Genomic DNA, 144,179 nt, shown 5'->3' on the forward strand with positions numbered 1-144,179 from the left:
AGGACAAGAGAGATGGTAGTTTGAATCCTAGGTGAGGGAAGATGCAATGGACTGTTTTCATTGTGAAAAGACTTGGGCCCATATTTATACTTTTTGACGCAAAACTGCGCTAACGCAGTTTAGCGTCAAAAAATGTAGCGCCGTCTAACGCCATTCCGAAGCGCCATGCGGGCGCCGTATTTATGGAATGGCGTTAGCCGGCGCAAGCAGACCGGCGCTGCCTGGTGTGCGTGGAAAAAAACCACGTAGACCAGGCAGCGCCGGCGTAGGGGGAAAATGGCGCTAGGGCATCTTAAAATGGCGCAAGTCGGGTTGACGCTAAAAAATCGTCTTAACCCGATTTGCGCCATTTTTTCGACGCCCAGACGCCATTTAAATGACTCCTGTCTTAGTAAAGACAGGAGTCATGCCCCCTTGCCCAATGGCCATGCCCAGGGGACTTATGTCCCCTGGGCATGGTCATTGGGCATAGTGGCATGTAGGGGGGCACAAATAAGGCCCCCCTATGCCACCCAAAAAAAATTGAAAAATATAAAAAATTATACTTACGTGAACTTACCTGAATGTCCCTGGGGTGGGTCCCTCCATCCTTGGGTGTCCTCCTGGGGTGGGCAGGGGTGGCAGGGGGGGTCCCTGGGGGCAGGGGAGGGCACCTGTGGGCTCATTTTGAGCCCACAGGCCCCTTAACGCCTACCCTGACCCAGGCGTTAAAAAGTGGCGCAAATGCGGGGTTTTTTGACCCGCCACCTCCCGGGCGTGGTTTTTGCCCGGGAGTATAAATACGACGCATTTGCGTCACCGTCATTTTTTTAGACGGGAACGCCTTCCTTGCATCTCATTAACGCAAGGAAGGCGTTCACGCAAAAAAATGACGCTCTTTGCCCATACTTTGGCGCTAGACGCGTCTAACGCCAAAGTATAAATATGGCGTTAGTTTTGCGCCGAATTTGCGTCGAAAAAAACGACGCTAATTCGGCGCAAACGGAGTATAAATACGGGCCTTGATTTGGCCACCTTATCACTTGGTGATTCATTGACATTTTGGTAACAATCGAAAGTCCAAGGTTTTTTACCTCCTTAGGTTAAGTGACACAGGTTGAAAACTGTGGAAATATTAAATCATCTTGTTCCATCAGTGGTAAAAGCTACCTTTTTCTTTCTGTTCATGCTGGCTAATTAGGAAACTCTTGCATGAAGAGAGTAGCAATTCAAATGAATTAAAAAATATAGTTGTACTATAAAAAGAACAAAGGTGATAAGGTTAGAGATTAGGTAAGACTATTGAAGCCATGCTATGAGGTAAAAGGTGTTGAAGTGTGATGAGCTTTTAAAGTTGTTCCAGTTAATAAACGTAGCACTATCAGAAAAGACTGTAAGTTAGTATAGTCATCAAATCTAGATAGAAAGGTAGAAACATGCAGCAGCAGCCCATCTGGATGGGCTGAAGGGCTACACCCTCTTCCCTTTTCCTGACCTGAAGAGTATCAGTCAGGCTGAACAATAGTCAGCCTGACAGATAGAATTTCTGGTTCATGTAAAGCAGTCAAGCGTTGGACATGTGCTAAATATGCAGACTCCAGGCTGAATTTTCTGAACTTTGCTGGGCTGGAGAACTCACAGCCATGTGGGCGTAGCCTCTTCAGCTTAGCAGAGGAGCCTCAAGGCTCTCAACCTCATGACAAGAGGGAATGCCACCGATTGCTTCAGCCCTGTGTACTTCAGTTTTAAGACTTGAAGCGCAATCCTATTGACCCCATCCCACTCTGTGATGAGTTGGGACTGCTGCATTCCCTCATTGGCTAATCTTAGGCCACCTAGTGAGGGAAGGCAGCAGTCCCAACCCTCCTGGGTCCTTGTCGGAGCTGCTGAGGTACGTTTTTTTTTTAATGTTTGGTTCATGCGTGCATGGATGAATGTGTGTGTATTTGTTGGTGAGTGTTGTGAATGGGTGGGTGAGTGCATGTGTGAATGAAAGGGTATGAGTGAGGCATATGTGTGCATGTGTAACCTACACCATCCCGCCCCCCTCCCTCTTAAAATTACCGGGCACCACTGGAAACATGGAAATCTAATTTGGCAAATGATTACTAGAACAGGGGCAGATTTCTTTATGATCCAGACTGGATATTTCCTTGGAAAAACTACTGCCAGGTAACATGCACCATACCAGCCTTTCGGCAGTGAAATAAACACCTGGTATGGTGGAATCTTGTCCATTCAGCAAAAATGTCCAAACACTCTTAAACAAAAACATATCTACATTCACTAGTAACTACAAAAAGTGTGTAAGTCATTGATCTAGGTCTCCATACACCTAAATTCCCTACATAGTGCCAGTCTAAGTCCAGTGTTGCCTTCTTTTCTCAATTTTGTAAAACTATTCCCTTTTCTGTTTTAGATTTCATAACCTTCTTCTGTATTCAATAGACTGAAAAACGTATTCTCTACTAATGCAGGTCAAATCGTGCTTGTGGGCATAAACTGTTCCAAATGTCAATGTAGTCTCAAAGAAACCTCCGACCGTATCAATGTTTTCCATCTTTGCAATGTTACTCTAATGTTTCATGATGGGGACAATTGAAAACACTAGATCATAATTTGAAGAGAAATATTGATAATACTCCTATTGACATAACAGTGTTAACAGACTACAGGAATTTCTGTAGGTTAGGGGAAACTAAGATATGTGATTCCTTAATTTACTGATGAAGGCAACTATGTGCACACATAGCAATTTCTAGCTTGCATTGTGTCCACCTACTCATAAAGGAGCCTACAATACACATTTGCTGACATATCACCTCTAGAATCATCAGTGTGCAAATATTTCTCATCTTTACACAGAGGATCCTGATTTGCAATGGAATTTTCTAAATTCGGGCACTTGTGGATGTAACTTTCTCTAAATCATTTGCTATGGGCAAAAGCTCAAGCCAATGAGCATTAATATAATCATGATTACTGTCACTACTACCTAACCTATGCACATGTATTTGCATTTATTCCCTCTATTACAATTCAACTCCATGAGTTCTCTACTCTCAGACCAAAACCCAGAATTCTAAAAATCAAAAACAAAAATCTTATATCAAAAATGCAAAGCGGCTTCCATCTATCCTTTTTATTTGTAAGCAAAGCAATAATCAAAACGATTCTCTTTAAAATTGAAAATTATTTGTAAATTTCCTCTATCTTCAAGAAAATTCATCAAGAGTTTTCTCCACTTGCAAATGTTCAGAAGGCTTCTACTAAAAGTCCAAATGTCTCTAATAAAGGCACAGCTCGTAATCACTAATAATCACTTTCAAATATAAAGTCTTTGTTCATCAAGCAGCAATGAGATTTCAAAGTTCAGCTTCACCACAATTTCAAACTCAAGAATGTTGAACTGGATTCAAGTTGTTAAACAAGAAGGTTACAAATTCCTTCTCCCAGTCATTGGCTGCAAAATATGTCCATTCTGGTGCTGAGTATCTAGGAATTGGTACTCTCTTTCTCTTTGATCTTCTGTTTAACTAACCCTCAGCATCACTGTCACTCTGACTCCTCGGTGTCCTCAGCAATAGTCGGAGACACTTGTACAGCTGAAACTGAGTGCTTTTTAGGCCAATTTTCTTTTGGTACAGCTCATTTATCTAACACAACTGTTCCTTCATCAGCATCCTAGCTAGCACGAGTCAACTGATTCTGTCTCAACAGTCACTGTTGTTGACTCGCTCAGAAACCCATCAGACCGAGGCTGCCTTGTAGCAGACACTTGTCCAGTCTCAACAGCTTGGTTAACCTGATCCCTCTCACTCACTGTAACTGACCCTTCTGGAGCAGGTGCTGTATCATCAAGGGGACCTGGACCTTTGCAAGTGTGGCTCATATGCACCCAGTTCGGAAGACCAGCACACTTCACAGCTGTAGTGGTTACTAAAACCACCTGTTGAAGACATTTCCAATGTGGTTTCAAGCACATTTTCCTCATCTGCTTCTTGATCATGACCCAGTCACCTGGACATAGGTCATGGCAAAGCTCCTGCTGTGGCTGTTCAGTAGCCTCTCCAACCTGAATAGACAAAGAATGAACCAAATCAGCCAGTTCTCTGCAATGATCCAGCACCAGGTCTTTGGTAATGTTCAGAAGCGCATTTGCAGGCACTGATGGCAATCTCATGCCCCCGTGATAATCTCATGAGGGGACAACCTAGTGCACTGTTGGATGTACTACGTATACTCATCAAAATAAGAGGCAATGCGTCTGGCCATTTGAATATGGTGGATGCACATACTTTTGCCAGTCTGGACTTCAGGGTTCCATTAATCTGTTCCTCTCATCCTGAAGCCTCAGGTCTGTAGCTGCAATGCAGTCTTTGCTCAACTTGAAATGTCACGCCCAACAATTTAAAGATCTCACTGTTGAAATGAGTTCCTTGATCTGACTCTAGAGAAGTCGGAAAACTGAAACGCAGTATCAACTCTCTAAGTAACAGTATTGTTACTGTTTCTTGTCGGGTAAGCTTCAACCCAGTGTGAAAAGATGCAAACAGTGACTAAGATGTATTTCAGTCCATTGCACACAGGTAGTTCTATAAAATCAAGCTGCATTCTGTTGAACAGTCCTCCTGATCTACCTATATGACTCACTGTAACAACTGTGCGTTTCCCTACATTAATCTGTTGGCATGCAACACATCTGTGGCATACAGCTTCTGCAATCATTCTGAATTTGGAGTTAACCCATGTCTGTCTGAACATTCTGATCATTGCATCCCTGCCCATATGTGCTTGTGCATTATAATATCTATCCATAGGGGACAGCAAGTTACTTGGCAACACTGCTGTTCCATCACTTGAAACCCAAACATCATCCTCATTTCTTTTGACACATCCTGCTCTGACCAAACTCTGCTGTTCTTCCTCTATCACTTCTTCCTTCAATCTCTTAACTTCTTCCAAAGTATCAAGAGCAGTTAAGAGGAAGCCTTGACTTGTCTTATCACTTGTCTCATTGCTCCATTTCCCATTAATGGAGGAGCAACTAAGGGTGCAATATCTTGCCACTTCATCAATGTATGTATTGCCTAAGGTTGCATAACCAGTAGACTTTCCATGTGTTTCACACTTCACAAAAGCAATTTTTGCAGGCAACTGTAATGTATTCAACAAATTGTAAATATTATCACTGTTATGAATAGGGGATCCAGAGAAGGTCATGAATCCTCTCTGGGACCACAGCTGTCTGAAATCATAAACAACACCAAACCCATACTGACGATCAGTGAAGATGATCACTTTCAGCTGCTCAGAAACACAGCAGGCTCCGATAAGAGCGACTAATTCAGAAAAGATTCATAGAAACCTGAGACAATGCAAAATGCTTAACCAGCTCTCAGGGTACCATCTTTATCTCTTAAACAGGAGCCATCAACAAACATGACATAAGCATTTTCATCTAAGGGGACATCTTGAAGGTCATGCTCAACCTCATTGTTGCGGTCATCAACATTTTCAACAGGATTCAGCAACAACCTGGCAGGATTCAGAACTGTACAACGTTTCAGATTAACAATTGATGAGAAAAGTATAACTTGCTTGTAGTTGGTCAAACGTGCACTTGTTAAGTATTGGGTCTTTGTACGGGTTAACAAAATTTCCGCTGAGTGGGGAATGAAAATGCTCAAGGGATGACCCATAACAATGTCGTAGACTATTCTATGCTGACGCTTGGGACAGCGACGGCCATTAAACAACCAGGCATCGCCTAAGCCACAAGAGCAAGAGTTGCAGAAAAATAAGCCACAGGCTTGTTCTCATTTCCATGCAGCTGTGCCTAAACTGAGAGAGCACATCCATCCCTCTCACAGCAAATCAAAGAAAAACACATGTTGTAATCAGGCATTTCCAGATCGGGAGCTCAGCTGAGGCTTCCCTGAGTTCTGTGGAGGGATACATGCAGTTGTCATCCAATGGTACTGGATGAGACACATCCTTGCGTGTCAGCCTCTGTAAAGGCTTGGCCAAAAGAGAAAAGTTTGGAATCCACTGGCGACAGTAGCCAACCACTCCCAGAAACATTCAAATTTCTTCCTGTGTGACAGAGGGATTAATTTGCATGATTGCTGAAATACTCTCTTGTGACATCTTCTACACCTTTCCCAATGTGGCAACCTAAATATAAGACTTCTTTCTTGCAATGCCATAATTTTGTTGGGGAATCTTTAAGTCAATTTTCTTTTAAATGATTCAAGAGAGCTATTGCATCTGTCCTGCATGCTTCACGGGTGTTTGATGCAACAAGGAGGTCATCAATGCATTCGACTAAGACTGAGTAATAGGGAATTTTAAGGGACTCCACGGATGGTGATTCCATATACCCTTGAGGATTCTGGCACCAAGCCAAAACACAAATGTCAAGTTTGAACACAAAGAGGAATTGGCTTTCCTCATGCAGGTGTATGTAGAAGAAAGCATGGCAAAGATCAGTTACAGTAAAACATTCAGCTTCACAGCAAATTTAGAACAAAATCACTTTTCTCAGGTCTCAAACTATGCGATACTTTCCATTGGATTTCCACAATCCTATAATGGGAGAGTTAACTGGGCTCCCGAAAATCTCTTACAAGATACCTTGTCAATTAAACTATTAATTGGGACACATTTCAGCAATTGTCTCAGGTGTCATAATATATAAAATACGGGGGTATATTTGGATATAATGCATTTGGTTTCACTGTTAGTTGAATAGGCTCAACTTTAGTAAATCCTATGCCTTTTCCTTAAAAAATCCCAGACCTCAGGTATCACTGTGTCTCTTAGATCTTTGGGCAAATCATTACATATCAGCATTGATCACAATATGACACTCAGGTACTGCTTCATAATTTTACAGGGCACATCGTTTTCATTTGTGTGAATTTCAATTCCACGGGGTGTGCAGCTAACAGAACAGTTTAGCTTACACAATAGGTTGCGCCAAGTAAAAATAAATGACTTGAATCGCACACCACAAATTGATGCTCATCTTCAAATGAACCTATTTTCACAGCAACAGGTTCAGTTACAGGCTTACAGGGTTGGTTTACTGTTGATTTGTGACTCAGTGAACTTGAATTATTTTTCCTCAAAGGGGCAAGTTTGGCACTTCTGCTGTTCTGACAGTGGAACGTGTAGCTCGAGTGTCAACCAAAAATGACACATTTTGTCCCATAATGTTGGCATTTACATATGGACCACATTGATCTACTTCTAAGGATGCAGCTAACATGCAATCCTCATCATCTGAGCTGTCTGCTTAAAGAATGTCTGAAAGTTCTTCATTACTCAAGTCCATCAGGAGAAGCTGTGATTCTATCTAACTCATATTTTCCTTTGCAATCTGGTTCAGATTCTGTTAGGAAAGAAACATTTGCTGATGAGCAATCAGGCATGTGGTACCTGCATCTGCTGTCCAGAGAACACATTCACATTTTGTACTTGGGATCTTTAACCTCTCTGGATTTGACCTTGATTACTGACTCGTGCTTGAGGAACTCCATATTTTGCACTTGGTTGATCACATTATTAAATGGACACTCCGTTGCCAGTGACTCATATTTCCCTAAGCAAGACGTGGATTAGTTCTCTTCAAAGCCTGAACATCAACAACACCTCCACTCAGATCTACATGAACAACATGTCCTCTACCTCTGGGCTGAACAACATTTGTCACTTGCTGTGGCAGACCTTGCATTCCACCAGTGTTCACCATCATCTGCGGGCTCTGACTAACTTTCTGTGCAGCCTTCAATTGCATCACCATTACCTTTTCTTTTAATTTTTTCTGCTTCAAATTCAATGTCGCTGCTTAATTTTGCATACCACAGGATCTCATCAATCGTCTTGTTCTGCCAACAAATCAGCAGCCTCTGAATCATGTCATTAATGTCTGGCTTCAATCCTTGTACAAACCTGAACACAAAATTACCCATATCTTCTGATTCTATTGGTTCTGTACCACTATGCTGTTTGAAAGCATGCAGCAGTATATTGTGATATGTATGAATCAACTACTTTGACTCCTGAGCTGTCCTGTCAATTTTCTGTCAATAAATATCTTTCGGGGACATCTTTTTCAAAAACTCAATTACCTTCTAATATTTTTTCAGCATGTCTTCAGATGGTGCACCCATAACTGGATCTCTTTTAGGTCACAATCAGGCTAATCAAAACTCACTTTGTATTCATTCCACAAATCAGTTGGAACAATGTGTTCAAATCCTCTCACAAGCATTTTAAAAGTTTCACTAATCTCTCTATCTGCTTGCACCACTCCACTGGTTTCTCTCTCAATCTCAAGTAGTCATTTGTGAGTGACAAGATATCAATCCTACTACAGGGTACATGAACATAATTGCCACCTGGCAGTTCTCTCATGGGCATCATTTTTACATTATCTTCAGCTTGATTTGCTTGCTGTTTGGCTTTGCTTTCTTCTGATCTCACTTCTTTGCCCATCTGCCTTCCTGCTTATCTATAGCTCCCTATTTCTGAATGTGTGTAATCAGTTATTTAGTATGGTTTTAATTCCTGGAGTCAACTTTGTCTTTTGTGCTAAATTCTAATCTGTATCTTCACTTTAGGTGTTTTGATTTCTCTAAATCCACATCATATTTCCATGCTACTTCTACTAATCTCCCATAAGCATGTCCTGCACATGTACAATGTATTTATAACCGAGCCATAGTTTGTCTTCTATATAAGTTTCCAATTAGGCTGTGTCTGATATGCCTAAAATCCTTTCATTCAACTCTCATGTTAATCTGGACACATTCCCTGATCTATCTCTCTCTGGGTTTTCTTCCGTTCTCGTATTGAAATTCGTTACACCTGTTGCACCTTGAGGATTCAAATTAGTTAACTAATCTGTTAGCTGTTTTGCAGTAAAACCTTTTAAAATGATAAGATTTTTCTGTGGTATTTCTGCTCTTGACTGTCCCATATTCTGCTGACTCAGGGCATTAAAGTGTGACATTCTTTCTGTCAAGTTGAAAGGTACTCGTCCTTGCGGAGTGCTGCAATGTGCATTTGGAATCTAATTAGGTCTGGGGATGAAATGAGGGGCTCCCTGTGCATCTTGAGTAAATCCTGTCTGACTTGTCATTAGATTTGGATCTACAATTTGTCTAGTGGTTAGCGTTCAGATAAGAAAAGTGGGCCTCACCATTTCTGAATTATAAGAGTATACTGATTGCTGCCTGGCAATTGGTGATATTCCACCTGAAGTAGCTGGTGTATCGGGTACTGTCGGAACATTTATTGAGTAGGAATTACTTCCAGTCAAACTGTTAATACATCTGGACTCATACGTTATGATTTGTCTGGTTCTGAGGAATTGTCACTCCCACACTCTGTCCTGTTATAGGACAGTACTCAGAGTTTGTCCTGTTTAACTTGGGTAACATTTGGTGTTGGCTGAACTGGACTAAACATTGGCACAGGTAGATTTGGGATACAATTTTGCACAGGCAGAGTCACACGGGTTCACTGCACAGTCTGAATCACATTCGAATTTGGCACAACCTGGTTCACAACTGGACTTAGTCTGGGCTGTGCAAGCACCCTTGGGTCAGAGAAATCACACTTCACCGGGTGCGACTGAACAGATGCTCTCAAGCAATCAAACTGTATAGCCCCTCACATGTGTTAACCATCTTACCCTGCACCCAACCATCCAGTTCCTTGAAAAAGGACCCCACACCATCCCCCATCTGGTAAGACAATTTCTGATTGCCCTTCAAAATCAGCCGAGCCTTCTCTGGGGTGAACCCTAACGAGGGCTTCCACCGAGGGGGTACACCTCTCCCTGTCACTTCATTCTAGAGCCAGTAGAGTGTCCCTCCCACCACCAGGAATATGACTCCCCGTGCCAGTTCCCCAGTGCATCTCGGAGCCCCTGTGTACCTCTGGAGCTCCCTCATATGCCTGAGCCCACTGGTGTATGTTACCCACTTCCTTAGAATCCAAGTATCTGGGTATGTAGAACTTTTCTTCAGTACTAGGCATGGTATTTTCACTGCCACAATTTGAGCTGAACTCAGCCCTCCGACTTTCAAGTCCAGCTCCTTCAGACTGAGCTTCTGAGCTAAAAGAACTTTCTCCTCCTCAAGGGCCAGCCTCATTTCCTTCAAAACTTTTTCTCTCTCCTGCTTCAACCTGAGCTTTACCAGCTCCAACTTGAGCTTTCTGTCTCTCCACCTATTCTCCAACTCCTCTGGAGACTGACCTGGAGAGGAAGCACTGCTGTCATTTCTGGAGGGAGTTCTTCTACCATGCAGGCTGGCCACTTGCCCCACGGACAATGCTAGTTCCTCCAGCCATCCTAGGTCCAGACTTTGTTTCCCCCTCCTCCAGAACATCATTCCCATCCTCGTTTGATCACCAGACTTCCTTTCTGCCAACCAGGCCCTCAGTACCATTTGCAGCTCATCCTTCCTAGTGAGGCCTTTAAAAGGACATTTAAACATACTGCAGAACTTTGAGACCTGAGGCACCATATAGGTTTCCAACCTCTCCTGCTCAAACACCAAATCTGAAGCCACTACTGGTGTCTCACCAGACTGAGACATGATTGTGGCCAAACTCAAGAGTTGCAAAAAAGAGAACAAGTCAAACCAGTATGTTGGGGTATAATCGAAGTAATGTACACCAATTAATGTATGTAGAGTACAAATTCTAGTCCTATCATTACCACTGATCACCAATGTTAGAAATGGGGTCTTTACTTAGCAGATGGTTTGCACCCTGTCCAAGTAGAGACCATACTCTAGTCAGGGTAAGGGAGTCACACAGCTAAGATAACCCCATATCACACCCTTTGTAGCTTGACACAAGCAGTCTGGCTTATCTTAGAGGCATTTTGTAAAGTATTTATACCCACACACACACACACACACAGTAACAGAGTGAAAACACTACAAAAGGACTTCAACCCATTTTAGAGAAATAGCCAATATTTATCTGAGTAAAACAAGACCACAAGTCAAGATAGCTTTTTAAAACTTTTAAGCAAGTCTTAATCAATAGGAATCAATGGATGTATCTCTTTAGTACAAAGTTGTTGGGATGTATCAAAAACAAAGACGATGCAGGCCACAGGGGAGGTGAGGCACCAGTAAAGCAAATTTCTGGTGCAGGGGAATTGATGCATTGATTATTTCCTCACAGGAAAGGCGATGCATCAATTTCTGGACATGCAGCACTGGTTCCTTACTGTGGTGCAGGGTTGATGACAAATTGATGCCCTGGGGCAACGCATGCAAAATCTAGATGCACTGTGATGATGGAACTGTGGTGAAACAGGTGCTTTGTTGATTCTGCAGGTGCTGAGTTGATTTTTCAGCCACGAGACAGGCCCTGCATTAATTCTTGTGGGGAGGTGTGTTGATGCTTGGAGTTTCTCCTTCAGATCATTACCTTGCAATTCCAAGGGCCCAGGGACTAGAGTTGGCACCAGTCAGGACTCTCAGCAGAAGAGTCGAGGCACAGGCAGATGAATCCTTTGATGCTCCTGAGGCTTCTCAACAAGAGGCAAACTCAACCCAAGCACTTGGAGAATCTTTAGAAGCGGGATGTAGAAAGTCAAGTCCATTCCTTTCACTCCCAGGACAGAACAGCAAGCAGCAGGCCGGCACAACAAAGCAACAGACAGAGTGGCAGGCCCTTGTACAGCATCTAGCTCTTCTGCCTGGCAGAATTTCCTCAGTCCAGAAGGATTGTAACTCTGTGGTGTCAGAGGTCCAGTACTTAGGTGAACATCAAAGAGAAGTCTTCAAGGTCCACAAGACCCTGTCTTTCCCTGCCCCGGCCCCAGACACACAACAGGGGGTTGGAGACTGCTTTGTCTAAGGGCAGGCACAGTCCTATTCAGGTGCAACTGTCACCTCCTCCTATCACTCTAGCTCCGGGTGAAACACATCACTTGACCCAACACCCAGAGTGACTCCAATTGCCTGCTGATTGGTCTCCTGTTTTCTGAAGTCTCAGGTACATAAAAGACTTCCAAACTTGGTGATGGGCCATCAGGATATGCAGGGTACACCTTAGTCCCCTTTATGTGATTGTCTAGAGTGAATTCACAAACGGCCCAACTGTCACCCTGATCCAGATGTGTATTCCACAGACAGCCAGAGGAACAGAATGGTTAAGCAAGAAACTGCCCACTTTCTAGAAGTGGCATTTTCAAACCTACAATTCAAAAGACAACATCGGCAACAGATGTATTTTTAAATTGTGAGTTCAGAGACCCCAAACTCCCTATTGCTCCCTATGAAAAATTACACTTAAAGGATGTTTCAAGGTAATCCCTATGTTACTCAATGAATGGAGAGATAGGCCTTGCAATAGTGAATACTGAATTCTGCAGAATTTTACTGTCAGGACATATAAAACACACCAGTGCATATCCTGCCTTTCAAATACACTGCACCCTGCCCATGGGGCTGCATTGGGCCTATTTTAGGGGTGACTTACATGTAATAAAAGGGAAGGTTTGGGATTGTCAAGTTAATGCGCTTTCCAGGTCGGCATAGCAATTTAAAACGGCCTGAGATGTTTGTAGGGCTACACATGTGGGTGGCACAACCAGTGCTGCAAGCAAACTAGTAGCATTTGATTTACAGGCCCTGGGCACACCTGGTGCACTATACTAGGGACTTACTAGTAAATCAAATATGCCATTTGCGGATAAACTATTTACCAATGTATCTTAGACAGAGACCGTATGCACTTTAGCATTGGCTAGCAGTGATAAAATGTCCAGAGTCCAATAACCAACCAAAACAGGTCAGAAGAAATAGGATGAAAAAGGCAAAACGCTTTGGGATAACCCTGCAAAAAGGGCCAGACCAACACTCTCCAAGGGGCTCAGCATTCAGAGTTCTTCATCAGCAAAGGTTCTAGTCAAAGGGCATCTGGAAATCTGCCTAAAGTCCAACTGGTCAAAGACATGTTAAAGTTCATAAAGCAATCTGGTTTGCTCTGAGACAGTCCACATTATGTTGCAGGGGCATCATCCATTAGCAATCGATCACACAACTCCAGGTTGATACATCGGGACATATTCATGGACATCTCATCCATGCATGTAGAGCCACAAAGGAATGGAACAATTGTATATTTTACCAGGTTCAGGCTGTTCCACATTCAAAGACAGTGTATCACTTCTCTTTATGTCTAAAGCAATAGGGGTCTCTGTTACCAAAGCTAGTCTTAACATGGGAACGAAGTCTGAAAGAAAGCTCATGTTATGAAAATGAATCAGCACTTCCTGCACATTGACGAAATACAAAACTATCAGGCCTGACGTTGCGAATGCAAAAGAATTATAGCAATACACTTAATTAATATGTTATAATAAACACATTTTTAATATGCAAACGTATGAATTCAACATTAATAATGATTAATTAATATACCTGTTATATTCACTTTTAAATAAAGACTTAGGGGGTCATTCCGACCCCGGCGGGCGGCGGGCGCCGCCCGCCGGGCAGAAACCTCCAAAAGACCGCACCGCCGTCAAATGACCGCGGGGGTCATCACAACTTTCCAGCTGGGCCGGCGGGTGATCTTCAAAAGATCGCCCGCCGGCCCAGCGGGAAAGCCCCTGCAAAGAGGAAGCCGGCTCGGAATGGAGCCGGAGGATTTGCAGGGGTGCGACGGGTGCAGTGGCAATCATTGTGGGGCCCTGTTAGGGGGCCCATGCACTGCCCATGCCAGTGGCATGGGCAGTGCAGGGTCCCCCAGGGGCCTACGAGACCCGTTCCCGCCAGCCTGGTACTGGCGATGAAAACCGCCAGAAACAGGCTGGCGGGAAGGGGGTCGGAATCCCCATGGCGGCGCTGCTTGAGATTCCCTGGGCCAGGGGTAAACCGGCGGGAACCCGCCGGTTGCCCTTTTCTGACCGCGGCTTTACCGCCGCGGTCAGAATTGCCCATGAAGCACCGCCAGCCTGTTGGCGGTGCTTCCGCGGCCCTCTGCCCTGGCGGTTTCAAACCGCCAGGGTCAGAATGAGGGCCTTAATATTTTTCAATCAGTATAACACAGAACAGAATTTCTGTATTTTCACACACATTTAAATCATTAATCATTAGAAATCCAATATTGTTTCAATACATTCTGTTAGTCTAAGGTCTAAATTATAATATAATGTCAATTACATCTTTCAAACGTTTGATTTATAAGTGATACCACCAAGGTTTCTAACACTAGTTTAAACAAATGCACAATTAAACTGATGTCCCAGGGCATCTTTCTACAAACTATTAATACTTTGATTAACATAATGCATAGATTGTCATGTATTGATGACTTCTGTGACATGAAGGACAGCACTAAATTATAAACTACATCAATAAGAACCACACTTAGGTGACCCTGTGACATCACAAATCCTCTTTGACACTAAAGTGACACTATAACCCCTAATTGGGTTTATCACAGCCTAGGCCACTACTGGTATATGCCAGGTTTTATTTGGCACATAGAGTACAGTGATAGATGGCTGACTGGCTATCACTCCACGGTGCTGTCATCTAAAGTACATTGGTAGATTACTGTCACTCTAGACAGTGATTCAATATATAGTAAGTCAAATTGACAGGTAAGGAATGATTAAAGAAATCTGCTAGACACTCCTAGCTGCCTTATGAGTTTATAATAATCAATCACTGCAGGCCCTGAATATCAATATACTATGACCAATTTTCACATCTTATACTGTGACAAAGGTCATCCGGGCAGATATCTAGCCATCCTTCCCACCCACATTTAGCTGCTCAGTACCATAAATGTGTATATTGCTGCATTTCTGGAAGCTGGGAGTGCTGTTAGACCTCTCAGCTTTAGGGTGGTCTTCCTCCATAATTTTTGTCTGCTTGCCTCCAATTTTACTGATTTTTTTTGTTGCACCTAGGACTCTGTACACTTTATCACTGCTAAACTGTGCTAAAGTGTTAGTGCTCACTCCCCAAAACATGGTTTTGCTTGATATATACCAAAGTGACATATTCAATTTACTTATATTTCCTTAGTTAAGTGCACTGCGTGTGTCCTGGGCTTGTAATTTAAATGGTACTAGTGGGCCTGCAGCACTGATTTTGCCATCCACTTAAGTAGCCCCCTAAACATGTCCAAGCCTGCCATTGCAGCTAGAAGGCAGTGCCACACTGCCATGTCGAATTGGCATTCAAAACTCCTTTTATTACATTTAAGTCACCCCTTGCGTAGGCTGTAAGTAGCGCATAGGGCACTGTGGTGTGTATCTAAAAGGTAGGACATGTACGTACAAGATTTACATGTCTTGTTAGTGAAAAACTCCCAAATTCATTTTTCACTACTGTGAGGCCTAACTCTCTCATAGGATAACATTGGGTATTCTTTATTGCGTATATTAAGCTGAAATTCCTGAATGAGAGGAGGCAGATCTGTTATGTTTAGCATCTAAGGAAGTGTAATGATAAATAATTTTTAACAGTAGAGTTGGAATTATTGTTACAATTTCAAAAAAATACACTTTTAGAAAGTTGGCATTTTCCTGCTCTTAGCCATGTTTGTCTGTAGCCTGTCTCTGATGACTTGTCTGGGGTGGGTGACAGCCAGGCTTTGTGTATTCCCTCCAGACAACCACACACAATGGAAGCTTAATTGTGACTTGATGTCCCTGATGGGTCATGAGGGCATGATGGGAAGGTGGAGCTGGACACAGCCTCACACTTACACCTGAATAGGATGTGTTCTGTCCCGAAACAAAGGGCTTAATTCCCCCGCCCCATAGTGAGTCTGGAACCAGGGAAGGTAGGCAGGACTCTGTGCACTGCAAAGACTCATTTGAATTCTCCTTCACTTCAAAGGGACCACTGGGTATAATTCCTGGACTTCAGGCCCAACCACAACAGTACACATGTGGACCTGTGGATTCTATGCCACAATCAAGGACAGCTGTGTTACTGAAGGACTACCAATTAGCTGGACTGCTGCTGTAGAGGAACTGCTTTCTTGCTGTGCTGACTTGCTGCCTCCTGCCCTCCTTGCTTGGGTGAGAAGGACTGGACACACATCACTTGCAGGGAATACCCAGAGTGACTCGAATTGCCTACTAACTCATCACCTGTTTTCTGAAGTCTCAGGTACATAATAGACTTCCAACTCATCTGCTCTTGCACCTGGAATCTGCAGTTGTGAGTCTGCCCTGCTACATTTTGCCCATCCAGTCGTGGAGACTGGGAAATTGGCTTAAAGTGCATTGCCAGCAGAATTCATGCATCACCAAGACTGCAGAGCCCAGAATCAGCATACTACCATTAACGCTTAGTCCAGAACAAGGGCATCACCTCCACTGCGGTTGCATCGCCTGTGTTGTAAGGATCAACAGTGGAACATCACTTGTACTGTGTGCACCTTGGTCAATGATTTGCTATGGTTGCATGGCTTGCACCCACGCATTGCCCTAGCTGTGTGGACCACTGACGTTGCAGCACCTCCTCTGCACCCCACACCTAGTCTTAGACAAAAGCTCAACCCAGGTATTTTTCAGTGGCCAAGTCCAAGACCTGTAACTGGCCTCACTCTATCATGGTTGGCTTGAACATTTGACTTTGCCCTATTCTAGTATGATCAGATATACCCAGTTGGCGCTTTTTGCTTCTAAGCACTGTTTTTCACTTTATTCTTTAAAAATTCATAACCCAAGTTCTACTTATTGTATTTTTGTTGTTTTTGGTCTTGTTTTATTTATTAAATTAAGCTCTATTTGTATCTTATTAGGTGGTGTTTTCACTGTTTATTACTGTTTAAAGTGTTTCACAAATACCTTACACATTGCCTCTTAAGTGTAAGCCTGAATGCTCTGGACCAAGCTAACAGGGGTTGAGCACAGGTTAATTTAGAGTGTATTTGTAACTTAATCTGACTAGTATTGTAGTTCAGATTTGCAAAGGGTGCATATCTCTGACAATCAGAAACCCCATATCTAACAAGTGTGGTAACCGGCATTGAGTAATGTGAATGTAAAGAATAGCATAAAGCGTCCTACAGAGCTGATGATAGCTACCAGAGTACTGCTAACCATGAACTCACTGTTTGTCCCTCAATTTCCTCTTCCATCTCACTGCAAATTGCTGCATCCCATATCATGGTGGTCATCCTGCATAACATGGAAACACTTACCACATAAAACAAAGACAACACTGTTCGAACACACACCCTACATGAGGTAGCATGCCATACGTATGGGCAAGTACTTCAGGACCTCACACAGGGGTTGTACGCACTACATAAAAGTAATTTTTATGTATTCTTTCTCTATTTTATATGCTTGATAGCACATGCAATCTTCACAAGCCTCCTTCTACAATAAAGTCCCTCACATGATGAAGGATGTGCACCCCTGCTAGGAGGTGCACCAACGAGAATGATGTATGGCTCTCTAATGCAGATTATTTCGTGTCATAAGCAAACGTAGATCATGCAAATGTGCCATGCCATAGACCGGTCTTATGGATTGAGGTCTTCTTGAACTGGGAGCGTGACCTAAAGAGATACCCTCTTAGTGGTAAAAGGCTACTACATTTATCGCATTTAAGCAACTCAAGCATGGTGGGGGAAATATAAAGTCTAGTGATCAGTAGGAGTGAACATGTCCTTTTACTTTTGTCACTTCAGTGAGTCCTACAGACTCATTCATTTAGAGTTCCATTGCTGTGTACTTAACCCACTGTTGGCATACATCAATTAGGTGTGTAGTACTTTAAACTGTATGTATGGAATCCATTTGCTCTGAGAATATGTGCCTTTGAATGGTACAATACAGAGATAATGCAGTACTGTTCAGTTTGTGTATATTTCAGAATGCGCTACTGTGGAGTGAGTGTATAGTATATGAATGTGCTGGGTATATATGTGTCTGTGAATGATACAGTACATGAAAGGTGTAGTGCTGTACAGTGACAGTGCTTGCTTATATGCTGTATGCATGTGCTGGGAGTATATTTGCCTGTGAAGGATACAATACATGGTTTGGGTTACATTTTGGGAAAGCCAGGGCTTAATGGAAAAACTAGAGGAGAGGAGGGAGAGGGATCCCCCCCAGACAGATTTGTATATTGCTGCATTTCTGTAAGCTGGGAGGAACACACCGAAGAAAGAGAGAACAAGGCTCTCCAGTATGAACATTGGGTTGTTGGCTGAGGATGGTTGGCAAAATAACCTCCTTCCCAAGCCTTAAACTCCCTTTTTATTTCATATAAGTCAACCCTAAAGAAGGCCTCACAATAGTTGAAAGCAAATTTATGAGTTTTTTAATTACAATGCAGCTTGTCCTCTGGGCTGTTTAGAGCCTACCTTATTCCCTGTAATTAAAAGAGACTTTAAGGCTTGACAAGGGGTTGATTTTGCCAAACCGAAAACACAGTTTAAAACTGCCAACAGGCTGCATGGCAGACATGAGACAGATTTTAAGGGGCTACTTAAGTGGGTGGTGCATTTAGTGCTGCATGTCTCCTAGTAGCATTGAATGTAGCAACTCTGGGTATATAGTATGCCACTTTACTAGGGAATTATAAGTACATTAAGTATGCCAATCGTATGTCAGATAAGTTTACAATGTTTTAGGTAGTGAGTAAAAGTACTAAAATCCTAAGACAAACAAACAAAATGTAAAAAATAAGACAGTGAAGGCAAAATGTTTGGGGGAAGACCACCCTAAGGCTAACAGGTCTAACATCCCCTCCCCAAAAGTGGGAATAGCCTCCTGGGAGTTCTCATCACTAAGTGAAACAATTATGGTCTCAGCTTCTTCAGTGCCCAGACCATAACTAAAGATTCTCTCCACTCTACCTCTGTTTCTTGGAAAGTAACCTCCTCCTGATGAAGGCTACAGATTGGTCTAGGTCCTCCTCATTTAACTGCAATTACACAACCTCTATGCCATGCTCTGAGGCAGCATGTTACACAATTAATTCCTGGGGAAATTCACAGCCCTATTCAGGGGACTTCAGTACAGGGGATGCACACATGGCCTGTTTGATGGTGTCTAAGGCTTTCTGATAGACCTCTGCCCAGAGCTACTTCTTGGGCTGCTTCTTGGAAGTCAGCTTAGTTAAAGGGGCAACAATGGTGCCATAGCCCTTAACAAACCTTCTGTAATATCCAATGAGGTACAGGAAGGCCAGCAGGTTTGTTTGGGTTTTGTGGGGCTTCCAGACCAGGATAGTCTCTATTTTGGTAGGAGGGTCTGCACCTTAGCCCAACCTACAAGGTGTCCCAAGTTCACCACAGAATCCTCCCCTGTCCGGCACTTGCTGGCCTTGATAGTCAGGCCCGTTTCAGAGCCTGAACCACTTCCTAGAAGTAAGACAGGCGGTCCTCCCAGATGCTACTGTAGACAGCCATATCATACATGTAAGCAGCACTGAAGACTTCCTTCCCAGCTAGAACTTGGTTGATCACCATGTGGATGGTGGCAGGGGCATGCCTGAGTCTAAAGGGCATCAACCTAAACTGGAACCGACCTTCTGGAGTAGAGAATGCCAACCTTTCTTTTGCCCTTTTTGTTAAGGTAATCCGTCAGTATCCTGAAGTGAGGTCAAAAGTGCTCAGGAACTTGGCAGCCCCCAATATGTCTATGAGCTCATCTTCACGGGACGGGATGTGCATCAGTCTTGGTGACTGAGTTGATTCCCCTGTAGGCCACATAGAACCTGAGTTCTGGGCGATGCCCAGTGGTGCAGGTTTGGGGACAAGCAGCACTGGGCTGAACCAGGGGCTACTGGCGGTCTCAATCACTCCCAACTCCAGTATTTTGGAGGCTTCCTCCTAGATGCTGGCAATCTTTTTATCAGAAGTCTGTATAGTTTGTTTTTGACATGCAGACCCTCACTAGTATCTATATCATGGGTACACAGGTAGGTAAGCCCAAGAGGGAGGAAGAAGAGGAAGGGTCTGCAGTTCTGGGGTCAGTGTAGGATAGAGGTTGACAACTTTCACTGACACATCTATCTCCTTGGAGGATGTGAGGTCGTGGACAGGCTCACTCTCCTCCTTAACTCCGTCACCTGCCACAAGGAGGACAGTGACTGCAGACCTCCCAAAATGGGGTTTCAGGTTATTTATGTGTAGTACCCTGGCAGAGTTCCTGAGTCTTGAGGTACATAGAGTAGGTGGCTGCCCCTTCCTCTCTTTCACCTCATGGTCCATGTTCAATGACCTTGAAGAACCCTGGGCTCTACTGGCTCTATCACCCACACTTTCTCACCAGTTGGAAACTCTACTAGAGTGGCCCTCTGGTCATACCACAGTTTTATGAAGTCCTGACTGGCATTATAGTTCTCAGAAGCCATTTCCTAGAATGTTTGTATTTGGTTCCTGAAGGCCAGCATGTAACTAACCACATCCTGTCAGGAGCTCTTGGAAGCTTGCTCTCACCCTTCCTTAACCAGATGGAGATGTCACCTAACAGGGTAATCATAGAGGAACTCAATTGGGCTAAGCCCAACTCCCTTTTGTGGTAACTCTCTACAGGCAAAGAGAAAGCATGGTAAGAGGACGTCCCTCTTCTGCCTCATTGGTTTTATGCAGGTCCATAATCATGTCTTTCAGGGTCTTGTTGAACCTTCCAACAAGTCTTTTGGTATGAGGATGGTAGTTAGCAGGGACCTTGTAGGTTACAGCACATTCTTCCCATATGGTCTTCATGTAGACTGACATGAAGTTGGTGCACCTGTCACACACACTCCCTTGCACAAACCTGCATAAGAGAAAATCCCTTTCCGATAGTTAGACACTGTAGGTGTAGTCACAGTCCTTAAGGGTAATGGCATAGTCCACCAAAACTAGGAAAGACCTGTTGCCCAGAGCAGTTTTGAGGTCTAAGGGTGGACATGTCCTACAGAATGTTCTGAGCATTTCTTCATCCTGGGCCAGAAAAAGTGTGAGCAAGCTTTGCAAAGATATTGTCCTGTCCTGTGGTGCCCTGACAGGGGTTTCGCATGAGCCAGGCCCTGTAGCACTGGGAGAACACCAACATATGTTGTCCCAACGATACGTACCGTAGGCTAACTATATAGAGGGCCATTTTTCTAATAAATGAAGTGATCTCCAGAGGTCTCACCAGCTAACTGGGCTTCTGCTTGCTGTCTCATACTCTCTTGGGTTAGGGACTCCTTCTATGCAAAACATATTCCTGGGGGGCAATGCTCAACTTGTAATCCAGCAAGCTCAGGTAGTCCTCCCAGGGAGGCAACATCCTCTCCATATGTTCTAGGGCAGACCACTCTGGCACCTCTTCCACCTGTACTGTGGCAGTTTCTTGGATTGTTTTTCTACACAGATTCCCTTTCTTGGCAGCTGCATTGACCATTCTTATGGACTCTAGGTTTCATTGACTTCCCTCCTGGGCAGCCAGGGACCACATGATCATGCAGACCCACCCCAAAAGTTTCAGGTGTGACCTGAGCTCCGCTTCCTTCCAGATAGTGTGCTCCAGGTCATTTCTCATAGCTGCTGCTACTGCAACCTGATCGAATATATTGGGTATTACCTACTCTGAGGACACCAAGAAGACACTTTACCATGGACAAGCTGGTTGCTGTGTCCCTCATAGTCTCCACCCTCTTCCCATTGAGGGTGACCCACTGCATATAATTTGAGGTATTGGATGACATGTGGGCTTTGGGCACTATCTCTCTGTCTCCCAGGGACACTAGGGTAACCTCAACTGACCCCTTCCATACTAATAGGGGCACTCTAATCCCCAGGTACTACACTGGCCAACCTGGGGTACACCTACCAATGAGGGGCTGTGCCCTCTTAGGGCACTTGGATTCTCCCTTTGTGTGTCCAAACTGGTAAGACTCATTGCACTTAGGGAAACACTTTCCAGAGTTCCTGTCTATACCAGTTTGTCTTGTGATAAGAAAGGGACTGGGTCCCTCTTCCCTGTGAACTATTTTGAGGACCTTGAGAGAAATTCTTATTTTTATCCCCCCTCTTTCTTCTGGTGGTAGCCCTAGCCACACATTTGTGAATTCCCTCCCTGATGCCTTGTTTAACACGCTAGTACTGACCCAAAAGTCTGCCTCCTTAGCAAGCATCCTGGAATCAGTGAGCGGACTATCCACTAGGTGCTGGCACAGCTGTATAAAAATAGTAAATGAGCATAGTCTCAAAATTGGATTTTACAGCCCAATATAGCCCAATATAGCACTAATGATGTTGGGGATGTGTCCCATTGCATAGAAATCAGCCTTCACTGTGGCAAAATCCTCCACCTGGGGGAATACGATGTAGCTGTGCATGTGTTTCATCAGGGCAGACAACACTGGTCAGCACGTTTGAGAACATAGGCTATGACATCCCTGATCCCATGGCCACTGTCGCTTGGAAGGAACCAGTTGCCTAGAAATGGAGCACTGACAGGACCTGCACTAGAGGGGGATACCTGTGGGGTGGTAGATAGCTAAAATCAGGTCTGGCTTCAATTAGGCACACAGCTCTTGGATTGTGGCCCTATGAAGTCTGCAGGTTAGGATAATGTGCCTGTCCTCCATTGTCGCCAGGTCCACCAGGGGTATGTACACTGGGGTATGTCTCCATCTCCTATTCATCCTCAGCGGTTGAAATCTAGGGTGAAAAACGGTGAGCAGATGGTCATATTCAAATATATACTCAGATTAATAGGCTTTTTTTTTTTTTACAGAAACAGTATGTGAACGTGTAGGTCCGTTGATGTGCCTCTGTCTGCTGTGACGCAGTTAGGTGCAATGGCCTGTGCCTCCCGGAAATGGTGGCTGCCTGACCTGTGAGGAGGAACAAGTGGAAATGAGGTAATTCCGCTGGCGTTGTGCGCCCTTGCGAGAGGCGGTCGACAACCGCCGTGCAACACCACATTGGTTATCATTGGGTCCTATGGGTTCCAGGAGCTAATGGTGATGTACGCCAGCGGTGACGGTACGCACCGCTGCGGATGTGACCGCCATTTTATATCTGTTCACTCACTTGCTACCTGACCTTCATCAGGAGAGGACCTACACTGCAAGTGCTGCTGTGACCTGTGTCTGGAAGCGACCATGGCTCGAGTGTCTGGTGAAAGGGCCCCTGCCTTCACTTTGGAGGAGTTGGAAAAACTGGTGGATGGGGTCCTACCACAGTACCGTTTACTTAATGGTCCTCCAGACCAACAGGTGAGTACACTGTGAGCACGATGCATGGGGCATGAATATATGGAGTGCTGTGTGTGGAAGCCTCATGTGGGGGGGGCTGAGGGATCCTGGGCAGAGTGGTGCATGTATGGTGGTCAATGTATGTGCATAGGGGATGGGAGGGATATTTGGGCCATGAGTATAAAAGTCTGGATGGTATGAATAATACCTTTTCTTCTGTATCTTTTTCTGCGCCCATCAGAAAAAGGGTATTTGGCATGCCATCGCCAGGGAGGTGCGGACCCTGGTGGTCTTTGACAGGCAGAGCACCCACTGCCGCAAACAGTGGGAGGAACTGCGCCGCTAGGCAAGGAAGACGACGGAGGCCCAGCTGGGGCTGAACTTCCAACGAGGAAGGGGTGTCTGTCATATCCTGACCCCCCTGATGTTCCACATCCTGGCAGTTGCCTATCTGGAGTTGGATGGGCGCTTGAAGGCATCAGAGCAGCCACAAGGGAGTGAGTACAGATTCAGAATCATGACTTTGCATGCGTTAAGGTGTTATCTGTGTGGGGGATGTGGGCTGTGGGTGCCCTTGGGCCAGGGTGAACATGGCTGGGTAGGTTCCATGATGGGCAAGCTCAGATGTACTCCAACCCCAATTATGTTAGTGGGCATCTACTACTGGGTAGGGTCCTGAGGGTTTCATGTGTGCAGCTAATGGCGTTAGGCATTGTACCCCATGGCCTGGTGACTAGCATTGTAACTGGTAGTGCATGGCCCAGAGCATAGGACTGTTCCCTGTGAATTGTGTATGCCAAAGGTAGTGTTGTTGCTGGCATTGACCAAGTGTATCCTCTGTCTCTCCCCCCCCTTTTTGATTTGTCACCCTGTCATTGTGTGCTTCAGCATCATCTGGCGGAGGAGCAGAGGCACCGGCAACGGAGGGAGCTGTATCCCACATGGACCTGGAGGCCGAATCCACCGACGGTGAGGGCACTACTGGGAGGGAGTGCAAAGGGAGCACCACAACGGAGACAGGAGACAGGAGGGGACAGTACCGACAGTGGCTACTCCTCCGATAAAAGCTCCTTGGTGGTGGCGGACAGCTCAGTGTCCACCCCAACTATAGGTACAGCCGCCACCCCCGTACCAGCACCGCCCTCCCAGCAGCCCCTCAGCGTGTTTCTCGTGCCCGCTCACCCAGGAGGGTGGGCATCTCCTTCGCCCCAGGCACCTCAGGCCCTGCCCCAATCAGCCTTGCTGCCCTCAGTGAGGAGGCTATTGACCTCCTGAGATCCATCTCTGTTGGCAAGTCAACCTTACTGAATGCCATTCAGGTTCTAGCAGGGCATTTGCAACAAACAAATGCATGCCTAGAGGGCATTCACTGTGGCTTGGCGGACCAACAGAGAGCATTCCAGGCTCTGGCCAACTCACTGATGGCAGCAATTGTCCCTGTCTCCAGCCTCCCCCCTGCAACTTCCTCTACCCAGTGCCAATCCCCTCAACCCCAGCCAATCCCAAGCACACCTTCAGACCTGCATGCACCCAAATCAACACACAGAAGTGGCTCAGGCAAACACAAGCACCACACTTCATCCCACAGGCACTCACACAAGCACCATCCAGATGTAGACACACCAACATCCACTGCCTCCACTTTGTCCCCATCCTCCTCCTCGTCCACCTCCCTCCCAGAAGTGTCTCCACTCACACCTCCATGCACTACATCCTCATCCACTACCTCCATCACCAGCACACCGATCACAACACGACCCTCACTGGCAGTTACCACCCCTACATCCATGCATACATCCCCTGTGTCCTCACCCAGTGTGTCTGTGACCCCTCCTCCCAAAGTACACAAACGCAAGCACTCAGACACCCAACAGCCATCCACCTCACAACATCATCCAGCCCATGCACCTGCACCCAAACACAGCAGACCGACACCTCCTACAACCACTCCCTTGTCCTCCACTCCGAAACCTTCACCCTCTTCCCACCCTAGTGTCCCTAATAAGCTTTTCCTCACCACCCTTGACCTATTCCCTGCCCCTCCTCCCTGTCCTTCACTCTGGAACAAGGTGCCAGAACCCAGCCCAGCACCTCAGCCACCTAGTCCACGGCCACTGTAGTTTCTGCAGTTACTGCAGGTGTGAGAGGCTCCAAGGAGGCACCTATCAGCACAGCCAGTGTGCCTGCACCACCTGCCAAGGGCAAGAAGGGGCCGCCACCTAGCAAGGGCAAGAAGGGGACACCAGCCAGCAAGGGGAAGGAGGCACCACCAGCCAGCAAGGGGAAGGAGGCACCACCAGCCAGCAAGGGCAGGAAGGGAACACCAGCTGGCAGAAGCAAGGAGGCACCACCATCTGCCAAGGGCAGGAAGGGGGCAAACAACACCAGCCATGGCACTTCAGCTGTCCGAAGCTGCGGGGAAGGGCTGGGGCCTCCCCCCACCACTGACAGCACCTGCACCGCGGTGAGCACTCCCACCTGCACCACCACCAGCACCGCCACCAGCACCACTGGCAGCAGCCCCAGTGGGCAGCCGTTCAAGGCTGCAGGGGAAGGGCTGGAGACTCCTCCACCACTGACAACACTGCCACCAGCACCGCGGCCAGCACCACCACCTGCACCGCCACCATCACCACCACCTGCACTGCCACCAGCACCACTGGCAGCAGCCCCAGTGGGCAGCCGTCCGAGGCTGCAGAGGAACGGCTGGAGCCTCCCTCCGCGACTGACAACACCGCCACCTGCACCGCAACTGCCATCCACTGAACAGCCGTCACCGCCGGCGAGCAGTGTGTAGTCGTGACTACTTAGGCTGCAGTGCGTCCTGGCCCCTGCATCATCTGTAGGTGTGACACCCAGGTGAGAGATTGTGACCTTGCACCATCCCGGATGAAGCACACTGGGCACAAAGCCCCCTCCAGAACTAGTGGAAGAAGGCATCCACTCATCCACTCACCCCCTCCTTGGCAGGATGAAGCACACTGGGCACAAAGCCCCCTCCAGTACCAGTGGAAAAAGGCATCCACTTGAGAGACTGTGGCTTTGCACTCCCCAGGACCAGGCAGTGGGCAATCCACCCACTGGAGAGACTGTGGCTTTGCACTCCCCAGGACCAGGCAGTGGGTAAACCACCCACTAGAGAGACTGGGCTTTGCACTCCCCAGGACCAAGCAGTGGGCAAACCACCCACTAGAGAGATTGTCGCTTTGCATTCCCCAGGACCAGGTAGTTGGCATGTAGACCCCTCCAGGAGCAGTGGCAATGTACCATCTTCTGGCTGAGGTGCCCCCCATTCTCCACCCCCCTGAGGTGCCTGTGTGTTTTCGACCTGATGCCCCTGCAGTGTTCTCTCCATATTGAGGCAGGAGTCAAGTGTGACTTTGGCCTATGTGTTATGGCCGCGTGGGCCACGGACATTTTAGAATGGGCATTGTCCCTCCATTTGTATATATTGTAAATACTGTTTATTGCTTTAAGGATGTATTTATCTAAAATTGTGCTATTACACTAAATGTAATCAATTCCTTTTGTCCTTGTGTTATTCCTGAGGGTTACAGGGTGTATATGTAATGTTGTTGCATCTGTTTGTGTGTATGGTTTTGGGGGTGGGGGTGTTGCGTGTTGCGTGTGTGTGTCACTTTCTTTTTCCTCCCCCCTCCCTTGTGTGCTAGGTGTGGTACTCACGTGGTCGTCTTCGCCCCCGTTCGTGTTCCTGGTGTATGAGGAGGTAGGCCAGCACTGGAAAAATGTGCAGCTCGGGCTCCATGGCGTTGTGGTTCTTCCTTGAGTGTCGAGAGGTGAGTTGTTTCCCTTCTGTGTACTGTTTCCACCGTGCTTTTGATGGCATTGGTACTACCCCAGAAAAGGTGGCGGATTGGCCTCTCATAATAGAGTGGGCAGTACATTGTCTTTCGCCTGGCTGTTGGCCGTTACCGCTGTGGGGCTTGATGCTACCGCCATGGCGGTCGTAGTGTTAAAGTGGCTGTCTGTGTTTGTGGTTTCCGCACTGGTCATAATTCCATTTTTTTTACCGCCTGCCTGTTGGCGGTATTACTGCCGCTTTATCACCGACCGCCAGGGTTGTGATGAGGCCCTATATAAGCTTTAACTCAATTACCTCATTTGACAGTGCAAAGACATCTTAGAGTACCTGAAACACTGCTGGATAACAGATCTTGGATAAGGTATCTGCTTTTTCTCTGTTTTATTTAGTATTGCCTGCTATACCTTCTGTGTTACAACTGGACAAGATCAGTCTTACTTCAGACCTTACATCTTAAGCCTGGGGAAAAACCGAAGGAAAGTAATTTTGAAACTAAGAAGGTCACCAAACCAACTAGAGACAATTCAACAGCACCAGATGTCCATCTGCTCTTAGAAGGAGCTGGGGATGCTCAACATGATGTGAAAACAAACTTGTTGGTGGTGAAGACTAGTCTCAAGACCTCAGGCACTAAAATAGATACTTTTGCCAGATGTTTGGACTCACTGAAAGAAACTGGATAAATAAAACACGGGGTTGGATCTGTAATGTTGTGTTATGTTATTCTCTCTATTTGTAAAGCACACCAGAGTTTTTTTTTCTGAAAATCAGATGATCTGATGCCAGAGTAACGGATTCTGGCAGTCCATTTAATTTCTTGGCTACGTCAAAATCGAAGGTAATCCTGCCCAAACATTTCATCGTGTATCTCATTTGATCTTGTGAGTAGCGTAAGTAGATATGATTAAAAGATCACTGAATCACGCAAGGTACTTTGAACACAATTCTTTCCATCATCGTTAGCCAGTGTAGCTTGTCCAAAAGGGGAGTAATATGGGTCTGTTTCTAGGCTCCAAAAAGGATGCATGCTACCAAATTCTGTATTAACTAAAGTCTGGAAATCAGATGTTTTTGGGAAAGCCTAGCAGTATGGCTTTACAATAATCTAGCTGTAATAAAACTTACATTGAAGGGGTAAAAGGGAAACATATTTCTTAGTCTCTTTAATAAAGGAAAGCAAGTTCGCATCACATATCACTGCGTGGGTTGAAATTCAAAGAAGTGTTGAGGCTTACCCCTACGCTTTTGCATTGGAACCTAGTTCCGGAAAAATCCCATAGTTGTCAGAACAACCTATTGGGAGACCAGGATTTGGATTTCCTATGCAAGATGAGAATCTCAGTTTTATCAGTCTTTAAATTTAAAGCATTATTAACTATCCACTCTTGGGTCATCCAGACAGATAATTATTCATGTATGTCATGAAAGAGACGGTAAATGTTCATATAAGGCTTGAAAGTGGGGTCATGTAGATATTAAAAAGGGTGAGACTAAGGAACTGTAGGTATAGGGCAGAGCCATTCATATTTGCCTGGGGGATGGGTCTAGTGCCTTCAATGAGCCAATGGCTCGGGGAAAAACTGAAATATGTTATGAAAACAAATAACAACTATCTTGAGTTGTGGTGTAGGTGCAGCAATATTAGAATTCTTGGCCTCCCAGAGTCTACCAACACTAGTAAAGTTGAGTTATTCATGGAGCACTTACTTGTTGAAATTTTTTGCTAATCTCACTTCTCTGAAATCTATACAATCGTGTGTCCACATTGATCCCTGGTAACCAGACCCCCTCCAGGGGCCACCCCTCAGTCAGTAATGGCACACTGTCTATATTTTTAGGGATGGTGATAATGCCCTGCAATTATTCAGAGAGAGAAGCAAGTTGAAATTTTAAAGCAAATTTCTGTCTGTGTTTCCAGAATTTGCTGCAGCAGTGCAGGAAGCAAGGGAGGAATTTATGAGTGTAAACCAATACTTAAAATATTCAATACTGCAAACTGCCAAGTTCAAATTCCACCACAAGGGAAAAGTTCATTAAGACTCTGTTTGGTAAGAGGGGGACTAAATGGCCCTACCCCTCTTTAGCCTCAGACTCAAAAATGCATGTAGAACAAGACAGTTCAAATAATTGTGAAAAATGCTATATAGGCTGCTTTTCATAAGAGTTATTTTGTTGAACCTTATGGTAGAGCTATATGGTAAGACACACGCTGTTTGTCCATCTTGTTATACTCCAGACTCTAATGCTGTTAGAAGTCAGACCTATTAGAAATGTGATGCCCTATTTAACACACCTGGGCTCTAAGCACAGACAAATGGCATGTGTAATTGAAATACAGTTTATTATGAGCACATAATCTTCTGTGGTTTGTAGGCATCACACTACACTCTTAGGGGGTCATTCCGACCCTGGCGGTCCATGACCGCCAGGGCCGGGGACCGAGGAAGCACCGCAAACAGACTGGTGGTGCTTCCTGGGCCATTCTGACCGCGGCGGTAAAGCCGCGGTCAGAAAAGGGGAACCGGCGGTTTCCCGCCAGTTTACCCCTGGCCCAGGGAATCCGACCATTGCGGCGCTGCTTGCAGGGCCGCCATGGGGATTCCGACCCCCTTCCCGCCATCCTGTTCCTGGCGGTTTTTACAGCCAGGAACAGGATGGCGGGAACGGGTGTCGTGGGGCCCCTGGGGGCCCCTGCACTGCCCATGCCACTGGCATGGGCAGTCAGGGGCCCCCTGACAGGGCCCCATAATGATTTTCAGTGTCTGCTTTGCAGACACTGAAAATCGCGACGGGTGCCACTGCACCCGTCGCACCCCTGCAACTCAGCCGGCTTCATTCGGAGCCGGCTTCCTCGTTGCAGGGTCTTTCCACTGGGCCGGCGGGCGGCCTTTTGGCGGTCGCCCGCCGGCCCAGCGGGAAAGCCAGAATGGCCGCCGCGGTCTTTTGACTGCGGTGCGGTCATTCGGCGGTGACCGCCTTAGTGTTTGCCACCTGAGATGCACAGTTTTATTCTTTGTCAACGCCATCTCATCCTACTGCTTCAACACCCTCCGCGTGCTCCGAAAGATCTACAAATGGATTCCCACCAAAACCAGAAGAATAGTCACTCAAGCTCTCGTAAGCAAACTGGACTATGGGAATGCCCTCAACATTTCATGATAGGTACCCCTTCATTTGCTGTTTATTTAGGATCTAGAGTCAAAAGCACTCTACATTTCTTTAGATCACCCTAGAACAATGCATAAGATGCCTGAGCACTACACACATTTTAAATTGAAATCCAGAGGGGATTTTGGCATTAGTCATTACAGAAAATCCCAATTGCTCCTATGATGCCTTGTTCTGCATCACAACAATATGGTCTACTTGCACAAACCCACCATTACCTGAAAGTGAACCTAGAATTTGGGTGCATGTAGATATTTCATGTGCCTCAATGAGAGGGAGAACTATCCTGATAAAGAAGTCAGTACATTTAAATCAGAATATATATGCTGTTTGGACAAGATGGCCTATGCTTTTTTTACAGGTGTGTTAAATTGCCCTGAGTGCCTAACTACGTAGTTATTCAGTATCCTGTTTTCTATTTGGTCCCAAGGGATCACTAATCTAAGCATGTGTACAGGCCTCGACTTGTCCTGCCTGTGTGAGAATTCAGACCTATCTTTGAAGCAAGCATGGCCTCATTGGCCTCATTTCTGGTAGTGAACTAGTGTTTGTGTCCTGGGTGTAGCACACAAAAAGATAGTGACAGCATACCAGATGGGAAGCCAAGTTTTAGAGGACATCAATACAGTGACCTGACTTTTTACTTGTCACTGGGGATTGAAGTATTCATTTCCACCTGTGTAAAGTTTCACTATTATGTGTAGGCTTATAACCTTGCGCTAGCATCCTGTTAATATCAAGTGTGTGCATGTAATATGTGCAATGCCTTAACCAACAAACTAAAACTGGAACCCAACATCCTTACCTTCATGAAGAAACACATGAATTATCTATTCAAAATCCATTTCTCTTCCAACACTTAACAGAACTATTCACTTTCCTAACTCCCCCCTTCTCTCATTAGAGGGATAATCCTCCGCTTAAATGTCCATCTCATGGATTGTATTCACCCCCTTCCCATATTCCCCCTTGACCTCCTGTTTATGTTTATTGTATCAATGTAATCATATGTTACTTGCCCTTCTAATATGTTCTACAAATAAGTAAATGTTATTACATTGTAAAGCAGTTTAATACCACTTGCTGAAGAAGCGCTATAGAAAAACACAGTAAATAAATAAATATGTGGTGACAAGTTATGTTTATCAAAATGCCTAACTAAAGGAACCCCCACTGATCTATTTTGGATGGCCTTGCATATCACAAGATGGAGGGTGAAGATTTTACTCCCAGGCGGGGGGGTGTATTGATGTTATTCTTTGGATGGAGGGAGAAAACTCAGACATTGAAGTGAGGAGGATAGAGACAGGGCTACCTTTATTAATTCCATGAGGACTTTAGCAAGGATCTGCTGAATAGTCTTTATGAGCACTGCCATTTGATGGGCAGTACAGATGAGGGGTGGGACTTGAAGTTTCTAGGTGAGTTCTTCTCTTTTGTCTGCTCCTGATTACACCTTCAGTTGGGATGATGACAGCCAGGTGAAGAAACCTTACACCTCCTTGTGCCTCTGTCGTGGGTGCTTCAGGTTAGATACAGTCCATTGATACCTCTTGGGTGAACCATCAATCTAAAACTGGTTCTACGGTTTCACACAGTAGATTCACATCCCCTGCTTAGACTTTGGAGCAAATTTACTAATAGTTCACACAAAGAATCAGAGTGAAACAAGTTGCTGCTCTGCATTGCATGGACGGGAAAGAGCTGATAGCACCTAATTTACCAAGAAATACCACTGTTTAGCTCCCTCTATGCACTGGCACACCTTTTCCTGTTTAGCACTAGCGCAAGCACCCACGGTGAAAAGGTGCTTGTTTTTAGGGATATCTTCCTGCATGAAACCAACCCTTAGAGGCACACATGGAACAACGAGGAAAGCCAATATTTCTCCTCATTACACATTTCCGCACACATCCAGGTTTACAAGTGTTTGCAAATCTGGGTCTGCATCAAAATACATGGATGGACGTACAGGAACATCCATGCTCCACCCATGTAACCCCCACCCAATGCAAGGTAACACAGGACAGTGCTATAAGATGCATTATGCTACTTTGTATTTACTAAACCATGCACAACCACAGAAATCAGCTTTGCCCGGCTAAGTAAATGCCAAAATGGATTTTGCGTTGTGGCTTTGCCACAAAAGTGATGCAACACTGATGCAAAATCATACTAAATCTGGGAATTGCGTATAAAAATGGTGCACCCCACTTTTTTCAAGGTTTCAAGTCCTTTATGATCAGAGTACTCGAAGGACTTCAGGAACAATGATGTGCCCATCCGTGTGATTGCCCTAGGTCTAACTACCTATCTAGGGCTGCACCTGCGTGATTGCTGGAGGCACAGACCAAGACTGCAAAATGAATAATTGCCATAGGCCCAAATAAGGCATAGAACTGTAGGACATTATTTTGCTAGATAACATATGTAAATATTTTAGGCGCCCTGTGAAAAACATCCACTATCAAACTAATGGATTAGATACCAGTTGTACCCATTGTTATTCTCGTCAATAATAAGTATCTACTGCCTGTGATATATAGACAGATAATTATTTTGAAGTCGAAGGGTGGCTTACTTGAGGCTGGGTTTAAAAAGTAAATTGTGAATTTCAAAATGATGACACACTTAACATGGAACAAATACCTTTGTTCTCATTGGAATTCCCCAAACAAATCAAGCATCAGTCCTTATCAATAGTCATTTTAATTGGCACACTGTCATTTTTTCCATTATCAGTGTGTGTTGTTTCTACAATGTCCAATCTCTACAATCCTCTCAATTTCTACAATCCTTCCTGTTGTAGTACTCTCAAATATTTACTGCAAAAACTGCTCTCCAACGTAGGCACAGATTTAATAAGAAATTGCCCCTTAAAGTACTATGAAATTCCACCATTCACAAAATATTTTCCTATAGCAACTGTGAAATTTACTTTATTATAATTAAGTATCCACCATATTCCAAGTCAAAAATTGTATTAAAAATCATTACATTGACTAGAAGCTCAGTGTAAATTGTACTGAAATTACAAGTTTATTTCCATCCCAGACAATGTGAAATTGCTTCACACCCATCCCAGTATCATATGTGAACAATTTGCAAGCCATAGAACCATCAAATTTCCTCCAAAGGACTGTGATATCAAAAGAATTGTCCATCAACCCTGAGGCCACAGATGCTGGCAACAAAGACCTGGGGACTCAGTTGCACATGCCGTGAGTGCAGTAGGCCCATGATGGGCTGAAGCCAGGAGGAGTAGGAGAACACACAGACTAGGGACCCTTTGATGTATGGTGCTACCATGAGGAGGCTCTATATTTGTAAGCCAGGCAACCAGGGGTGAGCCATGATGCCTCTCCCAACCTCAGCCAGCTTGTTCCCACAGAGACGGAGTCCTTCGTGCAAACTGTTAGGTTTTTTCAGTGTTGTACGGTGGCTGACCTCCCTTATGGAAGATTGTGTGGGCTGAGCCATGGAAATACCTTAGGCCGCGGAGGACACTTTGAGAGCTGCAAAATATATGGTGCAAGCTGGGTACTGGAAGTCATTAACACTGTCTCTCTCCCCCTTGAGTTTTGGTGAGCCTGCGGGGCCTGAGGCAAATAGAGGACACTGGGGTTGCCCCATTATGCCCCCCCCCCCAGGAAGTAGTCCACACATGGTGGCCTTCTGGCTTACCTTGATAGACATCAGCCACGGCCTGTGACACCTGAGGCCCCTGAGACTCTCCACTATCACGATCTTCTAGAGAGCCTCCATTCTTTTATTCTGAGCTCCGGGATGAACTCCAACAAGGCGTCAATAAATGGATAGCAGGCTTACACTCCAACTTGGGAACAAAGAAAGCAGAGTGGAGATCTGATGTTGACCCAGTGTGTCAGAAGATTATGGAAGTGAAGAGCCAGCTGGATGGCATGGAGGTGGGCCTGTCATGGCGGGGTGTGCCGCAATGGGGGAGCAAACTAAAGCGCCTATTGATAAATTAGAAGACCTTGCCCAACTCACTTCTTAGTGGTGCTGAGCAGAGTTTTCACCAATCACAAAGAAACTCTGAGAGGGTGGCATTTGGTACAGATGGACATACCCCTATAGTTTCACCTCTTGAAATTAGGGACATTTGTTATACCATCTCAGAGGTTACAAGCCACATGGCCACTGGGTCTCTGTGGGAGGACTGGGTTCAGGGAGGATTCTTGGAGCTGAAGCCACACAGGGACAGCCAGCAACTATTGTGGTGCTGTTGGACTGTGTCATCTGTTAGTCCCACCCTTGCCTGAGGTGTCCCCTTGAGTCCGAGGCCTCAGAAGTGGGTTCTACAGCTGATTTCTGAAAAAACTGATGCATCGTCACCAGTGCGCCAGTTGGAACTGACGCATCACTCTTGGACACTGACACAGAGGCTATTTCAACTGCATGCACCCACTCACTACAATGCCGACGCAGAGGCTGTTTGATGACTGTGAGTCCACAGCCTGTATGGCTCCATGACAATGCATGGCATTCATCTCAACAGAGTTTGATGATGATGCAGGGCCTGATTGTGAGGCTCAATGATGAGGCTTCGACCCAACTATGCGGATCAGAACCAATGCATCGCCTTCACATTTGCCCCTCAGTGTCGATGCTTGCTCCATCCAAGGAATTTTCTCAGCAGACCCTGTGTGGTTTCTGTAGCTGGCCTACCCTTTATCACAGTTGGCCTGTACTTTGGATTTTCACCAGTCCCTCATGACCTGAAGTAACCTTTTGATAGCTAGTGGTTTCTAAGCACTATTTTGAGTTTAATCTTTAAAAACTGATATCATGACTTCTAATGATCGGATTTGTGCTACTTTGGTCTTGTTTCACTCAGATAAGTATTCCCTATTTTGCTAGGCCTGTGTAGAGTCTTTTTGTGGTGTTTCCATTGTGCTAATGTGTGTGTGTGTGTGTGTGTGTGTTGCACAAATACCTTACATATTGTCTATAAAGTTAAGCCTGACTGCTTTGTGCCAATCTCCCAGAGGGTGAGCACAGGTTACTTTAGGGTGTGTATTTGACTTACTCTGACTATAATTGTGGTCCCTACTTGAACAGGGTACATACCTCTGCCAACTAGAGACCCAGGGCCTCATTTACAATAATCTGACGCATCGGCCTGATTTGTCACATTTCTTATGCTGCTCTACAATCCCCTAATGATGCCATGGATGTGCTGTATTTACAATACAGATCTCCATGGTGCATGTTTTCACGTAGACGCATCTGTTGGTGCTAAACGTGTGAATTGCTGGACTAGCATAAAAAAATGACACTACTCCAGCAATGCGAGGAGGCCTCTATGCAGAAAATCCCTGCATCAATATTAAGCATGCTCCGAGCAGGTGGTAAAAGTCTGGCGCAGTGAAGTAGCAGAATGACACAATGAAATGTGAATTTCACTGTGTCAGTTCTGCATGGGTTTCCCGTGTGATTGCATATCCTGCATAAATGATACCTGGGGCAGGTATAATGTGACGCAGGGCTTCACAAACTGATGCTTGGGCCCAATGCGTCAGTCTGTAAATCTGGAGCAGTTTAAAGCACTGATAGCACCAATGCTGAGTAAAAAAAAATATGCAACTGTGGCGCATAGGCCTTGTAAAAGAGGCCCCCAATTTCTCACATGGGGACACCCTTCTTCTGGATAGGGTGCAATTCTCCAGGCTTATTGAACTGCAGAGAAACACACTGAGGAGTTCAACAAGCTATTGGAACCTTAAAACTTAATACACCTCTGGTCACAGATGGGTTCATTGCCCAGTTTCGTAGAATGTATACTTCTAAAGTTTGCCCAAAAACTGTCCATCCTCTTTAACCACTGTACTGGTGCAGGTTCTGTCAGTCGTACTAAGTGGGAGACGATTTTCACAGTTTTTCCTAATGCCAATAAGGATACAATGCTCTGTACGCCATGCCACCCAATTGCTCTCTTAAGTATTGATGCAAAGCTTTTTTCAAAAATCCTGGCCATTCACCACAATGAAGTGCTTCTGTCTCCTGTGCTCCCTGACGAGAGCGAACTTCCTCATGAAGATACCAGCAATCTTCCTATCCTTGGAAATGGAGAAGGTCTTTGACAGGGTTGACTGGGGTTTTCTGAACTTCTTACGCTTCAGAGGATAGTCCTGGAACCCGAAATTTTATAAATACGTTTCTCCAATTATGTAATCTTACCGCTAGAGTCACCCTAAATGGCTGTATCTTGACACTCATTTCCTTTTTTGGGGGGGACTAGGCATGGATGCCCCCTGTCACTGCTCTCTTTTACCCTCATCATAAAACACGTGACCAGTCTGATCCAGCAGTCTGAAGCTATGATAGGGATTGTCTTTGGATACAGGAATTTAAAATCTCATACGCTGATTACATTCTTCTCACGTTGAGCTCTCCAAGTACCTCACTAACAGAGTTCATAGCTATCCTCAAGGACCTCAAGCTGGTCTCAGGCTATAAAAGAAGCTATGAGAAATCAGTGATACTATATCTGACATTCTGAGCTGGGGAGGCGGCTGGTTTGACTTCCATATTCGCATTCTCATAGGCTAAGAATTCCTCTAGGTGCCTGGGAGTTAGACTTCTGAGGACCGGTGGGGAACTCTTTCAATCTAACTATGCCCAGCTGGTAGCAGCTATCACTAAGGGCTTGAATTTCTGGGGTAATCTGATGCTTTCCTGGCTAGGCAGGTTTAACACAATAAAAATGGACATACTCCCATGCCTTCTTTACCTGTTTCATGTGCTCAGGCTATAGTTGGGCTCTATTTACTTGAAAAAAATTAAATGGAGACTTATGTCTTTTATTTGGAGGGCACACACTCCTAGCATTTCTCAGAAATTACTGATTCTATCAAGAGGGTTGGGGTCTGGCAGTTCCCAGTTCTCTCCTATTTTGCAATGGCTCAACTGTGGGTGGTAGTAGAGTAGTCAATGATGGTTTCCAAGAAAAACTGGTGGTAGATGCACCATGAAATAGTTAGAGAAGCTTTATGGGACTTGGTGTGAGTAGACAAAATTTACAGACCCCCCCCCCAACACGTACATTAGCACCCCAGTGTCCACCACTCTGAAGGCGTGGAATCAATAGATAACATTGGGGGGTTTGGTGTCATATCTGTCCCCCTACATCTCTATCCATTAAAACATGGCCTTCACCCCTTCTTGGGACAAACAGTTTTTCTTAACTGGAGGGAGACTGGTTTGCGACCTCTGGTATGTATGATAACGCTACCTTCAAAGCATTCTTGCAATGTAAGACATTGTTTGACCTTCCAGAGTCTGAATGGCCTTACAATGCTTAGATCTGGCATTTGATAACACATCTTTTGATCTGGCCCAGGGCTACCAGACCTAAGACCTCATAAAATACCCTGTTTACTAAACTGCTAGGAGTCAACGGCACTGGGAGTACCCATGTAGGGACATAGGGGGTTATTACAACTTTGGAGGAGGTGTTAATCCGTCCCAAATGTGACGGATATACCACCAGCCGTATTATGAGTTCCATAGGATATAATGGACTCGTAATACGGCTGGTGGTATTTCCGTCACTTTACTGTCACTTTTGGGACAGATTAACACCTCCTCCAAAGTTGTAATAACCCCCATAAACTCTTCTATCTCAAATCTGTGACAGGAAATAAACTGCAAAGTATGGCATGTTTGACATTGCAACCCACACAGGTTAGATCATAGGTATAAAAAGGCCTCTTCCAGCACTGCAGCACACTGGGCGGGTCGTTGCATATTTGGTGAGACTGACTGGTAATCCAGTCCAGTGTCTCAAGGCCTTCCTCCAGAAGATATCAGGGTGTCTTGGGGCTACTCAATTTGCTTATCACCAGAGGTGATGCTTCAGGGTCTCACACCCACTCACTTATTGACATCACAGACTATCGTCCTTTTGTGCTTTGGAACATTTGATTAACAATGTGAATGGCACTAATTTACTATATGAAACTAAATGGAAACGTTTGTATGTCAAACTGAGTGGTGGTCCTCCTATCTCAGTTCTTCCTTCACCCTTGAGAAATTTGGGATGCTTTAATGAATTTTTTTGGATAAACCACTTGTACTTCCCTTTATGTCTTGTTTTATGATGTGCTCTAAATCACATATAATAACTCCCTTTTTGTTCTCATGGTATGTTGCCATTGGTGGACACATGGGGTGGTTATTTTCCTCTCTATAGTTGAGGTTGGCAGGAAAAGGGTGGGAGGGACAAACGATAACAGAGATCAGGTTTACTTTGGGTCTGACAATGCCTTGTAATTGTTAGATAGTGTGACCGCTGTAACTACTACTTTTGTGATACCTGTGCTGGATTGAGGTTCTTATGACTGGCAAATGTCTAACAAATGTTCTTCATGTGCAAGTCTAATTAAAAGATATTTACAAAAAAGTGGCAATTAAGTCACATATTACATTGTGACATAATACCTATATCTGTGATGGACAGCTGGTCTTGTTTGGATCTTGTAGTGCAGAACCTTGCTGACAACAAGGCACACACATTGGCAGCACCTGGCTGTAGATGGTCAAGCAAGTAAGTTCACAAAGCAGTGACAAAATCATTGACTAGAAACATTATGTGATGGAATATCAGACATACATACAGGCTGAATACTCTCTTAGCAAGGTTGATATGAACTGATGATACCAGTGTCACTATCTTACAAAGGAATACCTTGGATGCCGAAGCCTCCAAGCAACAACCAGAACTCTTGCCAAACCAACACAATCACTATCAGAGCCACTCCCCGATCTCATGCAGTCACAGGGTCTTCACAGAGGCTAAGCAACTGTAACCTCCACCTAACAAGGCTCTACACAGCTTGTTACAGTGCAGGTTGGGATGGGTGCAAGGGATGGGTTGGGGTTGAGGGGTCTGGGACTGGGAAGTGGTAGTTGGAAGGGGGACGGTAGGAACAGGGACACTGACTGCCATCAGAGAGGAGGCCAGATCCTGAAACGATCTCTGTTGGGCCGCCAACCCACCATGGATGCCCTCCAGGTAGGCATTGCATTGCGGCATCTGGAATGCCAGCCCATGGATGGCATTCACTATGGTTGACTGCCCTACAGAGATGGATCTCAGGAGGTCAATAGCATCCTCACTGAGGGCAGCAGGGCTCACTGGGGCAGGGCCTGAGGTGCCTGGGGTGAAGAAGATGCCCACCCACCTGGGTGAGTGAGGCCGGCCAAATTGGTGGGGGACTCCTGGGAGGGTGGTGCTGGTACGGGGTTGGCAGCGGTACCTGTAGCTGGGGTGGTTCCAGAGGTGTCTGCCACCACCAGGGAGCTTCCAGCTCAGGAGGAATTAGAGTCAGTGTTGTCACATTCTGCGTCTGCCACAGTGCTCCCCCGCCCTCCATCCCACTGGTCCCCTTGACATCAGTGGATTCTGCCTCCTGGGTCTCGAGGAATGCAGCTCCCTCATTTGCCAGTGCCCCTGCTCTTCCACCAGATGATGCTAATGCACACGTGTCAGAATGACAGAAGCAAATAGGGGGGAGAAAGGGAGCACTGGGTCAATTACAGCACTAACACCGCAGATAGCATACACATTACCATCAGACACAGGGATCAAGATTGAGCACTATGCACCGCACTGGCAGTCCATTAGCTAGGTACCACAGCAAGGTGAGAGCCAACCACCAGAATCTGCACCCCTCCTGGGACCTACTAAGCCTTGTCTGACATGGAATGCCACCTAGCTAGTTAACAAGATTTTGCCATACGCCCATTTACCCTGAGCTGGACCACGCAGCAATGTCTGAGCTGGGATGAAGGGGCACCCAGTAACTGAAACCCACCAACAGGATCCCATGCTAGGCAACAAAGATGGTTGTTACACACACTGTACTCACCCCCTTGTGGCTGCTGTGCTGCCCTCATGCGCTCACCCAGCTCTCGGTAGGCCACCACCAGTATGTGGGCCATCAGGGGGGTCAGGCTCCGCCGGGCACCCCACCCTCGTTGGGAGGCCATCCCCAGCTGGGCCTCTGCGGTCTTCTGGGCCCAGCATCTCAGGTCATCCTACCTTTTCCTGCAGTGGGTGCTCCTCCTGCTATAGACCCCCAGGGTCTGCACGTCCTTGGCGATGGCACACCACAGTCCCTTCTTCTGAAGGGCACTGACCTAAACAGGGAGTACAGACAGGAGGACATCGTTAACCATACAATCCAGCCTGTCACACATATGGCCCACAAATACCATTTCACCTCAATTGACACACGCATCACCCGGAGCACTGCATGTACACTACCACCAGCGATACCCCATCCAAATGACACACTGCCAGTACACACACATCTCCATGCAACCTTGTTGCATGCATCGTCCCCATGGTGTACTCACCTGTTGGTCTTGAGGCCCATACAGCTTTTCATACAGAGGTCAGACCCCATCCTCCAGGCGCTCTAACTCCTCTGAGGTGAAGGCAGGGGCCCTTTCCCCTGTCACACAGGCCATGGTATGTTCCAGACTCAGGTCACAGCAGCACACGCAGTGCAGGTGTTAGCCTGTGAAAAGTCAGGAATAAAGTGACGTTATAGACAGAAAATGGCGGTCACATCTGCGGCGGTATACACCGTCACTGCCACTGGTGATCCTCATTGGACACTGTACTCCATAGAGCTCCATGTAAGCCAATGAGAAATAGCACTGTGGTGAAATACCTCCTCCCGCCATGACACCTAATGCTGGTGTAGTTACATTATTTCCACCTGTCTCTACATGCAGGACAGGCGGTCACCATTTTACGGTGGTGGTCAACATTCTGTAATTAGAAACTGTGTTATTGCTGTCAATTGTACATACATTGCTATTTACATTGTCCAATTACAATCATGTTCCTTTACATTGAGGTAGTGGTTCCATTATTCAATTTGTCACTCCCTTCTCACTCTAGTGTCCCTTAGATACCTACCACTGCGGAGGAATAGGAGGAGGAGGCAAGACCCCGTGTACAGACCCCTTGGGGACTTGGCTACACTGGAGGGCAGGCACATAATACTCACCTATGGACTAGATAGGGCCACAATCACAGAGCTGTGTACTCAATTGGAGCCTGATCTGATATCAGCTATCCATCATCCCACTGGGATCCCCCCCTCTCATGCAAGTTTTATCTGTGCTACATTTCCTGGCAAATGGCTCTTTCCAAGTGACAGTGGACTTGGCAGCAGGAATGTCACAGCCCATGTTCTCAATAGTGCTGACAAGGGTTTTGTCTGCCTTTCTCAAACACATGTGCAGCTACATCGCTTTTCCACAAGTGGAAGATTTGGCCACTGTGAAGGCTGGATTCTATGCAATGGGACATATTCCAAATATTATTGGGGCCATGACCGAACACATATTGCCTATTGCGTTTGTACCCCCCGGCACAATGAACAGGTGTACAGAAATCAGAAGAGTTTCCACTCACTCAATGTGCAAATGGTGTGCCTGGCTGACCAGTACATCTCCCACATCACTGCCAGGTATCCTGGGTCGGTGCATGATGCCTTCATTTTGAGGAATAGCAGCATCCCAAATGTAATGGCACAACTACAGAGGCACAGGGTGTGGCTAATAGGTGAGTCCCCACCCAATGCATGTCACTGTATGCCTTCAGAAGTCATCCCCATACCATTGTGCACGGCTAATGTTGTACCTCAATTGTTGCAGGTGACTCTGGCTACCCAAACCTGTTGTGGCTCTTGACCCCTGTGAGGAATGTCAGGACAGGGGCTGAGAATAAGTATAATGATGCTCATGGGCAAACCAGGAGGATAATTAAGTGAACCTTCGGCCTCCTGAAGGCCAGGTTCAGAAGCCTCCATCTGACAAGTGGATCCCTGTGCTACTCCTGAGAAGGTTTGCCAGATAGTTGTTGTATGCTGCATGTTGCACAGCCTGGCCATCAGACAACATGTGCCCTATCTGCAGAAGGAGGAGGGTGAAAATGCTCCTGTGGCAGCAGTGGAACCTCAGGACAGTGAGAATGAGGAGGCAGAGGATGAGGATGTGGACAACAGGACATCAGTCATACGACAGTACGTCCAATGACACACAGGTAAGACAGTGAAACTGACCATTCCTTTGATTATTTATCTTTTCAGTGTGGCTGTAGCATGATGGCAGTCATTTCCTTTGCATCTCAACTGACTGTCACCTATGCCTTCTCATTTTGCAGATGTTGGTGTTATTACAACTGTGTACTGATGTGATGACTACAGACAGCTACAGACCAATATTTGTATGCAATCACAAAGTTCAGGACAATTGCACAAGATGGATTTGTTTATAATATTGCACATTTTTGTCACATAAATCACTATCACTCAAGTTGTGTTCAAGGGTGTTTATTGTAGTGAAATATATATAAGGCATGGTGCACTGGAATAGGGTGATGGTAGAGGAAAGTCCAGTGTAGTGGTCCAGTCTATTTGTAGCACAGGTCCAGTGTCCAAGGCGCCATAGGAGGGGGAGCAATTGCAGTTCAAAGGACAAAGTGACAGAGTTGACCATAAGGGGTACATTCAGGAGGGTCTCATTTCCTGGTGGTGGTCTTGGTCTTGGCAAGTGTCTCTGACATCAGTCTGGATCGCAGGGAACTTTTGCGGAGTGGTTCACTTTATGCACGGGGAGGGGTGCTGGTGATCTGTGAGTCCTGTGATAGGGCCTCCTGTCTATAAGGTGCAGTAGATGTGGAGGGATGTTCAGTTGACTGGTTAGTGGAAGGGGCCCGCTGGAGTGCTGTGTAGTCCCTCATGATGTTGGCCATATCAGCCCGCACCCCTGCAATGGAGACCATGGTGGTGTTGAGGGCTGGCAAGTCTTTCCTGATCTTCTGATGGTGTACCTCCTGCAGCCACTGGTTATCCTGCATGATGTTTGAAATCTGACCCATCTTGTCCTGGGATTTTTGGTAAGCCCCCTGGACATTGGTGAGTGCCTCCTGGACAGTCAGTTCCCTGGGCCTGCCCTCCCCTGGCACACAGCTGTCCTCCGACTATCCTTGGCCCCCTGTCCTCTGCCTGTGTCCCCTGAATGGTGTGCCCACTTACCCCGACCTCAGGACCCTGATTGTCTTGACTGTGAGGTGTGGACTGGGGTCCCTGTGCAGGTGGGCACACTGCTGATTGACATGTCCTGGGAAGAGAGGTCTGTGGACGCTGGGTGGCCTCTGTGGTATTGCATATTGAGGGGGGAGGCACTGTGGTGGACTGGGTGTGGATTGGCGTATCCGACTGACCAGTGGTCCCTGATGGGCCAGGAAGTTCATCCAGATCCAGTAGTCCAGAGTTACCTTCATTGCTGGGGGCATCTTCTGTTGGGGGACTGGGTAGCCGTGGCACCTCTTCACCGCTGAGATTGGCTGGTGTACCTGTGGGGATGTAAGTGGTGTATTATGCTACATGTCTATGACATTTTCTACACCCCCAGCTTCCCCTATATCGTTGCTGTTGCCCTGACACCTTTGTTTTTGTATGGTGATCTATTGTGGGATTGTTAGTTCTCCATGGTGTGCATGCATTGGTGGTGGGTGTACATGCAGGGCTGGGAGGGATGTACATGCAGTGGGTATAGCATGCAGGGCTTGGCATTGAGGTTAGTCAATTGTGGTGGTGCACTGTGTGGGATCGAGTGGAGTGATGGGTGTCAGGGTGAGGGGTGGTGGTGGCATGCAGGTATGTGGGGGGGATAGGTAGTAAATGTTGACTCACTAGTGTCCAGTCCTCCGGCAACTCCAGTGAGTCCCTCAGGATGCAGTAATGCCAAGACTTGCTCTTCCCATGCTGTCAGCTGTGGGGGAGGAGGTGGGGGTCCACCGCCAGTTCTCTCGATGGCGAGCTGGTGCCTAACTGCCATAGAACGTGCCTTCCCCCATAGGTCGTTCCACCTCTTCCTGATGTCGTCCCTTGATCTTCAATGCTGTCCCATGGCATTCACCTTGTCCACAATTCTCACCCATAGCTCCATCTTCCTGGCAATGGAGATCTGCTGTACCTGTGTTCCTAACAGCTGTAGTTCTACCCTGACTATTTCCTCCACCATGACCCGCAACACATCATCAGTGAAATGGGGGTGCCTTTGTGGGGACATGGGTGTTGTGTGGTGTGTGTTGGTGTTGTGCAGTGGGTGTTGTATAATGTGGTGGGGTGTGCGGTGTATGACGAATGGATGGGTGTTATTGGTGGTTGTAGTTGTTGCTGTGATTTGCATGGCTGTCTCTTGGCTATGTTTTGTGTTTGAAAAGGTTTGTGGATAATGTGGATGAGTGTTTTATAGTTCTGTGGGTGGGTTGGTGTGGTGTGTGTCTCAGTGTCACGTGTGTGATTTTAGTTTTAGCCAATGTTGTGTTGTTTTGTATTTAGGTGACCATTCTGACCGCGCAGTGTGTACTGCCAATGGTTTCTCGCCATTGAAGGTCCGCCGTGGTGATTCGTGGGTCATTATGTGGTGAGTTTTGTTTTGTTGGAATAACGGTATGAGTGTTTGTACCGACAGTTTACCACTCACCTTTTGTCTGGCAGATATGTGGTTGTGGCAGTATTCTGTTGGTTTAGTGTGTGTGTGTCATAATAAAATGGCAAATGGTTGTTCGCCTCCCCGACGGTATGTTGGTGGCCATCACCACAGTGGTAAGCGGGATTTACCACCAATGTCATATTGAGGGCCAGAATCTTGAAGTTTAACCACCATGAACTGTAAAGATCAAATCTACAGTCAATTGTACCCCTTTGACTTGTCTTGAGAGCCAATAGTTTTGTTTTGTTGTGTCTTGCTATAAGCCTAAGTAAACACTTCCATAAAGACTTAATTAACTGAGTCAGACCAAATTTACTTTTCCCTCTTCCTGAACAGACTGTGCAAAGGTTGCACAATGAATGCATACTCTTGCGCAAAGTGTGAAGGATACCCTTTAAGGACCAGGGAGGAGCGAAGGGTATCCTTGTCTCTGCCTGCATCTGCATCCTGAATGTCCCAGATTAAAGAAAATGCTGGACTTGTGGCTTTGGGACTGATGGTATCACCCAAATAGTTAATCGCCTGGGCCAAGAAATGGAACATCACAGCACAGGGCAATACCATATTCTTTTAAAATGGTCAGAACCTTTTTGAACATCAAATTATGGTCCTTGAATTTGTTGGCAAAGATTAGGACACATTCCTGGAAAGCCTGGAAACACACGATGTTCAATTGAATATTGGTCACAGAGGACAGGTCAAATGACAACCCACAATATTTGTATGCTCCAAAAGGTGTTATAATTGTGGTCCATTCCTGAGATTCTGCATCTAGCGGAGACTGATAATATGCAGATCTACGGTCAAATAGTGTGAGCAATTTTGCCTGTCCAACGTTGACAATTAGTTCATATACTTTAGATAAAGTGTGTCAGTCCATCAGTTTATTCCTTTTGAGTGTGTGATGATGTTCACATGAATGGATTCCCTCTAATGTTCAATGGAACAGGCGTGACTTTTTGAACAACTGGTAAAGCATTTTTCTTTATAATAATATTGTGAAAACACTTGCAGATAATGCCAGTTTTCTCATAAAAGTTAAGCAAAAGTTAAGCAATCATAACAGGTGGATTGGCAACCCAACGTGACCCCACACCAAGGACTTTTAACTTTGGTCATGGAACGATTGAATACATCCAAGGTGAGCACCATTTTAGAAAGATTTATAGCTCAATCTTCCCGACTCATTGTGACAGGTGGCCTTTACTCTTGAAAACATTGTGAAAGAGGCCCACTTTTTTGCACTTGTCACAGTGTTTCCCTTGTGCATGGCAGTTTGGGTTGTTACTCAAATTACTCTTGGATCAGCCCTCGAAACATGTAAAGTTGTTTTTGTGTTATTCATTTTTGTAAGCCCTATCTTTAACAGCAACTGCATCAACAGTGTCAACATCATTATTGGCATTATTCATATGTAGAACAGTTTGAAAAGTTGTGTTCCTGGGACAGAAGCCAACTAGAGACAGTGGCACATTCAATGCCCTTTGCAATATCGATGACCTCTGACAAGGATGGGTCCCTGCAGGTTAGAAGTCTTCCTGAAACTTTCTAGAAAAGCAGTGGTAGACAAATTGGTCAATGTTAAATGATGATCCAAACTTGCATGTAGAACTAAGAGTCTAAGGGCCAAAACTATTTGCTGATTTCATCTGGGCTTTACTCCCTCCTGAAGAATTTGAAGAGTTCTAAACATATGCTAGGATCCTCAACAAATTTGTTTCTAGGCCTGGCAACATCCTCAGCATTCTGATCCCAGTCACCAGACTGACCAGGCTAAAATCTACTGGCCCTCTTGACCAAGATGACTGAAAAACAATACTACCTTGCATTTTGTTTTTAAAATCCTCAGCATCTAAGGAAACAAAATCATTTTCTAAAATGCACATACAAGATTTTAATTTTATTAGAGGTTTGCTTGGGTGTTGCAGAAATGTTGTAATTTGAAATAATTGAGTAACTTCCAAGATAAAATGCACCAAATAACCAATATATTAGTACAATATCTTTGAGCTGCACTAAGCTGGGGATGCAGAAATGAAGCCCGGTGACCTAAAGTAATGCAACGAAGTTCCTCCATGATAGTGCAAAATCCCTCTGATTACCTTTGCATGGTCTTTTGAGGGGTGTGAGTCAAATTGTACAACCAAACCAAAATGGTATCCAAACACTGAAAACATCGTGCAACTCATTTAAACAATTCCACAGTTTCTTCACATAAGGTGGTAAAGTGGTAAACTCAATCCAAGATGTCACACCGCTGGTGCATCACAAGTTCCGTGACATCATATGCTCATGCATGTTGCTAACTGAGGGTTTCCCTAATTTGCCTTCACATTAATGACAATTTAGGAAAGGACAAGCGAGAAGACAGTAATGACTTCTGAGGTAATATGCCGCCTGTCAGACATGGTGAGACTTCAGTGCTGCAGCACAGATGGGAAGGGACGCAGGAAACGGGAAAACCAAATCACAGCAGGAGGCTGAAGGCTGAAGAAAATTGTCAGTGGGCTCCGAAGACGCAGGTCGCCAAGCGTGAAAAAAGATGCTCAATCATCCGGAAAAGAAAGAGGGTACTTCCAAAGGCTTACCTAGCAATGGTGCAGTGGCACCAGATCCCAAAGCCCTAAAGTGACCATTGATACCTACTGATTACTATATTGTACTACCCAAAAGTCTGATAACGCGTCCCTTTATGATATTTTATTACAAATCAGGACTCGTTTTAGGCCAATGAATCTTTTGATCCAGTTGAGAGACACCTTAGGACGAAATAGCTAATCAGTATGTCAATCAATACGTCAATAATGTCATCAACATTTATCACAACAATACCTTATACTTTAGTCAATGTCATTAATCAAATCAAGATGCTACTATGACCTTTCAGCCATGAATAACCACACCGATTTAGTAGAATTTTATGAGTTGTATTCCCTATTGCTTACAAATCTAATAGCAGGTGTGTCAATCTCAAAACCAAGAAACACAATAGCATAGTCACAATATGGCAACTTTGATAAGATTTCATTAAAGCGAGAATCACAAACATCAGAACATAACACGGCGTGAACATAGATCAATTTAGCAGAGTGTCAATAATGCGTCAATTCAACAAAGCATAGTCTCGCGCGTTTGTCTATTTGCATCAGTTTTGGTGAACACCTGTCCTAACCTCTGATTAGCATTCGCATGTTGGGCTCCATGAAAAACAATTTAGAACACTAATTTGGAAAACATCTAGTTAAGGTCTCTGTCAAAAGTAAGCAATTGGTACCTAGAAAGGAAAAGCAAACAGAAAAATGACAATTGCATTGTCATAATTACCCTCCAAAGTTTAGGTCAGCGCACAGGTTCAGTCTTCGTCTTCAGGACATCAGTCAATTCGCCATCAGTCAGAACTCAGCTCCAGGGCAAAAAGGGACACTTCCCTCATAAGGAGGTAAAGTGTAAAATTGGACAAGTCTAAGGGAAAGGATGGTTTTAAGTAAACATCAAGTCAGAAGAGTGACAACGTTTCTGGATAAAATCAATAGCATTCCCTAACCCACCTAAATGACTCCCCGTGACATGGGTTTTCATCCCTTTTCCATTGTACATTCCCCCAAAATTCTATTGGTCACATGTTATATCCCACTATCTTTAACCTATCAGAAAATACATTAGGTAACCTAATTCTTCACCCCATGTTATTTTACAAGTCTTTGATTGGTCTCCATAATTGACATCTTCAGAGGTGGCACATCCGGTATGATTTCATCTTTCTGTAATTCTTTGCACATCTTTTGGTCAGCAGTTCCATTGTCTTCACCGGTTTGAATGACCTTGTACAGTACATTAATCTACACTGTTTCAGTTTGTTTTTAACATTTATTCCACCAGCAAGGAAAAGTATGCATGAGAACGGATCTAACATGGTTACATTCGTCTTCTAATTTGAAGGAAAAGAACGTGCAGGGTTGTGTCCTTTTATGAGTCAGCACACTGCAAAACAGAAAATACATTTAATATGAGAGCCAAGCAGCTAAGCTTCGGCTCATGCTAACTTAAGGCCTATGGGGATTTCAGCACAGATTCAATAACGCAGTCATTAGTACAAACTTATTTAAACACAATATAAACATTTGAGTCATCATTATTAGTCTACGTATACATTGGCAGCCACTCCCCGTGGTCACATTTCAAGTGCACATTTTAAAGAAAATTATTATTGTAGTTTCTGTGCAGCATTATCACGCATTAATTCATAAACATTTCATGTTAGTATATATTATATAAGCCACGCTCTCTCAGTCCCTCCTCTGATGACGTCCGTCATCACACAAACCTTTGCCTTTGAACTTTCACTTTAATTTTTCACTTTACGCACAATGCGCATTTCAACATCTTGGGGGTCATTACAACCCTGGCGGACGGTGTTAAAGGTGTGTTAATACCGCAAACAGGCCGGCAGACAAAAAAAGGGAATTATGACCATGGCGGAAACTGCCAACAAAGACAGCCACTTTAACACTCTGCCCGCCACGGCGGTACAGACAAGCAGCGCAGCGGTCACCGCCAACAGACAGGCGGCAGACAATGTACCGCCCACAGTATCACAACCCGCCAATCCGCCACCTTTTCCGGGGCATTCACCGTGGATAAAAACGCGGCAGAAACAGCTTTTGCAATGGGAAAACGCTCACCTTAACACATCCCACGAGGAAGGAGGCCACCATGGAGCCGGAATTACAAATCCTCCCTGCCCTTGTCTTCCTACTCATCTACGAACACCAGCGGCGGCGGCGGCAAAGACAACGGTGAGTACTGCACCTACGACATAGGGGAGGGGGGTTGGCAAAAGTCAGAGGGACACACACGCAACACCCCCACCCCCACCCTCGCACATTACAACACACACACCAATGCATTTCCAAACATCACTGTAACAAACCACAACCCCCCCCCCGGAAGAATGCAAAGACAAAACGAAATCAGTTCAAACATTGTAATGTATCAATATACATGTTTCAAATATATACAGATATATATAAACTCATTCAAAAGTATATACATTACGAGAAGTAGTGCAGATATGCACATCTCAATGTCTGTGCACCCCTGGGCCAAAAATGCATGGGCTAGGCCCACACAAGATACCTGTCCACAAACGGAGAGAACACTGCCGGGGCATCAGAGAGAAATACAACAGGCACCTCAGGGGGAAGGGAAGGGGGTGCACTTCAGCCGGATTACAGCACCACGCCAGATCCACGACGGGGCTCCATTCCCATTGATGTATCCTGGGAGTGCAAAGCCACGGTCTCTCAAGTCTCTATAGTGGGTGGGTTGCCCACTGCCATATCCTGGGGAGTGCAAAGCCACAGTCTCTCAAGTCTCTACAGTGGGTGTGTTGCCCACTGCCATATCCTGGGGAGTGCAAAGCCACAGTCTCTCAAGTCTCTACAGTGGCTGGGTTGCCCACTGCCATATCCTGGGGAGTGCAAAGTCACAGTCTCTCAAGTCTCTACGGTGGGTGGGTTGCCACTGCCATAACCTGGGGAGTGCAAAGCCACAGTCTCTCAAGTCTCTACAGTGGGTGGGTTGCCCACTGCCATATCCTGGGGAGTGCAAAGCCACAGTCTCTCAAGTCTCTACAGTGGGTGGGTTGCCCACTGCCATATCCTGGGGAGTGCAAAGCCACAGTCTCTCAAGTGGAGAACAGTGGGTGGGTTGCCCACTGCCATATCCTGGGTAGTGCAAAGCCACAGTCTCTCAAGTGGATAACAGCCTCCACTGGTTCTGGAGGGGGACTGGTGCCCAGAGTGCTTACTCCTGTGAAGGACAGAGGTAGTGGATGGATCTCTCCACTGGTTCTGGAGGGGGAATGGTGCCTAGACTGGATTAGGCTCCCGTGACAGTTCCTGTCCCGTCACTGTCCCAGCTGTACATGGGATAACGATGCTTGATGTGGCGGTCTTTTCCTTCTGGAGCGGTGCTCTGGCCTGTTCAGCGGTGCTTGCCCTGTTCAGCGGTGCTTTGCCATGGCGGTCTCTGGGCTGTTCAGTGGTGCTTTGCTCTGTTCAGCGTTGCTTTGCCATGGCGGTCTCTGGCCTGTTCAGCGGTGCTTTGCCCTGTTCAGCGGTGCTTTGCCATGGCAGTCTCTGGGCTGTTCAGCAGTGCTTTGCCCTGTTCAGCGGTGTTTTGCCATGGCGGTCTCTGGGCTGTTCAGCGGTGCATGCCCTGTTCATCGGTGCTTTCCCTGTTCAGCGGTGCTTTGCCATGGCGGTCTCTGGCCTGTTTAGCGGTGCTTTGCCCTGTAAAGCGGTGCTTTGCCATGGCGGTCTCTGGGCTGTTCAGCGGTGCTTTGCCCTGTTCAGCGGTGCTTTGCCATGGCGGTCTCTGGGCTGTTCAGCGGTGCTTTGCCCTGTTCAGCGGTGATTTGCCATGGCGGTCTCTGGGCTGTTCAGCGGTGCTTTGCCCTGTTCAGCGGTGATTTGCCATGGCGGTCTCTGGGACGTTCAGCGGTACTTTGCCCTGTTCAGTGGTGCTTGCCATGGCGGTCTCTGGGCTGTTCAGCGGTGCATTGCCCTGTTCAGCGGTGCTTTGCCATGGCGGTCTCTGGCCTGTTCAGCGGTGCATGCCCTGTTCAGCGGTGCTTGCCCTGTTCAGCGGTGCTTTGCCATGGCGGTCTCTGACCTGTGCATTGGTGTGTGGCAAGATGGTCCTTCATTGCCGACCGGGGCTGTGGCAGCCGGGGCCCTCCTGGGCACTGACTCCGGCGGTGGTCTCCTGACCAGTGACGATACTTGGGCCCTCCTGGGCACTGACTCCGGCGGTGGTCTCCTGACCAGTGACGATACTAGTGCCCTCCTGGGCACTGACTCCGGCGGTGGTCTCCTGACCAGTGACGATACTTCTGCCCTCCTGGGCACTGACTCCGGCGGTGGTCTCCTGACCAGTGACGATACTTCTGCCCTCCTGGGCACTGACTCTGGCGATGGTCTCCTGACCAGTGACAATACTCCTGCCCTACTGGGCACTGACTCCGGCGGTGGTCTCCTGACCAGTGACGATACTTCTGACCTCCTGGGCACTGACTCTGGCGGTGGTCTCCTAACCAGTGATGATACTTCTGCCCTCCTGGGCACTGACTCTAGCGGTGGTCTCCGGACCAGTGATGACGGTGCTGGCAGTGGCGTCCCGGCTGCCGGGGAGGATGCCGCCCTTCTCCGCCGTGCTGCTCTCACGAGGCTGTGCAGACTTCTTCTGGCACTTCACCGCCTTTGAAGGAGTCACAGCTGACTCTGCAATCCCCTGGGACCCTTGTGAGTAGTTTTGCCTCCAGGAGTCTTCACCCGGTCCCGTCGGCCACTTGCCAACTTGAGATGCTTTACAGGGGGTGGACTGGCAGTGCCTTGGCTCCGTGTCACACTGCCTGCCCTGGTGGCCGGCGCACTCTACACACCTGTAGTCTTTTTGGCTTGAGGCACTACTACGGGACTACGGGACTGATGAATTGGAGGGGTGGGGGTGGGGGTGGAGGCAAAGAGGTCAACTTTGCAGAGGGACAGTTTCTGACAAACACTGGGATGGGTAGCTGGAGGGGGTCTGGGAGTGGAGAAAGAGGAGGTGGTTGTAGGAGGTGTCATTTTAGGTGTTTAGGGTGCAGGTGCAGGTAGTGGAGGCTGTCGTGAGGTGGATGGATGTTGGGTGTGTGGGTGCCCGCGTTTGTGTACTTTGGGAGGGGGCATCACAGACACACTGGGAGAGGACACAGGGGACGTGTAAATGGGAGTGGGGGTGGTGAGTGCAGGTGAGCAGGGTGTGGTGCTGGGTGTTCTGGTGCGAGTCCTAGTGCCTGTAGATGTAGTGCATGTAGGTGAGAGTGTAGACAATACTGGGAGGGAAGAGGGAGACGACGAGGAGGGGGACCCAGTGGAGGCAGTGGATGTTGCTGTGTCTGCATGTGGGTGTTGCTTGTGTGAGTGCCTGTGGGTTGTGTGGTGCCTATGTTTGCCTGAGCTACTTTTGGGTGGTGAGGTGTATGCATGCTTGTCTGATGGTGTGCTTGGGCCAGGCTGGGGTACAGGGGATTGGGTCTGGGTGGAGGAAGTTGGAAGGGGGAGGCTAGAGACAGGGACAATGGCTGCCATCAGTGCTGAGGCCAGAGTTTGCAGGGTTCGATGATGGGCAGCCTGAACAGAATGAATGCCCTCCAGGAATGCATTAGTGTGTCGCAACTCCCTTTCTACACCCTGGACGGCATTCACAATGGTATACTGCCCAACAGTGAGTGACCTGAGGAGGTCAATGGCCTCCTCACTGAGGGCAGCAGAGGTGACTGGGGCAGGGCCTGAGATGCCTGGGGCGAAGGTGATGCCCATCCTCCTGGGTGAGCGGGCACGGGGTGAACGCTGAGGGGCTGCTGGGAGGGCGGTGCTGGTAGGGGAGGTGGCGGCTGTACCTGTAGAAGTGGGGGGCACAGATGGTGCCACCACCACAAGGGAGCTTCACATCGGCGGACGAGTCCGTGTCGCTGGTTGGTGATCCGGTGACCGACGTGTAGCTCCCCTCGCCCTCCGTCCCACTGGTGCATTCTGAGTCCAGGGTGTGGCCCTCCATGGCCATGTGGGATGCAACTCCCTCGTGCCCCGGTGCCACTGTACCTCTGCCTGATGATGCTGATGCACAAAAGAACAGGGAGAGCAGAAAAAGAGGGAGGGGACGTCAGAAGAAAGACAGGTTGAGTGCATGGCTTACCGCTACCGTTGGCGGACAATACAGACACAGCAGCACCCTGCACTATACAGTGCTCTTGGCCTCTACAGATGCAATTCCTGGGATATGGCCTACATGGCTATGGTGGACATCTGCACACATGGATGCCACAGGGGCATCTATACCTGTACTTGGCCCACTACTGAGGTGGGGTGGATTGCCACATGCCCTGCATTACTGAGGGGCCTAGCCTACGTATTTCTGCCTGGCCTAGGTACACCCACAGCCCTCCTCCCCAACCCAGACCCCTCAACTGAGCGCCAAGTCCCCAGAATGAGAGTGTACTCACCCCCTTGTGTCTGCTGTGATGCCCTCAAGCGCCCATCCAACTCCGGGTAGGCCACCGCCAGGATCCGGAACATCAGGGGGGTCTTGGTGCGACGGGCACCCCTCCCACGTTGGGAGGCCATCCCCAGCTGAGCCTCCGCCATTTTCTTGCTCCAGCGGCGAATGTCCTCCCATCTTTTCCGGCAGTGGGTGCCCCGTCTCTGGTGGACCCCCAGGGTCCGGACTTCCTTGGCGATGGCACGCCAAATGTCCTTCTTCTGGTGGGCGCTGACCTACATGACATGCACAGGGGAAGAAGAGAAGTAATTACCAACTGCACCGTCAATGTGAGTGACCCCCATCCCTACCCTTGACATGTGGCACATGCATTCACAGTCCTTCATGTTCCCTGAACTCTGCCCCCTTCCCTCTTACAACCAGCCCTCTCCACCCAGGCATAGCCCATACAACGTACTCCCTGTGTACTTACCTGTTGGTCTGGAGGACCGTAGAGTAGCGTGTACTGGGGGATGACCCCGTCTACTAGCTTCTCCAACTCCTGAGCAGTGAAGGCAGGGGCCCTTTCCCCAGATGCAGCAGCCATTGTCTCTTCCAGACCGAGGTCACAGAAGCACTTGCAGTGTAGGTCCTCTCCTGTCGAAGATCAGGTATCGAGTGATTGAACACATAGAAAATGGCGTCGCGTCCGCGGCGGTGACATCCGCGGCGGTGCATATCATCACCACTGGCGCACTTCGTCATTGGCTCCTGGGACCCATAGGGTCCAATGTTAACCAATGCAGCATTGCGCCGCAGTCTACGGGGTACAACGCCAGCGCAGTTACCTCACATTCCCATTGTCCAGTTTAGCGGTCAGGCAGCTGCCATTTCAGGAGCCCACATGGCTTCTTTTACTACTGCGTCACACAGAGCTAGGCCTACACTCAACACACATACAGGAAGAGTGTTTGGTGTCGTGTTCTGTGTATCTGTAGGTACATACCTGGGAATTTGTTGACTCTGTGGTCGCTGCTGTCCTTCCTAGGCACCGTCAGCTGGGACATTTGAGAAGATGGCGGAATCCTCCGGTGTACCGACCGCTGGTGGACCTGTTGACAATGGAGGAGCGACATTTAATCGTCACCTACAGGTTTGACCGTGCCACTATCAAGGAACTATGCACCCAGTTGGAGCCAGACCTGATGTCACCAATCCGCCATCCCACTGGAATCCCCCCTGACGTGCAGGTGCTGTCAATGCTCCATTTCCTTGCTAGTGGGTCTTTTCAGACAACAGTGGCCATGGCATCAGGGATGTCCCAGCCTATGTTTTCCAGCGTGTTGTCCAGAGTGTTGGCTGCCCTGCTGAAACACGTAAGGAGCTACATTGTTTTCCCTGAGGTGGAGGATTTGCCCACAGTGAAAGGTGACTTCTATGCCCTTGGACATATCCCCACCATCATAGGTGCTATTGATGGGACCCATGTAGCTCTGGTCCCCCCCACAGGAGTAAACAGGTGTACAGGAACAGGAAGAGTTATCATTCGATGAATGTACAGATGGTATGTTTGGCAGACCAGTACATCTCCTAGGTAAATGCTATGTTCCCTGGCTCAGTGCATGACGCCTACATCCTGCAGAATAGCAGCATCCCTTATATGATGGGTCAAGTCCAGAGGCACCGTGTGTGGCTATTAGGGGACTCTGGTTATCCCAACCTTTCCTGGCTATTGACCCCAGTGAGGAATACCAGGACCAGGGCAGAGGAACGGTACAATGAGGCCCATGGGCGGACTAGGAGGGTAATCAAACGCACCTTCGGCCTCCTGAAGGCCAGGTTCAGGTGCCTCCATATGACAGGTGGTTCCCTATTCTACTCACCCAAGAAGGTGTGCCAGATCATCATCGCCTTCTCAATGCTTCACAATCTTGCTTTGCGACGCCAGGTGCCTTTTCTGCAGGAGGATGGTCCAGATGAGGGTGTTGTGGCAGCTGTGGAGCCTGTGGAGCCTGTGGACAGTGATGAGGAGGAAGCTGAGGAAGAAGACATAGACAACAGGGAGTCAGTCGTACAGCAATAATTCCAGTAACACACAGAGGAGAAAAACTTTTTTTCACATTACATTCACTTTCACACTTCTACCTCTATCCTGTCTGTTATTTAATAGCAGTATTTGGTCACTGAGTTGTACCGTTCTATTACGGTTTCACAGGTGTGGTTACTAACGTGTGCCATCTGCTTGCATCCTTCAAGGACTTGTGATGTGTGACATAGGTATGTTGGCTTTACAATTGAGAACGCATTTTGACACTGTCATTGATAATACAAATTTACCAAATCACAGACTGACTCCAGATTGTTTTGTGGTTCAAGGGTGTTTATTTAAGTGCTCAAAAATGGAGGGGGGTTGTAAAATGGTGATGGGGGACGGTGGAGGAATGTCCATGGCAGAGTCCAGTCTATTGGTCACACAGGTGCACTGCCCATATGGGCATAGGAAGTGGAGCTGGGGCAGGGTAACAAAGTGGGACAGTGGGAGGACAATCAGGGTGGTCTCATTTCCTGCGGGGGTCTTGCCATCTTGCTCTGTCCTGTTCCTGGATCTCAGCGACCGCTTGTGTGGTGGTTGTCCGTCTGCAGGGGGTGGGGTGCTGGTGTGGTGGTCCAGTGGCGGGGCGTCCTGTCCACTAGCGCCGGCGAGGTGGTGGGCAGTTCATCGTCCATGCTAGTGTCAGGGGCCCCTTGGAGTGCCACGGTGTCCATCATGGTTTTTTGTATGTCCTTCAGCACCCCTACAATGGTGCCCAGGGCGGAGCTGCTGGTCCTGAGCTCCTCCCTGAACCCCAAATACTGCTCCTCCTGCAGGCGCTGGGTCTCCTGAAACTTGGCCAGGACCGTCCCCATCATCTCCTGGGAGTGGTGGTATGCTCCCATGATGGAGGAGAGGGCCTTGTGGAGAGTGGGTTCCCTTGGCCTGTCCGCCCCGTGTCGCACAGCAGCCCTCCCAGTTCCCCTGTGTTCCTGTGCCTCCGTCCCCTGGACCGTGTGCCCACTACCACTGCCCCCAGGTCCCTGTTGTTGTTGGGGTGGTTGGTTATCCTGGGTTCCCAGTAGTGGTGGACACACCGCTGATTGACGTGTCCTGGGTACGGAGGTATGGGCCCGCTGGGTGGGTGCTGTGCTGGTGTTACCAGAGGCGGGAAGGTCGTTGTTGGGCTGTGCCTGTACAAGAGGAACCAACTGTCCCGAGGCCCACGATGGTCCGGGCTGGTCATCAGGATCCAGTAGGGCAGAGCTGCTGTCGTCACTGTGGGCCTCTTCTGTGGGTGGTTTGGAGATGTCCGGACCCTCCTGTGTGGTGACGTTCCTTAGTGGTCCTGCAGGGATAAAAGAGCATGATTATTGCATTTGTGTGTGTAATGGTGTGCAATGGGTGGGTGTTTGTGTACCCCAGTGCAAGCATTCCTGTGTGTGGGTTTGTGTGATAATGGTTAGGGGGTTGTTATTGGTATGTGAGGTGAGCATGCTTTGGTGAGGGCTGACCATGCTTAGTTGTGTCATGCAGGGCTTGCTGTTGGGATGTGTGATTTGTGTTATTAGTACATTAGTGAGGAGTTGGAGTGATAGGGGAGGGGGTGAGGGTGGGGGTGTGTGATAGCATGCAGGTAGGGTGGGGGATATGATAGTTGAGATTTGACTTGCCAGTGTCCATTCCTCCACCGACTCCTCCGAGGCCCTCTGGATGCATGATGGTCAAGACTTGCTCCTCCCATGTTGTTAGTTGTGGGTGAGGAGGTGGGGGTCCGCCGCCAGTCCGCTGAACCGCGATGTTGTGCCTGGAGACCACTGAACGCACCTTCCCCCGTAGGTCGTTCCACCTCTTCCTGATGTCCTCCCGATTTCTTGGATGCTGTCCCACTGCGTTGACCCTGTCCACTTTTCTTCGCTTAGCTCCATCTTCCTGGCTATGGATGTGTGCTGCACCTGTGAGCCAAATAGCTGTGGCTCTACACATAGGATTTCCTCCACCATGACCCGGAGCTCCTCCTCGGAAAACCGGGGGTGTCTTTGGCGTGACATGGGGTGGTTTGGATGATGTGTGGGGTGGTGTCAGTGTTGATGTGTGTGGTAATGTGTAGTGGTGTGTGGTCTATTGTGCGTGTAATGTTGTATGGGTGATGGTGTTGTGTGCCTCTGTGTGGTTGGGTTCTCTGTTGCTGTGCTCTCTGTCTCTCTGGCCTTCGGTCGTGACTTGTGATCGTAGGGGTTTGTGGGTAATGTGGGTGTGTGTTTTATATTGTGTTGGGTGTGTTTGAGAGGTGTTTGTATGTGTATCAGGCGTGGGTATTTGGAATTGTCCAATGTGGCGGTGTTTTGGAGATGTGTGTGTATTTTGAGCGCTGCGGTGTGTACCGCCAATGGAATACCGCGGTTGAAAGACCGCCATGTGGATTCGTGGGTCGTGATAGCATGGACGTGTTTCCGTTGGCGTGACGGTGGAGGAATTGTTTTCACCAGTTTTACACTGACCTTTGGTGTGGCGGACTTGTGTGGGTGTCTGAATTTCGGCGGATTCCGACCTGTGGGTCATAATAGCTGTGGCGGAATTCTGCGGCCGCGACGTTGTATTGGCAGTCTTCTGCACGGCGGTAAGTGGCTTTTACCGCCAATGTTGTAATGACCCCCCTTGTCCCTTGTGTGAATTCTCCCAAATTTAATTTAACATTTTCTCCCTTTCGTTTTCTTCATGCTTTTTACTCCTCTTTGTCTAATTTCTTTTAATTTTGTCATTCATTTTGCAAGCTCCCCATAATCCTAATAGACAGGCCAGAACAATTAATAGACCCCCTAATATTTTTGCAAGTACCCCATTCCAAATGTTGCTAAACCAGCTCCCTACTCTCGCAATTCCCTTTCCTAATTTCTCCCACACTCCGGGTTCCTTCAAATCCTTCAAATCTACACTATCTTTAGTTAGGTTAGTAAGCATAACTCTAATCTTTTTACTATTGTCAGGTATATATGAGCAACAATGGCGCTCGTTGAGCATCTTGCAGACTCCGCCGCTCTTTGCTAAAGCAAGCCGATTTTGAAGAGTCAGCTCTTTCCGCAGCAAGTTCAGTATCCATCCGGAGTATAGCCCCTGCAAAATTTGTCAGCATGTTATCCACAATAGTATACAACTTTTGAATCTTTATGGAGATTAAGATAACCCCTACTGAAGGAATTATGGCTCAAAATATGTCGCCAACGACAGCAGGCGCTGTCTCTCGTTTTTGTCAAGTATGTTGTAATTCAGACGTTTTATGTATTTGCTTTAAGTCATCAATCTGGTGAAGCTTTGGGAAAACTATTCCCAAATAGCATGTCACATACCATCCCTTAGGGAGACGGTTTTAAGCATTAAGTCCACAGATATAATAAATTCCAGAGATCGCTGGATCCTGACAATTTAACATGAATGTCCATTTACGCTGAAACAAAAACACATGCCTGCATTCACTCGTTCCCACAAATAAAGTGTCATGTTCAGATTTCGGCCTATATATATATATATACAAAGCCTTCCTACATGTAATGCATCTATAGCTAGTTTGCCTTGCGTCTTTATTGCAGTGTAAGCATAATCATTTGCATATGTGTGTTTTTCTAGCCCCTTTTGTCATCTTTCCTTCAGTGCTTTACGTCTATCATCAGTGTGATCTAAGAAGCTTTTTTCTACAGGTGTTAATAAGCAAGTCAGATTGTTGCGGTGTGTATAAGCTGTCCCAAATGTAAGCGTCGGCTCAAAGAAACCTCTAACTAACTTTATACTATGCTCTTTAGCTAATTTGTGCAGAAATTCAATCACAGGCACAAAAGAAAACACCACATCCAAATTTGAATAAAAATATTGCACATGCTCTTGATTATAGAACCTTGTTAATAGCAAGCTACAACTTATCCCGTACGTTTATGGAAGGCTATGATAGGTGACCCCTTCTTGCACTGATGAAGGGATCTTTGTACACACAAAACAGTTTTTCGCATCCATGGTCTCAACGTACTCATTCAGCAAGTGATAGAAAATATCAGTAGAAAGCTCCCCCTTTGAATTAGCTCCCTCATGCAAGTGTTTTGCATCCTGCTCAAACTTCTCCCAAGGTGTTAGCGTTGTAGTCTCAGGTTTTAAACATTGTTAGTCACTTTCTTATCCAACCTCGGCATTCCCCCAATCACACCTACAATTATTATCGCACACACGATACCTAATATAAGACTCAGCCAACCACATACCTTACCCTTTTTGTTACTACCTCTATTATAAGCCATGACTGTAAAGAATCAGATAGCAGAACAATAATCCATTGAGGACGATGTAAAATTCTTTTTTTTTTCCTGATGTAAAAGTCTCTTTCTCTCTGCGTATATTTACAGCGTTTCACTCACTCCAGGACCCTTTTGTCAAATCAGGTTAGCAGCTTGTCATAATCGGGTTTTCAAAGTCATTTCAGGTTATCAGTGTCACATCTGGTAATTCATAAGTTTTTTTTTTCTTAGCTTCTCAATTTCTCAATTTTCAATTTCTTTTCAATTTCAGTTTTAACACAGTCTTTTTACCTGATTGATTTCAGGTACCATAGTATTGGCCTGGTACTTCTCGATCAAAACAGAACGCTAAGAATTTTTGTTGCCATTCAGATGTTGTTGCATTTACCCATTCAGGAACTGCGTACCTTCTATTTGCGGTTCTTTTTCTTTTCAATCGGCGTTCGCCTTGAAATTTTCCTTCACTCAGACCTTCTGTTCTTGTGGTATCGGTTTCTTCTGTTATTGTTTTGCCTGTACGACCTTTTCTTTCGCAGCCTGCTTCTCTGGCCAATTATCTCCCTTATGCATATTTTTCCTGCTTGTTCTTTCAGGAGGCTGAACAGCACCCTCCTCTTGTGCTATTGTGATTTCTGGACCTGCAACTGGCTCAGGGGATGCCGGTGTATTTTGCGCCCTCTCTACTATTTCCCCTTCTTCTTCTTCTTCTTCTGGATCTGTAACAGGTTCAAGCTCTAACCCGTATCCATCTGCTTCTGGGAGAACCTCTCCTTGATTTAGTTCTCCTGCTGCCTCTACTGAGATAGGCACATTGTCACCTCTCTCGAACTCGTTTATTGTTTGAGGGACTAGGCTGTTCTCAGTGGGCTCTCCTGCAGTCTCAGTTCTCTCTTGGCTGTTTCAGGCCCTGAGACTTCCCTCTCTAGAACTGTTGAGTCGGAAACTTCAAGTTCCTCATCAGTTGGACACGTTACCTTTTTCATGTGACTGGCATATATCCAGTTTGGAACGCCTGCACATTTCACAGCAGTGGTTGTTGTCAATATTACTTGATATGGCCCCTTCCAGCGCGGCTCCAAACACGACTTTCTCACGCACTTCTTGACAACCACCCAGTCACCGGCTTGCAGAGTGTGACCTGGATCACTGATCGGTGGCAAGGTGTTGGCTTCCACCTGGTGAGAAAAAGAGCGAACCACATCAGCCAAACCTTTGCAGTAGTCCAACACCATATCATCCGTGATATTCACAAGAGCATTTGCAGGTACTGCGGGCAGCCTCATAGCTCTACCCATAAGGATCTCATGGGGTGATAGTCCTGTCTTCTTATCAGGGGTGCTCCTCATTGACATCAGCACGAAGGGCAATGCATCTGACCATTTCATATTGGTAGCTGCGCACATCTTCGCCATTCTCGATTTCAAAGTACCATTAATTTGTTCTACTAGTCCTGATGCTTCAGGGCGGTAGCTACAATGCAGCTCCTGTTCAATGTCTATTGTGGCACACACGAGCTTGATCACCTCATTGTCAAAGTGTCTGCCCCTATCTGATTCTATAGAGACCGGAAACCCGAACCTGGGTATTAGTTCCCTAAGCAGCAGCTTTGCAACTGTGAGACTGTTGTTTCTACGTGTGGGGTAGGCTTCAATCCAGTGGCTGAAAACACACACAATCACCAACACGTACTTCAATCCTCCACAAACAGGCATCTCAATGAAATCCATTTGCATCTTGCTAAATGGACCACCAGCTCTCCCTATGTGGCTCAAAGTTACCACAGTCCCTTTTCTGGCATTCATCTGTTGACAGATGATGCACCTGTGACAAATAACCTCTGCCTCATGTCTGAATTTTGGGTTAAACCAGTCAATCTTGAATGACCTGATCATTGCATCTCTCCCAAGATGTGCCTGTCCATGGTAAAGCCTCGCGAATTGTGATAGAAGACTGTTTGGCAAAACCAGTTTCCCCTCCTCTGAGACCCATAAGTCGTCAGCTCTTTGTACACATTGCATTCTCTGCCAGGAGCATTTTTCCTCTTTGCTAGCACGACCCTGTAGTGTTTTTAGGTCATCTAGTGTATCAACCACCTTAATGCAAGGTTCAAACATGTGTCATTTTCGGTTTGCGGCAACAATTCCCACTGATCCTTGAACGATATACAGTTCAATGCGCAAAACCTTGCGACTTGATCTGCATAGCCGTTTCCCATGGACACAAAGTCTTGTGGCTTAACATGAGCATTGCATTTCACCACGGCAATTTCAAGAACTAACTGAATCGCATGTAACAAATCCTTAATTTGTTCACCATTTTTCACGGGAGAACCAGAAGAGGTCATGAAGCCTCTCTGTGACCACAATTGGCCAAAATCATGTAGAATTCCAAATCCGTATCTGCTGTCAGTATAGATAGTGACTCTCAGATTTTCAGCTGCGTGGCATGCCTTAGTAAGGGCAATTAATTCTGCCACTTGTGCGGAAAACACTCTTTCAAGCCAGGAAGCTTCAATGATACCAGCTATGGTACACACAGCGTAACCAGCTCTCAGCATTCCGACTGAGTCTCTCAAAAAGGATCCATCCACAAACATAATGCAGTCATTTTCCTTTAACTGCATATCTTGAATATCAGGTCAGGGCTTGGTACATAGTTCTGCTACCTCAAGACAGTCATGCTCCACTTCCTCTTCATTATTAATCTTGGTACTTTCAACAGGAAGTAGAGTTGCCGGGTTTAATACAGTACATTGCTTCAGTGAAACATTAGGCAAACCCAAAATGATTGTCTCATATCTGGTAAGTCGGGCATTTGTCATGTGCTGGGTTTTGGTTCAAGTTAACAGAATTTCAAATGAATGTGGAACCATCACTGTCAAGGGATGTCCCATCACTATGCCTTCACACTGCGTGAGGCTTTGACCAACTGCTGCAACTGTGCGCAAACAACCCGGTAAGGCTGCTGCAACGGGGTCCAAGGTAGCTGAAAAAAATGCTACAGGGCGATTTGCACCTCCATGGACCTGTGTTGAGACAGACAAAGAACAAGCATCACGTTCATGACAAAACAGTAGGAAAGGTTTTGTGTAATCAGGCATACCCAAAAGTGGTGCCCTGCACATGCACTCTCTCAATTCCATGAATGACTCAAGCTCTTCTTTGGATACGGTTATGGTGTACGGTTCATCCTTAATCTCTTTGCCTGTTAGCTTTATCAATGGTTTTGAGATAATTGAGAAGTTGGGTATCCACTGGCGACAGTAGCCCACCATTCCCAAAAACATCCTGACATCTCTCTTTGTTGTCAGGGGTTCATTTGCAAAATGGCTGTCACCCTTTCCTTCAATATTCTCCTGGACCCTCTCTCAATCAAGTGTCCTAAGCACTTCACCTCTTTCTGACAGTACTGCAGCTTCTTTGGCGACACTTTATGTCCGTTCTTACCCAAATGATTCAGTAAGGCAATTGTGTCATATTTACAGTCATCTTTTGTCCTGGATGCAATCAGCAAGTCGTCAATGTATTGTACTAGTGTTGAATTGAAAGGCAGTACTAAGGATTCTAAGTCCTTTTTCAATTTCTGATTGAAGATGGACGGTGACTCAGAAAACCCTTGAGGAATTCTGCACCAAATATACACCTTGCCCAGGAATTTGAAACTGAATAAAAACTGGCTGTCCTCATGAAGAGGCACTGAAAAGAAGGCTTATGACAAATCTACAAGGGTGAACCATTCAGCGTCGCACGGAACCTGAAACATGATTACTGCCGGATTTGGCACTATGGGGCAACACTTTACCACTATCTCATTTATTTTTCTCAAATCCTGCACAATTCGAACCTTCCCAAAGGGCTTTTTCAGACCCATTATCGGTGAATTACATGGACTGCTCAATACCTCCTTCAGGACTCCCTGTTTCACAAAGTCCGCAATTATTTGTGCATCCTGGATAAGAACATCTTGTGCCATGTGATATTGTGGCACCTGAGGAAACACTGCATTTGGCTTTACTTGTACTTTAACTGGTTCCACTCCTTTTATCAGTCCCACTTCTTTTCCTGTCAAATCCCACACTTTCTCTGTCACCGTTCCCTGTAACTCACCCGGTAAGTCAGTCACTGTAAGCATCGGGAATAATGTTATCAAAGGGTAATCTTCATTCACGGTTTCTGTCTCTAACTCTGAGAACTGACCATCATCCCCTTGATCATCACTGTTTTTCTGCACCTCAATTCCATCATTGGAACAGGTAATCAAGCATTTTGTCTTCCACAGTAAGTCTCTTCCCAGTAGGGATACCGGACTTGAATCACACACTACAATCTTATGCAGCCCCTGGAAGTTGCCAATCTCAACTTGCACTGGATCTGTAATTGGATTTGTCAAGTACTGGTTTGCTACTCCGACCACTCTTATGGTACGTCCCGAAAGTGTTAATTTCGGAACCTCTGCACTTCTAACCGTGGAGCATGTAGCTCCAGTATCAACCAAGAATGAAACCTTGTGACCCATTACCTTTCCCTCTACATAGGGTCCCCTCTGATCTACCTCTAGGGATGCTGCAAGCCTACACTCTTCACTGTCTGAACTGTCATCTGACCATTCTTCACTCATTCCATCTTCACCACGCAATGGGAATTGCTGTACTGTGTTATTTTGGCTCATCACTTGACCTGTGACCTGCTGAGGAAGCATCACCTGTTGCTGTCCCATTGGAGCCATTGGTAGTTGCATTTGCTGTCTAGGTACCATGGGTACCTGCTGTTGTACTTGCTGCATTTGCACTGGTTGAACACGCGGCATTTGCATTTGCTGCATAGGCTGGAACCCTTGCATCTGGACCATATTATTTTGAAAGTTCTAGTTTTGATTTCTCAATTTTGGACCTCTCATATTTTGCAATGTACCGACATTAGTGCTTTGTTGAACGACACCATCCTGCACCACATTTGGACATTCCCGCTTCCAATGCCCCACGCCCCCGCACGCTTGACATGGGATCTTTTTCATCCCTTGCACGTCATTTTGAACCACAACAGTATTCAAGTCTGGACCGCGATTCACAAACCCTCGACCTCATCCTCTTGGTTGCGCCTGAAACAGACCATTCCCTTGCGGTTGCTGTTGTATCATCTGCTGAATCCCATTTCCCTGCATTCCAGCCTGTGCAGCCCTTATCTGCATCACCATCACCATCACTTTCGCCTTCAACTTTTTCTGCTTCAGCTCAATCTCATCACTACAGTATTTTGCATACTGCAACACCTCATCAATTGGCTCCGCTTGCCAACAGATCAAATGATTCTTAATCATCTGGCTAACTTATGGTCTCAACCTTTCAACAAATCTGAACACGAGATGGTTCATGTCTTTCAGCTCAATGGTCTCAGTACCACTGTAATGTTTGAATGCCTTCAACAACCTCTCATAGTAAGCATGTATGGATTCCTTAACCTCCTGTCAATCAGTCCCTTTTGGTTACACTTTCTTCTTCAAAAACTCAATCATTTTATGATAGTACTTCATCACCTCCTCAGAGGGTGCTCCGGTCACCTTATCCCTTGCAGGCTCCTGTGTCGGCCAGTCTACCCCTCTCTTGCACTCAAGCCATAAATCGGGCAGAAAAATGATCTCAAACAAGGTATTCAGGTCTTCCCAGAGACACTTCGCAAGCTTCACAAACCTATCTGTTTGTTGGTACCACTTGATCGGTTTCTCCCTCAATCTGGGATAATCATTAGTGAAGGATAAGATATCTCCCCTGGACCACAGTACATTAATTAGAACCCCACTAGCTGTTTCTCTCATTGATAGCATCTTTACTGATTCCGTATCTGGTGAAGTTTTAGCTTTACTCGATCCTGGGCTGTCACCTTTCTCCTTGTCTCTTTTCTTAGCCCATCGGCCTTCCCACTTTTCTAACGCTCCCCAGATTTGCGCACTTTGCAATATTTCCTTTAAATGCGCTTTCATTCCGGCAGACCTCATATGCTCGAAGTCTTTTCAATCAAAGTCTAACCTGTAACTTATTTTCAAATGTTTAGTATTCTCAATATCAATATTGTATCTGTCTGCCAGGTTTGCTAATTTCTGATGTACCTTGCCTACTTCTTTAGTAATCTTAGGGCACATATATCTCAATTCTGCTTCTCTGTATGACTCTAATCTGTTTACCCCCATAGTTCCGTCCACTAATTCAGCAGCTTCCACGCCCAGTCTCACAAAGTTCAGGTAATCATCTCTCTCTGCCGTTATTGCAGCAAGTTGTGAAGGTTTATTATTTCCCAGCCACTCGTTTAGTTGCTGCACAGAAAAACCTTGCAACAAGATATTTCCTGCCTGCCTTATTGGAGTCTGTGATGTTTCCACACTCATTGTCTGAGGGGCTAACACACTTGACCCTGCTTATCTTATCACCTCAATAAGAGCCCCAATCGGACTAAGGCTTAACAGGGACCTGAGGTGTTCATCTGTTTGCGATCTTAGCGATATTGATCGAGGGGTTCCTGTAAGTCCCCCTCTCATCATTTCCTGGGTCCCCATTCCTTGATCACTTGTCTCAGGTTTACCCTGCGCATATAGTGGTACAGGTGGACCAACAGTAATTGGCAATGATATGGCAGCTGGTGTCTGACCTGGTCCCAAACCCCGTGGAGCAGCGACTCCAAAGGTCTGATCCAGTGAAGCCAGATCAGGTATTAATGGAGGTCCTGCTGCTGGATTATATCCCGGTATCAGTTGTGGCTGCGGCTGGGGCACTAATTGTGGAGTTGGCTCAATCTGCACTAACCTTGATTTTGTATATATTGGGTCTGGTGGCACTATCAGGTTTGTAGTAGTCTCTAGCACCGGGGCGTCTGGGTAGGTTCTCTGTATCTGCGGTGGAGGCTGCAACTGTATCTGCATGTCTGGCGCAGTGGGTACACTGACACCATTCTGTATCAAACCCGTATCACTAGTCTGTACTGTATCAGTAACTCCCTTCTCCTGCGTCTGGTTCCCAGGACCCGCGCTAGTGCTCGGGACATTATCGCTTACCGCATAAGGTGGCGGGCGATCATGTAATATCTGATTTAGGAAACCTTCATCGTCTGAATCGTCTTCTTCTTCCCAAGATCTCTTAGTTTCTTTAGGCTTACTGGAGTCTTTGTCTGTTTTACATGTGGCTTTCTTTCCCTGCGTCTCATCTCCCTGTGTTATAGCTGGGAACAATTTTAATCCATCAACTATTCCTCGTCTCCACATTTTGCTCTAATTGTCCCACCTGGCTTCCGCCCTTTTTATTCTTCTTTGGAATTACTCTTGTCTTTGTTTATTAGCCTTTAGATCCCAAATTGCTAAAGCCTCATACTGAGCTTGCCTCGGGGGTGGTTTCTGTACACTTAACGTCCACCTTAAATTCTCTAGAACTCTCATATTGAATGTCCCGTGTTCTGGGAACGCCAAACATCCTTCTTTTTCTGTCAATTTGCGCCACTGTTTCACCCATAAGCAAGGCGCTACACCCTTTTCCTCCATGACAATGTAAGCTGGAGTTCCCTCAGGTGGTGTAGGCTCCCCTTCACTCGCCATAATGTATATGTCTCCTTTCAGAGCACTCTTAAAAGCTTGACAAAATTCATCTTTGTGTCTTTTCTTTCGTTTGTATTTGATCAAAAAGTGACTTTAGTTGCCAGGACACTCTTCACCCACCTTTCTCAACCTATTGCCTCTCATGGATGGCAGCCAATCTGTGTGTGACCCCTCTTGACAACTGACCTATCTCAGAGTGGCACCACTGACGTCACACTCACACGCTACAGTTGACAAAGTCTTGCGGCTCGTCCGCCCCTCACTGGTTTCACACCAAACTAATGCAAAAATTACTGCGAGCACCTCAACACAAATTTGCCGATGTACTACAGGAAGGGTAACACATTTGCTTCATAACTTTACAGAGATTTCAGTTGAAGCCTCGGCTGCTACTCTCTCCTTCTCAATTCCCGCACCCGCAAGCAGAATTCGACCCACAAATCTCCCGGCTTGTCAATGGTTCGTCCTAGTGCACTTTAGAACTTGCCAAATCTCCATCGAAGGTTTCACACATACAATTCGACTCAATCTCGACTTGTTAACCACGCCTGATTGACCTAATTAAACCGCACAAATGACAACATAAACCCAAGTGTCTCCTACACTTGTCAATATACTCCGGAGTCTTAGACCACGACGGGTCCGTACATCAACAACCAACCACGTGGATAATTTTGAGCATAAAGTGTCACACTCATGTGAAGTACGCCGACTTCCCTACTCTCATACTGCAGACTACGCCCACTCCTACGAAAACAACATTTCCTGGCCTAAATCCACACAAACTTCACAATTCACCTGCGAAATGCATAAGCTGAGCAAGCGCAAACTCTACACCATACATGCTATGACGCTGAGAACATTCCCAACTCACTTAGGCAGGCTCTGAGATCCCGGCAAAGTCATGGTGAATTTAGAAACACATCATACCTCCAATTTGCATTATCTCAGAAAAACAGTCTAAACAATAATTCTCCGTCGTAGGGCCCCAAAGGGCCAAACCGTCGCTCTGCTACCAAAAACTGATAACGCGTCCCTTTATGATATTTTATTACACATCAGGACTCGTTTTAGGCCAACAAATCTTTTGACCCAGTTGAGAGTCAACTTAGGACGAAATAGCTAATCAATATGCCAATCAATACGTCAATAATGTCATCAATATTTATCACAACAATACATTTTACGTTGGTCAATGTCATTAATCAAATCAAGACGCTACCATGACCTTTCAGCTATGAATAACCACACCGATTTAGTAGAATTTGATGAGTTTTATTCCCTATTGCTTACAAATCTAATAGCAGGTGTGTCAATCTCAAAACCAAGAAACACAATAGCATAGTCACAATATGGCAACTTTGATAAGATTTCATTAAAGCGAGAATCACAAACATCAGAACATAACACGGCGTGAACATAGATCAATTTAGCAGAGTGTCAATAATGCGTCAATTCAACAAAGCATAGTCTCGGTCGTTTGTCTATTTGCATCAGTTTTGGTGAACACCTGTCCTAACCACTGATTAGCATTCGCATGTCGGGCTCCATGCAAAACAATTTAGAACACTAATTTGGAAAACATCTAACTAAGGTCTCTGTCAAAAGTAAGCAGTTGGTACCTAGAAAGGAAAAGCAAACAGACAAATAACAATTGCATTGTCATAATTACCCTCCAAAGTTTAGGTCAGCGCACAGGTTCAGTCTTCATCTTCAGGACATCAGTCAATTAGCCATCAGTCAGAACTCAGCTCCAGGGCAAAAAGGGACACTTCCCTCATAAGGAGGTAAATGTAAAATTGGACAAGTCTAAGGGCAAGGATGGTTTTAAGTAAACAACAAGTCACCAAACAGAGTGACAAAGTTTCTGGATAAAATAAATAGCATTCCCTAACCCACCTAAATGACTCCCCGTGACATGGGTTTTCATCCCTTTTCCATTGTACATTCCCCCAAAATTCTATTGGTCATATGTTATATCCCACTATCTTTAACCTATCAGAAAATACATTAGGTAACCTAACTCTTCACCCCATATTATTTTATAAGTCTTTGATTGGTCGCCATAATTGACGTCTTCAGAGGTGGCACATCCGGTATCTTTCTGTAATTTTTTGCACATCTTTTGGTCAGCAGTTCCATTGTCTTCACCGGTTTGAATGACCTTGTACATTACATTAATCTAAACTGTTTCAGTTTGTTTTTAACATTTATTCCCCGAGCAAGGAAAAGTATGCATGAGAACGTATCTAACATGGTGACATTCGTCTTCTAATTTGAAGAAAAAGAACGTGCAGGGTTGTGTCCTTTTATGAGTCAGCACACTGCAAAATAGAAAATAAATTTAATATGAGAGCCAAGCAGCTAAGCTTCGGCCCATGCTAACTTAAGGCCTATGGGGATTTCAGCACAGATTCAATAACGCAGTCATTAGTACAAACTTATTTAAACACAATATAAACATTTTAGTCATCATTATGAGTCTACGTATACATTGGCGGGCACTCCCCATGGTCACATTTCAAGTGCACGTTTTAAGCACAATTATTATTATAGTTTCTATGCAGGATTATCACACATCAATTCATATACATTTCATGTTAATATATATTATATAAGCTACGCTCTCTCAAGTCAAAGGGGACATTTTAATTTTTTCACCATGGCATCCTTGTTACTCTAATAGGTACTGCTTCATTGCATGGCCCTCCCTGGGACATAGCTGCCACATTTCCCAGTTCCATGTGTAATGTGCTGGTTTAGTTGAGGTGTTTTCTTTGAGATTCTGGGACTTGTATCCTTAATTCAAAATGGGCTAAACAACACTACAAATCACAGAATTTAAAGAAAAATTATGGACCGGAGCAACTACCGCCTCACGTGCCTGCCTCATTTTAGTACTTTTTAAATGGAAAGATAACATTTCACACGTGATGGTTCATTACGTTAAGGGTGTTTTCTGATTAAACTTGGAGCATAAACACAGCCTTTGGAATATGAGTCCTGCCAAAGCTTGGTATTTGATAAAAGACAAGAGTGCGTTGTGGAACAGTTACATAGATTTGGAAATGGTCTGGCATGCTATCTTTCTTTGCAAGGTTTCTATGCTAGAGAGCTGAAATGGAATACCACAAAGCATGCAGGGAGCAGCTGCATAACCTGCTCCACAAAATCTTTTTTTTGCAGCTCTGTTAACATGATATTAGAAGTAGAAGGGGTACATCCCTGTGCTCTGAATATTACATATATTTGAGTAATGCGTTAGCATCCCATAACTCCGTGTCATGGAAGACGATCCTAACTGAAATACTCCATCACTACGTTCTCACTGCCTGTATGTGAATCATTTCAGCCCCTTTTGCACAGCTGCACTGTGGAAGTGCGTAACATAGCATGAGAACAGGCATCTTTTGTTTCCTTGTTTGCCAGTTCTCCTCTGCACATCATGCATGACCTGCCATGAAGTGAGGGTTTTTCTGATTGGTGTTGGTCAGTAAATTCAGGCCCTAATAGAGGCAGTGCTCTTGTTCCCCATTAAGAAACCTCACAGTAGAAGGGAAAGTATTTAGAGACCACAGAAGAAGCATAAGTTGAAATTGTTTTCTGCTGGGTGTGGCTCGAGCAAAATCCATTATTTATGACTGAAGGTGGGCAGGCCACTGAAAGCTTGAATCAGAGGGCTGCCTCTCTCTCACCTAGAGGTCCTGGGATGAGTTCCACTTTCTCTAAATTGCGTGATCTTAGGCAAAGATTGTATTTCGCCATCCTTTATTTCTCTTTGTTATTAGATACAAGAGCACCTGCAAATACTGTTTGGATTAATAGCCTCCAGCATCGCTCCATCTAAAGAATCTAGTCCATATGCTGGGTATGCATGCCAGTTAACTTTCCTCTTAGTTTACTAGTGGCATGTCGTTAGGGCGGGGGAGCAGGGATGTTTCAAAGTTCGGGTTTAAAAATGATCACATTTGAAAGGTCTTAATGCACTGCTATTATCTGATGCACAAGTGTAATGGATTCTGCATGTTACAGAATTTTTTCTTTTTTTACTTTGGCATTGTCATATTTGGACATGAGGTGTGTTGCATTATTTACTCGGTAGACATTTTTACAGCTCGACTAATGCGAAGCCTCTTAGAGCCCTGCTCGACCCCTTGCTGTCTGGCTTTGTGCTCCTTGTTAATTTGTTGGCTCCCGTTTTCTGTCTTTTTCATTGGTAGCAGCATGATTATTCTGTATATTAACTCCAGGCTTGGAGTAAGGCATATTCCAATACTCCCCTCTACTCCAAGAACAAGCAGCGAGTTAAAATGGTAGCCACCCTGTTCCTGAGAAGAGGAAGCCATAGGACTCTTTCCACTCTCTTTTTTTCCCAATAAAAGGAGCAGCTTAGCATTGACAATATCCCCTGTTGCATTCCAATTTAAGGTTACGTTCAGAATTTAAAAGACGTTTGCAGAATATCTATTTGTGTCATTTCTTCACTGGTATAGTGTAGTGTCCTTAATGATGCATTTTGTGAAGTTGCCGTGCTCCTACATCTCACATGATTTATATGATATGGCGTCAGAAACCATCTTGAGCCCAGCAGATATCATATGTTAGTTATTGCTATTTAATGACGGAAATTGCACTAAGAGAGTTGGGGACCCGGTAATTAGATAAGCATGACTCTTGATTAGCATAACGACACAGCAAATACTGTTTGGGTGTGATGCGGAGGGATTTTTAAAATTACCTCATTTGACAAAGAATTGAACCCCAAGGTTCTCTTCACCCTGCATATGACATCAGTTTCAGTTCTATTTTCCTTTGAAATTGCAAGCATTTGCAAAGTGCTTGCCTTAATTTGGAAAAGAAAAAGGCAGTGCTTCATTTGAGCCAGTGGCTGTAGGTGGGGACCTCTGGTGCTGATTTGTGGGGACTAGCACTCACTTTCCCTCAGTTGACTTTGATCCAGAAAGAATAACACAACAGGGGGTGTTAGAAATTGGGTTTTTGGCTCTCAGAGAAGGCACCGTGTACAAGGAGGAACCACCACTCTAGTCAAGGTAAGTCAGATACTCACTTTAAATTAAACTGTGCTCACCCTCTGGTAGCTTGGCGCAGAGCAGGCAGGCTTAATTTGTGAGGCAATGGGCAAAGTATTTGTGAAACACACACAGTATCACAATGGAAACACAATAAAAAGTTGAGTTTAGAAAACTAGAAAATATTTATCTGAGTAAAACAAGACTGAAATGAAAAACATTCAGTAGAACTCTAGATATTATTTTTTAAAGATTAACCTAAAAATAGTGCTCAGACGTCACTAGCGGTCAAAGTTTACTTGTGGTCTGGAGGGACCAGTGCTAATCTAAAGTTCAGGCTGAATGCGATATAGGGTAGGCTGGCTACAGAACCCATGCATGATCTGCTGAAAAGGTACCAAGGATGGAGCATGCATCAAAGTTGAGGTGCAAATGTGAGGGTGATGTGTTGGTTTCGATCCTTGCAGTCAGGTCGAAGCATCATCGTTGAACCTTGAAGTTGGGTCGTGTGTCAGCATCAAACTCCATTGAGATGACTGCAATGTGTTGTTGTGAATCGGTGCAGAACTTCTCCGTCAGGCAGCAGAGGCTGTAAATCTACTGTTGTCGAATAGCCTCTGCGTGAGCGTCAAAGGACGATGCATCGGTTCTGACCAACTCAGTGGTGACGATGCATCAGTTTTTGCAGAAATCAGCTGCAGAACCCACGTCTGATGCCAAGTACTGGAGGGGGCACCTCAGGCAAGGGTGGGACTCCCAGATGGCAGAGTACAGCAGTGCCAGGAGAGTTTCAGGCAGTATTTGATGTCCCTGAGACTGCAGAAGAACAGGGGGCATGCCCGCAAGCAAGCCAACTCTGGGAGTCACTGTGGCTTCAAGCGAGATGGGTCTAGTCCTTGCCCTCAGAAGGGCAGAAATCAGCCAGCAGCAGGGCATCTCAGCAAAGCAGAGCAGGGCCTCAGAACAATCAGTCCATGCAGAGTGTCAATCTTTACACCACAGCAGCCTATACAGCAGAGTTCTTCCGAGGTCCAGTATTGTACTGATTTAGTAGGGGTCAGAGACCCAGTTCTTATACACAAATGTGCCTTTGAAGTGGGGGCCTCTTTGAAGTGCACAGAGATCCTTTTCCGAGCTCTTGCTCCAGACTGCCAGTAGGGGGTAATTAGTCCTTTGTGTGGGGAGAGCCATTTCCCTATTCAAGTATAAGTGTCAGTTTCCCTCCACCCTTCCTGTCTAGGGAAGCCCATCAGAATGCAGATGAATGCTTAGACACACCTAACCTTCCTGTGTTTGTGGCTGTCCAGAGGGAATGCACAAACTGTAGCTGTCACCTACCCCAGACATGCATTGGAGAAAGGCTGCAAGGCACACAGACCAGTAAGAGCATAGAAATGCCCTTTTTCTAAAAGTGGCATTTCTAAAATAGAAATGTTAAATCTGATTTTACCCCTAAAGAGGATTTATCATTCCAATTCCAAAGATATGAAACATGACAAATCTATTCCTTTCTGATCAGAAATTACAGCTTAAAGACATATTAAGGAATGCCTAATACTGGCCTATGAGAGGAATAGGCTTCACAGTAGTGAAAAATTACTTTGGGAATTTTTCACTACCAGGACATGTAAAACTTAAAAGTATATGTCCTGCCTTTCACTTACAAAGCACACTGCCACATGGGCTACCTAGGGCCTAACCTACTTAGGTGTGACCTATATGTAATTAAATGGGAGTTTAAGGCTTGGCAAGAGGTTTTGAATGCCAAGTCACAGTGGCAGTGAAACTGAACACAGAGGTTCTGCAGTGGCAGGCCTGAGACATGTTTGACGGGCTACTTAAGTGGGTGGCACAATCAGTGCTGCAGGCCCACTAGTAACATTTAATTTATGGACCCTGGGTATATGGGATACTACTTTAAAAGGGACTTGCAAGTAAATTAATTATGCCAATTGTGGATACATTAATGTTACCATGTTTAGGGTAAAAGAAGATGCACTTTAGAACTGGTCAGCAGTGGTAAAGTGCTCAGAGTCCTAAGTCCAACAAAAAGATAATTAAAACAAGAGGTGGAAGGCTAATCGTCTGGAAGAAGACCATCCTAAGCATGCCAGGTCTAACATAGAGAAACAAGGAGGAAGCAAAACATGTAAAAGGGTGACATTGGGAGAAAGTGGGGATGAAAAAGAACGTTTGAGATTGAAACAAACAGGCAAGGCTTGACTGGTGATGGATATAAGAGGCATGATTGGGGCAATGAAGACTAGGCAGCCTTGATACTCTACACTCAACCATCCAAAGCTCCAGCTGTGGGCTTATGAGCAAAACATTAAGGCCAAGTACTGTTTCCTTTACAAATTAGGCACTAGCACAAGGTTAGCACCATCTACTTTTGACACTAACACTTACCAAAAATGTCCCCTATGTAGAGTTTGTGGTAATTCCCAGATTTATTTAGATGGCATTGAAGGTTTGTGCACTGTCTTGCTCTTGGTTGTATGGTACAATGAGGTAACCACATGCTTCTTAGTGTGTCTTGGTGCAGTGCAATTGGATCGTGATGAAGGAATGACATTTACATATGCCCTCATTGAGTAAGGAATTGGCCTAGAATGGGGCGGATATAATGGACTGACTACTTACTGGTAATCATCAGTACTCTGTTTCTCACTTCTTTGTCCCAGTACTTATGTGAACACCTTTTCACATACTATTATAGCAAGATCTCCAATCTATTTTCTATAGTCTGTGTACTGGGAAAACATATTGTTCTATGGAACCTGATCCAAATTTAATTAACAGCAACCTGTCAATATCCAAAATCTCTTTGACTCTTTCAAATATTGTAATTTGGGTGCTCAAGATTGGCGGATATCTATGAAATGTCTCAGAATGGTTTCCAGGGAGTGAATGACCGTGATGGCATGATGCTACCGTTCCTTAAACTGCGAAAATGCCTAATATGTGTAATATATCTGTGCCACAGTCTACAGTTGTTATCTTGGGAGCCATCCTATTCAACAGAGTCCACTTCCTTATGTGCACACCTGAAGCCCCAATCCCTTGTCCTGCTCACACCTACCATGGTCTTTGCCTCAACACAGCAGGGCTGTGTCGAGTCCCATGCACACACAGGAGACAACATAGATCACCAGAAAGGCGGAAAACCAGCTGCTGCCAGACAGGAAACTTTGCCTTCTTTCTCTGGCCTGGAGTCTGTATTAGTGGTAGCCAAGAGATGTAAAAAGCACTGCTACTTTTTGCCAGAAAATGCTTGGTCCATGACCACAAACCATTGTAATTTAATGTTCATACATTACCTGGAAAACTAAATGAGCACTAACACAAGGGTAATTTGAAGATCATTAATTGTTAATTGAGATTTTTTTTTTTCATAAAGGGCATTTTGTGAATTCCCCTTTATTTAAATTGAATATCACAACAAACCTGGATGGGATGGTTAATATGGCATATTAAACAATGTCTTTCTAGGTCACAAAAATGTTTTTAAATGCCAAGAAAGTTAACTAGGCCCAGTGATGGTGAAAATACTTTTGCTAAGCAACTTTGCAATTTCTTCTGCTCACCAACCACCAATGAATATTTATATAAGAGGAACAAATGCAACACAATATAGCTGATCTCAAGTTTTCTGATTTCTACAGAAATAAGCATATGCAGATCCAGGATCATAGATTTCTTTGCAAATGCAAACAAGAGATCATGGTTAGATTCTGAAAGTAACCTCATACAATCCACTGCATGCTTGAAAGGTGTATCTGCGCAAGATTCAGAGAGAATGACGTCAAGCCAAGGATCAAGTCAACCTGCTCCACTGGAAGATGCTACAACAAATGACCAAGAGGCGGGTGACAGTTCTGAAAGGGATACCAGCTGGCCAGAGTATTAGGACCACAATCAGTGGGCTCACTTTAAACAAAAATGTCCATGGCTAAGCAGTACAAATGGCAGCCTTTGGTGTAACATGTGCAGTCAGGCTAAGCTGTTTGGAGTGTCAGCATCACAGGCTGTGAGTATGTTCAGAGAATGGATCACTGGGAGCCTTACTGCTTCTTTCCCATCAAAGCCTAACCAGTTAACCTCACTGCGAAAAAAAATAAAAAGCACAAACTTTCTGAAACATAGTCTAAAGATTGTGTTATCCAAGCTGCATCCAAGAAGAAGGTACTGCAGTCAACAATCGTGGAGCAGCAAAGGTATTGCTCTATTTCAACAGTTACGTTTTTTTCTCACTCTCCTTTTGTCTAGAAAATAATCGCCCCTGTTCAAACTTTCCAGGTCTAACAGCCTTACAGATTCCTAATAGGAAGATATGGGCTTTTTTTCTACACAGTAAATATACTGCAGCACAGAGAACCCATTATATCACTTAAAGAAATGCAGAGAAAGCTTTGCAAAGGTATTGTTGAACAGCTAATCTCTATTTATATTGATGAATCAATAACCTTTTCTTCCATGTCAGTTTTAATTATTCATGTCCATGCTGCAATCAATGGAAAAGAGCACCTCTCCTTTTTCTCTGACTTGGTTGAGTCGATTAGGGGGAATGCAGAGTGCATAGAGCCCTCACTGCTGAAATATCTTGAGAAACATGGATTCTGCAACAAATTCCTTGCAGACAATGGGATAAGTGTGTGCAGTGATTGTGCTAGAGTAGTTATTTGTCCGTCGTTGTTGACGATGACCAAGGACATCACGTTGAGGAGATTGACTGGGTACGGTGTGTCCGGCTGATCAGTCTGATACGGGCTTGGAAAGCTCTGCCGCACGTCGGGCACAAGAGGTCTGCTGGGTTGGTTGGTAAAGAGTTGGCTATGAATTTGCACAGCTTACGCTTGTTCTGTGCCTCTGCAGTCCTGCACTGCTTGTAGGAGGTAGCACCTTTGCTGATGCAGCTTCACCAAGCGGGTGATCTTGCGCTGGGGATCCCAGGAGTACGGGTCAATGCCAAAGCTCTTCAGAGAGACTTTCAGTGTGCCCTAGAAGCACTTTTTCTGCCCACCTTGTGTCCATTTGCCTTCCGCCAGTTTACCATAAGACAGTCTCTTGGGGAGGAATGTGTCTTGCATACGTACAAGGTGGCCTGCCCACCTGACTTGGGCTCTCCTCAGCAGGGTGTAGATACTTGGCAGACCAGCTTAAGAAAGAACATCTGTGTCTGGAACATTGTCCTGCCAGGTAATTTTCAGCAGCCTTCTAAAGCAGTTTGTGTGAAAGCAATTCAGCTTTTTGGTATGGTCTCATACACAGACCATGTCTCATAAGCATACTGTAGTGTGGGCAGTACTGCTGCATTATACATCTTAAGGTTTGTGGACAGTTTTACTCCTCTCCTTTCCCACACTGACTCCTGCAGCCGTCCAAATGCAGAGCTTGCTTTTGCGATGCAAGTGTCTACCTCATCGTCAATGTTCACAGATCTGAAGAGTGTACTGGCAAGGTGTGTAAACTTGTCAACAACCTTCAGGATTTCTTCTTCAGTAGAGATGGTTGGTTCTGCATACGTCTTCTGTGGTGCAGGCTGATGCAGGACCTTAGTCTTCTTGGTACTGATTGTGAGACCGAAGTTTTTGCAGGCAGTGGAAAAGTGGTTCATGTCCTGCTGCATCTGGGCCTCTGCGGCAGCACTGAGTGCACAGTCATCTGCGAAAAGGAAATTGTGCACAGAGTCCTATTCAACCTTGGTCTTGGTCTGTAGCCTCCGCAGGTTGAAGAGCCTGCGAACAGTCCTATATCTGATCTTGATGCTGGTTTCTTTGTGATCGCAGAAGGCATCTGACAGCATGTCCAAGAACATCATGCTGAACAGAGTGGGTGCCAGTACATAGCCTTGTGTTAAATCGAAGATAATCCACAGACCAGGAAGATATTTAACGAGCTTTATTCCATAAAAAGATTCCTCTTCAGATAACGTCCCAGCCTCCCCTTTCATCTTTACAACGTCCTCTGCTCACGCTCACAGCTCGTGCTCACAGCTCTGCCCCACCATTCTAAGAACCTCTCCAGGTTCTAACTCACGGCTATTAGGATATAACACATCTCTCCCCTTTCATTGATGACCAAATAACAGTATGAGTAAAGAAAAGATACAAAAAACTTTAAGATAACAATCACTACATATATACTGAAACATTTCAAAAAGATATAAGAGAAACAAAAAGCTAGCATATATATTATTATTATTATTATTATTATTTTTAAATTTTTTTTTTTACATCCTCACATTGGCCCTCATTCTGACCCTGGCGGTCTTTGACCGCCAGGGCGGAGGACCGCGGGAGCACCGCCGACAAGCCGGCGGTGCTTCAATGGGGATTCCGACCGCGGCGGTAAAGCCGCGGTCGGACCGGCACCACTGGCGGGGTCCCGCCAGTGTACCGCGGCCCCATTGAATCCTCCGCGGCGGCGCAGCTTGCTGCACCGCCGCGGGGATTCTGACCCCCCCTACCGCCATCCAGATCCCGGCGGTCGGACCGCCGAGATCCGGATGGCGGTAGGGGGGGTCGCGGGGCCCCTGGGGGCCCCTGCAGTGCCCATGCCACTGGCATGGGCATTGCAGGGGCCCCCGTAAGAGGGCCCCTACATGTATTTCACTGTCTGCTGCGCAGACAGTGAAATACGCGACGGGTGCAACTGCACCCGTCGCACAGCTTCCACTCCGCCGGCTCGATTCCGAGCCGGCTTCATCGTGGAAGCCTCTTTCCCGCTGGGCTGGCTGGCGGTCTGAACGAGACCGCCCGCCAGCCCAGCGGGAAAGTCAGAATTACCGCCGCGGTCTTTCGACCGCGGAACGGTAACCTGACGGCGGGACTTTGGCGGGCGGCCTCCGCCGCCCGCCAAGGTCAGAATGAGGGCCATAGTTTCTTAAGTGGGAAGGAGTCCTGATATTTCTCCTCGGTCTCATTCACTTCCTCACATCCATAGTGTTTGAATTCCACTCTTTTGGTCCTTTTAAAACATAGGGGGTCATTCTGACCCCGGCGGTCTAAGACCGCCGGGGCCAGGGTCGGCGGGAGCACCGCCGACAGGCCGGCGGTGCCCCGCAGGGCATTCTGACCGCGGCGGTTCGGCCGCGGTCAGAAGAGGCAAACCGGCGGTCTCCCGCCGGTTTACCGCTGCCCTTAGAATCCCCCATGGCGGTGCAGCTTGCTGCGCCGCCATGGGGGATTCTGACACCCCCTACCGCCATCCTGTTCCTGGTGGTTCGCCCGCCAGGAACAGGATGGCGGTAGGGGGTGCCACGGGGCACCTGGGGGCCCCTGCCGTGCCCATGCCAATGGCACGTAAGAGAGCCCCGCAAAGTATTTCAGTGTCTGCTAAGCAGACACTGAAATACGCGACGGGTGCAACTGCATACGTCGCACCCCTGCAACTCCGCCGGCTCAATTCTGAGCCGGCGTCCTCTTTGCAGGGGCATTTCCTCTGGGCCGGCGGGCGCTCTTTTGGAGAGCGCCCGCCGGCCCAGAGGAAATGTCTAAATGGCCGCCGCGGTCTTTTGACCGCGGTGCGGTCATTCAGCGGCGGTACCTTGGCGGACGGCCTCCGCCGTCCGCCAGGGTCATAATCAGGCCCATAGTCTTTTAAATGTGGAGGTATCTTGATGTTCCTCTCAGATCTTCTTAGTCTCATCTCATCAGCAGAACGAGAGATTTTATCTTGCAGTCCCTCCAGAGTTTCCAAATTCGCAGTGTTACTGTGAAGCTTAACAATTCTATTCAAATTCCAAATTCGACCGTCACCAAGTTTTACAGCATTAGTGAAAAGTTTCACAACCTCCATTGGAGAGGAAAGTTTCTTTCCACAACCTCTCAAAACTGGATTCTTGACCATAACCCAATCACCAACATTTACGACAGTTTTCTTCACCGAGTTCTTCTTATCAAAGTTACATTTACTGATCAAAGATTTCTCCCGTTCCCTGACTTTCCACCCTTCATCAAAAAACTTCTTTCCTTTTACCCCCAACAACTCATTAACCCAATTCGGTTCAAGAATAGTGTTCCCTCGTCTCCCACGAAATAAGACAAAAGGAGTTTGACCTGTGGTTGAATGGGGAGTATGTCTATATACAGCCACCTTTTTCATTACTTCCGGTTTCCAATTTAGATGATTGTCTTTGGCTAATGTAATAGTTTCCTTTAAAACTCGATTGAATCTCTCAATTAAACCATTACACTCAGGGTGATATAGCGCACACAATTTATGTCTTATTCCACACCCTTTAAGAAATCTCTCCATCTCTCTTGAAATCAATTGTACACCATTATCAGTAAGAAGAGTGGAAGGAATACCCTCTCTATTAATGAGGTTTGTGAGAAATTCTATCACTTTCCGAGTTTCTATTCCCCTGGTAAAACAAACTTCAGGCCATCTAGAATACATGTCCATGATCACTATGACATATTCAGGTGACCCTTCGCTGTATATAGGACCTAAAATATCCAAAGCTATATCTTCCCATGGTCCTATCGGTTTGTCCCTTATAATCATAGGTTGAACCTTAGGCTTCATAGCCTTTTCACTAAGAGCGCACTGAACACACTCACGAACCACCCTCTCAACATGAGTATCCATACCAGGCCACCAATACGATGAATGTAATCTCTCCTTTGTTTTGGATATCCCCATGTGACTTTTATGTGCATGATCTATCAGTAGCCCTCTCACACTAGAGGGTGGTATCAACCTCATCCCTCTAAGTACCAAATCCCGATCAACAGCTAGTTGATCTCTCACACTCCAGAACTCTCTGCACTCTGCACTACATTGACTTTTACTATTCCATCCAGACCGCAGCAAATTTACCAATTCTTGTAACACTCTGTCAGACTTAGTATCCTCACGCCACTTTTCCTCAGATATAATTTCAAAACTCACCTCACATACTCTATCAAATTGTTCACAATCTTCTATTTCATCAAAATTTAACAAGTTCGGTGATACTAGTCTGGATAATACATCCGCTGAGTAATTGTCAGATCCAGGAACATACTCCACAACATAATCATATTCCTGCAAAGCTACAATCCATTTAGTAATCCTGCTCGAGACAGTATCAATACCTTTAGATTTAAAAACCTCACACAAAGGTTTATGGTCAGTTTTAACTACAAAAGATCTCCCCCACAAAAACTTTTTAAGTTTCTTAACTGCCCAGTAAACCGCAAGAGCCTCTCTCTCTATTACAGAGTACTTAGTCTCAGTTTCTTTCAAACTCCTGGAGATGAAAGCAATTGTGTTCTCTGAACTACAAATACCCTGATGTAGAACCGCACCTAACCCCTTCCCACTGGCATCGGTTGTGAGAATCGATTGTAAATCAGGATCAAAATTCTTTAGTTTGGGAGCATTGCATAAGCAATTCTTTAACTCCAAGAACTCCTTCTCACACTCTTCACTCCATATGAACTCTTTCCCTTTTTTCAACAGAAGTCTCATATTATAACAAGAACTAGCAAAATCCTTAATGAATTTGTTATAATATTCCGCCATACCCAGAGATCTCATCAACTCTTCTTTGGAAGTTGGAGAAGCCAAGCTCGAAATTGTGTCAACAAGATCTTTCTTAGGAAATAAACCACCTCCAGTAATAGTGTGCCCTAGATAGTCAATATGCTTAACTGCAAACTTGCATTTCTCTGATTTAATAGTTAAACCATTTTCCGAAATCTTCGATAAAACTTTTCTAAGAGTGTCATTATGATCAACATTGTCTTTGCCATAGATCAGAATGTCATCTTGATAGACACACACACCATTTAATCCCTCGCAAAATTCGTTCCATAGCCCTCTGAAACACTGATGCAGCAGAGATTAGACCAAAAGGTAGACAAATAAACCTGAAGGTGCCAAAAGGTGTAACAAAGGCCGTTAAATTCCTAGACGATTCATCCAATATTATCTGATGATATGCCGAGGTTAAATCTACAGTAGAGAAAACTTTAGCACCTGACACCATAGTTAATAATTCAGATATGTTGGGAAGTGGATATTTGTCTACCATTACACATTGATTAAGTTTGCGCAGATCAACACAAAGTCTGATATTGCCATTAGCCTTCTTAGCTATGACTATGGGAGACAACCATTCTGTACCCTCCACTTCTTCAATTATACCTTGATCTTCTAATTTTTTAAGTTCCGATCGTAACTCATCCCTCACCGCAAAGGGAACATTCCGCACTTTGCTACAGAACGGTACAGCACCTGGAAGCAATTTAATTTTATGTGAGTATCCTTTCATGCATCCTATATTCCCACAGAAAACATTGGGAAATTCTTTACGTAAATTCTCAGTGAGATCACTGATGGTTAATACACTCTCACCATCTAAATCCTGTATTGGTTTTACTATAATGGGAGGTGAATTATTAGGGTCAAGCATCACCCCAAGATCTTTCTGATGCCACCAACTTATGATGCTATCACCTCTCTTTGAAACATAGACTTTCCCTGAAGTGAAACGATTCTCATATTCAATCAACCCAACAAAATAACCATGTAAGTCAATGGGCTCACCACCATATCCACAAGGCTTAATATCAGGTTTTAAAAGCTTAACCTTTCCCTTTAACTCATCTTGATAAAACATATTAGAAACTATGGAAATCTTTGCGCCAGAATCAAAAAGCACTTTGGTTCTTTTTCCCTCTACAGTGATATAATCCAGAGGGCCACACAAGCTGTCATTAGAAACTTGAAGTACAATTTGACCACAAGCAAAGTCAGACTCATCATTGTTGACATGAGAATTATCATCAATCACACTCACCGACTGCTTTGTCTTTTTAAGATTACACGCAACCGAAAAGTGACCTTTCTTTTTGCAATACAAACAAAAGCTGTTAACAGCTGGACAAAGTTTACTATTTGCAAGATGGCCTCCTCTCCCACATCTAAAACATTTCTTTCCATTATTATTGGACAACATTCCTTTACTAGAAGGCTGAGACACTTTGAACTTATTATTACTCCCAACCACATTCACTTCCTTTGGGTCACAGCGTTTCACCACCTCTACACACTTAAGAGAGTGCTCAATTCTCTTGGCTAATGATAAAACTTGATCAATATGAGGATCATCTAAAAGCCATAATTCATCTCTTACTTTATCGATATTGCACCCTAGCATGAATTGATCACGGATTCTCTCTTCCAACGTTGACCCAAACTTACAAGATGAGGACAAACGCCTTAACTCTGTGACATAATTTTCAACAGTTTCCCCTTCCACTTGTTGACGTTTTCCAAAATAGTACCTCTCTAAAATTGTGCTAACTTTAGGAAGATAATGTAAATCCAGTTTCCTAATGCATACCTCATATTCACTTAAATTAATTGCTTCATTGTCCGGAAGATCAGGAAGATGGTCAAAAACTTCTTGACCTTCTGTCCCCAAACAATGAAGAAGTAGAGCAGTTCTTCTTTCATTGCTCAACGAGGTACCACACACTCTGGAGTATCTCTCGAAAACCTTTTTCCACTTTGCCCATTTGATTGGGGGTTCACCAGGAGTGGAAAGAAAGAAAGGTGGGGAGGAAACATTCTGCATTTTTAGTATGTAAGATATACTGCAGTACACCAATACTTAATGATATTTAAATATTAAAATACAGTGAAAAAAAAAATAGTGTAAAACAAACTTAATAACATGCGAGCATATAAGTAAAAAATAACACACACACTACATTGTGTGAAATGAACCTAGAACCTACATTTAGACTAATTTTTAAAGAAGCATAAATACATTCTTAGAGAAAACTTAAAGATATGATATTAACAACACAACAGTGTCTGTAGTCAAAACAGCCGCAAAATATATATATTTTTTTTCTAAACTACTTTTTCCAAGTAGTAACAGTGTCACTCAGAAGTAATATAAACATCTCTCGTAACAGTTCCTTTGAAATTGAGAGCACAGTGAAAATTGAGAGCCAGTGTGATAATGGTGTCTCTTGGTTGCTAGGAGATAGCGTGTAAACAACAGAAATAGTGTCTCTCAGTTGTTAGAAGAGCAACATTATTGTCACATAGACAGGGAAAAAAAAATTATGTTTTATAACAAAATACGAAAAAAAAATATAGAAATCACGTTATCTAGAAGAATGCCAATGAGAGTGGCAACAGCATCACGAGAAACGCGATCCAAATTTAGCCCAAAACTGCTCCATCGTGCTGAACCCAATGAAGGAATGTCTTGAAGAAAAAAAAACATACAATCCGCCTGGAGTATCGAAATCCGACACAGTGTATTCTTGTCTTGGCAGAGTGCCAAAAATAGCGGTGATGAAAGAAAACGAACCGCTGTTTTCAAAATCCGGAGTTGAGACGTTACTGGAATTATAAACATGCAGGGTCAGCCACCTTCGTCGCCAGTGTTAAATCGAAGATAATCCACAGACCAGGAAGATATTTAACGAGCTTTATTCCATAAAAAGATTCCTCTTCAGATAACGTCCCAGCCTCCCCTTTCATCTCCACAACGTCCTCTGCTTGCACTCACAGCTCGCGCTCACAGCTCTGCCCCACCATTCTAAGAACCTCTCCAGGTTCTAACTCACGGCTATTAGGATATAACACCTTGCTTGACTCCGTTGGTTACTGGGAAGGTATCGGATGAGTCTCCATCATCCAGTACTCAAGTAAGCATGCCTTTGTGGAACTGACACACTATACTGATGAATTTGCCTGAGCAGCCAAACTTCCCCATGATCCGCCAGAGCCCCTCACAACTGATGGTGTCAAAGGCTTTGATCAGGTCCATGAATGTTGTGTAAAGGTCCCTGTTTTGTTCCTGGCACTTCTCCTGTAGTTGATGTGCTGCAAATATCATGTCCACTGTCCCTCGGCCCTTTCTGAAGCTGCACTGACTCTCTGGCAGGTGTCCATCTTCTATGTGTTGAGTAAGGTGGTTGAGGGGGACTCTGGCAAGGATTTTAACAGCAATGACCAGGAGAGAGAGTCCTCTGTGGTTGTCACAAGACTGCCTGTTTCCCTTTCTCTTGCAGAGATGGATGATTGAGCTCCTGAGAGATAACTTCCTATTGCCACATGGTCTGAAAGAGCTCGGTGAGCTTCTGTATCAAAACTGGTCCCCCTGCCTTGTGGATTTCAGCTTGGATGTAGTCAGAGCGTTATGCTCTACTATTGAAGAGAAGCTTAATTGCTTCCTTAACCTCTGATTCCTTTGGAGGTTCTGCCAGGGAGGTGCTGATGGCGACTTTAGGCATGCAGTCAATGGCTATGGCATTGATAAAGGCAGGCCTGTTCAGGACATTGTTCAAGTGTTCAGCCCATCTTTTCAGGGTGGTGCTCTTGTTAGTGAGCAGGGTGGACCTGTCCGCACTGAACAGTGGTTATGTTCCAGAGGGCTGTGTCCCGCAGATGGTCTTCAGGACATCGTAGAAATGTTTGAAGTCTACTTCTGGATCTCATCTGCCTATCTGATGGGCCAGGAGTCCTGCATGTCTCTGAGCTTTGCTCCTACCTTGCTTTTGATGGAGTTGTAGTCTGCCTTCTTGGAGACAGATGTAGTGCCTTGGGGAGGTTCACGCTTCTCATTCAGCAGCTTCTGAATGTCTTCATCATTGTTGTCGAAAACCAGTCCTGCTGTTTGTGTGTGTTCTGGTCCAAGTGAGTGAGAGCGGTGTTGTAGACCACATCTCTGAAAGCTGCCCAGTCCTCTTCTGCACCATTTGTGCCAAAGCTGAGTTGGTCAAAATTACCATTGAGGTCTGTTGTAACTTGCTGACATTCAGTCACCTATTGGTCTTCTTCCCCTGCGGGCGCCACCTAGGTTGGATGTGCATGTTGAATTTTGAGAGGATGAGTCTGTGGTCTGTCCATCAGTCTGCGTCTCACATGGCCTTAGTCACTCTAACATCCTTCCTGTTTATCCGTCTTTATATTAAGGAGTCATCAACTCTTTCTTCCATGTTGGCTTTAATTATTAATATCCATTGTGCATTCAGTGGAAAAGAGCACCTCACCTTTTTCCTTGACTTGGTTGAGTCGATTAGGGGAGATGCAGAGTGCATAGAGCCCTCCCTGCTGAAATGTCTTGAGGAACATGGATTCTGCAAAAAGTTCCTTGCAGACAATGGTATACGTGTGTGCTGTGATGGTGCTAGTATAATGCTTGGGAGAAACTCTGGTGTTTTGGAGAGGCTCTGTTCAAAATACCCTTGCCTTGTAAAATGCACTTGAGCTCAGTGTAGTAAGCATGGTTAATACAGTGCCAGGCCTTAAGTATCTTGCGTCATATTTTGAAAACCTGTATGCTGTGTAACACCAGTCTCCCAAAAATCAGTTGGAACTCTCTACATGTGTGAAAGAGTTAAAAATTACAGTTCTGAAATTTGGGTGAGTATTTTCATTTCAGGTGATTGCTTCTAGCAAAAGAACAACCGAACAGTGTGGGAGTCACACCCAGCCCTTCATCAGCATTTTTTTCAGTCCAGCTTAAGCAGTTCTCATTATGCCAAACATCATTCTACTTTCTACTGAATGAAATCAGCACCATGATCTTGATTATGTTGCCCTTACAAAACTGTCTTAGTATTGAATGGAACCTCCTCTGCTGCTTTGGAATCCAATGTCATATGTCAATAGGTGGTTGACTGCTCATTGCAATGCGGATGATAGTCATTCTAGAAAGGTAGAACCTACGGCCCAGCACAATAAAAGATATGAAGACGCAAGGGGATTTTCATTTAAAGGTAATTTTTCAATGATATAAGTGGTCTCACTAATTACTTATTTTTCATGGTCAAACATCCTGTGGCAAACTAGCAGCGTCCATAATGTTTACATTAACAAATGTGCAGAGTATTCAGGTGTAACTGTATAGTGTACAACTTGAGTTTGTTTTTTCATCATGGTCAAAGTGTATTAAAATGGCCAGTAAATTTAAAGGTGGTGTGCTAGGTAGCTTCATAAATGTTATAGTTTTGATATTCACAATTGCAGTTTCTAGAATGTTTTTTACAATGTATAAACAATTCTTTGTTCATGGTGCCAGGTTTAGAATGCTTAACTTGCAGCAGTTAGTGGCCTAACCAATGTAGTTGGATACCGACTTATATACTTCATCCACATTTGGGCTGTTTATTCCTCCAGACAGATGCTTCAAGTCACAGGCTTAAGTACTGAGCAGCTTCAATTGTTATGTTTTACAATAAGATCAATTGATAGCCCTGCTGAACATGTGATGTCACTTCCTGTGATGCCACTTCTTGTGATACTACCTAACTTGGTGAGTTCCCCCACTTCTTTTTTTAGGATTTGTGCCCTGCTAAGGTGAAGGTAAGTGTAGAAATGATGGGAGATATTCACGGCAAGCCTCTTCTCTCTATGAATGTTGCACCAACTCTGTTCAAGCTGATTCAACCTTTGTGGAGAGAACAGTGCTAGAAATTGAAATACACACCAAGTATAAACAAATATAAAATAAACATTGTGCAAGTGCAGCATGGTTGGGAGCAGCCAGGGGGCTCACGTAAAGTACTGTATAAAATTGAAGACACACCATTGTTCCTTGACAATATTGCATTTCATGTGTGCATGTCACAACGTTTTTCTAACCCGGTTATGTGCTGACTCTATACCTTTATATGTGCTCTATCTACATCTCTGGAACCAGCTCTGATCCTCCCACCATATGTTTAAACAGCCCATAGACTTAGTGGCATAATAAAGGCCCCAGCAGCTGCTGTAGTGCAGGAAAGAGGGGTGCTGAGCCCCAGGGTCTGAGAGTAAGTCTGGAGAGTGAACCCTTCATGTACTTTCCAGGGGGCCTCCTCAGGTTTAGTTACGCCACTGCATAGACCCTACCGCTAAGAAGTAAACATTGATTGCAACTATTCCCTTAGCCTTACTCTCTCACCTCTCCCTTGCTCATAAACCTTTTTCAGTTTATCTCCCCCTCACCTGCCGATTATATCAGCATGTAAATATACCAAATGTTTTGTGTCTGTACTTGTCTCTCAGACATTAATTTTCTCTGATCAATTGTACAAATGTCTTTTTGTTACTACCTCAAATGTTAATGATTTCATTTGCAGCGTTTCTGTTAATGCTCATAAGAATATGTTATTCCTGTATGCCTGGGATAGAGATTAAGAGCCAGATGTATGAAGGTCCGCATTTGCAATTTCCAAATATTGCTTTTTACTGAATCGCTATTTGGGATTCGCACAATGCAATGTAACAAGGTCATTACAGAATTTTTTGTGATTACCAAAAATTTGCAATCGCAAATAGCGAGTACCAAATAGGGATTTAGTAAAATAACAAATCGGTATTTTGAAATCCCAAATTGTGATTTTTGTATTCTGGAGCAGCATGATGACATCACAACTTGGAAGTGAGTCAGTGCATGCTGTTTCCAGAAGCCTGAGACACAGAAGCAGACAGAGAGACCCAGCACAGCACTAGGGAGGCACTCAGGAGAGTCAGCCAGGGCCAGGTGAACACAATGGCCACTGATGGAAATGGCAAGGACACAGGAGGGAGAAAAAGAAAACAGAAATTGAGTGAGCATGAATTGGAGGTGCTCACAGAAGAGGTGGTCAGGAACCATGACCAGTTATTTGAGAAGAACTCACTACATGTCCCAGAAAGTGAGAAAAGGAAACTGAGAACTGATATCCAGACCAAAATTAGCACGGTAGGTGTTGTGCAGCATACAATCGAAGAGATATGCAAGCGCTGGTAAGACTTACAATCACGTGCCAAGGATGTGGGTAACAAGCAGGCTGAAGGAGGCAAGGGGCACTGGCGGAGGACCATCCACCCCCTTGGAAGACATGGTGGAGTCAACACTGCTGCCTGAAGCAGTAGGTGGTTTCACTTACATAAACACCTCAGACACACCGGTTACCAGCAAAAGTAAGGGCAGTAATGATTGGAATCACCATATGTGCATGTACAAATGTCCCTTATAAACTTTCAAGGTCTCCATGCAGTGTGAGAAACAGTCCATGGCACATTGTCCATTCAACACAACAATGCCTTATGGGAGTGGTAGTCCAGACCCCAAAAGTGCATCTACTGCCAAAATAGCAGTATTGTGTAAAACCAAACAGAGAGACAATACAACATCCATACAGAGCTACAACACCAGCCAGGGAAAATGTTTAAACAACAAAAGTACCTGTTTCATGACACATGCAAAACGAATGAAAAAATTACATGCTATGCATTGTTGTTGCAGATGTTCCTGCACCTGATGCAGCAGAGACTGAAACGGGGGTAATGAGGAAAGTCAGCCACAGTCTGATACCAACAACACTGAGTCCATCATACCAGCACCACCCAGACAGAGGGCAGAAGTGAAACCCCTCCCTGATTTCACTCAGGACTGTGATGAGAGTCAAGAAGATGTGCAGACCACACTGTCAGCTGGTAGATGCACCCACAGACAGCAGTCCCTGTTTCGCTGCCAGTATGCCCACATCAGGAGGTGTTGTGAAGAAGGCAGACAAAGCACAGAGGAAGGTGAGGGCCCATCTCTGTTTGGTGGTCTTGAGGTATCCATGTTGAAGGTGCAGGCAGTTGCTTTCTCACAATCCCAACATGCACAAGCTGCATGAGGAACAACAAGCTGCTGTAGAACACCTAAGGGAGATCACAAATGCAAATAATAGACTGCACTGTACTGCAGCAGGAGCATGGGACCCACCGTAGGCGCCATCACCCATTGATGGGTAGGTTGGATGGGTTCAGCAAATCTGTAAATTGGCTCACTAATACAACTGCTTTGCTGTCACTATGTGCTGTTGGCATGCAAGTTGAAATTTTTCACATTGCAGTCGGGACGTTAGACACGGACTGGTGCAAGTCACTAATGCATTGAAGACAAGGCAGACAGCTTGGAGTGCTGCAAACAGTGATCTGGGTGGTGGGGACTGTGAAGAGCTCTCTAGCCTCTGTAATGTCACAGCCCCTGTAATGGATCCTAAGCATAGCAGTTCCAGACTCATTACTGTCTCAGTACCTTCAACAAGATGTGCAGCTGAGCCCACTGAGCTTTCCAGCAGAGTGCGCGGATGTAGACAGTGATTTGGAAATGTTCTAGGCCTTGCATATTTTGTCGCAATGTATTGGTACTATGATGTTAATAGTATGACATTGTTATTGGGCACTGATTGTACAATTTTGAAATACCCATGTCCTATGCCCACATAATTGACCGGGAGTTAAGGCAATAAGGCCCATATTTATACTCTGTTTGCAAGGAATTTGCTACTTTTTTACACTAATTCAGCGCAAACTTAACTCCATATTTATATTTTGATGTAGACCTGTCTAGCATCAAGATATAGTAGTTAACATCATTTTTTGGATGTGTGAAACCAACCTGCATCAATGAGATGCAAGGTAGGCGTTCCTGTCAAAAAAATGACTCTAAGCCCCTAGCCGCATATTTATCCACCCGTGCACAAATTACGCACGGGTGGGAGACAGACCCAAAAAATTACGTTAACCCCAATTTGTGTCAAATTAAAATGATGCTCACACACCACTACTTAAGCAAAACTCACACAAGCAACATTGGCAGTTCACAGGACAAGAAGTGTTACTGTTCTAGCTTGGGACATGACGCAGAGGCCAATAACCACAACAGCAACCGCCATCACTACAGCAGCAACCACAACCAACACTACGGCACCCACAAAGACAACGCAAAAGGCAGGAGAGGATATTCCGGAACAGGACAACCCTCCTTGGCCTCAGGGAACAAGACCTCATTAGGACTTGCAGTCTCAACCGGCAAGCCATGCTACGCCTGCTGCACCACATTGAGCCACTGATCACAGCCAGCCTGCAGACACCACATAACATACCACCAGTCACAAAGCTGCTACCTGTCCTGCATATGGTGGCAAGTGGCTCATTCCAGAAAATGAGTGCACTGGTTGCTGGTGTGGCACAGCCATCTTTCTCAGTCTTCCTGCTGAAGGTATTAGATGCAATCATCTCCCTGATACCCTGCCACATATGCTTCCCCAAGACCCAGCAAATGCAGCAGTAGATAAAACATGGCTTTTGCCAATTTGCTGGCTTTCCACATGTACTGGGTGCAATGGACTTCACCCATGTCCGACTTGTCCCATATGCAGCAACAGAACATTTATACAGGAACCGGAAACATACGCATTCCATAAATGTGCAGGCCACAGTGGACCACCGTGGACTATTTACGAACATTTTAGCCAAGTATCCTGGTAGTGTCCATAATGCCTACATCTTCAGGCACAGCAGGCTCAACAAACACTTCTAGAATGGCCAATATGGCAATGGCCTAGTTTTGGGTAATCAACAAACCTAGAAATATACACCAACCCTGTAGGACACACAAGACATACACCACTCCAAATAGACATGGCCAGAGTAACACAAATGTGCAGGTAATAATATATATGCACCATGCTGTAGTACAGCACTATCAGTGCACAACACAACCACATACACCCACATGTACGTAACACGTGCACAACTTGATAGGCATACCATGTGAAGGACAGGTGGAGCCATTTACCCTTTGCTAACAGAAGATATCCACAAACCACTACAAGTGCCCACAGGTTGGCTACTAAATACACGTCTCACACACACACATTACACCAAACAAAGAATAGCACAGCAATGTCCATGGCATACACTATGATCATGTAAAGAAAGTCACACATAGGCACAGCCCCCTTAAGTTATGCTGTGGAATTCTCTGCCAGAACATACTTCAAATGTTAGACAACTGATGCCAATACCAACTATATCTCATCAACACATACCTGACTTACCTGTAGTGTACATATACATCTGCCTGATGCATTGGGTCACACACATAGGAATACCAAATGAACAGCCATTACATACCATGTGCCAGATTTGAGAGAGGTGGCACCATACCTACTATAGTGCCACCTTACATGCACCACTTACTGACGCCCAACACTATCATGTCTGTACCGTAAACAATAAATGGCCTACCATGGGGCAGCAACACTGTTAGGCAGTGCAGATCATGGATACCACAGTGGGAACCTGTAGGAGCATTTAGGACATCACTGACCTTACATGAACTGTGATTAGGGACATATTTGTAAAGTAGCTGTGCCCCATCCCATAGCCAGCACTGTACATGTGTTGACAGTATAAATGCTGATTCATGTATTGGAAGATAGGAGAGACACTGGTGATAATGCTGATCATCCTGAAATAATGGGACACACACCCTTGTACATGGCTGGCATAACATCAGCTGCCACTCAACATCACTAAGGGACACATGTAAGAGTCCCTAGTGCCATTGTCATGCCGTGCACTGTATGTACAAGTTGGCGGATGACCACTCTTTTGTGACTTGATGTCACATTGTAAATAGGGCCCCCTCCCATGCAGCACTTTGCATGAAGGGGCGTGCAATGTGTGTTGCCGTAGGTGTGCCACGCAAGACACATAGCATGATGATGCTGACTCAGATGTAGGTGTCACCTAAAACCTGAGGCAGTGCCAACATCAAGCACCACTCCAGGGTTGGTGTTCGCAGGTTGCAATAAGGAAATAGACTGTGATTTGACCTCATATGAATGTGTCAACTAACTATGTGTGCTGCATACTGTAGTATACACATAAAGAGCAAATTGCCCATGAAAATAGTATATGTATAGGAAGGTGTCCCTTCCTGCACAAATTTATCCACCTCCACAGGGCAGCCATCCAAGCACTGCGGTGCAAGTTTGGTAGTGTTAATGCACAGCTGCATATTTTGCACCGGTGCAGGGGACAACAAAGGGCTGCATTGTAACATATTATACATGGTGCATTCCTGCTTAGTGAAAATGATGTAACACAGCGCTGACAATTTTGGAGCTGTGTTGTGCACTGTCATTTACGCTTTAAAATGGGCCTAAGTGTTGCACTTCATCTGTACCGCCGCATGTCTAAATGGCTGGGATGTCTAGGCTTTGTAGGGCTACCATGTTGTCACTACATCTGACCCCACTGTATTGTAATGATGTGTCATGTCCCTTCTAATAATAGCACACTGCTACAAAGATGGACTATACAACACATGGTACATACTTACTGAGCATCAATTAGGAATCCAAATTAAATGTCCCAGGTCCCTTGAGCTAATACCCAAGAGTGTCATGTCTAACAACACAGTGCTAGTAAAATTTAGCACAAGGCCAGGAACTCACACCATGCCACAAACACGTCTGAATCACAACCAACTCCAACTAACAGTTGCCATGCTACATACGAAACCTGCTGCAAGCTTTAACAACAACTTCCAACTCTTACCTTTGCAGCAGATCAGAGTTACGGCATATAGCTGTGGTCGATGACCCAAACCCTAACACAGCAGCTGAGCGTGCCTACAATGAGGGACACCATCAGACACGCAATGTGGTGGAAAGGACATTTGGCATCCTCAAATCCAGTTTCATGTGCCTGGACCTGAAAGGAGGTAGCCTCCTTTATGCCCCACCCATTGTGTGTAAAATAATCCTCACATGTGCCATCCTGCACAACATATGTGTGCCAATGAACGTGCCATTGTACGACCAGGTTGCTGACCTGCCTGAGGAGGAGGAAGATGGTGCTGACAATATGCGGGAGAATAGCACAACACAGCTGCTGGGGTACACCGGAGACAACATAGTGTTGACAACTTTTATTTTATACATAAGAACCACAGAAATCATCATGTGACATTTTTAAATAAACAGTTGACATTTTTCCACCAATCCTGCTTTGGTCTATTCAATCTCCACTACATAAACCATAGGAATGTGACTCTAACCTCAGGGAGCATGTAACAAACACTAAACTGACAAGTATTGGAGCGCCATCACATGTGATGTTTTAGATCATACTGCCACCATCACACACATCAATTACAGCCTTTTCACTGGTATGTGACAACTGAAGAACACAATTCATGGACCACTACATACTTTGTGCTTTCATGTTGCCAATTTGCTAATCAATAGCCCATCACAACCAACTACATCATGTCCTATAGGATGTATGCAAGGGGTCCACACATGAGGTAGGGGATGTCAAAAAATTTAACTTAAGTAATGTTGGAACTGAACACTGTCACAACTCAATGTGATAGTTGCAATGACTGCATGTAACATGTGTGATGAGGGGGGGACTTTATCGGTAACTATGGTCGTCATGATTTGCCCAGGATAGTAACCAATGGAAGAAGTCAAGCCTGCACAGTCTATCCATGGTAAACAGTCCTGTCACTGCCATGGGGCGCAACCTTGACACAGGGTAAACATTACCTCACTAATTGCACACACATGTCTGTGGAATGCACATTGGTATGGATGAGAAGTTATGTAGCTAGGGTTGCAGGTCCACAATACAAAAACAACAACTATTGGTAAAAGAAATTAGTTTAATTAAAATTTGTGATCAAAGCATGTTCTGGGTGGAATGTAGGCAGAATGTGTCACACACTATGTTCCAAGGATGTACACATGTCAGACAAATATGCTGTCTTCACACGTCTCAAGAAAAGCTATATCTAAATACGGAGACAGATGTGTGGTGTATTTCCTAGGTAGCAACATTTTGCCCATCATCAACAATGCCTGACCTGTGTGTGCAGCTTTAAATAGTATACTCTCTATAACAACATCACACATCACATACCAAAACACAAAACACAATCACAATACAGAACAATTCCATGGCACCAAATGTTAAAATGTGCCCCATACATATCATGGACTCCAAAAGCACAATCTGGAGTGGGTGTGCAACTATGTGTTGCCATGTCCAATACAATCAGATAGCCAATATTACATTGAGTTAGAGTACACTTAGCCACGTAGGTAGGTTGTTCCAAGAGATGAATACAGACCTGAGATGATTTCTGACCATTACATCATACAGTCATAGTTAGTGTCACTTAGGTTGTGGGATGTCGGAAGGATTGCATTACCACGTTCCATGGAGGGTGTCAATGGACAGCTCAGAGACATCCACTGATAGTTCCAAATAGTACACGCCATGTCACCTGGAGACTACACAAGTGCTGTGCCATAAGTCATGATATGTGTACTTGGCACTCATTACATCTCACAAATACCATTAATGGTACGGGAACTTACAAGTTGCCAGTAGGAGAAGGAGGCAAGATCCCAACATCACCCAAGTCATATGTTGGATTCTGTCCCCCCATCACCACAGAATGTAGTTTTAGAAGATGGGTACAAATCAGTAGCTGCCAAATATCTGTGATTGATGGGGGACATGATACATAACTTCAAAGTAATGCCAGAAAATAATAGGGAAATTAACAGAGATACTCCAAAACAGACAGTGCAACACATCAATGATTGCAGGTCTATCCTTCACATATGTATATTGAGGCTGGCCAAGTACGTACATGACCCAGAAATCTTTAGCACTAACATAACATGACAATTGGCCTACACCTGGCACTTTGACATGAGTATCTTACATGCAACACTATCTGTACCATGCCATTAGTTGATCATTGAGACAATTACACTCATACAACCCCTACATATGCTGCACATGGAAACAGATGATGAGTTCCATGAATGTGAGATGTCCTACATGTGCAAGCATCCGAGCACTGAACCTGAGAGCCGAAGGCGTGACATCAAGCACTGCATATTAAAGCAGCGCATCCTGGTCTGTATGAACACATTTGTGCATGTGTAGAACACTGGGAAATAAGCATAGGCTGCTGAGTTCCAATCATTAATGGCCGAGATCCAAGCTTTGTTAACCCACAGACCACTGTCCTGACTACAACAACATATGACATAGTCAGGTGCCTGTTGTAGCTGCACAGGAGGAAGAACAAAGTGGACCACCAGGAACCTGCAGCCTCCCACACAAACATGGGTTTCTGTTGCCATTCATACCCACACAGTGATGATGGAGAGTAGCACTGCAACAGTTGTACCCCGTGGTACAGCAGAGTATTTGACAGTAATGACAAACATGAACGAGACAAATCTGATAGTCCATTTGTAGGATAGCACACATATACAACACATCACTGCATACTTTCAACCATAATGGCCCTGGCATTTTAACGTGTCAGGATTCAGGAGAATAATCAACCTAGGAGTACAATGGTGGCATAGATAACAAAACACCTGTGACATCCATATATGATCTCCACATGTGTACCCACATACATATTGAATAGGTGCCAGTGATGTGACTGCATATGCAATAGTCAAATTCCAATGTCTGACAATGCTGTAAGATTATAAAGTGACCTTGCACATCCCCTTCAGACACCAATCTCATAATGTGTTACCACAATGCACTTACACTTGTATCTACACACAGGGCATATCTTTGGTTGACAGTCAGGTTACCCCCTGTTCAAGCAAGGACCCTTACTCTAGTCAGAGTAAAAGAGAATCATCCTCAGCTAACCCCTGCTCACCCCCTTGGTAGCTTGGCAGAGCAGTAGGCTTAACTTCTTAGTGCTGGTGTAAAGTATTTGTACCAACACACACAGTAACTTAATGAAAACACTACAAAATGACACAAAACCAGTTTAGAATAATAGGAAATATTTATCTAAACAACACAAGACCAAAACGACAAAAATCCGACATTCACAAGTCAAGTTATGAATTTTTAAAGATTAAATAAAAAAATAGCGCTTAGAAACTCAAAATGCTTCGATGAGGTGTTAACACGGCATCGTGATGGAGTCGTTCCCAACAATCTGACACCAGCTGCGCTGGACACAGAGTCACATAGACCCCAAGGCACAGTACCTTTGGTGAAGAGTGAAAACAAACCGATGCGCGAAGTCGGGGATCGCGTCGTCTGTGAGAAACGTTGAATCTGCGCTCTTCAAGCGGCGTCAATCACGACATGGTGCGGCGACTTCCACGGAGTCGCGGACTTCGGTGGGGCTGCAGCAATGGCAGGCCTGCGAAGGTCGTCGCGTTCCAGCGAAGAGTATGGAGTCAGTTGCAGGCGGCGTCACCGGATTCAGCAGCGGCGTCGGTCCGGAGTCGTCCGAAGTCGATTTCCTTGAATTTTCACCAGCTTTCCTTTCAAGGGCCCAGGGACTGGATAGGGCACCACTTGTCAGAGCAGAAGTCTCTCCAGAGACTCCAGGTGCTGGCAGAGAGAAGTCTTTGCTGTCCCTGAGACTTCAAACAACAGGAGGCAAGCACTAAATCAAGCCCTTGGAGATTTCTTCACAAGATGGAAGGCACACAACGTCCAGTCTTACTCTGGCAGAAGCAGCAACTGAAGGATAGCTCCACAAAGCAGAGGCAGGGCAGCTCTTCTCCTCAGCTCTTCAGCTCTTCTCCAGGCAAAGGTTCCTCCTGTTTCCAGAAGTGTTCTTAAGTCTGTGGTTTTGGGTGCCCTTCTTATACCCAATTTCTCCTTTGAAGTAGGCCTACTTCAAAGTAAAGTCTCCTTTGTATGTGAAATCCTGCCTTGCCCAGGCCAGGCCCCAGACACTCACCAGGGTGTCGGAGACTACATTTTGTGAGGACAGGCATAGCCCTTTCAGGTGTAAGTGACTACTCCTCCTCTCCCTCCTAGCACAGATGGCTCATCCGGAAATGCAGACTACACCCCAGCTCCTTTTGTGTCACTGTCTAGTGTGAGGTGCAACCAGCCCAACTGTCAAACTGACCCAGACAGGGAATCCGCAAACAGGCAGAGTCACAGAAATGGTAGAAGCAAGAAAATGCTCACTTTCTAAAAGTGGCATTTTCAAACACACAATTTTAATATCAACTTTACTAAAAGATGTATTTTTAAATTGTGAGCTCAGAGACCCCAAATTCCACATGTCCATCCGCTCCTAAAGGGAATCTACACTTTAATCAGATTTAAAGGTAGACCCCATGTTAACCTATGAGAGGGACAGGCCTTGCAACAGTGAAAAACAAACTTAGCAATATTTCACTGTCAGGATATATAAAACACATTACTATGGTGGTCATTCTGACCTCGGCGGTAAAAGGCGCCTACCGCCGGTCAGAAATCCTCCATAATCCCGCCGCGGTCGCGGAAACCTGCCACGGTCATTCTGACCCGCAGAAGGCAAACCTCCGAAAATCCGACAGCCACAACAGACCGCCAGACCAGCGGTCGGCGGAAAAGTGGAGGTGACAAAACCTCCACCGTCACGCCAACAGAAATACGCCCATGCCATTACGACCCACGAATCCACGCGGCGGTCATTCAAACGCGGTATTCCATTGGCGGGACACACCGCCGCGGTCAGAATACACACAAACGAACAAAACTCAGCCACATTGGACGATTTGAATCCCACACACCTGATACACATACACACACCACTCCCACACACACAATACAATATAAAACACACATCACCCACAAACCCGTACGCCAAAAAATTCTGAAAGAAGGCCAGAGCGAGACACCACCATCCACAAACTAGCAGCCACAGCCACTCCACACCATCACCCACACACTATCCACACACAAAACAACACACACCACCACACTCAACACACTTAACTACACATACTCCACCCCACACATCATACACACCACCCCATGGCACCCCAAAGACACCCCCGCTTCTCCGACGAAGAACTCAGGGTCATGGTGGAGGAAATCGTTCGGGTAGAGCCCCAGCTGTTCGGCACACAGATACAATACACCAGCATTGCACGGAGGACGGAGCTATGGCAGCGGATTGTCGACAGGGTCAACGCTGTGGGACAGCACCCCAGAAATCGGGAAGACATCAGGAAGCGATGGAACGACCTACGGGGGAAGGTGCGTTCCATGGTATCCAGGCACAACATCGCCGTGCAGAAGACTGGCGGAGGACCCCCACCTCAACCCCCACAATTTACATCATGGGAGGAGGAAGTCTTGAACATCCTGCATCCTGACGGCCTCGCAGGAGTCGGCGGAGGAATGGATACTGGTAAGTTGAAGCTTCACTACTGCTTCCCCCCCACCTGCATGCCAAATCATACCCCAACCCTCACCCCCATCCTCGAACCCCACCCTCACCCCCACCACCATCCTCACCCCCACCACCATCCTCACCCCCACCCTCACCCCCACCACCATCCTCACCCCCACCACCATCCTCACCCCCACCCCCAGCACACCTATTCCCTGCCAATGTCTCACCATCACAAACCACACATCCCAAAACCTAGGCCTGCATGCGTCCACTAAGCATGGACACCCATCACCAAACCATGCCCAATGCATATACACATCCCCCCCACAAGCCACCCTCACCAAAGCCCCCACACACGAATGCCAGCACTTGGGGACACGGGAACCCACAGATACACCCATATGCCACACATTGAAACTATAACCATACCTCTATACCCCTGCAGGACCCGACCGTCAACACACCGCCGCGGAGGGCCCAGAATTCTCCACACCCCCCACCCAAGAGGCCGTCAGCGATGACAGCAGCTCTGTCGACCTGGACACCGATGACCAGCCCGGACCATCGGGGACCTCTGGACAGTCGGTTCCCCTCACACAGGCCCAGGCCACTACAGACCCCAACCCCTCTGGGAACCCCAGCACAGCTCCCACCCAGCGGGCCCATGCCTCTGTCTCCAGGGCGCGTCAATCTGCGGTGTGTCTACCACTACAGGGCACCCAGGATAACCCACCACCCCAACAACAACAGGGACCTGGGGGCAGTGGTAGTGGGCACACCGGCCAGGGGGCAGAGGCCCAGGGAAACAGGGCAACTCGGAGGGCAGCTGTGCGACAGGGGGGGGATGGGCCCAGGGAACCCACTCTCCACGAGGCCCTCTCCACCATCATGGGAGCATACAACCGCTCCCAGGAGACGATGGCGACGGTACTGGCCCGGTTCCAGGAGATCCAGGTACTGCAGGAGGAACACTATCGGGGGTACAGGGAGGACATCAGAGCCCTCACCTCCACCCTGGTTACCATGGTAGGGCTGCTGCAGGACCTCGTCAACACCAGGACGGACACTCAACAACACCCAAGGGCCCCTGCCACTAGCCTGGACCAAGAACAGCCATCCACCTCCGCCGGCGCTAGTGGACAGGAGGCCCCCGCACAGCAGCAGCCCACCAGACCCCCACCTCCTGCAGGAGAAGAACCACCCCGCAAGAGGGCCCTGAGATCTCGCAAGAAGACAGAGTAGGATGTCAAGACCCCCGCCAGCAATGGATACCACCTGATGTCATCCCACTGTCCCACATTGTCACCCTGTCCATCCTTGAACTGCCCATGCTCCATCTCTCCACAGGCCTCTGGACAATGCACCTGTGTGACTGTTACTCTGGACTCTGCCATGGACATTCCTTCACCATAGCCCCCACCCACTTGAAACCCCCCATCCCATTTTGAGCACTTAAATAAACACCTATTTTGCACAAAACTATCTGGAGTCTGGCTGTGATTTCAATATATTGTAATTGACATGACAGTGCAAATATGTCCTTGTACATGGTGAAGTCAACAAACAGCTGCCACAAAGCTGTAGTCCATGGGGAAACGAAGCACAGGACTCGTAGTGGGGACCCCAGATCTGAAATAGGGAGGGAAAAGCCACAACTCAGTCATCATACACTGGGGCAAATAGACAGGCAGCAGAGATGCAGGAGAGTAGTTCACATTTACTAAATTATCTTTGAATTGTTACCTGTGTCCTATTGGAAGTACTGTTCAATGATTCTGTCCCTGTTGTCTGTTTCAGCCCCGTCGTCTTCCTCATCGTCACTCTCCTCAGGTTCCACCGCTGCCACAACACCACCGTCTCGACCATCCTCCTGCAGGAAAGGCACCTGGCGGCGCAAAGCCAGGTTGTGAAGCATGCAGCAGGCCACGATGATGTGACACACCTTCTTAGGTGAGTACATTAGGGATCCACCTGTCATATGCAGGCACCGAAACCTGGCCTTTAGGAGGCCAAAGGTGCGTTCGATCACCCTCCTAGTACGCCCATGGGCCTCATTGTACCGTTCCTCTGCCATGGTCCGGGGATTCCTTACTGGGGTCAGTAGCCACGACAGGTTGGGGTACCCAGAGTCCCCCACTAGCCATACACGGTGTCTCTCTAGCTGTTCCATCACGTAAGGGATGCTGCTATTCCTCAGGATGTAGGCGTCATGCACTGACCCAGGGAATTTGGCATTTATATGCGAGATGTACTGGTCAGCCAAACACACCACCTGGATGTTCATTGAATGGTAACTTTTTCTGTTCCTGTACACCTGCTCCCTGTCTCTTGGGGGAACCAAAGCCACATGGGTCCCATCAATGGCACCAATGACGTTGGGAATATGTCCAAGGGCGTAGAAATCACCCTTCACTGTAGCCAATACGCCCACCTCAGGGAAAATGATGTAGCTCCTCACGTATTTCATCAGGGCAGACAACACTCTGGATAACACCTTCGAAAACATGGGCTGAGACATCCCAGAAGCAATTCCCACTGTTGTCTGAAATGAACCACTTGCCAAGAAATGGAGTACTGACATGACCTGCACCAGAGGGGGAATCCCTGTGGGTTGGCGGATGGGGGACATCAGGTCGGGCTCCAGCTGGGCACACAGTTCATGTATAGTGGCACGGTTAAGACGGTAGGTCAGGATAATGTGGCGTTCTTCCATTGTCGACAGGTCCACCAGCGGTCGGTACACGGGAGGATTCATCCGTCTCCTCGCCAAACCCAGCGGACGGTGCCTAGGAAGGACAACATGGAGCACACAGTCAAGCAACCCACAGGTACGTACTCACAGCTAGCACAGTAAACGATTCTCTATGCAGTGAATGGCGTGTCTGAGTGGCTATGCAAGGCTTAGGCCTGTGTGACGCAGTTGAAATTGAGCCATGTGGGCCCTGGAAATGGCGGCTGCCTGACCTGTGAAGTGTGACAATGGGATGTGAGGTCAATGCGCTGGCGTGGCACACCGCGGCGGGCGGCGGGCGAAGACCGCGGCGCGAAGCCGCATTGGTTAACATTGAAGCCTATGGGTTTCAGGAGCCAATGGCGAAGGGCGCCGGCGGTGGCGGGACGCACCGCCGCGGTACGCACCGCCGCGGACGTGACCGCCATTTTCTATCTACTTATCCACTTGCGACTTGAACTTTCACAGGAGAGGACCTATACTGCAATTGTTGCTTTGACCTCGGTCTGGAAGGGACAATGGCTGCTGCGACTGGGGAAAGGGCCCCTGCCTTCACTGGAGAGGAGTTGGAGAAACTTGTGGATGGGGTCCTCCCCCAGTATGCGCTACTCTACGGTCCTCCAGACCAACAAGTGAGTTTAATTCAATATGGATTTGGGGCCATTGGCTGGCTTGGGGGCCTGGCGGGGGGCCTGGCGGGGATGGGGTGCATGTTGGGCCTGGCGGGGGGCATGGCGGGGGCATGGCGGGGATGGGGGGCATGTTGGGCCTGGCGGGGGGCCTGGCGGGGATGGGGGGCATGTTGGGCCTGGCGGGGGGCATGGCGGGGGGCCTGGCGGGGATGGGGGGCGTTGGGCCTGGCGGGGGGCCTGGCGGGGATGGTGGGCATGTTGGGCCTGGCAGGGGGCCTGGCGGGGGGCCTGGCGGGGATGGGGGGCATGTTGGGCCTGGCGGGGGGCATGGCGGGGGGCCTGGCGGGGATGGGGGGCGTTGGGCCTGGCGGGGGGCCTGGCGGGGATGGGGGGCATGTTGGGCCTGGCGGGGGGCATGGCGGGGGGCATGGCGGGGGGCCTGGCGGGGATGGGGGCATGTTGGGCCTGGCGGGGGGCATGGCGGGGGGCCTGGCGGGGATGGGGGGCGTTGGGCCACTGGCAAGGAAAATGCAGACAAACTTGAACGTGGTATTTCTCCCTCCCTGTACGTGTCACATAGGTCCGCGCCCATGAGAAGATCAGGATTTGGCGTGCCATCGCCAAGGAAGTCCGGACCCTGGGGGTCCACCATTGACGGGGCACCCACTGCCGCAAGAGGTGGGAGGACATCCGCCGCGGGACCAAGAAGACCGCCGAGTCTCTGCTGGGGATGGCCTCCCAACGTAGGCGGGGTGCCTGCCGTCAACTGACCCCCCTGATGTTCCGGATCCTGGCGGTGGCCTACCCTGATTTGGATGGGCGCGTGAGGGCAGCACAGCAGACACAAGGGGGTGAGTACAAGCATTATCTACTCTGTTGTCGCGCAGTGGAGGTGTCTGGGTGGGGGAGGAGGGCTGTGGGTCCCCCTAGGCCAGGGCGATATCTGTAGGCTGGGCACCCCCGTAAGCCCCTGTGTCCCCAGCCACCACCCTCAGTAGTTTGTCAGTACAGCCATCCCTGGGCCGTGTCATCCATGGGTGCAGTTGTCAACTCTAGGCGTGTAGGGCATGTTCCACGGAATGCGTAGCGGACCCCAAGTGCGCAACTTAGTGCAGGGGGCATCTGTGTCTGTCATGTCCGCTAACTGTACCGGAGATCCATGTACTCAATATCCCTTTATTTCTCTCTCCCCCCCCCTTTTTGTTTGTCTTTCTGTGCTTGTGTGCATCAGCATCATCAGGCGGAGGAGAAGTGGCATCGGGGCAGGAGGGAGCTGCATCTCACATGGCCCAGGAGGGCCATGCCACAGAGTCAGACTGGACCAGTGAGACGGAGGGCGAGGGGAGCTCCACGACGGGGACGACTGGAGCCTGCAGCGACACAGACACGTCCTCGGAAGGGAGCTCCCTTGCGGGGGTGGCACCATCCGTGCCCCCCGCCATTACAGGTACAGCCGCCACCCAGCGCGCCATCTCCGCCCTCCCAGCAGCCCCTCAGCGTTCGCCCCGTGCCCGCTCTGCCAGGAAGCCGGGCATCTCCTTCGCCCCAGGCACCTCAGGCCCTGCCCCTGTTACCCCCGCTGCCCTCAGTGAGGAGGTCATTGACCTCCTCCGAACGCTCATTGTTGGGCAGACTACCCTTTTGAATGCCATCCAGGGGGTGGAGAGGGAGGTTCATCGCAGCAATGCGTACCTGGAGGGCATTCATTCGGGTCAGGCTGCCCATCAGCGATCGTTCCAGGCTCTGGCCTCAGCACTGACGGCAGCCATTGTCCCTGTCTCCTGCCTCCCTCTACTAACTCCCTCCTCCCAGTCTCCTGTTCCTCTGCCTGTCCCACCCACACCATCAGACCAGCCTGCACACACCTCAACACCCAAGAGAAGCTCATCCAAACATAAGCACCACAGATCACGCAGACATTCACACACGCAACATTCCGATGAAGACATGCCAACAGTCACTACCACCTCTGTGACCCCCACCTCCTCGTCTCCCTCCTCCCTCCCTGTGACGTCTACACTCACACCTCCATTCACCTCACCATCAGCCAGTGTTTCCATCACCAGCACACCCTCCACTCCAGTCCGCACACGTGCAGTCACCACCCCCACTGCCATTTACACGTCCCCTGTGTCCTCTCCCACTGTGTCTGTCACCCCCTCTTCCACACCACACAAACGCAGCCACCCACCCACCCAACAGCCATCCACCTCACGACAGCCTATCCCTCCTGCACCTGCACCCAAAGACAGCAAACGTGACTCACCTACAACCACATCCTCTCCCTCCACTCCCATTCCCACTGTACCTACCACTCTCCATTGTCCCAAGAAACTCTTCCTCGCCACTGCTAACTTCTTTCCTGACCCTGAGCCCCCCCCTCCTTCTCGTCAGGGTAAGAAGAGCACCTCAGCCACCACCAGCCCTGCAGCCCCCTTGACAAGGGTGCAGGGGTATTGGAGCCCACCAGCCCGCATGTCTGGATCTTCGCCCAGCAGCAAGGGGACAGCCAGCCCACCCGCTGGGAAGAGGAGCAGAAGGCGGAAGGGGCGCCGCAGGAGCCCGGCTTCTACATCCCCCCCGGACACCACCCAGAGACAGTCACCAGCCACAGCTCCAAAGGGAGGAAAGGGCCACAGACTCCCGACTAAGGAGGGCAAGGGCAGCAAGTCGGAGAGGTCAGGCAGCAGGCCTGCTGCCCAGGAGGAGCCCACCACCCCCATAGCCGCTGCCCAGGGAGGACCCAGCCCAGCTGGCCAGGAGGGCCCCACCACCCACCTCCCAGGTGGGCATTGAAGGAGCACCATCCCCGCTGCCCAGGAGGGCACCACCAGGCAATGAGCAGTTGGCCATAGACCGGCCGCCGTCTCAAGAACCGCTGAACTGGGCCCCGCCGTCTCAAGAACCGCTGAACTGGGCCCCGCCGTCTCAAGAACCGCTGAACTGGGCCCCGCCATCTCAAGAACCGCTGAACTGGGCCCCGCCGTCTCAAGAACCGCTGAACTGGGCCCCGCCATCTCAAGCACCGCTGAACTGGGCCCCGCCGTCTCAAGCACCGCTCCGCTGGGCCCCGCCGTCTCAAGCACCTCTCCCCTGGGCCCCGCCGTCTCAAGAACCGCTGAACTGGGCCCCGCCGTCTCAAGAACCGCTGAACTGGGCCCCGCCGTCTCAAGAACCGCTGAACTGGGCCCCGCCGTCTCAAGCACCGCTGAACTGGGCCCCGCCGTCTCAAGCACCGCTCCACTGGGCCCCGCCGTCTCAAGCACCGCTCCGCTGGGCCCCGCCGTCTCAAGCACCGCTCCGCTGGGCCCCGCCGTCTCAAGCACCGCTCCGCTGGGCCCCGCCGTCTCAAGAACCGCTCCGCTGGGCCCCGCCGTCTCAAGCACCGCTCCGCTGGGCCCCGCCGTCTCAAGAACCGCTGAACTGGGCCCCGCCGTCTCAAGAACCGCTGAACTGGGCCCCGCCGTCTCAAGAACCGCTGAACTGGGCCCCGCCGTCTCAAGCACCGCTCCCTCTGGGCCCCGCCGTCTCAAGAACCGCTGAACTGGGCCCCGCCGTCTCAAGAACCGCTGAACTGGGCCCCGCCGTCTCAAGCACCGCTCCCCTGGGCCCCGCCGTCTCAAGAACCGCTGAACTGGGCCCTTCAAGGCAAGACCCGCTGAACTGGGCCCTTCAAGGCAAGAGGCGCTGAACTGGGCCCTTCCAGGCAAGAACCACTGGCCCTTTGGCAGACGTTGCAGGGCAGGATCTATCTCGGGCAGGGCTGCAGGATGTCCTCTGGCCAACATGCCTCCTCCAGTGGCAGTGGGGTCTGTTATGGACCGTTTGGACTGTGGCTTTGCACTCCCCAGGATGGCCCAGTGGGCAGGCCACCCACTGTATGGACTGTATGGACTGTGGCTTTGCACTCCCCAGGATGGCCCAGTGGGCAGGCCACCCACTGTATGGACTGTATGGACTGTGGCTTTGCACTCCCCAGGATGGCCCAGTGGGCAGGCCACCCACTGTATGGACTGTATGGACTGTGGCTTTGCACTCCCCAGGATGACCCAGTGGGCAGGCCACCCACTGTATGGACTGTATGGACTGTGGCTTTGCACTCCCCAGGATGGCCCAGTGGTCATGGAGTCCCCTCGTGGATCTGGCGTCGTGTACTCAAGTGGCTGAGGTGCACCCCCTTCCCTTCCCCCTGAGGTGCCTGTCCTATTTTCTTTCTGATGCCCCTGCAGTGTTCTCTCTGTGGAGTTCTTGTCGTGGGACTGGGCCTTGCCCCTTTGCACAGGACCCCTGTGGTCCACGGACAGTGGTTGGACTACATTTAGTAGCTGTATATATTTTGTACATAGTTTATTTATTTATTGGGATTACTGGTGTCCATATTTCAATATATCTGCCCGTTTATGATCTCTTCTTTTGGTCTTTGCATTATTTCGGGGGGGGGGGTTTGTGGGTTGTGACAGTGATCTGTGGGAATGCATTGATGTGTGTGTTGTAGTGGGTGTGGGTGGGTGGGTGTGTGCCGGTAATCTTTTCCCTCCCCTGTGTCGTAGGTGCAGTACTCACCGATGTCTTCCGTGCCGCCGGGCGTGCTCCTGGTATATGAGCAGGTATAGGAGTGCGGGGATGACCTGCAGCTCGGGTTCCATACTGCCGGAATCTCGCGTGGAGTGCGTAGAGGTGAGCGTTTTCCCGTTCGTAGTCTGTTTCCGCCGTGTTTTTATCGGCGGTGCTCCCGCCCCGGAAAAGGTGGCGGATTGGTGGGTCTTGATAGGGTGGGCGGTACATTGTCTGCCGCCTGGCTGTTGGCGGGGACCGCCGCGCTGTTTGTTTGTTCCGCCGTGGCGGGCGGAGTGTTAATGCGGTGGGCTGTGTTGGCGGTTCCCGCCAGGGTCAGAATTGCATATTTTGGACCGCCGGCCTGTTGGCGGCTTGGCCGCCGCATTATCACCGACCGCCAGGGTCAGAATGAGGGCCTATATGTCCTACCTGAACCATACACTGCACCCTGCCCTTGGGGCTACCTAGGGCCTACCTTAGGGGTGTCTCACATGTAAGAAAAGGGAAGGTTTAGGCCTGGCAAGTGGGTACAATGCCAAGTCAAATTTACAGTTAAACTTGTACACACAGACACTACAGTGGCAGGTATGAGACATGATTACAGAGCTACTTATGTGGGAGGCACAACCAGTGCTGCAGACCCACTAGTAACATTTGATTTACATGCCCTGGCACCTCTAGTGCACTTTACTAGGGACTTAATAGTAAATCAAATATGCCAATCATGGATAAACAAATTACATACATATTTTGTAAAGGAGCACTGGCACTTTAGCACTGGTTAGCAGTGGTAAAGTGCCCAGAGTAAAATAAAACAGCAAAATCAGAGTCCAGCACACATCAACAACCTGAGGAACAGAGGCAAAATGTTAAGGGAGACCACGCCAAGGATGACAAGTCTAACAACATATATCACATACACTGGTATACATGACATCACCAGCAACTGAGATGCAAGGGTAACCACATGACGTGTACCTGAGCAACAAGACGGAACATACAACTACAAACCACAGAGTCAACACACAATGCCACGTAACTCTTAAGTGGAAATATGATGTTAAAGCAGTTCAAGTACACTGCATACTCTGAGTCCAAATTGTAATTGGTGACAAATGACAGAGCATGTGTTGGAGTCAGGCCATCTCATATCATAAGTCATGGGTATGTCTAAACACTATTTTCACAGAGTTTACTATCTGGTACACCCACACATTCAGATACCTACACATATCTACACATAGGAAACGCATGTGCCAAACATAAGTGGACACACTGTGGGTACACATGCATATATATATGCACGACGTGCAAATGATTGCATGCTATTGACTCCGTAACACACTTATTGGTGGAACCGACCAATCACACCCTTACCACATTGCTGTATGGGCTTCCACATGTGGCCATATCCCCATATGCCACATTGCAGCACAACTTATGTCATATGTATGGTGAATCAGGGTGCACTCAAGGACAATGCAAAAAAACAAGCAGACAAGAAATGAGTCAACAAATATGACGCAAAGGTGTCGAAAACATCCGCAAACGTGAAGAAAATGACACACGGACCCTTAGCATGATTTCTATGTTCACACTCCTCTTAATGCAGCCTTCTGTGAAATTGACCCATAACTGTCATGCTTCAATGTAAACGATGCACATGCATTATGCGTCTAATAAAACTACACATAAGCCTTAGGCATAAAAAAAACACGCATTACTGAAAAACGTGATGCACACGCCCAGGAAGTGATGTAATAGGAAATACTGTCTACAAGCATGGTACAGTGGCTGTAGTTTCACTTTCTCTTTACAGTCTGTTCCTTTGTGACTATGGGGGTCATTCTGACCTCGGCGGTAAAAGGCGCCTACCTCCGGTCAGAAATCCTCCATAATCCCGCCGCGGTCGCGGAAACCTGCCACGGTCATTCTGACCCGCAGAAGGCAAACCTCCGAAAATCCGACCGCCACAACAGACCGCCAGAGCAGCGGTCGGCGGAAAGGTGGAGGTGACCAAACCTCCACCGCCACGCCAACAGAAATACGCCCATGCCATTACGACCCACGAATCCACGCGGCGGTCATTCAAACGCGGTATTCCATTGGCGGGACACACCGGCGCGGTCAGAATACACACAAACGAACAAAACTCAGCCACATTGGACGATTTGAATCCCACACACCTGATACACATACACACGCCACTCCCACACACACAATGCAATATAAAACACACACCCACATCACCCACAAACCCCTACGCTTAAAAATTCGTAAAGAAGACAAGAGCGAGACACCAGCATCCAAAACATAACAGCCACAGCCACTCAACACCATCACCCACACACTATCCACACACAAAACAACACACACCACCACACTCAACTCACTTAAATACACATACTCCACCCCACACATCATACACACCACCCCATGGCACCCCAAAGACAACCCCGCTTCACAGACGAAGAACTCAGGGTCATGGTGGAGGAAATCGTTCGGGTAGAGCCCCAGCTGTTCGGCACACAGATACAATACACCAGTATTGCCCGGAGGACGGAGCTATGGCAGAGGATTGTCGACAGGGTGAACGCAGTGGGACAGCACCCCAGAAATCGGGAAGACATCAGGAAGCGATGGAACGACCTACGGGGGAAGGTGCGTTCCATGGTATCCAGGCACAACATCGCCGTGCAGAAGACTGGCGGAGGACCCCCACCTCAACCCCCACAATTCACATCATGGGAGGAGGAAGTCTTGAACATCCTGCATCCTGACGGCCTCGCAGGAGTCGGCGGAGGAATGGATACTGGTAAGTTGAAGCTTCAATACTGCCTCCCCCCCACCTGCATGCCAAATCAGACCCCAACCCTCACCCCCATCCTCGAACCCCACCCTCACCCCCACCCCCATCCTCACCCCCACCCTCACCCCCACCACCATCCTCACCCCCACCACCATCCTCACCCCCACCCCCAGCACACCTATTCCCCGCCAATGTCTCACCATCACAACCCACACATCCCAAAACCTAGGCCTGCATGCGTCCACTAAGCATGGACACCCATCACCAAAGCATGCCCAATGCATATACACATCCCCCCCACAATCCACCCTCACCAAAGCCCCCACACACGAATGCCAGCACTTGGGGACACGAGAACCCACAGATACACCCATATGCCACACATTGAAACTATAACCATACCTCTATACCCCTGCAGGACCCGACCGTCAACACACCGCGGCGGAGGGGCCAGAATTATCCACACCCCCCACCCAAGAGGCCGTCAGCGATGACAGCAGCTCTGTCGATCTGGACACCGATGACCAGCCCGGACCATCGGGGACCTCTGGACAGTCGGTTCCCCTCACACAGGCACAGGCCACTACAGACCCTAACCCCTCTGGGAACACCAGCACAGCTCCCACCCAGCGGGCCCATGCCTCTGTCTCCAGGGCGCGTCAATCTGCGGTGTGTCTACCACTACAGGGCACCCAGGATAACCCACCACCCCAACAACAACAGGGACCTGGGGGCAGTGGTAGTAGGCACACCGGCCAGGGGGCAGAGGCCCAGGGAAACAGGGCAACTCGGCGGGCAGCTGTGCGACAGGGGGGGGAGGAGAGGCCCAGGGAACCCACTCTCCACGAGGTCCTCACCACCATCATGGGAGCATACAACCGCTCCCAGGAGACGATGGCGACGGTACTGGCCCGGTTCCAGGAGATCCAGGTGCTGCAGGAGGAACACTATCGGGGGTACAGGGAGGACATCAGAGCCATCAACACCACCCTGGTTACCATGGTAGGGCTGCTGCAGGACCTCGTAAACAGCAGGGCGGACACTGAACAACACCCAAGGGCCCCTGCCACTAGCCTGGACCAAGAACAGCCATCCACCTCCGCCGGCGCTAGTGGACAGGAGGCCCCCGCACAGCAGCAGCCCACCAGACCCCCACCTCCTGCAGGAGAAGAACCACCCCGCAAGAGGGCCCTGAGATCTCGCAAGAAGACAGAGTAGGATGTCAAGACCCCCGCCAGCAATGGATACCACCTGATGTCATCCCACTGTCCCACATTGTCACCCTGTCCATCCTTGAACTGCCCATGCTCCATCTCTCCACAGGCCTCTGGACAATGCACCTGTGTGACTGTTACTCTGGACTCTGCCATGGACATTCCTTCACCATAGCCCCCACCCACTTGAAACCACCCATCCCATTTTGAGCACTTCAATAAACACCTATTTTGCACCAAAATATCAGGAGTCTGGCTGTGATTTCAATTGATTGTAATTGACATGACAGTGCAAATATGTCCTTGTACATGGTGAAGTCAACAAACAGCTGCCACAAAGCTGTAGTCCATGGGGAAACGAAGCACAGGACTCGTAGTGGGGACCCCAGATCTGAAATAGGGAGGGAAAAGCCAAAACTCAGTCATCATACACTGGGGCAAATAGACAGGCAGCAGAGATGCTGGAGAGTAGTTAACATTTACTAAATTATCTTTGAAATGTTACCTGTGTCCTATTGGAAGTACTGTTCAATGATTCTGTCCCTGTTGTCTGTTTCAGCCCCGTCGTCTTCCTCCTCGTCACTCTCCTCAGGTTCCACCGCTGCCACAACACCACCGTCTCGACCATCCTCCTGCAGGAAAGGCACCTGGCGGCGCAAAGCCAGGTTGTGAAGCATGCAGCAGGCCACGATGATGTGACACACCTTCTTAGGTGAGTACATTAGGGATCCACCTGTCATATGCAGGCACCTAAACCTGGCCTTTAGGAGGCCAAAGGTGCGTTCGATCACCCTCCTAGTACGCCCATGGGCCTCATTGTACCGTTCCTCTGCCCTGGTCCGGGGATTCCTTACTGGGGTCAGTAGCCACGACAGGTTGGGGTACCCAGAGTCCCCCACTAGCCATACACGGTGTCTCTGTAGCTGTTCCATCACGTAAGGGATGCTGCTATTCCTGAGGATGTAGGCGTCATGCACTGACCCTGGGAATTTGGCATTTACATGCGAGATGTACTGGTCAGCCAAACACACCACCTGGATGTTCATTGAATGGTAATTTTTTCTGTTCCTGTACACCTGCTCCCTGTCTCTTGGGGGAACCAAAGCCACATGGGTCCCATCAATGGCACCAATTACGTTGGGAATATGTCCAAGGGCGTAGAAATCACCCTTCACTCTAGCCAATTCGCCCACCTCAGGGAAAATGATGTAGTTCCTCACGGATTTCATCAGGGCAGACAACACTCTGGATAACACCTTCGAAAACATGGGCTGAGACATCCCGGAAGCAATTCCCACGGTTGTCTGAAATGACCCACTTGCCAAGAAATGTAGTACTGACATGACCTGCACCAGAGGGGGAATCCCTGTGGGTTGGCGGATGGGGGACATCAGGTCGGGCTCCAGCCGGGCACACAGTTCATGGATAGTGGCACGGTTAAGACGGTAGGTCAGGATAATGTGGCGTTCTTCCATTGTCGACAGGTCCACCAGCGGTCGGTACACGGGAGGATTCATCCGTCTCCTCGCCCAACCCAGCGGACGGTGCCTAGGAAGGACAACATGGAGCACACAGTCAAGCAACCCACAGGTACGTACTCACAGCTAGCACAGTATACGATTCTCTATGCAGTGAATGGCGTGTCTGAGTGGCTATGCAAGGCCTAGGCCTGTGTGACGCAGTTGAAATTGAGCCATGTGGGCCCTGGAAATGGCGGCTGCCTGACCTGTGAAGTGTGACAATGGGATGTGAGGTCAATGCGCTGGCGTGGCACACCGCGGCGGGCGGCGGGCGAAGACCGCGGCGCGAAGCCGCATTGGTTAACATTGAAGCCTATGGGTTTCAGGAGCCAATGGCGAAGGGCGCCGGCGGTGGCGGGACGCACCGCCGCGGTACGCACCGCCGCGGACGTGACCGCCATTTTCTATCTACTTATCCACTTGCGACTTGAACTTTCACAGGAGAGGACCTATACTGCAAGTGTTGCTGTGACCTCGGTCTGGAAGGGACAATGGCTGCTGCGACTGGGGAAAGGGCCCTTGCCTTCACTGGAGAGGAGTTGGAGAAACTTGTGGATGGGGTCCTCCCCCAGTATGCGCTACTCTACGGTCCTCCAGACCAACAAGTGAGTTTAATTCAATATGGATTTGGGGCCACTGGCTGGCTTGGGGGCCTGGCGGGGATGGGGGGCATGTTGGGGCTGGCGGGGGGCCTGGCGGGGGGCCTGGCGGGGATGGGGGGCATGTTGGGCATGGCGGGGGCATGGCGGGGGGCCTGGCGGGGATGGGGGGCATGTTGGGCATGGCGGGGGCATGGCGGGGGCCTGGCGGGGATGGGGGGCATGTTGGGCATGGCGGGGGGCATGGCGGGGGGCCTGGCGGGGATGGGGGTCATGTTGGGCATGGCGGGGGGCATGGCGGGGGGCCTGGCGGGGATGGGGGGCATGTTGGGCATGGCGGGGGGCCTTGCGGGGATGGGGGGCATGTTGGGCATGGCGGGGGGCCTGGCGGGGATGGGGGGCATGTTGGGCATGGCGGGGGGCCTGGCGGGGATGGGGGGCATGTTGGGCATGGCGGGGGGCCTGGCGGGGATGGGGGGCGTTGGGCCACTGGAAAGGAAAATGCTGAGAAACTTGAACGTGGTATTTCTCCCTCCCTGTACGTGTCACATAGGTCCGCGCCCATGAGAAGATCGGGATTTGGCGTGCCATCGCCAAGGAAGTCCGGGCCCTGGGGGTCCACCATCGACGGGGCACCCACTGCCGCAAGAGGTGGGAGGACATCCGCCGCGGGACCAAGAAGACCGCCGAGTCTCTGCTGGGGATGGCCTCCCAACGTAGGCGGGGTGCCTGCCGTCAACTGAGCCCCCTGATGTTCCGGATCCTGGCGGTGGCCTACCCTGAATTGGATGGGCGCGTGAGGGCAGCACAGCAGACACAAGGGGGTGAGTACAAGCATTATCTACTCTGTTGTCGCGCAGTGGAGGTGTCTGGGTGGGGGAGGAGGGCTGGGGGTCCCCCTAGGCCAGGGCGATATCTGTAGGCTGGGCACCCCCGTAAGCCCCTGTGTCCCCAGCCACCACCCTCAGTAGTTTGTCAGTACAGCCATCCCTGGGCCGTGTCATCCATGGGTGCAGTTGTCAACTCTAGGCGTGTAGGCCATGTTCCACGGAATGCGTGGCGTACCCCAAGTGCGCAACTTAGTGCAGGGGGCATCTGTGTCTGTCATGTCCGCTAACTGTACCGGAGATCCATGTACTCAATATCCCTTTATTTCTCTCTCCCCCCCCTTTTTGTTTGTCTTTCTGTGCTTGTGTGCATCAGCATCATCAGGCGGAGGAGAAGTGGCATCGGGGCAGGAGGGAGCTGCATCTCACATCGCCCAGGAGGGCCATGCCACAGAGTCAGACTGGACCAGTGAGACGGAGGGCGAGGGGAGCTCCACGACGGGGACGACTGGAGCCTGCAGCGACACAGACACGTCCTCGGAAGGGGGCTCCCTTGCGGGGGTGGCACCATCCGTGCCCCCCGCCATTACAGGTACAGCCGCCACCCAGCGCACCATCTCCGCCCTCCCAGCAGCCCCTCCGCGTTCGCCCCGTGCCCGCTCTGCCAGGAAGCCGGGCATCTCCTTCGCCCCAGGCACCTCAGGCCCTGCCCCTGTTACCCCCGCTGCCCTCAGTGAGGAGGTCATTGACCTCCTCCGAACGCTCATTGTTGGGCAGACTACCCTTTTGAATGCCATCCAGGGGGTGGAGAGGGAGGTTCATCGCAGCAATGCGTACCTGGAGGGCATTCATTCGGGTCAGGCTGCCCATCAGCGATCGTTCCAGGCTCTGGCCTCAGCACTGACGGCAGCCATTGTCCCTGTCTCCTGTCTGCCTCTACTAACTCCCTCCTCCCAGTCTCCTGTTCCTCTGCCTGTCCCACCCACACCATCAGACCAGCCTGCACACACCTCAACACCCAAGAGAAGCTCATCCAAACATAAGCACCACAGATCACGCAGACATTCACACACGCAACATTCCGATGCAGACATGCCAACAGTCACTACCACCTCTGTGACCCCCACCTCCTCGTCTCCCTCCTCCCTCCCTGTGACGTCTACACTCACACCTCCATTCACCTCACCATCAGCCAGTGTTTCCATCACCAGCACACCCTCCACTCCAGTCCGCACACGTGCAGTCACCACCCCCACTGCCATTTACACGTCCCCTGTGTCCTCTCCCACTGTGTCTGTCACCCCCTCTTCCACACCACACAAACGCAGCCACCCACCCACCCAACAGCCATCCACCTCACGACAGCCTATCCCTCCTGCACCTGCACCCAAAGACAGCAAACGTGACTCACCTACAACCACATCCTCTCCCTCCACTCCCATTCCCACTGTACCTACCACTCTCCATTGTCCCAAGAAGCTCTTCCTCGCCACTACTAACTTCTTTCCTGACCCTGAGCCCCCCCCTCCTTCTCGTCGGGGTAAGAAGAGCACCTCAGCCACCACCAGCCCTGCAGCCCCCTTGACAAGGGTGCAGGGGTATTGGAGCCCGCCAGCCCGCATGTCTGGATCTTCGCCCAGCAGCAAGGGGACAGCCAGCCCACCCCCTGGGAAGAGGAGCAGAAGGCGGAAGGGGTGCCGCAGGAGCCCGCCTTCTACATCCCCCCCGGACACCACCCAGAGACAGTCACCAGCCACAGCTCCAAAGGGAGGAAAGGGCCACAGGCCGACGACTAAGGAGGGCAAGGGCAGCAAGTTGGAGAGGTCAGGCAGCAGGCCTGCTGCCCAGGAGGAGCCCACAACCCCCATAGCCGCTGCCCCGGGAGGAACCGGCACAGCTGCCCCGGGAGAGCCCACCACCCCCATAGCCGCTGCCCAGGGAGGACCCAGCCCAGCTGGCCAGGAGGGCCCCACCACCCACAGCCCAGGTGGGCAGTGAAGGAGCACCATCCCCGCTGCCCAGGAGGGCACCACCAGGCAATTAGCAGTTGGCCATAGACCGTCCGCCGTCTCAAGAACCGCTGAACTGGGCCCTTCAAGGCAAGGAGCGCTGAACTGGGCCCCGCCGTCTCAAGAACCGCTGAACTGGGCCCTTCAAGGCAAGGAGCGCTGAACTGGGCCCCGCCGTCTCAAGAACCGCTGAACTGGGCCCTTCAAGGCAAGGAGCGCTGAACTGGGCCCCGCCGTCTCAAGAACCGCTGAACTGGGCCCCGCCGTCTCAAGAACCGCTGAACTGGGCCCTTCAAGGCAAGGAGCGCTGAACTGGGCCCCGCCGTCTCAAGAACCGCTGAACTGGGCCCTTCAAGGCAAGGAGCGCTGAACTGGGCCCCGCCGTCTCAAGAACCGCTGAACTGGGCCCCGCCGTCTCAAGAACCGCTGAACTGGGCCCTTCAAGGCAAGGAGCGCTGAACTGGGCCCCGCCGTCTCAAGAACCGCTGAACTGGGCCCCGCCGTCTCAAGAACCGCTGAACTGGGCCCTTCAAGGCAAGGAGCGCTGAACTGGGCCCCGCCGTCTCAAGAACCGCTGAACTGGGCCCCGCCGTCTCAAGAACCGCTGAACTGGGCCCTTCAAGGCAAGAAGCGCTGAACTGGGCCCGCCGTCTCAAGAACCGCTGAACTGGGCCCTTCAAGGCAAGGAGCGCTGAACTGGGCCCCGCCGTCTCAAGAACCGCTGAACTGGGCCCCGCCGTCTCAAGAACCGCTGAACTGGGCCCTTCAGGGCAAGAACCGCTGGCCCTTTGGCAGACGTGGCAGGGCAGGATCTATCTCGGGCAGGGCTGCAGGATGTCCTCTGGCCAACTTGCCTCCTCCAGTGGCAGTGGGGTCTGTTATGGACTGTATGGACTGTGGCTTTGCTCTCCCCAGGATGGCCCAGTGGGCAGGCCAACCAATGTATGGACTGTTTGGACTGTGGCTTTGCTCTCCCCAGGATGGCCCAGTGGGCAGGCCACCCACTGTATGGACTGTATGGACTGTGGCTTTGCTCTCCCCAGGATGGCCCAGTGGGCAGGCCACCCACTGTATGGACTGTATGGACTGTGGCTTTGCTCTCCCCAGGATGGCCCAGTGGGCAGGCCACCCACTGTATGGACTGTATGGACTGTGGCTTTGCTCTCCCCAGGATGGCCCAGTGGGCAGGCCACCCACTGTATGGACTGTATGGACTGTGGCTTTGCTCTCCCCAGGATGGCCCAGTGGGCAGGCCACCCACTGTATGGACTGTATGGACTGTGGCTTTGCTCTCCCCAGGATGGCCCAGCGGGCAGGCCACCCACTGTATGGACTGTATGGACTGTGGCTTTGCTCTCCCCAGGATGGCCCAGCGGGCAGGCCACCCACTGTATGGACTGTATGGACTGTGGCTTTGCTCTCCCCAGGATGGCCCAGTGGGCAGGCCACCCACTGTATGGACTGTTTGGACTGTGGCTTTGCTCTCCCCAGGATGGCCCAGTGGGCAGGCCACCCACTGTATGGACTGTATGGACTGTGGCTTTGCTCTCCCCAGGATGGCCCAGTGTGCAGGCCACCCACTGTATGGACTGTTTGGACTGTGGCTTTGCTCTCCCCAGGATGGCCCAGTGGGCAGGCCACCCACTGTATGGACTGTTTGGACTGTGGCTTTGCTCTCCCCAGGATGGCCCAGTGGGCAGGCCACCCACTGTATGGACTGTATGGACTGTGGCTTTGCTCTCCCCAGGATGGCCCAGTGGGCAGGCCACCCACTGTATGGACTGTTTGGACTGTGGCTTTGCTCTCCCCAGGATGGGCCAGTGGTCATGGAGTCCCCTCGTGGATCTGGCGTCGTGTACTCAAGTGGCTGAGGTGCCCCCCCTTCCCTTCCCCCTGAGGTGCCTGTCCTATTTTCTTTCTGATGCCCCTGCAGTGTTCTCTCCGTGGAGTTCTTGTCGTGGGACTGGGCCTTGCCCCTTTGCACAGGACCCCTGTGATCCACGGACAGTGGTTGGACTACATTTAGTAGCTGTATATATTTTGTACATAGTTTATTTATTTATTGGGATTAATGGTGTACATATTTCAATATATCTGCCCGTTTATGATCTCTTCTTTTGGTCTTTGCATTATTTCGGAGGGGGGTGGTTTGTGGGTTGTGACAGTGATCTGTGGGAATGCATTGATGTGTGTGTTGTAGTGGGTGTGGGTGGGTGGGTGTGTGCCGGTAATCTTTTCCCTCCCCTGTGTCGTAGGTGCCGTACTCACCGATGTCTTCCGCGCCGCCGGGCGTGCTCCTGGTATATGAGGAGGAATAGGAGTGCGGGGATGACCTGCAACTCTGGCTCCATACTGCCGGAATCTCGTGTGGAGTGCGTAGAGGTGAGCGTTTTCCCGTTCGTAGTCTGTTTCCGCCGTGTTCTTATCGGCGGTGCTCCCGCCCCGGAAAAGGTGGCAGATTGGTGGGTCGTAATAGGGTGGGCGGTACTTTGTCTGCCGCCGGGCTGTTGGCGGGAACCGCCGCGCTGTTTGTTTGTACCGCTGTGGCGGTCGGAGTGTTAAGTTGGCGGGCTGTGTTGGCGGTTCCCGCCAGGGTCAGAATTGCATATTTTAGACCGCCGGCCTGTTGGCGGCTTGGCCGCCGCTTTATCACCGACCGCCAGGGTCAGAATGAGGGCCTATGTGTGGTAGTGTATTGGAGCTGTTGGTCGATTGTTGAGTGTAATTGCAAGTTTGTGGTGTTCCTTGTGCTGTGTCCTGTGTATTTTGTGTACATTTAGTCCTAGAAGTTGTAGTTTTGTGTAGTTATCCTCCAGTTTTGTAATTGTACTGTGGGGTGTCTGTCCAGGTTGTTAATTAGTTGGGATAGTTGGGTTAAGTTAATGGGGTTAAGTTTCCTTTTATTTTGCATAAAGATTTATTGGGGTGAACTCAATATATCTGTCGACATGTCTGCCAAGTGGAGGATGAGCAGAATGTCTGTGGATGAGCTGGGAGGATTCATTTGACTAGTTGCACACTACCTGCCAATGATGCTGCAAATGGATGGCCAGGTGATCCTCGGCTACCAGACAGAGGCCCGGCAGCTGCGGTGGGGCAAGGTGCTCCACCACCAGAGGCGTGTCTACCAAACAGGCTGGAATGACCACCAGGTGAAGCATTGCTGGGCAGATCTGGTGGCCAGGGAGCAGTATCTGTTATATCATCTGAGGATGTCACGATTCACCCTGGGCTTACCGTCTGTATTGGAGAGGGATGGTGTGCGGCCCCGGTTCCTGCAAGTTCTGCTCTGACCGAGGTAGGGGCGACCCCTTCTGGTAGCCACGGTGCTGTTGACAATAGTACGCCACCACAGTCCGGTCCCTCCAGAAGGAGTCCCAGAGGAAAAACCCCAAGGGGAAAAAACCTCCAACAGGAACTCCCTGGAACAGAAGGAGGACACAAGGAATTAGCACTCAGGAGCCTGGAAATACTGGAAGGCTGAAGAAAAAACAGGAACAACTGGCGTCCAAGCGAAGACCAGCCGGAGCGTGACCACCACAGCAGAAGTGTTGCAACGCAATGAGAAGAAGAAGTGATTCCCCTTATACACCCCTAAACAGGCAGTGATAGACAGGAAGAAGTAACACCACCATTTTGGATTTGGAAGGGGCTATAGCAATAGATAGGAAAAGACACCATAGTAAAAAAGGAACAGATGCATGCAGGGAAAAGGGAGGTGCAAGGTGTGCTGGAAAGGAGAAGGCATGGCTCCAGGAACCATGCAGGAGGAAAGGGCGCTGAAACAGGGTACCCGGTAAGTGTGATGCTGGGGGGGCGCAGACACCCCACGACAAAACTTGCGTCGCGCACTGTGCGTGGCGAGGACCGACACCCAATTCTGGGCCTCAGGCCTCGCCGCATCAGGAGAACAGCGCGCGGCCAGAGAAAAGGGCAGCCGCGGGCCCCGCGACCTTTAACACGGGCCACGGCTTCCCCCGCGGCCCAGCCGGGAGACGCCGCGGCCCGCCGCAGTGTGACACTAGGTCCCCCCTGAGGCCCCAGGTCTGTGAGGGAAAAGACAGAAAAAACAACAGATCAGAAGAGGGGCATGAACCGAAGATGCATCTTCCCAGGAGCATTCACTCATAGGGTAGCCCTTCCAATGAATGAGGTATTGGAGACGACCATGGAAGACTCGAGAGTCACAGATTTCCTGGACCTCGTATTCAGGCACATTGTCAACCAGTTGAGGGGGAGGACAGGTGAATTGTCTGCGAAAAGGATCAGGGACATAGGGTTTAAGCTGAGATACATGGAATATAGGATGTATTTTCCACGTCTGAGGCAAACGAAGATGAACAGAAACAGGATTGATCTTTTGAAGAATCAGGAATGGACCATAATACGAGGTTTGAATTTATTTTGGGTTAGTCGAAGAGGTAATAATTTAGAGGAAAGCCAGACTTTATTGTTGATCTGATAATGTGGGACCTCACAACGTTTCTTGTCAGCCATTCTTTTCATGCGTGTTTTTGTGGCTAAAAGATTCGAATGTATGACACGTTGGATACCACGTAGTTGCCGGACATATGAGGTAATGGCAGGGAGAGTAGATGTTTCTTTCAGAGGAATAGGAAAGGCTTTCGGATGGAATCCATAAGAACAATAAAAAGGAGAGATTTTCGAGGCACTGTGTACCGAATTGTTGTATGAGAATTCAGCAAGTGGTAGGTACGTAGAACAATTGCTTTGCGTAGCATTGCAAAAACTACGTAAGTATTGTTCAAGGCCTTGATTCAGCTGTTCTGTCTGTCCATTAGTTTGGGGATGGAAACGAGATGATAAAGCTACCTCTATTCTTAGTGTCTTACAAAATTGTCCCCAAAAATGCTAGATGTATTGGGGACCCCGGTCTGAGATAATGACTTGCAGCAGGTCATGAAGCCGAAAGATCTCCTGAATAAAGATTTGACTTAGTTCTTTTGCCATAGGTAGTTTCCTTAATGCTTTGAAATGTGCCATTTTCGTGAAGGAGTCAATCGTTACCATTATTACCCGATTCCCAACCGAAGGAGGCAAAGAGCTCATAAAATCAGTGGATATAGTGTGCCATGGACCTGGTGGAACAGGTAAAGGATGGAGTAATCCTACTGGTTTATTACGAGGTGTTTTGACTTGTGCACAGATGGGACAAGAAGTCAGATAGTTTTCAGTGTCTGTTCTAAGTGTGGGCCACCAAAAAGAGCGAAGCAGGAGCTCTTGGGTAGCCTTCATACCACGATGACCTGCAATGGGGGAATCGTGACACATTCGCAGGGCCTCTGTTTGGACTATTTTAGTAGGTAGGAACAAAGCCTTTTTGTGATAGTAGTAATCCTGATCTTTATGGAGCTGTGGTCGTAAATTGTTCATCTCAGTTGTTTCAAGCTTGGAACATTCAGTTTTCACTTTGTCAAGGAATGATTGTACCAAGCCAATGATCCTACTATTTTCAAATAGGTTTTGAACAGGAGAATCACTGCACTCAGGGTAGCGGCGAGATAGGGCATCTGCCAAAATATTTTGGGAACCAGGAATATATGTGATGTAAAAATCGTATTGACTAAAAAAGAAAGCCCATCGAGCCTGCAGACTATTTTGGCATTGAAAGTTTCTCAAACACTGTAAATTCCGATGTCCGTGCCTCAAAAGGTTCTTTCGATCCTATAAGAAAGTGTCTCCATTCAGTGCAAGCTGTCTTCAAGGTGAGTAGTTCTTATTCTAAAACCGAATAGTTACGTTCGGAATCGGATAGAACGTGTGAAAGGTAGAATACGGGGTGCTCTAACTCATCATCATCTTGTTTTTGTAGCAAAGCAGCCCCGATTGCTCTTTCTGAGGCGTCTGTAACGACAATGAACTGTTTGGTGGTGTCTGGATGCCGTAGAATGGGAGCTTGAATGAAGGCATGTTTTAACTCTTGAAATGCGGATTCGGCGTCTTTAGTCCAACAAAACCCTTCCGTAGCCTTTTTTCTTAAGGGTTTGTGTAAAAAAACTGGTTCGCTGGGCAAAGTCGGCTATAAACTGACGATAGAAATTGTCCAGTCCTAAAAAACACTGAGGGCCTGATTCTAACTTTGGAGGACGGTGTTAAACCGTCCCAAAAGTGGCGGATATACCACCTACCGTATTACGAGTTCCATAGGATATAATGGACTCGTAATACGGTAGGTGGTATATCCGCCACTTTTGGGACGGTTTAACACCGTCCTTCAAAGTTAGAATCAGGCCCTGAGTTTTGTTGATGGAGGAGGGGGATGGCCAATCCAGAATGGCTTGGATTTTGTCTGAATCCATGGCAACACCTACTTGATTGATGCAATACCCCAAGTATTTTACTTCAGTTTGATCAAATTCACATTTTTCTGCCTTGCAGAATAGATGATGTTGTCTAAGCCTTTCTAATACCTGGAGTACATGTTTAGTGTGTTGTTCTGGGTGAACAGAGAATATCAGAATGTCATCCAGTTAGACGACCACTGTCTGGTGTAGGAGAACAGAACAAATAGCATCCATAAATCTCTGAAAGATGGAGGGAGCATTGGTTAGTCCAAAGGGCATCACCCGATGTTCATAATGGACGAAAGGTGTTCTGAAGGCGGTCTTCCATTCATCACCTTCTTTTATCCTTAAAAGATGGTATGCTCCCCTAAAATCTAACTTGGTGAATTTCTTAGCCCCTCTGACGGCTTCTAAGATATCCTTAATAAGAGGCAGAGGGTAGGGGTCCTTAGTAGTGATTTTATTCAATCTGCGAAAGTCTATACAAGGACGTAAATCTTTCGTCTTCTTTGGTGCGAAAAAGGGGGGAGCCCCTGCAGGTGAAGAGGAAGGGGCAATCAGACCACTTTGTACATTTCCTCTAGATATTCCTTGAGGATCTTTTTCTCAGGCTCGGTTAGAGAATACATTCGCCCAAAAGGAACCACGGCGTCTGATTCCAGAGGAATGGCGCAATCGTATTCCCTATGAGGTGGCAGTACAGGCTTTTCTGTTTTCTGGAATACATCGGCATATTCCAGATAATGTCTGGGTACTCCTTGTAGAACGTTGATGGAGCATCCCACTTTAGGTGGTGTTAGTAAGATACTCTTCGGGGACCAATAGGTTCCTGCCAAATAACAATGATGTTGGCAAAAGTGGGAGGAAAGAGAAATGGTTCTAGTTTCCCAATTAATGTAGGGAATATGCCGGGTTAGCCATGGAATCCCCACAATCATTACTTGATGCAGTGAGGATATCAAGTAGAAGGAAATGTTTTCTTGATGTTTCCCAAAATGCAGGCATAACCTAGGAGTGGTATGCCTGACAGGTCCTGAGGCTAGGAGGGAACCATCCACTGTGTGGACTTGCTCTGGTACATCCTTGGGTATCCGAGGAATCTGTCTTTCCATGGTACATATTTCGTCTAGGTAGATACCACTGGCTCCACAATCCAACAAGGCCAGAGCTCTTTCTTTACGGCCATCTGCTAATTGTAAGGTGACGAGTAAGACGAAAAGAGAGGTTATTTCTTCTCTGGAGGAACAGATGGAAGGTATCTTGGAGTATCCCGTCCTCACCCTTCTCACAGAGGACGGGAGCTGGCGTTTCCCAAGGGCTTGGCTGGACGGATGGGACAAGTACAGAGTAGATGACCGGAAGCACAACAGTAAAGGCAAAGTCCTTTTTGTCGCCTGTTTTCACGCTCACTAGTAGATAATGGCCCACATGCCATATCGATTTGCATAGGTTCCTCATCAGTAGGCCCTTTAAGTTCAGAACAAGTCTCCTCGGAACGATGAAGAATGGCGCGGGAGGTCATTGAGTGTGATGGTATACGATTCTTTTTCTTCTCCACTCTTCGCTCATTTAGATGATATTCTATCGCAAGTGTCAAATCCATGGCGGAGTGCACTAATTCATCTTAGATGTCATCCCAAAGACCCCTTCGAAAAAGGGTCACCAAGGTACGCTCCACCCAAGAGGTCTCAGCTGCCAATTGTCTAAACCGTGTGATGTATTGTAGAACATCCTGACTTCCTTGTTGAATATCGCATGGAGCTTCTTCTGCCGAAGATTCAAGTCCAGGACGCTCAAACATTTGTTTAAAGGCAGCGATAAAGGCTGAATAGTTAGACAGGCTGGGATCATTGCCTGACACCAAGGGGGTTGCCCAGGCTAAGGCCGGACCAGATAGAGCGCTGATCAAATATCCTACCTTATTTTTATCTTGCATGAACTGTGAAGGACGAAAAGTGAAATAGACTGTCAAGCATCTAGGAATTCTTGCAATTTGTTAGGATCCCCAGAGAAGCGAGGTGTGGTTGCAGAGATAGCAGGGACATCAGTGGCCTTAGAGGCTAGGGCTTGTCGGAAAGCCGTATTTTCGGATCTTAGCTGTTGGAGTTCTTGTTGTTGGATAGTCTAGAGCAACGTTTGACTTGTTGGTTCCGTACTCATCACGGGATTCTCCATGGTTTCGGTCAACGGCCTGAAGTTTTGGGAGTTGCAATCTGTCACGATTCACCCTGGGCTTACCGTCTGTATCGGAGAGGGATGGTGTGCGGCCCTGGTTCCTGCAAGTTCTGCTCTGACCGAGGTAGGGGCGACCCCTTCCGGTAGCCACGGTGCTGTTGACAATAGTACGCCACCACAGTCCGTGCCCTTCAGAAGGAGTTCCAGAGGAAAAACCCCAAGGGGAAAAAACCTCCAACAGGAACTCCCTGGAACAGAAGGAGGACACAAGGAATTAGCACTCAGGAGCCTGGAAATACTGGAAGGCTGAAGAAAAAACTGGAACAACTGGCGTCCAAGCGAAGACCAGCCGGAGCATGACCACCACAGCAGAAGTGTTGCAACACAATGAGAAGAAGAAGTGATTCAACTTATATACCCCTAGACAGGAAGTGATAGACAGGAAGAAGTAACACCACCATTTTGGATTGGGAAGGGGCTATAGCAATAGATAGGAAAAGACACCATAGTAAAAAAGGAACAGATGCAAGCAGGGAAAAAAGGAGGTGCAATTCTGGGCCTCAGGCCTCGCCGCATCAGGAGAACAGCGCGCGGCCGGAGAAAAGGGCCGCCGCAGGCCTCGCGACCTTTAACACGGGCCGCGGTTTCCCCCGCGGCCCGGCTGTGAGATGCCGCGGGCCACAGCGGGACAACAGAGGATCGAGATCGGTGGAACTGTTGGTAAGTCTCCCAGGTTGGATGCAACCGGTATGAAGAGTATCTGTGCCAGTTCAGGCCTGGAGTTCACATGTTGCTAAATTTGCAGCCAAGCCCCAATGCAACCACCCTTGTGTCATGGTGCATGGATGGCTGCGTTGAGAGGGGGATTTGTTGTTGTGCAGGATGGACACTCTCCTGCACAAAATAGTATCTCCATATGTGATTGGTTCTTACTCTGCGTATTACAGAGCACAGCAGGCATAGAAAGAGCAACGAACAAGGAGATATGCCAACTTTTCTTCTCATTGCACCCTGCTAATGCCACCACTGGCATGGGGTTAGCCAAATTTGCTTTGACTGAGGGGGAAGTAGTCTTCAATATCTGGGGCAGCGTGATAAGCTGCAATGGGTGTTGCTGTGGCACACCCACAGCAACAACCATTGCATTTTGACGCAGTCCCAGATTAACAGGTTTGCACACACCAGAGTCATTGCCAAATTCAGCACACACCCCAAAGGGGGGCCTTAGCAATGCGCAATAAGGATGAATACTCTTAAGTATCCTCTGATCGGAATCTTTCAATGGCTGATGCATTAGGCAGCACACATCTATTGTATATCCTCTATGTTGGTTAATGTATTGTGTTGGAAGGTTTCCCTTCCAGCACATATTCAGAATCTTCCTCAATGCAGCCAACTATGCACCATGGGGCAAGGCTCACTGGATTGACGTATGTAAGCAATATGTGCCCAGGCATAGGTGACAACACAGGGGTGCACCATATTGATTTTAAATTGGGGCATCCCTGTATTGTCATGAAGGTGGAGGACTGGGCTGGCAATTGTCCCCCAGCATGGCGCTCAGTTTTTTGCACTCCATGTATGTTTCACTTTTGTGGAATGTCATTGGCTTGCATGCCAGTCAAGGCCCAACATCTGCTGGCATGGAACTGTGTGTGAAAGGGACAGTTATGGCAGATCCTGCATTGATGGGTGTCTACACCTGGACACATGAAAGTAGATGTGATTGACCTATGGATACCAGCTTCCTAGTTGGCAGCCCTCCTAACATATGGTCCACTCATTGACTCCATGTATGAGTGGTCAGGCCTTAGTGGATGACCAGGGCTGTTGAGATGATGGACAGCATGGACATCCCCCCTTAGGCTCAGGGGGAGAGGAATATCAACTTTGTAGGTAGATGTGATATTTACAGTGTAGGTGACAGTTATGTTGATCAGGCTTACATGTGTACCTATCAGCTCTTACCCCTTATGGTTACCAACAGCATCCCCTCATCCCAATGATGTGTCCAAGTTACTGGTGATGCATGGTTGGAAATAGACACAGATGAGGAGGAAATGTGGTCCTGTTTAATGAAAAGATAGCTCCCCCTTTGCATTATTGTTTGATGCAGAAGCGACGCAAACTTACAAAATATAAGTTGATTTTGTAAGTTTGCATTGCCTTTGCATCAAACATACGATGCAAAGGCGATGCTGATGTTACATTTATCAGGCCCTTTGTCTTTTCTGGAATGTGTGTTGGAGTTGCAGTGTAAGCTAGTAATCTGCAGACTCCACCCAATGCTGACACTGATGGTTGCTTGTCTTTATATTACAGCTGCCAACATGACAAATGAGGAGAGGTGTGAATTCCAGAAGAGGACAGTGCAGTACCGCCACATCCTGGCAGTGGAGTCAGGGTACTGACGTATGGGTCTCCGTTTCTGGGCAGAGAAGGCTACAGGTGAATGGTGGGCATTCCCAGATGGGGCTCCCACACAACCTAAAAAGGCTCAGCAAGCTTCAGGCTCCTCAGCAGTGCAGGGGGGCACAGCAAACATCACACCAACAACATTGGATGCAGCAGTCACCACACCAGCACAACAGCCCACACCACCTACTGCTACTGCAACACAGTTGCTGCAGGATCTGAAGAGGAACGTGTCCCTAGTTCTTACTCGTTTGGACAGATTGGAGGAGGAAGTTGCAGGCAATGAGAAGATGTTAAAATACATCAAAAAGAAGCTCAAAAAGGCCAATCTGTGACTGCATTGTGATTTGCCAGCTGCCAGTTCAGTCCCCTCCCTTAAGAAGTTATTAGATATTTTATTGTAGGTTTTAGAGGGTTAATGTTAGGTTAGTGTAGGTTTATAGATTAGTTAGGATAAGTGTAGATGGGGGTGTTTTTTTTTCTTCTTATGTGTTTATTTGAGGGTGGTTGGGTAGGGGAGTAAAGTTAGGGTATCTATATGTTTTATTAAAAATATTTTTTTTTTAAATAAAAAATAAAAAGTATATGTGTAGTATTCATATTTGTTGTCCTGCATGTGTCTTGTAACTTACGGTGGGTGGGGGGCCAATGTTTAGAGTGTGGTGTTCAATGTGTAAGCTAAGTTTAGCAAAGGGTAGATAGCTTAGTTGTTGGATAAGTATAGTTAGTATAGGTTAGTTTAGGATAGTGTAGGTTTTCGGTTTTTTAGGTTACTGGAATTTGTAATAAAAATGTTTGCATTCCCCTATTCAATTTGTGTAATATGCTTGAGTCTCTGGATCCTCCCATGAGTGCACAGGGCAAATTGGGGGTTGGCCTAGGGATTCTGTCCTGCCTTCAATTACCTCTCTTAACATGTGCGTCACCTGACAACTGTGCTGTCACATTGGCAGCAACATCATATTTACTAGTCTATGCATCTGCCCTCCAGGGTACCCACCACTCATGATGACTATGTTTACTTTGTATTGGACAGGTAGGTCAGGTACTTCAGCTGTCAGTGTTGGGGTCCTGTGTAGGAATGTTAGGAACTGTGTCACATCTGGCAACGGCCTAAATTGGAGCTCTATCCTGCAAAGCTGACAGTTGGCTATCACTAATGAGGTTAGCTACCTCTGTATCACACCAATGACTTCTTCTGGTACTCCCAGCTGACAATATTGCACTAGACTTGATTTACAGCCATACCTGTTGTATATAGTGAGGGAAGCATACATGTGTTCTTAATTTCTGACATACTCAGTGAATTGCTTGTAGGTGAAGAGACCAGCATACACATTTGTCATGTTAGAGACCATGGCGGTCATTCTGACCCTGGCGGTCAAAGACCGCCAGGGCGGAGGACCGCGGGAGCACCGCCGACAGGCCGGCGGTGCTCCAATGGGGATTCCGACCGCGGCGGTAAAGCCGCGGTCGGACCGGCACCACTGGCGGGCTCCCGCCAGTGTACCGCCGCCCCATTGAATCCTCCAAGGCGGCGCAGCTTGCTGCGCCGCCGAGGGGATTCCGACCCCCCCTACCGCCATCCAGATCCCGGCGGTCCGACCGCCGGGATCCGGATGGCGGTAGGGGGGGTCGCGGGGCCCCTGGGGGCCCCTGCAGTGCCCATGCCACTGGCATGGGCATTGCAGGGGCCCCCGTAAGAGGGCCCCTACATGTATTTCACTGTCTGCTGCGCAGACAGTGAAATACGCGACGGGTGCAACTGCACCCGTCGCACAGCTTCCACTCCGCCGGCTCGATTCCGAGCCGGCTTCATCGTGGAAGCCTCTTTCCCGCTGGGCTGGCGGGCGGTCTGAAGGCGACCGCCCGCCAGCCCAGCGGGAAAGTCAGAATTACCGCCGCGGTCTTTCGACCGCGGAACGGTAACCTGACGGCGGGACTTTGGCGGGCGGCCTCCGCCGCCCGCCAAGGTCAGAATGAGGGCCCATGTGTGTAGCTTTGTGCCCCCAGTCCTGCTCTCTTGTACTGATTTTCTGTGACCAATGACATGGATTCACACATTACAATCATTTAGATAAGTCGATGGATCACAATAGACATGCTGATTGTGCAAGGTGTTTATTTACAAGTGGAAGTGTTGACATGCGATATTTACAATATTGAGGTCAGTGACCCCACTTGTGAAATCCATACATTTGTGACACAACACAAGTCCAGGGATGAGGGACATGTCAGGGGACATGCTTCAGAGTAATGTTGATAAATGCAGAGGAACAATAATTGGCAATTGGCAAGTGAGTGACAATGACAGTGCATGGGTAAAGAGTGCACATATCCAACTGTGCTAACACTGGCATGATTTTAGGCACAGAACAATGGCCATCTACCGGGAACTCTTCTGAGCAAAGGTGATCTGTTCCACATCTTCATTCTCCAATGTGTGTGGTGCCTCCTGTGCCACTGGTGGCGGTGGTTGGGAGGTAGAGGGGGCCACACACATTTCAGTGGTTAAAGATGTGGAATCCCAGTTCTCAGCAGCTTCCATTTGCGGAACAACATATGGCATCACTGCAGCAAGAAGGAGCTGCTGATTTTTCAGGATAGCAGCAACATCCCGGTGGTAGGCAGCCATGTCTGGCCTGAGGGAGGCCATTTCACGCTGCATGGAATCCAGCTTGTTCTCAATCACGCTTCTGCCAGTTTGGGAGGGAAGTTGTTGTGACCTCTCCCTCATGGCAGCAGCTATGTCCTTCAGACACTGCTGGACTCCATGCAGTGGGGAGTGTGTGCCTCATTTGGCAGCTGTGTGTTCATTTGCAATCATGAGGCACACTCACATTTCCTCTAGGCTGGCTGCCATGGTCTCCATCCCCACCCACACCTGGCTTGTCAGCTCCCAATAGACTCCTACCACTGTCCTCTGGAAGCTTGTCCCTGGGTCCTCGGAGTCCTCAGCTGTGTTGGTGCTGGCAGGTTGCACTATTTGGGTGTTGGTTGGGTTATCTGGGATGGCTGATACATTGGTTATCCTCTGTACAACTGGAGGCATACCAGGACATCCTGGAGGGTCTCTTGGCTTATGGTTGTCAGCTGATCACACAGGTCATCGGGGAACTCCAGGACAGGCAGATCATCAGGACAGCCATCATCCCCTGCAATGAGATGGTGTAATATCAATCTTTCTATGTTGTAGCAGTTGACATGTCACGTCACTGACTTGGTCTTGGAAGCTCAGTGACAACTTACAGCCCAAACATTGTTCCTGTACATCATGGGTGCAATTTCTCAGCCCTTTGCCCCTCCTGACTGTCACAGAAAGGGAATCTCTGGTGGGGCAACAGGCTGCATCATATTTACTAGGTGTGATGTATTTCATTTTGGTAGCTTGACACCATCTTGTAATTGTGGACCCTTCCTATGCATCCACATTGCAATATGCCCTTGTCCCAGTTTTACATGTTTTACACACACCAGGGTAGCACTGTAACTTTACACCACCCCAGGGATGGCTTTACCAAGGTGCTATATTGTTGTTTCCTTTGATTGCTTCTCATGTTGATGTGTGTGTATGTGTGCTACATTGCACAGCACACATGGACTTAGCAGATTGCCTTTTCACTTTCTAGTTGTGCTGGAAGGTGCTCCTTACTCTACATCTATGATCTCCCCCTCAATACAGCCATCCTTGCACTAAGGTGCAAGAGATGCGGCATTGTTGCAGTGCAGCTATTTTAACGCAGATACAGGGGTGGACCCAAGAATGGCCAGCATGGGTATCATTTGTTGATGTGTAGATCATTTTCTACATGACAGTGCCTGATGCCACGAAATAATGGACATAGCCAGTTGATTAATGTTGAACTTAGATCATGGCCTCTTGCTAGTTTGATGGAGATTTTGCAGGTAGTTGTACTGGTGCATACATTGACCCTCATTACAAGTCTGGCATAACTATGAGCACCAGACTGCCATTGGCAATATGACCACCGCCAACAGCGCAGGTGGTAGTGGCACACGTTGTCCATGGGGAGTGCCCCATGGCCAATGTCCTGGCACTGACAGGTTGCCGGCAGCTTCTTGTGACACCAGACCAGTATTACGATCAGCGCTACCCTCCAGGAATGCTCCTGCTTTTCCGCTAGCCTTTGCATGGCAGTGAAACCCCCATTCAAAAGTTGGTGGGAATGTGGTGTAGTGTGCACCTGGGTGCCCCCGCACAGCCCATGCACCTGGCATGGCAGTGCAGGGGGCCTCATGCCCAGGCCCTTTGCTCTTTCCACTGCCTGATTTGCACTGTTTAGAGCATTGTGTGCTGTCACAACCAATGCACCACAAGAATGCCGCTTACTATATTTGATTCATAAACACTGTAGTGGTAACTGATTCACAGAGCTGACATGAGGAGACCGATTTCCACCTGCCATCCCAACTTGTAGCTCATACTGCCAACCGCAAAGGGTACACTGCACTAGCAGTCTTACAAACACCAGACTCGCCCATGCACCATCCCTGCCCGTCTATGTGAAATTGTACACCATGATGTTCACAGACATACACCATATGTTGTGTTTGTGTGGTTGGTTCCCCATTTGTATGTGGCTCACATGGTTGTGTCAGAGTAGGTGTGGGCTCAGCCTGCATGTGTTGTGACCTACAGATTGCAATCTGTAGTGCATATTTTCTCTAGTGGCACAGTTCTGATCAGAGTCAACATGTGTTGCTTCACACTACACCAGTTTAGTTACACTGGGTAGTGCCATGTTTCCTGTGATACAGGACCATCCTGCATTTCCCCTAGCAGTTGCCCAGATTACTTTTCCCTGCACCCAGAGAGGCATCCTCACTACATGATGGAGAAGTGTCTGCCTTATGAGGATGTGTTGTTTATGTGTGGGTGGTGGTGCTTCCGGCACGTCTGAGTAATGTGGGCTAGGGTTGCACTTTAATGTGTCCAATAAGACGCAGCACACATGTTTTAGCAATGGACAAGGCAGTTGCAAGGTGTTTCTGCAAGGGACTCCTCATGAGGTAACCCCAGGAATAGTATTGACTGACTTTCTAGTCTCTGATGTCTTGGTATTGATGGTAGGGTTTGTTTGACTATATGCAAGGGATGTTTGATGACTCAACCACAGACACAGTAATTAAACATGCCTTCAATCCTCTGTGCTGCATATGTACATGTTGGTATGTAGCCCTGGTGATTAGTATATGTTCAGGTTACGTATGTATTGTGGTGCATGGTACAACCAAGGCGTGTGTACATGTGTGGTTTACGTTTGAAAGGTGCAACTTGACTCATGTGCAATGTGTCCCTCTGCGCTCCTTTCACATGCATTCAGTGTGCCCTATGTGCCTCCCCCTTTTTGCATTTGACAATTTTCAATTAATTTCCCCCAGGCAACAACCATTTGTGGTGGTTCCTGGTAGTCTGCGCTGTCCTGCAATTTCAGTGACCAGCTCCTCTGGTTGACCGCTGCAACCATCTCCTCCATCTCATCAAGGTCTTCTTGTGGTGCTGAACTTCCACCTCCAGTCTGCAGTGCTGACTTCCTGTTCCTTGCCATTTTCTCCTTTGTTCTTCACTAAAAATCATGCCAGCGTTTCTTGCACTCGGTTACGGTTCTCCTCACCTCTGCCACACTGTTAATCTTGTCAACAATCTGCTGCCATATTGCCTCTCTCCTGCCAGTTGTCAATTTGGGGGTGATGAATTGTTGATGTTGGTGCTCCATCACAAGGATTTTATGCTCCTCCACAGTAAAACGACATTTCTGCTTTTTCTTCTCCCTCCCCTGGGACTTGTGTGTGTCATCCTGGCTGGTTTCTGGTTGTATGGGGTCACCCTGGGGTCTCTTCTGGCCTGCTGGTTCCATTTTGCCTCTACTTTGCAATTTTTTTGCTTTAGCGTCTAAAGTTGATGCTAATGCGGGCTTAAAATGGTGCATATCCGTTTGCGACATACTTACGTGACTTAAAACAGGTTAGAGTCAATTTTGCAGCATTAATGTCTCTTTGCCTTACGACAGGGTGCAAGGGTTAACGTAAAAATGTTGGACTCTAACTAGTGTTTAGCGTCATCGTGCATCATAGTATAAATATGATTCCCAGGTAGTGCTAAGTAATGGAGCAAACCAGCTTTAAACTTTTTGAAGTAAAACTGCATTTTCACAGTTTTGCATCAAAAAGTATAAATACGGGCCTAAATGTGATACCTGTAGCAAAAAAAAAAATGAAATATGGCATTGTCATTGCTTACATCAGAAAGAGTTGCGCATAATCTGAGCAGGTCTTTGCTGTCTGCTGTCTGCTGTCTGCTGCTCTCGTTCTGTCTGCTGGATGAAGAGGTGGCAAGGGGTCATCATCCTCATCGGAGTCTGTCTCTGTCAGTTCCACTGGTATTCCTTGGGTTGTAGCAATATTATGCAACATTGCACATGTGGCCACAATTTTGGAGGTGGTTTCTGGACTGTATTGGAGTGCATCCCCACTTTTGTGCAGGCACCGAAAGTGGCTCTTCACCAGTCCAAAGGTCCTCTCTATCACACTGCGACTCCTCCTATGTGCTGCATTGTATTGCTGCTTACTTGGCGTGGCCGGATTGAGATACAGTGTCAGGATGAATGACCGCACTGCGTATGCAGTATCTCCTACAATGACAGGAGTGTCATATTAGCTGTTGTTATATGTGACATCACTTATACAATATGCAGCATTGTTCGCCAAACTCCTCAGCAAGAAGTCTTGTGTACATTCACTGTGCCTAAAGATGTAGGAATCATGTGTGCTACCAGGGTATATGGCCACTAGACCAGTTATGATGTGGGAGGCATTGCAAATGACCTAGATGTTCATCGAATGGGTATTTTTATGATTCCCGTAGATATAGGCCCTCATTCCGAAACCGCCAGGGCCGGTTTACACGGAAGCACCGCCAACAGGCTGGCGGTGCTTCCTTGGCTATTCTGACCGCGGCGGTAAAGCAGCGGTCAGAAAAGGGGAACCAGCGGTTTCCCGCCGGTTTTTCCCTGGCCCAGGGAATCCTCCATGGCGGCGCTGCTTGCAGCGCCGCCATGGGGATTCCGACCAACTTCCCGCCAGCCTCTTCCTGGCGGTTTACACTGCCAGGAAGAGGCTGGCGGGAACGGGTGTCGTGGGGCCCCTGGGGGCCCCTGCACTGCCCATGCCACTGGCATGCCACTTGCATGGGCAGTGCAGGGGCCCCCTAACAGGGCCCCACAAAGATTTTAGCAGACAGGGAAAATCGCGACGGGTGCTACTGCACCCGTCGCACCCCTGCAAATCCGCCGGCTCCATTCGGAGCCGGCTTCCTCTTTGCAGGGGCTTACCCGCTGGGCCGGCAGGCGATCTTTTGGAGATCGCCCGCCGGCCCAGCGGGAAAGTTAAAATGACCCCCGCGGTCATTTGACCGCGGTGCGGTCTTTGGGCGGTTTCCGCCCGGCGGGCGGCGCCCTCCGCCCGCCGGGGTCGGAATAACCCCCATAGTCTGTTGCAGATGGTGGGCAGATTGCCACATGTGTCCCATCAATACAGCCAATAACATGTGGAAAATGGCCTACCTGGTAGACATTTAATTTAATTAGCTGCAAATCCTGAGGGAATCTTATGTGCAGATTCAATTTTGTTAGCATAGCATTTAGGAATCCATTAAAGAAGCACGAAAGTGCACCTTGAGATTCAACTCCAGCTGCTGCTATGAGCCTCTGATACCTTCCTGAGGCTATGAGGTGCAGGTAGCATAATACCTGCACATGAGGGGGACGGAATTGGTTCTCTGTCTGTGTCCCTGCAGTATGGGTTGTAAATCTTGTTATAATTCCAGTAACATGGCAGAGTTCAACCTGTAATTTCCTCCTCTGTTTGATCAAACAGAGTAATGGCAACTCTGGAAATGCACAACTGTCTCCTCCTCTCTCTCCTCAAACTTGCCAGGATCCTAATTTCCCTCGCCATGATGTAGAGTGCAGCCATTATGGAAAAGGGCCGATGCATTCTGGGCCACTTTTATAGGTTGCACATATTTACCACCTGGTTTAATTTGGTGGTAAAATTCACATGCAAAAGCCCTCTTTTGCGACTAAAACGATATTTGCAACTGCTTCACTCATTGGATTTGTGATTCCTTATTTGCGAATCGCAATTTGCAATTCGCTAAACCTAGTCACATTTTTAGGGAATCATTATTTTTACAATTCCTTAAAAATGTACTGCGAATGCCTTTCATACATCGTAGGAGGCTTTTTTGCATTCGCAAACGGTGGAAGTTTACGATTCACACTGTTTGCGAATGTGAAATAGTTTTATGTATCTGGTCCTAAGCCACTCAAGCATTACAAAAAAATAGTCAAAACTATGATATAGGGTCTATATTGCTTCTTGTATAGGCTAGCTCTTAGTTCTAACCAACTGAATACTATAATCACATTTTCAGCATGATTGAACAACCAGACAATCTCCACAAAGCATACATGTGAATTTCGCTCACAAATGTTCATAGAAAATATCGTGAAATCCTGGCTTGAGCTCAATACATAATGGGTCGCAAGTTTGCGAAGAGCAACACATTGCAAAAGAGCTAAAAAAACATGTAACGTGAAGCAACAAAACGCACATAACATAAAACTTTGTAAGTAACTTTTACCACCAAATGTTGCCCCTAGCTGTTTCAATTCTGGAAATCAAAAATCAGAACGTTTCCATAAGAGAAAAAAATGCTTCTTCCATCCATTGATCTTCGTAGCTGTTTGTCTTTTCAAAACAATTTTTTAAAAGCCTAGAGCCCCCAGTGTGTGCCCAGAACTAACCAGCAGAGTGAAACGGGGCAGTCCAACTGTAGAAACAGCACGTCAGTTTTAGTTACAAAAAGCTCAGTAAAAGGGGACGAGGATGTGTTTCTGGGTGGCCTCTGTTTGAGAGGAATGGGGCCCCTGGTGTTTGAACATTCTGAAGGTTCAAACGAGCACAACCAAACATGGTAAAAGGGAGCAAACTACAGTTTTCAAAGATCCCATGTTTGCACTCAGCATCAGGCTTCACAGTAACGTAACCTAATGTCCTTCATTTGTCACAGTGCGGGTACGGGATGCTTTCATATCCAACTGAGGCCTGCGGTCAGCACATCATTACACTTCAGGCACTTCAAGGGGGAAAAGGAAATCTGGCAAAAAAATATACTCCCTTTCAAGCAGTAAAAAATGTGAGAACTATACAAATAAGATAGAAATGTAAATGGACAAGCAAGATGAAAATCCCCTTGCATTTATCACTTGCCAGCCTGTTGGGAAAATTGCAGACAGCCGTACCGTAAGCCCGAAGCCACAGAATGCATTTTTTGTAATCATGATATTTTTGGGAAATCATACACTGCCTCGTGCCTCGAGATGCAAGCAGTTTATGGGCATGTTCGCAAAAATGTATTGGCTGAGTAAAACAATATTTTGTAGAAAGCAACATATACCAAAACAATTAACAAGGGTAAACAAAACAGTGCCCACCGCAAACATTGGCAAGACCAGTAAGTCTCGCCTATGTGGTCTATTACCTTTGTCAATGTATCTAGCCATGATGTGAAGCACAGCTAAAAGTTATTTAAAAAAAAGCCCTGGCCACATCATATTGCTTTCTTAAAATTGCAGATGGAAGCATCTCAGAGGGAGGCATCTCAGAGAGAGGACATGCAACACATTTGGTACAAATGCCACCCCGTCTCGCCAGCAATAAAAGAAGTGCTGTGACATGGTCAGTGGTGGCCCCGGCAAAGCATTTTTAAAAACTTTCAGCCACGTTGAACATCAGCAGCTCTGCTGTGCAACATCGCTAAAAGCAATGAAAAAGCTCATATGTCATTTAGGCGAAACCTTTAGACATTGTCAATGTTTGTTCTGGTGGGACAGGAGATTGGGGGGGAAAGCAACAAGGCAGGATGGGAAAGTGAGAAGGGTGGAAGCAGTGATGCAGTGTGAAAGGGTGTGGAATGGATACAACAATGTGGGACAGGAGGGTATGGGTAGAAGCACCAACACAGGATAGAAAGGTTGGTGGTGGAAGCAACTAAGCAGGACAAGAGGGTGGGGTTGAATGCAACAATGTGGTCAAAAGGATTGGGGAGGTGAAAGCCACAACGTGGGGTGGGATGGGGTGGAAGCCACAATGCAGGACAGGAGAAAGGGGTTGAAGCCACAAAGCGGGACAGGAGAAGGGGATGGAAGGGTAGAAAGAACACTGCGGGCAAGGAAGAATATAGGATGGAAGGACTAAGCAACAATGGGGGCACTCGATAATGGGGGCAAGCAATAATGTGTAATGGGAAGTAGGGTTGGGAGCGGGAATGGAATGCAACAATGTGGGCAAGAAACAGTGCGGGAAGGGGCAACCAACAATACAGAACAGGAGGGCTCGGGGACAAGCATAATTCATAGTGGGACAGGAGGAGGAGGATGGGCTGCAAACACATGCACTCTTATGGAATGCAGCTATTACAAGAAAAAAGCTAGTTATGAAATGCAAGCAGCAAGAGGTTACAGGGCAAGCTCCAGGGGAGGGACAAACAAGCTATGAGGAAGTGAAGCTGCCACACTCTGACCAAAGAAAAGCAAGGAACTGAAAGTGACTATGAAGCCAGTGAATGTTAAGCAAATGATGGGCCCTTAGTTCGCTATGAGTAAAGAAAATGTTTTTCAAGGGACAGCATGTGCTAGAACGTGGACCATACCTAAATTGTCAGTAGCTGAAGTACTGATGTCCTGCCAATCTGCCTGAATTCCCCTTCACACCAGCACTGAAATAGTCTCACACCTATAGCAAGACCCTCTGCTGCAGTTATGGCCACTCTTCTGAATAGCACTGACCACTATGTTTAAATCAGTCACACTTATGGAAGTCCCCAAGAGTTAAGGCACTGGCTACTTTCAAGCTCTGTCCACTCCTTTTGGTTTTACCATGTCTTAGTTCCCCTACTACATTGATTACCTTTAGGGTCAATTTTGAGATTCTGGTGCAGGGGATTGAGTGCAATACAACCATTACTATTGTCGTAAATCATCTTGTTCTAGTAACAAGACTGCTGGATTTGGACAGCAGCAGCAATGGGGTAGTATACTGATTCTGATCTGGTGCCATATGACACCTTTTGGCCTAACCCTTCCAGCCAGCTAGCAGCAACTCACCAGTACACAAGCGTAAACGGTGATTTGTGGCAGCCTTTAGCACGGCATCTGGACTTTACAGGGAAATCATAATGGAACACATCTTACCCCTTTCTCTCAGTTACATATGTCTCACATATACAAAGGCAAAATAGTAGCAGAACTGGGTTCAATAGGTTTTATTGAATCAACTGCATTCTATGTAAAAAGTAACGTATTGTGATTACAACGGTGATAAAACATAATAAAAGCAAGGCAGTGACAAGGATAGTGAAACATAGGAAAAGTCCCTCCATACTGTTGCAGCAGTGGTTCTAGAATCTCGACCTGCACTACAAAGGTTCTTTACAAAAGCATTTCAGTGTAAGCCCTAATCTGCCCATTAGGCCCTCTGGGATTCCCCCATCCCCATACCTATGATTGTAGGTAAAGAAGAGGTCAGTTGGTCTACTGCAAATTCTCCCACATGGCGGGAGAGACTGCATCAAGTCTCAGCAGAAGCTGCAAAGGCAGCATGTAGTGTACGATGGCAACTGGTTGGAGTTCCCCTCTATCATGTAGTGGCAGTGAGATGTTTTATAATAAAGCATCAGGTGTTCTGAGAAAACTGCCCCGACATGACAACGCATACATTTCTGTGTATGAGAGTTGGGGACATGATGAATGCTTTGTGCCAGTAATAAGAGGTAACTTATCATGTACAAACTTGAATGAAGCACAGAATGAAAATGTTCTGCAGAGAAAAGAATAACAGAAGTCTGTGTGAAAGGACAAACTGATAAAATAATAAAAACATCTCCACTAAAATAAGACTTCTGCTGAAACAATAGAAGAATAAAAACGCATACCACAGAGTGAAAGGTCACAAGCTGCAGGCCCAAGTTAAAATAAAGTGCCTGTGTAATAGCTAACGTAACCTCACAACATCCTCCAAATTGGCAGTTCAAAGTGTAGAGGTCCCTAACGAAGTCTAAAGCAAAACTGCCTTCTGCATCTATAACCTTAAAATCAAGACTAAAATATATTCAATCAAATGTCTATGTTGACAAGTAAACAAGCAAAAAGCGTGTCGGATTAAAACTAGTCAATTTAGGATTTAGAAACATATCAATCAAAGCAGGGCCAAATGTCAATATGTCAGCAATAATCATTGTCCTTTAGAAAATTGCTGATTTTATCCATTTTTATTAGCATTCAGGAAAGACCCATCTTCAGCAGATATTAATGTAACTAATTTTTTGGCAAGAAAGGTGAGAGAGCACTCATGTTTCTTTGCCTTAGCTCCAGCTGAGGCAGCAGCATCCTGTGCAGTGCCAGTTGTGGCACCAAGAACCACTTGGTTCTCAAACGGCTACTCATAGGAAGCTTCCTTAGCAAACGCGATCCCAATGTGCATGTCTTCTAATGGGCCCTCAGCGAGAACATCAAAAGATCAGGGTTCAAAGAAGATATGCGCCATAGGTCTCACGAGCAGATGTAAGCACCACGTGGTTTTGAAACAAAAGAGCTTTCAGTCTATTTAGATTGTCAAAATTTACATTTGATATTGCAATATGAGGCCATATCTCGTCCATTGCATTGGCGGAAAAATCACATTAGCACAACAGGTGACAATTTGGGAGAGCAAAATGAAAGAGGCAAATTCAGCTCGCATTCCACAGCAGTTCTCTTTGTTCAGAACCACATAGCTCCCATTTGCGAGCACCTGGAACGCTGGACAGATCAAAGGGACAGTAAATCCCTTCAGATAATAAGCTAAATTTGCTACTTAAGCATTATATGCTCCGTGCAAGGACAGCTGTTTACAAATCATCGAATGGCTCACAGAAGTCTCACACTCGCTTCCACTAAGAAAGACCTCTATCATTCCTTTGAAACATTTGCACGAGAAGGGCAGCTTCCATACCTCATGAAACCTAGCCTTTTATATCTGCCTACAGGAATGTGCTATAAGCACAAGGTAAATTGAAGTGTGGAAATAGGCAGATTAATAACTCCATGAATTAACTAGACAGCAAGTGGTTTATCTGGCACAGTAAAATGCAACTTTTCCAACTTTTCGATGTAAAGTCTGACATAAGTCACTTCTTTGTTAGCCTTATTTGTTGCTGTTGTGTTAAATTAAATGCGACAAACAGGTCTCTTGACCTTACATAGTGCCATGGTAGGTAACCACTTTTTAGGACTTATAGGGGGTCATTCTGACCTTGGCGGTCTTTTCGCAAGACCGCCGAGTTACCGCCGCGGTGAAGACCGCCGACCGCGGCGGTATGCCGCTGTGCGCATTCTGACCGCTGGGAGCGTTCCGCCGGAAAACCGCCAGCAGCCACACTGGCGGTCGGTGGGAAAGTGGAGACTGGTCAACCTCCACCGCCACGCCAGCAGAACACCGCCCACAGAATTACGACCCACATTTCTGTGTGGCGGTCTTCTGTTGGCGGTCTTCTGTTGGCGGTCACCTCCCCATGGCTCCTGTCACCTCCCGGAGGACCAACGCACAAGGTAAGTTGATCGTCCGTGAGGGGAGGGGGTGGGGGGGTGTTGTGTGATGTGTGCGTGCATGGGGGTGTGCGTGTGAGTGTGTAGAGGGGGTGTGTGAGTGCGTGCATGCGGGCGGGGAGTGCTGCTGTGCCTATGGGCAATGTGTGTAGTTCGGCGGGTGCGCATGTCGGCATGTATGTGTGCGGGTATGTGTCCCCGTTGTGTATGTGTGTGTGTAGGGGGTGTGTATATGTGCATGTTGGGGGTGTGTGCATGTCGGGGTGCGTGTATGTGCATGTCGGGGTGGGGGTGGGGAGGGGGTTCGTACCACCTCAGGGGGGTGGAGGGTGTGGGGGGAGGACTGGGGGGGGCAGTGGGGGGTGGGGGAGACCCCTATCAGTGCCAGGGAAGGAATTCCCTGGCCCCGATAGTGCCTACCGCCATGGTTCGCATGGCGGTTCCCGAACGCCAGAAACCGCGGCGGTAAGCAGGGTCATGATACCGTTGGCGGTCTTGGGTCGACCGCCGGACCGGAGTGCGCAGACTCCAGTCCGTCGGTCATGACCGCCGTGGCTGTCGGAGTGGGGAAGTGGCGGTCGGTCGCGGCGGTGACCGCCGCGGTCAGAATGCCATTTTTAATACCGCCGGTCTGTTCGCGGTCCGACCGCCGCCTCTCCGCCGACCGCCAAGGTCAGAATGAGGGCCATAATGTCCAACCTAACTGTATAACGGACCTTACTTGGATTTGTCCATGTTGTAAAGACAACGTGCCATTTTGTATGATGTTGCTTACGGAAGATGTCGAATTCAGGTGCTGGTGTGGTACTGCTAGCTGTCCGGAAGGGTTAGGCAGACACTTGTCACAGGGTGTGGGAATGGACTCAGTTCCCCACAATCCAGAGGTGCTGCCATCCGAATCAGTCTCATTGGTATAATGAGAGCCAACATGACATGGTGCCAGCAAAGTTTTGGACAGGCACTGAATTACGGATCTTCCTGAGTATCTCTCTGTCTCACTACATGCTAAATGCACCACATTACTATATACAGAGAAGTCTGTGCTATTGAGGATCTCCTCCTCAGCTAGATAGGTAGCACCGCTTTCAGACTGTAGGTTGTTCAAGTTTGAACCTTAATGGATGAACTCCCCAATTGGTGTCCTTATCTCTGAACAAGTGCATTCAGTATGGCGAACCCACAATGGTTGGTAATTGCAGTAAACATGAGGCCTCCCTCACTAATCATCTTTTGAAATATGGCCTTACAACACAGGGGGGTGCTGATTTGTGGTTGAGGAACATTCAGATTATAGAATAGAAATTTTCTATTCTTGTGTCAATTTTCCAGCAGTTGATGGAAACACTAATACGTTTAATCACTATACACATTCTAATGCACCTGCACAATACAAAGCATACGCATACATAGAAATACCTCCAACATTTCAAGACCACCAGAACTGGCTTGATGGTGCCCTACCGCATACAACCCTTCATGTTAGGTTAGGTTCACTGAGCAATGACAGCTCTAGCTGGCCTCAATTGGCCACATACATACTACATCCTGATACAAGCACCTTGGTGGTAGCAGAGGTTCGTCGTTTATACGTAGAGCTTGTAGCAATATATAGACTTTGAGTACAATTTGTAATGCAAACCTTAAAAATGCTGCTCCAGCACAACTGCATTCAGTCACACCAGGTATTAACCCTGTAACAGTGCATTCGATTATGGGTAAGGTACCCTCAAAACGTGAATAAATTCCATTTTGGTTAGCTCCAAAAATAAATGCACTGGAAGCTGTGTTTCCCCATACGGGACCCTAAGATAAACACAAAATCCTCACTATGTGCTTGCCATTTGGGATGGTTCCAGCAGTGGATAACTGCACCTCCAAGGGCACTGTATTTGCCAGGCTCTGCACTACCGCACAGGGTATATCAACAGTGCCAATCTTCTGGATGTGTTAAAACAAATTCAAGATTAATACGGGGCTGCCCATCCCTGGATTTGGGGATGCAATTAATGGGTACTTTTGCTACATTGTCCTTAATAATATTAGGCAACCTTAAAGAGGAAGCAGTAGCACTAGCAGTGCGTATGCACCTCCAGGAAGTTTCTGCACCGGATCAAGAATGCGAGTTGCCTAAAATTATTGCAGAAACCTATTCAAGCATAGGTCGGGATAATTTGGGAGCCAGACCTAGTAAACCACAATTACAAGGTAAATCCACTCAGTAATCCACCACACAAGCAGTTGAGGGTTCTAAAAACACTGGGATAAACAAAAACAAACGTTTAAAAAAAGACAGTGGAGAATATCTATATTTGGAGACTCCTAAGATACTTTATAACTTAAGAAATAGGGATAATATAAAAGCTCCTGAGAGATACCAATATACTCATACATGCCAATCTCGTTCCATTCAGGACTCACCGGAGAAACGTAGTGAGAGAGGTGGGTGATCAGAAGAAGGAACAAAGTGTGTGAAACCGAAAAAAAGGTTCACAAACCTCATTTGAAGTTTCAATTAATAAGAAGAGAAACTTCCCAACAAAGAAAACAATGTAAAAGAAGATGGCAGCTACTTCTGCAAGAAATGGCACACAAGATGAGAGCTTTATTGAAGAACCGGAAGTGGGCACTGGCTCTGCTAGACAGCACAGCAGAGGTCACAATAGTTTGCCAGAATCTTGAAGAGCGCCTGAAGATGAAAGCAACTGATGACTTTTTAGAAGTTGAGACTGCAGACATGCATGTCTCCCCTCCCAATAGGGTATACAAAATGAAAATACAATAAGAGAGAGACATATATTTTGGAAACGATTAACTGGCATATATGACATTTTGTTGGCCAAAAAAGAGTGGCCACTAGAATTTGTCCATGATGTCCCATGGGGGAAATAGATTATTAAGCCTTCTTTCTTGCTCCTGGTTCCTGTAGAGTTAAAAGAGTTGTATTAATTTTATTGGGCATTGGCAAAAAGCCCCCACGCTATATCACAATCATGTTGGGTAGGATAAAGATTTTCCCTACCACATAATACCAATTAGGTCCCAACCACAACCTTAACCTCAATATCCTATTAAGAATGCAGCTAAAGCACCTCTGAGAGTGAGAC

Source organism: Pleurodeles waltl, chromosome 1_2 (genome assembly GCF_031143425.1).
Source record: "Pleurodeles waltl isolate 20211129_DDA chromosome 1_2, aPleWal1.hap1.20221129, whole genome shotgun sequence".
NCBI lineage: Eukaryota > Metazoa > Chordata > Amphibia > Caudata > Salamandridae > Pleurodeles > Pleurodeles waltl.